General features: G+C 37.0%; 8 protein-coding genes, 1 long non-coding RNA gene, 2 other non-coding genes and 4 pseudogenes across 15 annotated transcripts; 10 read left to right on the top strand and 5 right to left on the bottom strand.

The window, feature by feature from the left end:
* The first annotated feature begins 1,321 nt into the window (after positions 1-1,321).
* Positions 1,322-4,090, top strand: LOC110744465 (putative polygalacturonase At3g15720). Its single transcript, XM_021944440.1, has 8 exons — positions 1,322-1,453; positions 1,604-1,753; positions 1,928-2,092; positions 2,520-2,727; positions 2,850-2,931; positions 3,120-3,228; positions 3,465-3,584; positions 3,848-4,090. Exons 1-8 carry the CDS (start codon positions 1,322-1,324, stop codon positions 4,088-4,090), a joined length of 1,209 nt encoding a protein of 402 aa, XP_021800132.1.
* A 763-nt stretch (positions 4,091-4,853) lies between these two features.
* LOC110744461 (calcium-dependent protein kinase 8) lies at positions 4,854-9,909 on the bottom strand. Its single transcript, XM_021944435.2, has 8 exons — positions 8,912-9,909; positions 8,310-8,433; positions 8,081-8,224; positions 7,205-7,357; positions 6,960-7,075; positions 6,646-6,813; positions 5,532-5,765; positions 4,854-5,314 (listed from the first exon to the last, which is right to left on the bottom strand). The coding sequence occupies exons 1-8, from the start codon at positions 9,410-9,412 to the stop codon at positions 5,159-5,161; spliced, it is 1,596 nt and encodes a 531-aa protein (XP_021800127.1). The 5' UTR covers positions 9,413-9,909; the 3' UTR covers positions 4,854-5,158.
* Positions 9,910-16,521: 6,612 nt separating this feature from the next.
* Positions 16,522-16,593, top strand: TRNAH-GUG (transfer RNA histidin (anticodon GUG)). Its single transcript has one exon. It is a non-coding gene; the product is annotated as a tRNA-His (tRNA).
* Positions 16,594-17,493: 900 nt separating this feature from the next.
* On the bottom strand, positions 17,494-24,861 carry SVR3 (elongation factor family protein). The gene is made up of 14 exons (XM_021944434.2): positions 24,523-24,861; positions 24,155-24,264; positions 23,872-24,075; positions 23,604-23,780; positions 23,071-23,223; positions 22,118-22,207; positions 21,699-21,833; positions 21,487-21,603; positions 20,786-20,937; positions 20,626-20,710; positions 20,203-20,297; positions 19,187-19,352; positions 18,758-18,953; positions 17,494-18,006 (listed from the first exon to the last, which is right to left on the bottom strand). The coding sequence occupies exons 1-14, from the start codon at positions 24,764-24,766 to the stop codon at positions 17,870-17,872; spliced, it is 2,061 nt and encodes a 686-aa protein (XP_021800126.1). The 5' UTR covers positions 24,767-24,861; the 3' UTR covers positions 17,494-17,869.
* Positions 24,862-31,354: 6,493 nt separating this feature from the next.
* LOC110771510 (uncharacterized) lies at positions 31,355-33,043 on the top strand (annotated as a pseudogene). The gene is made up of 2 exons (XR_002528895.2): positions 31,355-32,705; positions 32,856-33,043. The product of XR_002528895.2 is annotated as an uncharacterized LOC110771510 (transcript).
* A 1,202-nt stretch (positions 33,044-34,245) lies between these two features.
* LOC110771506 (protein ANTAGONIST OF LIKE HETEROCHROMATIN PROTEIN 1-like) lies at positions 34,246-36,452 on the top strand (annotated as a pseudogene).
* Positions 36,453-36,586: 134 nt separating this feature from the next.
* Positions 36,587-38,671, bottom strand: LOC148293217 (uncharacterized). The gene is made up of 2 exons (XR_015825770.1): positions 38,535-38,671; positions 36,587-37,900 (listed from the first exon to the last, which is right to left on the bottom strand). It is a non-coding gene; the product is annotated as an uncharacterized LOC148293217 (long non-coding RNA).
* A 512-nt stretch (positions 38,672-39,183) lies between these two features.
* On the top strand, positions 39,184-40,877 carry LOC110771512 (sulfate transporter 3.1-like; annotated as a pseudogene). Its single transcript, XR_015825787.1, has 5 exons — positions 39,184-39,276; positions 39,375-39,472; positions 39,609-39,735; positions 39,843-40,129; positions 40,263-40,877. The product of XR_015825787.1 is annotated as a sulfate transporter 3.1-like (transcript).
* A 396-nt stretch (positions 40,878-41,273) lies between these two features.
* On the top strand, positions 41,274-45,665 carry LOC110771505 (sulfate transporter 3.1-like; annotated as a pseudogene). Its single transcript, XR_015825788.1, has 7 exons — positions 41,274-41,381; positions 43,998-44,102; positions 44,239-44,365; positions 44,474-44,890; positions 44,987-45,072; positions 45,169-45,245; positions 45,352-45,665. The product of XR_015825788.1 is annotated as a sulfate transporter 3.1-like (transcript).
* A 509-nt stretch (positions 45,666-46,174) lies between these two features.
* LOC148293218 (uncharacterized) lies at positions 46,175-47,369 on the top strand. Its single transcript, XM_088244628.1, has 2 exons — positions 46,175-46,812; positions 47,328-47,369. The coding sequence occupies exons 1-2, from the start codon at positions 46,681-46,683 to the stop codon at positions 47,367-47,369; spliced, it is 174 nt and encodes a 57-aa protein (XP_088100754.1). The 5' UTR covers positions 46,175-46,680.
* A 2,899-nt stretch (positions 47,370-50,268) lies between these two features.
* Positions 50,269-52,502, top strand: LOC110771511 (B3 domain-containing protein REM16-like). Its single transcript, XM_021975821.2, has 4 exons — positions 50,269-50,628; positions 51,319-51,691; positions 51,796-51,926; positions 52,083-52,502. The coding sequence occupies exons 1-4, from the start codon at positions 50,548-50,550 to the stop codon at positions 52,374-52,376; spliced, it is 879 nt and encodes a 292-aa protein (XP_021831513.2). The 5' UTR covers positions 50,269-50,547; the 3' UTR covers positions 52,377-52,502.
* Positions 52,503-52,694: 192 nt separating this feature from the next.
* LOC110771468 (uncharacterized) lies at positions 52,695-57,161 on the top strand. Of its 2 annotated transcripts, XM_088244164.1 has the most exons (4): positions 52,695-53,490; positions 53,642-56,244; positions 56,330-56,434; positions 56,910-57,161. In XM_088244164.1, the coding sequence occupies exons 1-2, from the start codon at positions 53,285-53,287 to the stop codon at positions 55,770-55,772; spliced, it is 2,337 nt and encodes a 778-aa protein (XP_088100290.1). In that variant the 5' UTR covers positions 52,695-53,284; the 3' UTR covers positions 55,773-56,244; positions 56,330-56,434; positions 56,910-57,161. The 2 variants fall into 2 exon arrangements, with proteins under 2 accessions (XP_088100290.1, XP_021831463.2); XM_021975771.2 differs by having other exon boundaries at positions 56,330-57,161.
* A 1,190-nt stretch (positions 57,162-58,351) lies between these two features.
* On the bottom strand, positions 58,352-60,098 carry LOC110771493 (remorin 4.1). Its single transcript, XM_021975800.2, has 2 exons — positions 59,286-60,098; positions 58,352-58,944 (listed from the first exon to the last, which is right to left on the bottom strand). The coding sequence occupies exons 1-2, from the start codon at positions 59,964-59,966 to the stop codon at positions 58,753-58,755; spliced, it is 873 nt and encodes a 290-aa protein (XP_021831492.1). The 5' UTR covers positions 59,967-60,098; the 3' UTR covers positions 58,352-58,752.
* Positions 60,099-84,253: 24,155 nt separating this feature from the next.
* LOC110771504 (uncharacterized) lies at positions 84,254-88,539 on the top strand. The gene is made up of 2 exons (XM_021975812.2): positions 84,254-84,372; positions 86,018-88,539. Exons 1-2 carry the CDS (start codon positions 84,254-84,256, stop codon positions 88,470-88,472), a joined length of 2,574 nt encoding a protein of 857 aa, XP_021831504.2. The 3' UTR covers positions 88,473-88,539.
* LOC148293219 (small nucleolar RNA R71) lies at positions 86,511-86,617 on the bottom strand. The gene has a single exon (XR_015825924.1). It is a non-coding gene; the product is annotated as a small nucleolar RNA R71 (small nucleolar RNA).
* Positions 88,540-111,536: the final 22,997 nt, after the last annotated feature.

The following is a 111,536-nucleotide window of genomic DNA, read 5'->3' on the forward strand; positions in this document are numbered from 1 at the left end:
CCATGTCTTGAGAGAAACCCATTGAGTTGTGAATAAGTGTCTAGAGAGGCACCATGCCTTAGAGCACTTCCACCCATTTGCCATGGCAAAAGGCAAGGGCGAGGTAAGGGCTATTACTATTTATGTGAATAGTGGCAGCCATTGCATAAGGTTGGGGTGTTTCCACCCATTGCCATGGCAACCACTATTCTCATGAGATATGAGGAGAGGAATTTGTATAGAGTTTTGGTGTGGGAAGTGAAGAATATGAATAAGTATTTATTTTTAAAAAAATTTTGAAATTTTTAGTTTTTTTTTAGATTTTTATAATTTTGTTGTTGTTGCTGACGTCAGCAAACCCAGGCTAGAGGCCTCCTAAGTCAGCCTTCTCTGCACCTCCAACTCCTAAGTCAAGGGTCTTACAACCTCAATGCCGCCCACTCCCAAGGCCCAAGGCCCAATGCCCAAGTCTTGGATTAATTAAATATTATTAATCAAGCCAACCATGTATAGCCTTCACTACCAATTCCTCTATAAATAGAGATGATTATACATCAATAAAGAATAAGAAAATAGTCCAAGAAAGATCCAAGAGATATCTAAGTTTAAAAACAACTCTTCTCCATCTAGTTTAACAAAGTAAAACCTCCAGATGTGAGCACTTAACCATGCTTATCTTGATCGATATCTTCTTCTTTTTTCTTTTTTTTTTCTTTTTTGTTGAGAACCTTTCCTATTGAGAGAGGCGATAACATACTAAACTCACACACACTACACGGATGCTAGGACTCGAACCTAGGACCTTGCCTGAGGGAGTAAATACTTCAAACCACTACACTAGTGGGTCCTTTGCTGATCGATATCTTAATAGTAAAGATAATGTTCAATTGTAAACGGAATTTTACATTCAATATACGTTTGTAAAATTGATATAAGTATTAAAATTAATTCAATACTTACTCATGATATAACGGGCAGGCAATGAACATAAATAACTGTAGACATATTTTATAAGAAGAAGTATAGCATTGATAGAAATCGATTGTCACAATAGATAAAGAACATAAAAATCTTAAAACAATTAATTATACATTTAAGTAATTTTATTAAATCGTCAGAATAATAAAATATAATTAATTTAGAAACCGTAAAATTAGTATAAACCATAAATATGAAATGAAGTTTATTTATTTACTTATTTAATCACCCCTAAATTCCAACTTGTATACGCTTCTGTGTAGTCCTTCATTTTTATACAATGGTTGGGATTTTATTTCCTATATGCTAACCACAATCTCAATCCTATTGCAATATCATCAATCAGTCTGAGGTGCTTCTAACCATGAGCAAACTACTTGTAAGCTTTTTGATATTTTGCAATATAGCTTTGTCAAATAGTATTTGGAATGGCCAAACAACTTTTAATGTGCTTCAATTTGATGCTGTTGGAGACGGCCAAACTGATGATTCTGAAGTAAGTTTCTCAATTTTTAGAGTGTGTATTTTCGTTTCTTTTGTTATCAATGACATGGAAGGATTCGAACTTGAGAATTCTTCTGATATTGAAAAGAGAAATATCACTAAATTAATACTTAGTTGATGTTTGCGATACGTGTTCGTAAAGGCTTTCTTGAAAGCATGGGAAGCTTTATGTGGAGCAACTGAAGCTAATGATACAGGGACACCAACGCTTGTAGTACCAGCAGAGAAAACATTCCTTTTGCAAGCTATAAAATTCTCGGGTCCTTGCAAATCCAACTCTGTCCATGTTCAGGTAAGAAAGTAAGCAAGCACACACCAATTTTATAATAAATGGAGGACTTCAAAATTTAACAATTAATTAACCAAAAGTTGGAATCAATGAGGGTCAATTTTTTTCTTCATTTTTTCCATTTTCCCGTGCTTAATCATGTTTTAGGCTGACATAATTGAGGTGGGTGGATGACAGATTTTGGGGAAAATTGTAGCACCCAACACTCTACATGCATGGAAAGAGTGTAAAGAATTCTGGATATCTTTTTCAGAGGTCACCAATCTCACCATTAATGGAACTGGAGAAATTGAAGGGCATGGTAAACCTTGGTGGAGCAAAGCTAGGCAACTTCACCATGTTGTAAACAATGTAAATTTGTGAACACTAACATTCTAATTTCTTTGTTTGTTCTACATTTTCTTGGTTAATTAATTTGAGTTGGTGAAGTCTAACATAATAGAATTTTTGCTCACTTCTAGGGCTACAAGGTGAAATGCGACACACGTCCCAAGGTGAGCTCTACATAGTTTTCTATGCATGAACATTTTCGCACGTATTTCTTGGGAAATGTTCCCTTATCAGATTATGAATCTGAACCATTAATATAATTGATTCTTACTTAAACATGTGATTCTGATTCACAGTCTGACAACATATGCATATAACTTTTATCTAATGACAGAAAACTTAATACCAATTCGTGTGTATGTCTCTATATACTTTCTGCAGAGGAAGTTGCCAAAATAATATTGGTAACAAATTATTAGAATGTGGAAAATTGTTGCAGGCTATACACTTCTACAAATGTGATTATCTTCAATTAAGTGGACTTAAACATCTTGACAGTCCAAAAGCACATATTACCATAAACAATTGCAACAATGTTAGTGTCTCCAACCTTCATATTATTGCACCTGAAGATAGCCCCAACACAGATGGAATTGACATCTCCATGTCAACCTTCGTCAATATCCATAACTCCACAATTGGAACTGGTAATATCAATGCATCAAATCTTCTATCTCTTTCACTTATTAGCAATATTATTATCGTCAACTAATTATTATGTAATTGCATAATGATAAAATAATAATTGTTATTATTATTTTACATTTAGGTGATGATTGTATTGCTCTTAATAATGGCTCATCACATATCAATATCACCAGCATTGTCTGCGGACCAGGTCATGGAATTAGGTCAGTACATATTTTGATTGCTATATGTTTTTGCAAATAATGCACGCTAAATGCAAGGGGTTTGTAGCTCAAGTAGTTAAGAGTATTTATATTTGTATCCGAGGTTCTAAGTTCGGCTCCCCCTTCCCCAATTTCGCTTGTATCAACAACAAAAAAACATGCTAAATTTCTAACTCCTCCATATATAGTGTGGGAAGCTTAGGTGAAGATGGAGCTTATGAGACAGTAGAAGAGGTTCATGTGCGAAACTGTACTTTCAATGGTACAAAGAATGGAGCTAGAATCAAGACATGGCAGGTAATGAACATTAAACCCAATACAGTTCATGAGCCCTGATCCTTTTTTTCACTGATGTTGTGCTTATGTCCAAAGCAACGTCGTTTCATGATTTTGTTTAAATATGAACCCTAAATCATTCTAAATCCTGAAACGCCGTCGTATTGAAGTTGAACACAAGCACAATGTGTCTTGAACTAGTCCAATTTTCCCATATAACAAAAACAATCATGTTTTGTTTTGTTTTTTTTTTTCAGGGCGGTTCTGGATACGTCAAAGGGATATCATTTGAGAATATCACACTAATAGAAGCTAAAAACCCTATTATCATTGACCAATATTACTGTGATAAAAATGGACACAACTGCAAACCGTCAGTGAGTTTTCTCCATTACTTTTTATTGTAAAGGTCTTCAGAATGAACACTTTAATTAACCCAGATTTAGTTAACTTAATTCTGATGTCAATGGGGTCTAGTCCAGTGGAAAAGGGCCTTGATTTGCAGACCAAAGGTCTCAGGTTCGAATCCCCACGGCATCATAATTGTGTGTGTGTGAGTAGTTTAGACTAGTGTTTGCACTAAAAAAAATTCTAATGAAAAACATGGGTTGTGATTTCAATTTTTTTGGAAAATTGACAGGCTTCGGCAGTAAATGTAAGTAATGTGATTTACAGAGGGTTTCAAGGGACTCATGCAAATGAGGAGGAAGCGATTATATTTGATTGCTCCAACACTCCAGGTTGTCAAAACGTAACCATGAACCAAATCAACATCACTTCCACAGTTGATCCTGGAAAGAACATTTCTGCCGCTTGCAAGAATGTAAATGGAACTTTTGACCCTGCTGTCCCTTGCTCACTATGGGCCTATCTGCACCCTTGATTGACCCAATTTTGATTTGTTTCATTTTAAAAGAAGTGTTTTTTTCTTCAAATGTTAGCTTAGGAATATTTTTTCAAATGATGTTGGGCGTGGTAAGTAATGTAGGTCGGGATAAAAAAGCAACAAATTTGATGAGTTTTCAAATATAGTTTATGGGTGTTGTGAGTAATTGCATATTCTGATTACATTGTTTTTGGGTGCTTGAAGACTTTTATCTTCGTGGAGTCCAAATAGTTTCTTTACCATTGTGGGCTGACATTTTCCTCTTTATGTGATTGAGTTTGCATTCTTGATGAGTTCATTCTCATCTCTTTTAAACATAAAGGGTGAGGTGTGTTAAGATAGTAAGGGCTAAGGAACAAGGAGTGAGTCTTGTAAAGGCATCTGAAAACCATTGAAATTTCTCAACTGGGAGGTTGGACCAATTTTTTTTCTCCTCATTATTATAAATGATTTGTTTTTTAGTACAAGCAAAATTGGGAAAGCAGAGAATCGAACTTATAACCTCGGGTGCTCTATTATATATGAGTTGATTATGTTGTTTCTGTTGTTCAAATGAATAGATAGGCCATGAAAGTAGCTGAAAGACAAGGATGAGACTGAATTGCAACTCCATTTATTACTCACCTTAGCAACTGAGTGAACTAAATACATGGCCATACATTCAATTACAGCTCAGGATGCAAAAAAGTGAGAGTAGTAGCAGTGGCATGTACTAATATTTCCATTGAGTATTATAAATCCCCAGCTAACTGTAGATATGTGTCAATTCAAATCCACATGAAACTCATTAATGTATACCAACAATGACTTTGATGAACATATTTACAATCATAATGAACTTTTCAACCCACTCTTCCCCATCCAAACCCATACAACAAACCAGTTACATACATCCCAATTGACATGAACACTTTTGGCCCATTTCCTATAGACCACAAAAGGGTCTAAAAAAGATGAAACAGAGGAACAACACAGAAAAAAGAATTACAAAAAACACAACAAAAAATGAAAGATTCTTTCATTAATTCGCATCTTCCGACAAGTACTTTAAGTTAATCTTCCAAGTCATCTAATCACTTTTTTCTCATCAAATGATCCATCCTTGATCAAGTTCAAACTTAGACTATTGAACCGCTCTCGTGAGTACTGCCTTGAAGCTTTCCTCCAATCTGTGCCGGCCTTCATCATTGCAGCAAACTCCTCGTAACTTATTCGTCCATCCTGCAATCATGGATGGGCATTGTGTGTGAACTCTAAGCAAGCATAAAAATAAATTTTTTTTCGACACAGATCATGGAGGACTGGCATGATTTTAGAGTATCATGCATGGCAAGAAAAATTCCTGTTTTTGGCTCAGACTAACAACATGAAGATACAATTTCAAAAGGAAAATGATACGAATCATTTATAATTTTAATTAACATGAGATTTTACCAACCTTGTCTGTATCCACGTCATTAATAATGGCATTAGTAACATCTTCAATGTTGTCATCAACTTCAGTAGCCAAGGCTTCTCGCAGCTCCTCAATCTCAATATACTCACTTTGGTTTCGATCAAAGAATTGAAATGCTTTGCGAAGGTGCACCTCATCATTGCCCATCTTTCTTAGATGAACGGAAATGGCTACAAATTCTCCATAGTCCAGACATCCATCATTATCAACATCACCCTGTTAAAGAAAAAGCACAACCTCTGATTACTATGTGCAATACACAGAATTTTACAATTATGTAATTCAGAAAATAATCCAAGCATTCTTCTGACTTGAATGTACATAGAGATAATACGTTCTGTCATGTCAAAACAATGACTTTTATTCCCCCTTCACCTAAAGTTCATAACTGATTAAAGGTCACTTCTGCAAATTCCTTTTTGCTTAGATATATCAAACATGTAGGTCGACACTGAAGACCAGCCTAAGAGGAATTTGGCCACTTAAAAGAAGAGTTTTGATTTAACTTCTTTTTGTTTCCATTAAATAAAATTGGGGGCTAGGCATTAGGGGGTTAGAGGACTTGGAAGAAGTTAATTCATCCAATGTGATTTCCTGTTAGAAGTACATATGAACAAAATAGTCATGCTTGGAGATAAATTAATGCTAGCATTATGCCATTTTCTATTTCCTCTCACAAATTTCAAAGCCCATTTGAAAGTGACCTTAAAGGCAATAAATTAGGGGCATTACTTCATAGTCTAAATGCCTTCAGATTTAACCACCCCGTTTTTTGTCAACACCCCACCCCCACTAAATTTTTTTTAAAAAAAATTATGGCTTTTTGCCGTCCCCTCACTTTTTTCTGGCCCCTGGACATTTACAGTTGTAACTGTAATTGTATCACAGTTACACCCTCAAGGTTACATTTTTACTTCTCGATCATTGCTTAAGACTTGGGAGTTCAATTCTTAATTTTTAGGTGCAGCCCAAATCCAGGAACTAAACCTTAGACCTTAAGCTCTAAAATTGGCCTAAAGTAATCTATATCTCAAATTCTAAGCTCTAAGCCTCCCTAAACTGTATAAACCATACACTTATTCAGGATAGTACTTACAGCTTCCATCATAATTTGAAGATCTCCATCAGGAATCTGATGGCCAAGTTTATGCAACCCAACTCTTAGCTCATCAATGTTAATCTTGCCCTTGTTGGTAGTATCCATGAGCTTAAATCCCTCCTGTATGCCAGCAACTTCCTCCATTGACAAATGCTCAGCTATAACCTGTTAATTTAAAATTCCAAAAGATTCAAAAAGACGTGGAAAATAAAAACATTAGTAACAGAGGACTCATTCATATCACAGTAGAACATCCAAAGAAGATGAACAGGGTTTGACATATTATCAAACAGAAATATTTGAGGCATTACCTTCAGTGCTCTCTTCTTGAGCTTGTTCATTACAGTGAATTGCTTGAGCCTCGCCCGCACAGTTTCACCTAAAGAAACATTTGGAGCTTTCTTTGCATTTAGTAACCAAGGATGATCTGCAAGAACAAGATGTATGTTTATATTATGATTCAGAAGTTTTTAAACTCATGAGCAAATCCTTCTAGCAACAAAAGTTTCATTTATACCAAACAATAATGATTGTCATTCACAGAACGGAACATTACCTAGAACTTCCTGAGCTGTAAGCCTCTGCTTTGGGTCAGGATTAAGCATCTTCTTCACAAGGTCTTTTGCATTATCAGAAACCTTAGGCCAGGGGTCTTTCTTAAAGTCCACAACAGAACGTATAATTGCTTGTGCAACTCCCTGTTCAGTTTCTGCACAGCAAGATAATAGATTTGAAGTCAGAAATTATCAGAGATTATAACGCTAGGAAAGCCAGCAAGCAAATTAGAATTCGTAGGAGCAAAGAGAAATTAGAAAAGTGGAAACTTCATTCCATGGTCTTTATTCTACTTGAATGCACATAGAAATACATTTGCAGTAACTATAATCTGGTGGCTGCCACTTATGCTAGTAAGTAAATTCCTAACCTACAACACATAAGCTTGTATTTTGATAACAGCAATGCCAAATTCTGTTTCTATTCGTTATCAGTTGATGAAAATTAACGTATTTGGATTATATATTGGCAAACCATGGTCCATGCGTCAACAGGGTAAGCGCACAGATAGAGTATACGTGGTGAACGTGAAGTTTAATATAGTGTTCCCCTCTTAATTTTTTCAGTGAGAATATAGGCAGATGCAGCTTGCATGGCTATCTAGAGTGAGTGGGAGTGTTAACTTGCAAATACCACCGAAAATTACACGTACTTACTTTTTCTGAACATACTTAAGTCCAAGAAAGTATTCATAGATGTATACATGTCCAACATGCCAGTATGCATGTATGACCATAGTGTATATGTAGACACTTTGGCATGACCATGTAAGGTACTTAACATGCATAAAGGTAATTACTGTCCATCAGGAGTTGTAACTCCACTAAGGAAAAAATATTAAACCCACACGTGCACACACACACACACACACACAAACCTGCCCAAAAAGGTGGAACTCCACATAGTAAGATGTAAAGTATAACTCCAGCGCTCCACACATCTACTTCAGGACCATAATTGCGCCTTAGCACCTCAGGGGCCATGTAATATGGACTTCCAACAATTTCATTAAATTTTTCACCTGGTAATGTACATGAAAAGATAACACATTGGTTAAACAAAACAAAACAAGAAAACCAAATGTGATAGTTTCGAGAAGACTTTACCTGGTTTAAAGAACACTGACAACCCAAAGTCGATTGCCTTTAAAGCAGCTGTTTCCTTCTTGTTTGCAAATAAAAAGTTCTCGGGTTTGAGATCCCGATGCATCACACCATGCTTGTGGCACATCTGCAACAGAATTAAACACATTAACTCATGCCAACGCATGTAAAACTATTAAAAGGTGGATTCCTCAAAGAATAAATCTTGTGAAGGAGAATCTGTTCTATACATAACAAGGAAAAAGAATCAATTCACCAAATTCCAGCAATTACAATCTGACCATCGAAAGCTAGATTAACTGATATACAATGATTATACTCATCAAAGAATTAAACAACCCAACTTACCCAAAAGAATTTTATCAGCTACTTCTTTCTAAGTACTTCCAGGTAATCAACTGACTATTTTCTATCTATTCAACAAAAGATCTTAATTTACAAGAAGCAGAATTAATTCTAAATTTAACCATAGTCTAGCACTTCCAAAACCAAATAGTTCTTTTAAATAAAATCAATCCCCCACTACATAAATTCAACAACAAAAACTCAAAAGAAGATCCAATCACCAATCGAACAGCATCACTCAAAACCACCCAAATTCTCACCTGAACAACTTCCACAATTGTCTTCGTGACGGCGGCAGCCGCACGCTCTGTGTAGTGGCCTCTGGAAACGATTCGATCGAACAACTCACCACCCTCACAGAGCTCCATGACAAGATGGACAGCATGGTCATCCTCATATGTGTCTTTCAAGCTCACTATGTTGGGGTGCTTAGGCATATGCTTCATGATCTCAACTTCTCTCCTTACATCCTCGATATCCACAGCTGTCCTCAGCTTATTCTTCGAAATCGATTTACAAGCAAATTTCTCGTTGGTGGCCTTATCGGTGCAAAGATATGTAATTCCAAACTCTCCTCGGCCGAGCTCGCGACCCAGTTCGTATCTTAGCTCGATTTCAACGCCAGTTGGGTCTTTCAGCACAGAGAGCTTGGTGCCTCCATTGCTCTGGTTGCCGGGGTAGTCTATTGCAAATGGGTTCTTCCTGTTCTTCTTGTCTTTCAACGGTGAACCCGTTTGAGGGGTCACACAACAATTACCCATCTATGAAAAAAAACGCTTTGTTTGCCAAAATGGGTTTCCGAATTTGAACACAATTCCGGAACGAATCGAAATCTGAGCTCTTTGGATAAAAATAGTAGATGGTTTTTTGTTTTGAGATCCAAATTGCTGTGCAGCCCAATTGTAATGAGAATTTTCAGATATAAGGATGGGATTTTGTAGGAAGTATTTTTAGGATAAAATGGAAGATGACCAGAATTTGATATGAGGTAGGTGATTTATGGAAATGAAGAGAGAGGGTTTTGGGTTTGGAATTGGAGAAGAGGCTGAGAAGGAGAATTTAGCGTGTGAAAACCATCATTTGATGAAAGAGAAAGAGAGAGAAGACAGAGAAATGGTCCAGCCTCTTTCGCAGAGACTTCCGCAGGGACTTCCCTCCTACCCGCTCTTTCTCTCTCTAGACTCCCTCTACCTCTGTTCAGACACAGTTGGATACACAGATAGAAATTTAGAGAGAGAATCCAGATTCCAGAAGGGAAGAGCTTTGTTGTTTCCTAAAATATTCAAAACAAAATTTAATTATCTCTATTTTTTAAGGTGCATAAACTATGCCCTCGATCTAGGTCCAAAATTACAAATGACATCTAATTTTGTTTACCATGTCTTTTCTCTTGGTATTGACAATAGTACCCCCGTTGCCATCTCTTATATTTTGATATAATTTGTTGTATATAAAGAAAAAGAAAACAAACCATTTATTGGTGAAGAATAATAACATCATTTTCAGGTAGGATCAATATACATGAATACCAAGTGAGGTTTTGTTTGTTCTAACAAAAGTACATCAAAATTAGAGTTGGACATTTCAAATCGTAAACGGGTCAGCTAGCTCAATTATGTTCTCATTTTTTTCTTTCTCTCACGTAGTGAGAATTTGGGATCTTCTTCTCTTCGCTTTGTCTCGCTCTCTCCGCCTCTCTCATCTCCTTCATCAGCTTGATCCAACTTCATCAATTTTTTCATCTTGTCTTAATTTTCTCCAATTAATAACCTAGTCGGTATGAAAAATTAGATCTCTAGCTAATGGTTAATTGCGTTCATCATGCCTTGATTATCTTCATTAGTTGAATCATCTCCGTCATACCTCCTTGGTCTTCTTCATGATCAGCTTAATCCAACTCCATCACTTTTCCATTATCTCTTGTTCTCCTTTAATTTTTCTTTTCTTTTCCTTCTTAGGGATATCTTGCTCACTGTGAAAGTGGCTCAATAGTATTCCAATATTCATGCATTAACATAAATATATATCTCTGATAAATGCAGTCCTAGCCTCCAAGACATTTAAGTACCATCAATTACATTCTCATTACCAATTTGAAGTCACCTTAATTTGTGTATATGTCCGGAGAGAATTCTCAAATAAACTCATTGGTTTTGTTGTTGTTGATAATATGTGTTATTCTAAACTAATGTATGAGAAATGAAATCGAACTCAGATGCAAGGAGACTGACACACTAATCAACTGACCTAACTCATATATGCAAATAAACTCATTGATTCGGATACTGTAAAACATGTTCTTTATATCAAAAACACACAGAAGGTACGTACAGATATCATTAGATTAGGAAATCTGTGTTTTTGTTTAAACAAGAAGAGCAAGGTACTACGAACAATGTGTAAATGGAAAGATGCAACTGTAGCCCCTACAATAGATAATCTCTCTCTCTCTCTCTCTCTCTCTCTCTCTCTCTCTCTATATATATATATATAAAACACCATTATCACCCTTGGCATACACATCCTAGTTGACTCGATCACCATCTTTGATTCATATAATACAAATATATAAATAAATATATGAAAAGTAGTTCCTGCATTGAACCCAATAATATTATGTTTACCTCAAAATAGAGGTTTTCGGTGGACCAAACTTTAAAGAAAAAAAAATCATAGATCAAATTTAAGTTTTAAATTTTTGAAAATTTTAAAATTTACTTAGTTATAATAAAAAAAATTTGAGAGTTGCTATGAAAATTATAATTATTTAATTAACACTAGTCTTTCTGCATCTGCGAGAGGTTTTTTTTTTTTAAAAATTTAAATTTATTTTAGAATTAAAAAAGATAATAGGTAGTTGTGTTTCATAAAAAATACTAAAATAGGATCCATTATTTGATTTTTCTTTTAATTTTAATTTTTTTAATATGAAAAAGTGTGAATTTACCATATTATCTTCATTTAATTAATAATTTCAATTCTTAATGTTCGCATTAACCAAAGACATTTTTTGATATTTTAAATGTTTTACCATTTATGAATTTACCATACAGATAATATGCATACAAGTGTTAGTGTAGTAAATAAGAAGAGAAGTTAGGGCAATATTGTGATAACGTAAAGGGACAAAAGGTTGGTCATCTTCTGGGCCGACACGCTATGCATTCAGTTGACAAAAGTGACCTACTCTCTATCCTTCTCGTTATTAAATAAAAAAGACAAATCTAATGGATTATGCTCACGTGGCTCGATTTAACTGGCTGGCCTTGTTCATCGTAGACCTTCTAGAAGCCACCTCTGATATACAAATTGCCTTCACAATTTAATTCAGTATATGCCACTGACTATACAAATTATCTCGGAAGGGTACTTTTGTCCGATCAGGATATTTTTATAGCCTTTATTGACCGCCAAGTCGCGCCAAACCATTAACTGCCAAATGATTACTATTTGTAATAGGGTTTTTATTAGGGGTGGACATTTGAACCTGCGAACTGAGTCGAAAAATCGAAAAAAAACCGTGTTAACAAAAGGAAGTCAATTTAGGCTAAAAAACCGAACTAAACCGCTTTGGATCAATTCCTGCCCCGATTCTTATCTTGGAAAAATCAATCTAAACCAAACCGAACCAATTATATTAAGTTTACTTATTCAATTTTACCCAAAATTAGTAGTAAGCTTAATTAATATGCAACTAACATTAGTAATTCCAAATAATATTTAGATATTTTAGTATAATTAATACTCAAATGTCTAGTTCCAATTTATACCAAACTAAATAACTAATTTAGTCCAATTTATTTTTCTTGTTGGTGAACAATACTCGTTCTTGTTGTACTCCTGCCTATTTTTCTCTTCTTTTCTATTAAAATGTCATAAAATTTTGAGTATAAAACTACAAATCTGCAAATTAATCCTCATTTCTATTTGGCCAGACCCTCTTGGTGTTTTTTTTTTTGTCGTCGATACCAACAAAAATGCCCGAATAAATAAAAAGCTAGTATCTGTCTCCAAGCAGGCACAGGGGGCCCAGCCGTCCAGGGATGGGGCAAAAAGGACAGTTTCGTCATTTAAACGGAAGAACAATATAATGGCATCAAAAGCGTCGCCCTCCAATTTTGGCATATGGGCGACCAGTCAAAGATGACGATTTTGACTCGTGGATGCACCATGTTGAATTTTGGAGTGGCCAAGTAGACACTACTTTTAGCCTTTTTTTTAATATTTGTGCTCCTTTATTTTTGTGACTCTTTTTATGTGACGTTAAGGCACAGAATTTTATCTTGATTTTGGTTGTCAGGATCATGAATTTTTATAAAAACTGAAACGCAATTGGTTGATGCTTGAAATTGGACTCAGCAAAAGTGCAGCTCTGAGCCAGCCGGAATACCGGAGGAAAGTAAACGCCACAGATATCTTACAAGACAATGAAGACAAAATCTATAATAAATTCAATTAGAACGGTATTAATAGAGTGTTTTGAAATGACATTTTTGTGAATCGAGATCAGTATGTCGGGTTTATTACGATGTCGTATTTTAGTGTGATGATAATTAATGCAATTCTATCATTCTGTTTATTACGATGATAAGTGAAATTATTAAAAAGTTAGATGGACTCAAGCTACACTTACAATTAATAGTCTAATTGATAGAAGTTGGTTTAGACAAAGTGTAGCTTGAGTTCATCTGACTTGTGAATAGTACTTTGTTTGGCTTTGCTGCATGATGAGTAAGCCACATAATTAGGCTTAATTACTAATGTGGACTCATTAGACAGCTCATCTAAGCTCATATGTTTTACTAGTAGTCGTTTTTTATTTAATGAAAATAAATATTATTAAGTCATGAGAGATTACCATGCTAAAAAAGAACATCATGATGCTCCTCAAAGCAAGCACAAGTTTTCTCAATATGCAAACACAATCTAACTAGATGATGAGTCGGACCATTAGCACTACGACGAACATGAACAAAGCTAGCTATTTCAATGATGATTCCTAAAAACTCTTTTGTATCCTTGATAATCACAGGCAGGTTGGGTGCCTGACCATCCCAATTTTTTTCCTTTTAAAAAAATTACCTACATGTGTTATAAGCCCATTTCAAAATTTAAAAAAATTAAAAGCAAACCCTACACATATGTTGCTCATTCAGGTGGTCCCATATCTTTTCTCTCCTCTTTTGGCTATTAGACTTCTTGTTTCTCTCTCTCTCTCTCTCTCTGCTACCCAATAGCAGCAAGTTTCTCCCTTTTTTTGGGGGGTCAAATTCTCCCTCTATTGGCTACATCTTCTATTATCTTGGGTGGGCAACTTGGCAACAATATATTCTCCTCTCCTTTTGTCAACAACAAGTATTATTCTCATTCTCTCCTTTGCTATATATCTTTAATTATAGTTTTAATTTAAAAATGAGTATTTTAGGAATTAAGGATGAATTATAATTTTGGGATTTTGTTGAAATTATTTAGGGCTTTGATTAGGGATGAATTATTGTATGGATTTGATTTGGGATTAAATTGGGTATTCTAGGGTTTAATTATGGATGAATTATAAATTTTGGTTTGGTATTGTTGAGATGCTACTATGAAAATTTGTTTGATTTTTTATTGGTATGTTTGATTAAAATTCTTTCTATATATTATTCATAGCCTATCTTTTAAGAGTTAGAGACCCAAATGACGAATACAGCTGAAATAGTCTGAAAGGATGCACCCTTAAAGGCAACATAATGGAAGCTAAAATTACAAAACAAAAGAAACATTCTATCTAGTCGTTGAGATTATAAAAGTTTGCCAAAACCAATATCTACTTGAGTGATTGTCCCTAGTATTCTTATTCTTATGCTTATTATAACCGAAATTTATAAATGTGAACGATGCTTTTTTTTTTTGGTCGAAAATGGAATTCAATAGAAACCCACAAAAGGGGAGGGGCAGAACAACAAACAGAGGCGGGAAAACCCAGCCATACCAAACATAAATAAAGAAGGACAAAGGACAATCTAGTACCGAGCAGCAGTCTAGCAAACATACCAAAGTCCCACGAATACTCCCCACACACCTAACTAATGAAAGCTGGGGGGGCTAGGAAGGCCATCCTCAATGTGAACGATGCTTTAACATTCTCAATGTGAAACCTGACTTTGGCATTGCAAACAAGTATAATTGAGGCTGTATCCCAATCCATCCACATGGATCACCATTCAATTAAATGCTTACTAATGGGCGGTGCCAATGTTACTTTGACAATATTTCCAAGATAATGGTTAGGTTTCATGACAAGTTAACCAAAATGTGGGTTGCAATGCACCACATTTCATTCATAGTTGCATGGAATGGAAGCAATTGGAAGCCACACGTCACTCGTTTATTTAACGGGGCCTTGTATTGTGCTGCACCCACAAAGTTTATATTGGTTGCATTTTAGGTCATCTTCAACATGCATTTTTCTTTTCTCTCTCCCATTTTCAAGTCTTATTTACGTTTTTCAACCATAGAAGAAAAAGTCTTATGCACTTGACGTCGATTTCAATTTAAAAAAAATGGAAGGGGTTTGGGAGTTTTTGTTCTTTGTTCATCGCAGGGAGCATAAGCAAAGTCCCACTGCTATTTAGGCCTGCAAATCCTATTAAAGAACAATTTTAATCGTCGTTAACGATAATTTCATCTCGTGGTATCTAATCTCTACTTTATTGGATAATTCCAAATGGAATCTCACCATTTTCACTCTAGCAATATAAGTTTCAGGTGAAAAGAAGTAATAAACTGCCCGAAATCGGCATAAACACAAAAAGAGGTGTATCGGTTGAATTCTGGTTGGGTAATAACGAGACAACCAAAATAAGCCTGGATCCAATGAAATGATATAAAGCTTTGTTCTTTTACACTTTTACAACATGCTGTCACTGTTGACTGAACTTTCACTTCAACAAGGTTAGCATGGAAATTGAGTGAAAAAAGTAAGCTTGGAACTTGAAACTTTTGCAATCCTGGTGGCTTTGCACCTTAGTGATCATGAGAAGCTAATGATCTTTTGTTTTTCAAGTAAAATTACAAAGAGAGTCCCGAGAAATTCCTAAATTCCGTTGATTATATAATAACCATATTTAGTTCACGATACACATGTATATCAGAAACATGAAAGCATAGTAGAAGCTACTATTTGTCATTTCTCTCTTAAGGCTTAAGCTACGTATTCTATCTTTCTTATGAAAAATACGTTTGAAAAAAGAAAAAACCCAACCACGCATTTGAAATTCTCCTCTCCTTTTATACATGAAATAATAATGACAATTCTAAGGAGAATTTAGGAGATGCTTCTGGAAATTTCCACAAGCGCAACTCTTGAAAATTCCATGTGGTGATGCTTATATTCTTGTCAGTTTAGCAATACACTTAGCAGACGAGGAAATCATTTTGTGGTAGAGAAAGACCAAGTAAATGCCATGCCATGTCAAATTTCAAAATTGGTCACAAGTCATGTGCTGCAAATATTTTTATTTATTTCAAAACCAGTCACTTTTGTTGGCGGTACGTGTGAAGTATTGTTGGTACCAAGTCAATAATGGACTTTGTTGAATCAGCCTCTCTTGTTAGACTCGAACTGTTTTGGTCGTTTGCTTTGCCAGCAATCCCCAACAAGAACTTTCATAAATTATTAAAAGTCAACGACCTACTGGAGTTTTTTTTTTTTGGTCAACACCAACTGAAGTTGAAAATTACCTGGTTTTTAATTTCTCTTATGGTCCCCACTCTTCATATGTGATAAACTTTATAAAAAAAATATTAATGAAAAAAAATAAAATTATTATCCATTTTTAATATTTGGGTTTAGATACTAATACTTGTAAGAATTGAAAACAAGAATGTGGCTGTAGTTTAGTGGTAAGAATTCCACGTTGTGGCCGTGGAGACCTGGGCTCGAATCCCAGCAGCCACACTTTCAATCTTTTTCTCTTTTTAATTTTATTTTATTTTAATGTTAAAAGAAATTTGCCCCTCTCTTACTCTAGGCCTTTATCATTAATTCATTTGTTTTTATTTTTTTATTTTATAAATACAAACGATAGTCTAAATTATTCTAAAATAATCTAATCTACGAGAACGAATAGTCAAACTTGATTACAAGAGGGGGCTCACTCCCGTTGTTTAAAAAGACTGCAATGAGACGAAATGCTTCATTTATGAATTTTTAATCGGTCTTATGATTAACATCAGAATTGTTCTCACCTCTGTTTGGACCCTCTACCGTATTAAGAATGGAATCAGAAACTTCTATTTAACTTCAAAAATATTTTCAGGCAAAACAAGAAAATATAATTCAAAGATATTAATGACTCGTTCTAGAGGCCTAAAAATTTCTTGTGTGTGACCAAGCTTGGTTCTAGACACACATGATTACCATGGATGACGCATTACACACGAAATGGGCAAAAGACCCAGCTGCTTCCATTAAATGATTTGGCCAGCAGAATCTAAGAAACATGAAAGCTGGAACTTTGCTTTGGTCTCAAGTTTACTAACTCAACAAATCCAACTTTCTTGAGCACAAACAGGGTCTCATATCCAGGTCTACTCAATCTTCATCTTTCTGGTAATCTTACCCTAAGACCGTAAAACTTTCTCCGAAAGACCGAAACAAAACAGCAGTAACACTCTTCATGACCCAACATATGAAGACATAAGAACAGCTTCAGCATAAAAAAATACATTCGGGGCCACATCTGTCTCTGTCAAGAGTCAAACATGGGATTTTTTAATAGGAGAGTGAGTGAGTGACATAGCGTACCTGTTAAGCAACTGACTGCAGGCCTGAGCTCGAGCAAGAACCAGTCAAAACTCAAAAAAGACAAATAATATTGCATCACTTGCTAAAAATTATTTTTCCATTAGCTTAAAATAGCAGATACAGTTACTTGGTAAAACAAAACCTATCGTCTTTCGGCCAATTAAATGTTTGATACTTGTAGTCTTCATTACAACTCAACATCAGAAATCTTCGTCAACCCACTTGTCTTCACATCATCAGTGAACATCTTCTAGTAGTACAATGTTGAGTCTTGTTCTTTTATATATACAACCAATATTGCAAAACTTGACTTACTGTGTTGATGTCTAACAACGTGACTTTCTATGGTTGATTTCTCAAGTCACTCAACAAATATGCGATGAGTTTCGCAAATACTCATCAGCCCACATGGTATATATTTACAAAACTACCTGTTTGATTTCTTTGAGAACTTTGGGTTTTTGCACATTCGGATACTCGAAGGAGTAACCTCCACCAGTTCATCCTCTTGAATATACTCAATGCAGTCATCCAGACTGTAGTCCAATGGGGTATCAAGAATCACTGGAACAAAAAAAAAAAGAAAAAAAGAGAGGAGATTCTAGATTATTAATTGCCATAAACTGAGGATTGTTGCTGCAAATGTACAAACTCAAAATATTGATTTACTTATAAAAGAGAAGAAAACATGTGAACCCAACCATTTTGTAAGCAATCAATTACTAAGTAGATTATTGAAGTCGGAGAATGGAGAGACCTTCAGAAACTACTAGTCTAAGAAAAAGGCTACTGCATGGAGAGACCTTCCAGAAACTAATAAAAAGCCTACACTGGTTCTGGCAAATATTACCATACCACCTCCATTAAACTTAAGAAATATCCTATGTCCTTATAAATATAGGGATAATTCTGTTCTGAGAAAAAGAGCAGACATTAGAAACACGAAGTGCAAAAGTGAAATATTATGAAAATTCAATCCATGGCTTGCTCCACAGAGAATACAATTCATTATTGCGTCTATCTAAAAGTACTGTTAACAATGGGCAAAATAGCTTACAAATACTAAAGTAACAATTTGTTTAGACAAAATTGAAATGTTTGAACACATTTTAGTCTTTGTTATTAACTTCTCCTCTCTTTCTTTGTGAGATGAAGTCGGTGTTATTAACTTAAAACAGCTAAACCTCACCCAATATACAGTCGCGGTCAGCACATCATAACTTAAGAAATGTAAAGTTAACAATATCAGAAACGGAATTAACTCTTTTACCCTAGACATGAGAGAAGTAGAACAGGTACTATAGTTGGTTCTCACCTGTTACATCTTTGTTGGAACGGATGTTTGTTGCAGCCTTCTTCTTACACACATTAAGGGATAAGTCCCCAGGCCGCTGATGGATGCCAACTATCTGACCTTTATAAACTTCCACCCCAGGACCAATAAACAACTGCCCCCTCTCCTGTGAACTAGAAATGGCATAAGAAGTACTCGTTCCACCCTCAAAGGCAACCTGAAAATATTGCAATTCAATTTAGTCATCCTGACACAAGGGAAACACACATGCAAATGTGTGCAGAGCACATATATGATCTTACTTCTCTTTTGGATGATTTGTTCTCAACACTAGAAGTGCAAAAAGGGTGCATGTGATATAACAACTGTTGTGGTCACTAGCCAAAGGCTTTCCACCACCAGGACTAATAAAGTCAAACCTCAAAATATAACCACAATCTCAGAAATTACCAGTGAGCCCAGATCCCGGGTACTCATATCACCAGCCCAAGGTCCATAGCTATCAAATATTGTGTTGAGAATCGCAGTGCCACGAGAAGCTGTTAAAATTGCATTTCGCAGACCAAGAAGGCCACGAGTTGGAATTTTATATTTAAGGAAGGTTGTGCCTTCCGACCTAGCACATGCAAAAAGTCCAGATAATCAGACATCTGTTGCATTCACCAAGCAGCAAATTTAACCAATAACTGCCAACAAAAGTAGAGTAAAAGTACAGATGTAAAAGTTGAGTATATAATAACACTGTGACACCCCACAGTACCCGCGCGCTTTTGGGGAATTGAACAGATGACAACAAAATATTAGTCCATTAATTTTCTTTTGGTTACATAGCTTACTAATTTCAAAACCAATTACTTTATAAGAGCGATCTACATTGATACTGTTGCTGCACCAGTTTAGGAAAAGAGTGAAAATGATATCCCTGAGTAGCTGACAAGAAATGGTGTAAAGAATGTACTATACAAATATCTACTGGTGAAATACTCTCACGAGGTCTTTCATTATGGGCTGGGTTTTTTTTTTTTTTTTTTTGTGTGTTTTTTTTTTGTTTTGCCATGATTATGGGCTGTTCAGTTGCATTAATGTTGCACCTGCATGTGCGGATGCATATAGATTGGTAACCAATCTTATTTCTGGGCATTTACCGTATATCATATCTGTAGATCTATCTTTTACATAATGCAAACTTCTGTTTGAACCTGTAACCATTATGCTGCCACGCAGTTTCATTGGTAGAGTCATAAAGACAGTTACGTAATACTCAAGCATAGTTTATTGCCTCAAACTTCTGTTTGAACCTGTAACCATTATGCTGCCACGCAGTTTCATTGGTAGAGTCATAAAGACAGTTACGTAATACTCAAGCATAGTTTATTGCCTTTGGTTCTAATTTTATGCATTACTTTGAATTTATTCAAAAGATGATTAGTCAAAAATGAAAATAGAAGCAGAAAAATTCTACATACCCAACCCCTTGCATATCAAACATCTGCCCCCGTCTTTTGCCAAGAAGCTCAACGACAGCGCCCATGTGTTCTTCTGGAACCTCTACAGTGGCAATCTGCAAGCAATCCACATGATACAAATGACTGATATCAGAAGAGTGGTAGCATGATTTGTAACTTATCAGGAACATTTTTGACCAAAAAGAAACGTGAATCATTTGGAAATATCTGTGCTATATTTGTAAAAAGCAAGGCATCACAATTCTTATGAATTAAATACTGCATTTATTATTATTTTAAAGTAATATCACCATGTGCCTTATTTGTATTCAAATTGTTTCGAAATGAAGCATAAATATTGGTCTTCAACTATAACCGTAGCTATTGACCTTTCACCCTTTTCCTAAACATCAGACATTAAAAAAACATTTAAACAGAAATCACCTCATATGGTTCCAACAACTTGTCATTCACCCTTTTGTTAATAACTTTGGGAGGTCCCACCATGAATTCATACCCTTCTCTTCGCCTACATTGAATAAACGTTTAAAATTGTGTATGCAGAAGAATAGGATTATGTTAACAACAAAATAACTGTACTCACATGTTCTCTATCAATATGGTAATATGTAAAGTACCCCGTCCACTAACAACGAAGGTATCTGCTGTTTCACCATCTTCAACCTTCATAGCCAAGTTACGCTCAAGCTCACGAGAAAGACGATCTCGTAAGTTCCTACTTGTAACATACTTTCCCTGAAATATAGGAAACCAATTTCCAATCAAAATGCCAAACAAGACAACAAACCCTTGATCACTTAATATGGTGCCACCACTAATTGCCACAAAGACATGTTAAAAAGAGATATTGATTAGGGGGCACCTTATGCTGCCAGATAATTTGGCATGCTATGTTGCAAGACTGTCAATATGGACCATGATTAAATGGACCCTTGTTCGAATCTATGGTGCCGGATTCCCATTCTGACATCATAATATGCCAAATATCTGGCAGGAGAATTACCCTATGTATGTTATATGGAAAATTGCTCATCCATTGCATTTTTAAAGTCCAGACGCTAAGCTCGAATCCCCTTATATCTTCAGCTCCATTACTGACAGGGTCAATACTTTCAAGTGTAGAATCTCCTCTTTAGGGCTCAGGTTTTGTATTTTAACTCTCAGTTTTTCGATGCACAATTTAACAATAAAATAAAAATGCATTCAAACAATCCTATGATGGCTTTCTAACGCCAACACATTTGAAGTGCAAGAACATCTAGGCGTCCATATGTAAGAACATACCTCGCGTCCGACAAACGGTGAAGTGTTGATAGAGAAAGCCATTTTCACAGTTGGTTCCTCCACCTTAATTGCAGGTAATGGTGTCCCATTGGTCTTATCGGCAATTGTCTCGCCAATCTAAATAAATTAAAAATATTAAAATCAGCCATGAAATTCTCAGATTTTATAAAAATCATATGCCATATATCAATGCAAAACTAATAAGTTGTCACCTGAATATCATTAATTCCACAAACAGCACATATATCACCAGCCTCCACACTTTCTGCAGGAACCCTACTGAACTTCTCGTACACAAAGAGCTCACTAACTCTTGCAAATCGACATGAATCTTCTGAGGTGCATACCTATAAAAATCGAACCATAAGAAGAAGTTAAGAAACATGTTTCTTTTTCTGTATAGTAGCCAATGAATGTGATCACAAAGCATTAACATAAACTACAGTAGACCAAAAGGAAATACATAGGTACGGATAAGATTCCAAGATTCTATCTGAGTATCATTGGTTTTATGGGAATTAGTTATAGACACTTGCATTGCATTAATATGTTAGCAACCAGAGATCATGTAATGAAAAGAAAAAGGCTAGAATGTAGCATAGAACGTATTCAAGATTTGGCTCAAAATCACCTTCACATCCATCCCCTTCTTCAGAATCCCAGCATGCAAGCGTCCAATAGCTATTCGCCCTTTGTGTTCATCATACTCGATATTTGTAGCCTGAAATATTAAATACAGAATAAGCTATATGATGCTCATGCAAAGTAAAGTTGAAGTAAATGAGGAGCTAAGGTTTATAGTAACAATTTAAAGCCATACAATATCATGTGACAAAATAAGAATTTTTTGTGGTGCAGTTCAATTTCCCCACCCCCCGCCCCTCTACTGAATCTCTTTAATATGGGACAGAAATTTAGTAATTCATTATAGTCAACTTTAGCCTAGCAATTCACTTTCTTCTTCTTTTTTTTCCTGAAATGCATTGTTATTATTAAAATGACTTGCTTGGACTCAAAGCATATAAGAAACTTTATAATTAATCCTTGAACACACTTCTAGAATTATGTAAGCAGGAACTCATATTGCCTAAGGTTGTGTACATTTGTTATTATGTGTTATGGCCAATTACTAGCAAATGTTCTAGACATCTTGAGGGTATAATTATTTCCCCATCATATAAAGCACATTTTTACCCTTTTTCCCACGGAGACATGCCAAGGCAAGGAAACATCATTGAAAATTCATTTAATTATAATGTATAACAAAATAAGAACGATTAATATAAAAGGGTCTTGTTCTTCATCTTCCACTAATCAATTTCAACTAGTCAAGATATTAAAGAGTCTGAGCCTCCTTTGACTCTTCTCTCATACTGAAATGGTGTGTACTGCATCTGGGTCTTTATATGCAGACCCCTGTAGTTTCATTATATTGATCAGCCTTTCTTGATGCAATAGTTTGTTGTTAAGTTCTTAACGTATTTAAAGCACTAGTTACATTTAGATTGGACAGGTCAAGATCAGTGAATGAGCATTATAAAATAAAAAGAGAAAGAATGATGAAATTAAAGAAAAACCACTAACAAGCATTTGCAGTGAACCATCTTTGTCGATAGCAGGTCCAGGTATGCATCTCATTATGCTCTCAAAAAGGGGTCCAAGATCATCTGCCAAATTATCCGCTGACAACCCTGCCTTTCCTTTAATCCCACTAGCATATATTGCTTGGAAATCACACTGCATGTAAAATGAATGTCGGAATGAGGTTAGACTTTTCCATGCTTTAACATTGAAGCAGCAGTGCAATCCAAAAGCTTCATAGACAAGACAATTAATATAAAGAGGCGATGTCACGGATAGATCACTTTGTAGCTTTCCTAATGTGATCGACATTTCAAACAGGTTTTAGAAGGAAATTCCTTGCCATTATATCCCATAGCAACCACAAACTAATTCCAAGTAGTCCAAGATGCCTTTTCACTGACCCAGATATATCGATTCAAAGGCATTAGGTTTCCAATACAGGACCAGGTTTGAGAAACAAACAGAATTCCAAATGACCAAAATCAACCAGTAATGTGAATTCTATGTACGCCACTCCTCAAACATTTAGTTACCTGTTCATCAGTCGCATTTAATTCAATAAAGAGTTCAAAAGTGGAATTGATGACAAAATCTGGACGAGCTGAAGGCCTATCAATCTTATTCACAACAACAACAACAGCATGGCCAAATTCTAGAGCCTTCTTCAAAACAAATCTTGTCTGCGGCATTGGGCCCTCAACAGAATCTACCTACAAAGAGAGAAAGAGCAAGCAAATGATGAGAAGCAAGCACCATAGGAAAGGATTACATGTCAAAGCAACAGAAGGTACAAAACGGTACCACTAGAAGAATCCCTTCCACCATATTGAGGATCCGTTCGACTTCGCCTCCAAAGTCAGAATGGCCAGGAGTATCAATTATATTAATCTTTGAATCTTTATACGTAATAGATGTATTTTTGCTTAGTATAGTAATTCCCCTTTCACGCTCTATATCATTTGAGTCCATTATCCTTTCCTGAACAAATTGGTTATCGCGAAACACCTGCAGAAAAGCCCTATCAATCTCATTTGGAATTTAGAAATGACCAACTTAAATCATATAGAAATGAAAAAACGTCTACCTTTGATTGCCTCAACATTGCATCAACCAAAGTTGTCTTTCCATGATCAACATGCGCCACAATTGCTATATTCCTTATGTCACTTCTCCTCATCAACTTTCTCCTCCTTTCTAATACAATAACCCAAAATTCCCAATTAGACCAACTTTTCTAAACACAGACATAAACACATTTCTTCTCTAAGACAATAACTCAGTTCCTAATTAGACCAAACTTAATCCAACCAACACACACACACACACACACAAGAAAGAAGCAAGCAACTTCTATGTGACTAAAATGAAACGTAAAGAATTGCTGCAGTAAACAGGAAAGAACAGAGACATAGAAATGAAGGATTGCAAGAGAAGAAGAAGAAGTGAAAGTACCTGCGGTGGCTGCTTCGGTGGCTTCAGAAACGGAGCATTTGATTGATGGGTGAGTGGAGAAGGGTTTTGGGTTACGGGTACGGAGTTTGAGTGTGGTGGTTTTGGCGGTTGAAGAAGAAGGTAAGCTGAAACCGAAGAGTTGCTTGGAGAGTGGAAGAGGAGAGGAAAGGTTGGTTCGAGGGTTAAAGTTAGGGTTTGGGAGGGTGAAGGAGGAGCTGTGGAAGCTGCATGTTGCCATCTCCATGGCTCTCTCTCACTCCTCACTCTGTGCTCGCTCACAGTTGCTCAGGCTCAGGGAGAGAGATAAAGAGGAGATTTGGCAAATGAGGCTGCTATTGGAACTTCCAAAGCAAATAAATACACTTGCGGGAGGCCCTGTTTACTCCACGTCATCGTTGAGAGGGCCCAAGCTAGGTGCGTCCCCTGTCTTTTTAGGGTCCACATAGGCCCATTTTATTTACCGAGGTGGATTTTAAAGGATTTCAAATGAGTTTAAAAATTCTGAGATATTTAACTAGGATTTAAAGGAGAGTATAAAAGTTTGGCAACGACTATTCTCTTTCTTCTTGTTGGCACTCTCACTCTTTGTTCCACTGTTGCTCTCTTCTTCAGTTGGGATTCTTAGTTCGAACAACGGCTTGACTAGTGGATATCAATTGGTGGATCTTTAAGTCAAGGTGACTATAAAAAATGTCAATTTATTTTGAGGATTGGGTTTTTTTTTTTCCTGAAAAAAAACCGTTGTGATTTGAGTTTTTTTACATACAAGAAACCGAATAATGATTAATTTGTATCTTTCTTGTCTTTCATGTTGGACATATTGTTGATGTTGAAAATTTTGTGACTCATTTGAAAAGCATTAGGTATAAATTCTTAATTGTAATGATATTATGAGCTCAGACATTGAGTTCATCTTCAACTCATCTTCGTCAGAATTGTTTTATTATATGCTGACGTTTGGTTTAATATTTAGGCATGCAATTACCAAATCGTAAGGGGATTTTTACAATTTGTGTACGTAACTTGGCATGCAATTGGCAAGCTTATGCATTTTCAGAATGCAATTACCAACTCATTATTCTGTTATTACAATTAGTGTATGCAAATGCCATGATATTTGTAGCCTTGTTTTTTTTTTTTTATATACGGAAAAAGACAATTACAAGCAGAAACCATGCAGGCACGCATGCCCAAACAGGTAAAAAAAGAAAGGAACAAAGCAGTTCAAAGGCAGCCCCGTCTCCCAAAGCTTGGAAGGAGTCAGCCCATGGCCCAAATTCGCAACGGCATCCGCCATAAAGTTCGTCTCCCGGTAGACATGGCTGAAAGAGATATCTTCACAAAAAGAACTGATAAGCCTTATATCCTGGATTAAGGCGCTAATATTCCACGGGGGGTAGCTTCTTGTTTAACGCAATCAATAATCAGCTTCGAGTCCCCTGCGACAAGAATACTGCGCCAGCATCTGCCATCTTGCAAAGCCAAGCATTATGCCATGGAGATGGTGTTGTCACCAATGTTCTTAACACCAGTCAATAAGACATGACCATCAGAATCTCGAATCACAAAACTTGTAGCAGCTGAAATATTGCGAACAAAACCATCAAAGTTTAATTTGACCCAACCACATTGGGGGGGGGGGGGGTGGTTCCATTTAATGTGAAGTAGGAATTTAGGTCCTTTCACACGCTTGAAATTATGGTGCATGTGGGGACCAAATCTAACGTGTATCATGACCTAACCCATATACCACAACTAAAGGACGTGGGATGAGCAAACTTCCCTCCCATTAGAGGAGTGCAGAACAAGGGAGACATAAATTGCTCGTCTAATCCCATTACCACGAAGTGGAGGACGGGATGCGCAAAGCTAGGGAAGTGGGGTTAAACCCACGACCTCGGAGTGCTATAAAAACCCAACTAGACCTCCAGCAAAGGTACGTGAAATTGAACCGAACACTAAGAGTACGTTGCACAAACATTGACTTGAGCGTCGGAGTGACTTTTGCAGGTACTCCCCCCATTTCCATCCTTCGATCTCGGGAACGTAATCCGGAGTTCTCTTTCAACCAAAGGAGCGTGCGGACTTCAGTCAAGAACCTGTGCAGGTATTTCTTCTTGAAAGAAATCCTGCTCCAACAGTTGGCGCCGTCTGTGGGAATCTCGCAAAGTTGATCATAAATATGACTGAACCTACACAGGGAACTCCAAACACCTCCATCCCGGGGAATGCGATGTCCACTCCTCGACCCGGAAGCGCAAGGTCCAACGCCCAGGATGGGGAACCAAGCCTTGCTGTTATCCAGTTGAGGGAAATCATGAAAGAATTGCGCGAAACAAGAAAGGTAGCGGAGAAAGCTTTGGAGAAGGCCGCAGAACATTGCTTGCCGTGAGGGCTCAAAAGAGGGCAAGAGGAAGCAGAGGCATGCGATCTTTGAGGGAGACTCCTCTAGCAGCACACACTCGAGCGTCCGTGACAGAGCCACGGCAGAAGGTCAAGACAAAGATCTCAACCCGCATAAAATGGCGAAAAGGGCGAAGGACACTGATTTGCGCAGTCAAATTAAGAAGATTATCAAAGGGTACAAGCCACAAACACCCGCTGAACTAGCTTTGGAGGCGGCGAAGGGAATCTGCAAATCACCATTCACGGAAGACATCCTGAAAGCCAAGAAGCCAGTTAAGTTCACCCAACCCAAGTTTAAGCTGTTCGAGGGCATAACTGATCCCATTGAACACATCTACCATTTCCAACAACAAATGGTGCTCGAAGGAGATGACGAGGCCCTGTTATGTAAGTTGTTCCCCTCAAGTTTGTCGGGATCGGCCCTGATTTGGTTCAGACAGTTGAAACCAAGGTCTATTGGTGGCTTCACCCAACTCTGTGAAATGTTCATATCTCAGTATATTTGCAATCAGAAAAGAAGAAAGGACGTCACGATCCTATTCAGCACGAAGCAAAGTACCGGAGAAAGCCTTAAAGACTACTTGAGGCGTTTTACGGAGGAAATGTCCACTCTTGAGGAATGTGATTCTCATACTGCTTCGCTGGCGTTTTGTGAGGGGGTCATACTTGGAACAAAAATGCACAGGTCTTTAGTGAAGACCCCACCAGTGGATATGAGGGAAGTGATGGCCGGGGCGGATGGAATCATTAGACTAGAAAAAGAAGAGCTCACCCAGTCAAAACGCACCACTTCCACCATTGCGACCCCAAAGCCTCCACCGGAGCAAAAGGCGGAGACAAAGCGATATTCCTTAAGACAAGAATTTAGCAATGGACCTAAGCAGAGCCGACCCTTCACCAGGCTCACGGTGGAGAGACCAAAGGCACACGGATCCGGAAGGACAGCTAAGGGGTATTGGGGCCTATATGGGTAGCTGAAGCCCCAAAAAAAAATAAAATAAAATAAAATAAAATAAAATAAAAAAAAAAAAGAAGAAAAGGAAAAAGTTGTGAACACCAGAGAGACCGAAGGCACACGGGTCCGGAAAGACAACCAAGAAGCATGGGACCACAGGATTGGCAAAAGCCCAAACCCAAGTGGGGATGGGATCGGCCAGGAGAGAGAAAATATGGGATCGGCCAGGAGAGAGAATATGGGATCCACCAGATAAAAATAACTAAACCCAAGTGGGGATGGGATCGCCCAGGAGAGAGAATATGGGATCCACCGGATAAAAATAACCAAACCCAAGTGGGGATGGGATCGGCCAGGAGAGAGAAAATATGGGATTGGCCAGGAGAGAGAATATGGGATCCATCGGATAAAAATAACCAAACCCAAGTGGGGATGAGATTGGCCAGGAGAGAGAATATGGGATCCATCGGATAAAATAACCAAACCCAAGTGGGGATGGGATTGGCCAGGAGAGAGAATATGGGATCCACCGGATAAAATAACCAAACCCAAGTGGGAATGGGATCGGCCAGGAGAGAGAAAATATGGGATCGGCCAGGAGAGAGAATATGGGATCCACCGGATAAAAAAACCCAAACCCAAGTGGGATGGGGTCGGCCATGAGAGAGAAAATATGAGATTGGCCAGGAGAGAGAATATGGGATCCACCGGATAAAAAAACCCAAACCCAAGTGGGATGGGGTCGACCAGGAGAGAGAATATGGGATCGGCGGCAAAAGCCCAAACTCAAGTGGGGATGGGATCGACCAGGAGAGAGAATATGGGATCGGCCAGGAGAGAGAAAATATGGGATCGGCCAAGAGAGAGAAACCAAGAGGTATGGGACCCATTGGATTAGCAAAGGCTCAAAACCAAGCGCATCCCTTGTTGGGATTGGCTAAGAAGAAGAAAGCATGGAACATGGGGCCCATGGGATTGGCAAAAGCTCAAAGCCAAGCGCACCCCAACTGGGGTCGGTTAGCAAAGAGGAAAATGCGCAGGGGCCCACCGAATCGGCAAAGGTCCAGAAATCCGCAAAAAAGAGAAGGGTCCACTTGTGCATGGGATTGGCTGTCCACATCTGGATACTCCACATAAGAATATGACAGTCCACAGTTGAAGAGTTAACAACGTGCATGGAAATTCATATTCGGATATTTCACATGCAAGATGTGGAAGCAACACGCATGAGTAGGAATCGCATTTTTGGATATGACCAGTAAGCCCAAGAAAGGGAACGTATGGCTCATTTTCGGGCTCAACCATGAGCCCACCACGGCAGCATGCGCCCAATCCGAAGAAACCGCGTTCCAAAATACCACTTAGATCATTTTTCCCTCTCCACCCGCGAAGCGTGTAGAATATTCTAACGTGTATCATGGCCTAACCCATATGCCACAACTAAAGGACGTGGGATGAGCAAACTTCCCTCCCATTAGAGGAGTGCGGAACAAGGGAGACACAAATTGCTCGTCTGATCCCATTACTACGAAGTGGAGGACGGGATGCGCAAAGCTAGGGAAGTGGGGTTAAACCCACGACCTCGGAGTGCTATAAAAACCCTACTAGACCTCCAGCAAAGGAACGTGAAATTGAACCGAACACTAAGAGTACGTTGCACAAATACTGACTTGAGTGTCAGAGTGACTTTTGCAGGTACTCACCCCCTTTCCATCCTTCGATCTCGGGAACGTAATCCGGAGTTCTCTTTCAACCAAAGGAGCATGCGGACTTCAGTCAAGAACCTGTGGAGGTATTTCTTCTTGAAAGAAATCCTGCTCCAACAGTGCCAGTAGTCCATGCCAACTAGGAGGGTTCCCAGCCATGTGAGCAAGTCAAAATTTGAGTAGGTAGTCACAGGAGCCATGTTGGTGGATGGAGTATGATGAGTTAAACTTCTAAAATATGGCCATGAATTATTTAGAGGGGAGGGAGTTTGCAAATTTTGAGGAAGCAAAATGATTTTACTTGAACTATGGTCTTGCAATTGGTTTTAGCATAAGAAGAAGCCGTTTAAGACGTAGCGAGGGTGGGGTTGTGACAGGCAGACAATGGTTGTGCTTGAAAGAAGGGAGCATATCAAAGAAATGGACAAATAGAGAGGATATGGTCCGTACACTAAGGAAAAAGACCAAAGAGAATCATCACATCGCATTTGCTGTGCAATATTGTCGTAAACGAGATGTTTATATTGTGAATAAATTTGTAAATGAGCACATTCACCGACTTGCTCACTCATGTGAGGTGCCTTTTCTTCACTTCCACCAATGTGTTAAGGAATCTGACATTGCACAATCTATTTATATGAGAAAATATTCTAATTTAAAACCAGTTGCACATACGACTATATGGTTGACCAAGCAGATGGATACATGAACGTGGGGTTCACAAGTAAGGATTTATATAACATGTTGGATTTCGAGCATTGACAAGTAGTATTGGATAGTGATGCGCAAGCAGCAATAAGCTACATGAATGCGAAGGCAATAGTGGACCCGGAATTTTTTTTGCATGTTTAGTGTAGATGAGGAGAATAAATTGGAAAATTTATTTTGAAGAGATTCTCATTCTTTACATGATTATTGTTGCTTTGAGGACGTGCTGATATTTGATAGTACGTACAAGACCAACCGATATGACAAACCCTTAGTGGTGTTTGTTTTTGGTTGTTCATTTCTTGTTGATGAGACTCCAGCTACTCCACTCGTATTTTACTTCTATGAAGGACAAGAAGCAATAATTTCCATTACCAAGTGCAGTAGATTTCTGCAATCATTTTTTTCTTGTCTGTTTCGCGTAAGCACATGGTTAGAACATGCAATACAATAGAAGAAGTTTGAAACCAACACACAGTTTGACACAGTATAGCCGTGCGGCTATACTATTAATTGGAATAAAATTTTAAAAAACACGGAGTATAGCCGCACGGCGACACTATGAAACTTCTTAACATTAAGTATACTGTCAGTCAGCTGATTGGAAGGCAATCAATTAATGTCCAAGTTCATATGTAATTAGTGTTAAAGAACACACGAGTTCCACATCGGAAACTTAACAAAATAGAAAGTCTCATATAATAACACAGTTAAATAAAAGTGTTGTGGTTTTAATACTTCTGTTCTAGGTAATATTATATTTAACAGAGTAGATTTTTGTTCATTATTTTAATTTAATGTATACTCTCACCATCTTTCTTAAAACTTGACACGTGCATATAAACATAACCATAATTCCAGTAACAGCGTTATTCCAATACTGGGTCAACTGAATAATTCCATTGCAGTCAACCACTAAGCACAGTATTAATTTTTTTTTTTTTTTTTTTTGGTCAATGTAATTCTAATCAAATAAATTGAAAAGGATTACAAGAGGTGAAGGAAAGCCGAAACACTAGCAAAACAAACAAACAAAGGGCCAAACAGTCAAGTAAATAACAGACAGAGAAGGCCCAAGAACAAAAGCCGAAAATGAAAAACAGAAAACCCTAGATCTGAGCAAAAGCCACAGCCGCGCCACCCAAAGACCATCTGCTGCAACACCATCGCAAATCCGCAATCACCGAGAAAGAGTAACTGGTAACAACACAAACCAAAGGTCCAGGCGGAAGATGGGGGGGAACTAGCCACCCGCACAAAACGTGCTCCCATAATCCAAGGGACAAGACTCACAAGAGTTTTAAACGCATCCCCACACCACAGATAGATACCGCCACCGAAAGAGATCGACGGAAGTTGTACCCGCAGAGCCGAGGAGCAAGGAGTGGTGATTGAGAACCAACAAAGAAGGGTAGCTGCTAGCCAAAGGAGAGAGAACTGTAGAGGGGATAAAAGACTCAGATCTGAGACATAGCTCCGAGAAAATGCACTCATGGGGAGTGGGAGGAGCTGACGACTCACAAGTAGGGGAGGAGGCAAAGATGAGAGGACAAGAAACACAAACAAACAGAAAAAGTAAAAAACTCTCACAAGGGAGAGAGGAGACTCTCACAGAGAGGAGAGAGGAGACTCTCACAGAGGGGAGAGAGGAAAGTAGGGACTTGTCACTTGTACATAGAGAAACCAGGGGAGGAAGTGAGGAGGAACCAAGACCTCCTCCCCCAGTGCGGCGCCAAAGTGTGTTTTTTTTCTCAGAGAAGTTGTTGGCCGACCTTTGTGGTATGCTTCTAAGCACAGTATTAATAGTCACTTTCAATTCCAATCAATCAAGCAACTCCAACAATAGTACTGATATATAGGACATTGCCTCGCAATTTCTCTATCAAAATTCAAAGGAAATTGTCTCATCTTAATTTAAACTATGTCTTAACTTCCAGCAAAATAAATTTTTTCTTGTGGTGTGTAGTGGACGACTTAATGGTCGCCATTTCAGTCAACTGAACTTTCATTGAATAAGTCATTGAAAGAAGTTGTGATTCAAGTCATGCATTAGCAGAAGAATTGTAGAAAGAAAAAAAATGGGAGGAGGCTTAATATTGAGGTACATGTGGTTGTGGATGCAATTGTAGGCAATAATTGGGGAGGGGTGGAAGGGGCTGGGGAGTGCGGGCAGCTGGACCCGGAGGTGCTGATCTACAAGCTAGCATCTTGTGCACCCTCCTCACAGGATAAGAGCGTGGAGGTTCCTCCCAAGTGCTGTGGTCTGATGCAGAAGGTCCGCACAAGCTGCCTTTGTGCCATCATCCTTTCTAAAGAAGCCAAGAGCCTTGGGCTCAACCCCGCAGTTGCCGGCACCGTTCCTAAACGCTGCAAAATTGCTGGACGTCCTAGGGGTTACAAGTGCGGAGGTATGTATGTCATCTGCATTTTATTATGCCTATTAACTTAATTAACGGTTCAGATTCATAATTTAACAATTTACCAAAGTCAATTTAGTCATGGCTGCTTTGCTTGCGTAATTCTTGACTTTAAAAACTTTTCATATTTGTGATCTGCAGCTTATGTGGTGGAATGACTAAGAAGACCATTGGGTCATGGTGCGCGGCAGCTATGGTTCTCAAGTAACTTATAGACAGCACTCTTAATGATATGCTAATCTAGCTTACAATGTTTAATTAGTATAATTAACCTTGAAGAAACTTACTATTGATAAATAAAAGGTTTTGATTCATGTGGTTATCACTTTTATTATTAAAGTTCTCGTGATTTCAATTTTATCATTTTTACCTTTATTGTTTTCAATTTAAAGAAACTGTCGTTACTTTGTTGAGGGGCATTTTGATCCAAAAACAAAGACCGGAAAAACAAAAAATAAAGAAAAAAATAAAAAAGAAAAAGAAAGGGAAAAAGAATGTGGAATATTCGTAGCCTTTTTCTCACTTCTCACTTCTCACTTGTTTGAGCATATAACTACTACTTTTAATCTTCATCATCCATATCACATGCACGCTTGTCATTTGCTGACCAATAATAACTCCAATGCGAAACAGTTCTGCATTTATAATTCTTTACTTAGTTACCAACTACAAAAATCTCTCTTTCTATCGCTAAGGTATGGTGTTAACTGCCCAACCACAATGGAACACATTGGTGAGAACTGCATTGGATTCCAATGATGCCTTCAGCAATTTCAGACCCTAAGAATTCATGAAAAGAAAATCATCATTTTGAATAAGTTAAAAATACCTCCAAACAAAACAAAAACAAAAAGAACGCAAACCTCATCCATGCCTAGATGAACGATCCTCTCTTCAAGGGTACCAACTTCCTTAACATTGACCTTGTTCAGCATCACGATATGGTAGAAATAGGCTTCACTTCCAAATTATCCATTATCATGTATGCAAAAACATCTTCACATACCCTCCTCCACCACCACCAGACGAACCGTGTATAACCGCGTGGCTATACTATTAATTTCAGGAAAAAATTTAAAAAACAGAGTATAGCCGCGCGGCTGTACACTTTCAGTATATTGCATTCAAAACGTCTAGCCGAGCGGCTATACTATTAATTGGAATAAAAATTTTAAAAAAGGGGATTATATATACTATTAATTTAGGAAAAAAATATAAAAAGGAGCATAGGGCTATACTCTTTTAATTAATTTCCATTACCAAGTGCAGTAGATTTCTGCAATCAATTTTTTCATATCTGTTTTGCGTAAGCACGCAGTTTGAACATGCAACAGAAGAAGTTTGAAACCAACACACAGTTTGACAGAGTATAGCCGAACGGCTATACTATTACTTTCAGGAAAAAATTAAAAAAAAAAGAGGGTCGCGGTTATACTCTTTTAATATTTTATATTTAAACAGTATAGCCGCGCGGCGATACCATTAATTTGAAAAAATTAAAACAAAAAAGGCTATACAGGCTTTACATTTCCCTCGCTGCCTGGCTCGCTTCTCTTTAGTGAATCACACTTCCCATCAAAGTCTTCAAGTTCAAGGCGAAAAAAGAGGTGGGCAATTCCTCATTTGAGCCCTCATGGCACCTCCCAAGAAATCAAAGAAAAGCAAGAAAGATAGGAAATTGAAGAAAAACTGAAGCTTCGTTCCAATCGAGCCTAAAGCCGCAGACTCTAACTGGTGGGATAGTTTCTTCAACCCAAGGTTTTCCTTTTCGCTAAGCTCAGTCTCCAATTACTCTGCTTCCTGCTTTTTAGTGGAATGCTTTCAGATTACTTGTAGCTTTAACTAAATTATCTTTATATTTTGTTTATTTTGGAAAATCTATGATGCACAGACATCTAGAACAGGTGGTGGATTTTCTTATGTAATGTTAAATTCAGCAATGATGTTCATAATTAGAGCTCAAAACCTATAAACTGTGCTTTTCTTCAGTTAGGCTGTTAGAAAAATCTGCCTAGGCGGGTCCTTATTTTTTCCTGACCTTAGCTCAATTATGCAATCGCTTCAATTTCTGATGGCCGCTATACGAAAACTGGCTTTTGATTATGTGTTTTGCATCCTGAAAAGAGAAAGATGTGGTTGAAAAGTTATTACTAGAGGGAGCAATAGAGATTTTAGCCTGTAAAAGTAGTATGTAATTGTTAGGAATCTGTTTTGGCCTAAGGTGGATGAGTAGTTGGAAATCCTGACTGAATCAAACTTGGGGAATATACAGACACAAACACATAGTCGGGCTTTGCTGCTTGTTATATGGAAGCAAGTTTTTCTGTCTTCCTATTTCCCTTTTTGTAGATTTTTTCAACTTTTTTTTCGAGTTGATTTCTGTTTTGAACTTTCCATGATAACTTGACTTTATTCTGTTTTGGTGATGTAATTCATCTGTGCATATTCTTCACTATGCAATGATGAGGAGGAAGGTTTTAAGTATTTCTTTTGGGTCTCTAAGAAGACTTTTGACTATATCTGTTCCCTTGTAAGAGAAGAACTTGTGTCGAGGCCGCTGTCAGGTCTCATCAACATAGAAGGAAGGCTTCTTAGCGTTGAGAAACAGGTTGCAATGCCCTGAGAAGGTTGGCATCCGGTGAGTCTCAAGTCTCAGTGGAAGCTGCCTTCGGGGTAGGCCAGTCCACAGTTTCTCAGGTGACTTGGAGATTCATTGAAGCATTGGAAGAACGTGCCAAGCACCATCTCAAGTGGCCTGATTCCAACAGAATGGAAGAAATAAAGTCCAAACTTGAAGAAGCCTTTGGATTGCCCAATTGTTGTGGAGACATAGATGGTACACACGTCATTATGACCCTTCCTACCGATTAAACATCAGACGATTGGTGTGACCTGGAGGACAACTACAGCAGGCTCTTGCAGGGAATTGTTGACCATGAGATGAGGTTTCTTGAAAGTAGTAACTGGTTGGCCTGGGGGCATGACGGTGTCTAGACTTTTAAAGTGTTCAGGATTTTTCAAGCTCTGTGAAGGTGGACAGCGTTTGAATGAAAATGTTAAAACTTTATCTGGAGGAGTGAGATTAGAGAATACTTAGTTGGTGGGGTTGCCTATCTTCTGCTTCCTTGGCTCATAACTCCTTATGAAAGCAATGGCCTCCCAGCTTCCATTTCCGCTTTCAATGCCGTGCATGGGGCTGCAAGGTCACTTGCAGTAACGGCATTCTTGCAGTTAAGGGGCACTTGGAGAATCCTTACCAAGGTCATGTCACATGTGGAGACCCAATAAGCGGAAACTTCCGAGCATCATCTTGGTATATTGTTTACTTCACAATATAAGAATTGACAGTGGAGATATATTATAACCAGATGTTGCTTTATCTGGTCATCATGACTCGGGATATGGTGAACAATGCTGTAGGAAAGTTGATCCGTTGGGGAGGACTATGAGGGATATCCTAGTGAAACACTTGCTGCACAGCAAGCAGACTGCTGCACCAAAGTGATTCTTGTTCTGCCAGTCTGGTTTGGTTTAAATGAGTTGGAAGTTTGGAGCGGTTTCAATCTGTAAAAGTATTTGCTTCGGCAATTTCACCGGCACCAGCCATACATGACATGAAATGCTGAATTGCTTCTCTTATTTCACATTGACTTGCATAAAAGAAATGTATGTATGTTTTTGACAGACTGTGAATCAGCCATCTTTGTATGGCGGCTTGGAAAGTAGAATGGAAGCTGATTTTGTCAGAGTCTACGAGAACTTGTAACACCAAAGAAGTTTAAAGCCAAAGATATCCCGCAAAAATAATACATTTTTATTTTAAGCTGCGGCATACAACTCGCTAGTAACAAAAAGTAAGACAAGCAGCAATATATGTAAAAGAAAAATAATATGATAAACAAAGCAAACACCATCAGAGTGAGTTTCCTTTGATTAGAAGATGGGGCCTGGCATGTACAGCAGGATCTCAAAACTAATGCCTGACCCAATACTCCTCTCTATAAAATATGGCAAAACAAGTAGAGCTCTCTAAAAAGAAAAACCTTATGGACAATGAGACAAAACTAATGCCTCATCATTGCTTTAAAACTATACCATGGGACCATGAAATTCCATTTGCTTCAATCTCCCTTGGTTGGGGGCTGCATGCATGCACAGAAGGGCCCTTTCTTGCGTTTCTGGTTGGTTCTATTTCCCTCAGAAGAACTCTTGTTTTCCGCTCCGTGATCCTTGTTGATCCTCTGCTTTCCTTTTCACCATCAAGTTTCAGAAGAAGAAATTGCAGTTTCTGCAACTCCAACTATGCCGCCCAATTTTTTCGGACCCTCTTTTTGCTTACTCTGAAAGTCTCATTCTTCTCACAGACTCACACTCCCACTCCCACTTTCATCCGACACTACCCGAGAAGCTCCATCAGAGAACAGAGGACCATCTACAACGTTCTTCATCAATTTTTGATTGACATCAAACAACTTAGTGATGGCCTCGTCAGCTTCTTCCAGCTGCCCCTTCACGTTTTCAAATTCAATACCTTTGCCCTTTTTGCTCTTTTCAGTAATCTCCACCTTCCTCTTCAGGTCTTCCACGGTTATTTGAAGGTTTGTCAACTTTTGTACATCAGAATCAAGTCTTTCTAGAGTCCTTTTTCTTGTTGCCTTCTTGACGGGGCTTTGTAAATCTCTTAGAGATCTCTAATTTGTCCACGCCCAATTCCTTCTCAACCAATGATTCTGAAGAGGAATATTTATTCTTGTGTTCCTTTACTGCTTCAGTCTGACTGTGGTCAGTTGGTACAGCGGCCACCTTCTGGCCTTTGCCAACCATCAAATCAATGCTGGCATCCTGGTCAGTGGTTTCCCGCAACTCAAGCATCTGACCATCAGCCTCTATGGTGTCTCATCTGCTTATCCACTAGGATGAACACTCTGATATCTGATCAAGAATTATGTCTTTTGTCAGAATTTCATTTCCTGAGCCAAATATTTCACGCTTCTTCATAGTGTTACCAACCCCATCCCCGAATTTCTTTTCTACCTGATTTGCGGAAAAATGCCTTTCTTTTCCACCATTGCCTTTTCAATAGCTTTAATTCTTCTTTGTAAATCCTGCAAGTCCGAAACACCATCCGATACCGTGGCCACTTGATCTCCATCCAAATGAGAGCTTTCAGCGTGCAGAAAGTCATCCTGGATACAAGTGGAATATAGATGTGTCAAATTCAAATGATATCCAAAATCGCATGCACCGTTGAACTATTGAAATCAAATGCAACATGCCATAAGCCATAAGCTGAACAATTTCATGTCCAGCCCAATGTAGACAGAAACCAGCTTACTTTCCGTAAAATTTCCCAAAATTGAAGTACCACTTTTATTATAAATATATATATGAAATTTGAGGCCTCAAAAATAAAATAAAAGGAAGTTCAAAAGAGAATCCTGGAGCCACAAACAACTTGCATAATTCTGAAGATAAACCATATATTCAAATACTGGCTCCGCAATTCATCTAATATAAAAAGCAAGTCTTTCAAAAGACTTTCTGGCTAGAAGACCATACACGATGGCATTGAAGCAAAGAACATAATTGCATTAGTGAGAACTCATGGGTGCATGTCTAGATCATTTTTGAAGAGTTCATACTGGTTCGAAAGAGGACAGAAAATGTGCAGGACCAATCAAAAACTGCTAACCCATTATGGATAGGGAAATTAATGGAGTAAAACTTTAAGAAGAGAGTATTGAAGCTTTAAAAAATGGATCATCACCTCAGTCCAATTTCCCATTGCAGAGGGAATGTATAAACAGACATGGAGATTACCTCTGATTCTTCTGTGTCTTGTTTATGCGATGTGGCGTCTGCAAGCACATGCTTCTCAGGTGCCGTTGTACACTCCTTCAAAGAGATGACGCCTGGAATATAGGCAGCCAACTGAGCTTGTAGCCCTGATAAACGAAAATCAAGGAAAAAAAATTGAAAAAAAAAAGAAGAAGAAAAGATGCCATACTATTTATTAAAATATATTATATTTAAACAGTACGGCCGCGCGGCTATACTATTTATTAAAAAAGAACAACAATGACCAAAAAAGGCTATACAAGCTTTACATTTCCCTCGCTGCCTGGCTCGCTTCACTGAATCGCACTTCCCATCAAAGTCTTCAAGTTCAAGGCCAAAAAAGAGGTGAGCAATTCCTCATTTTAGCTCTCATGGCGCCTCCCAAGAAATCAAAGAAAAGCAAGAAAGATAGGAAATTGAAGAAAAAGCATTCCAGTCGAGCCTAAAGCCGCAGACTCTGACTGGTGGGATAGTTTCTTCAACCCAAAAAAGAGGTGAGCAATTACTCTGCTTCCTGCTTTTTAGTGGAATGCATTCAGATTACTTGTAGTTAGGCTGTTGGAAAAATCGGCCTAGGCGCTAGGCGGGTCTAGGCGGGTCCATTTTTTTTTTTCTCGACTTTAGCTAAATTATGAACTCGCTTCAATTTCTGATGGTCACTATAAGAAAACTGGCTTTTGATTATGTGTTTTGCATCCTGAAAACAGAAAGATGTGGTCGAAAAGTTATTGCTAGAGGGAGAAATAGAGATTTTGGTTTTTACCTATAACGACCATTTTTTCTAATTAATGCCTGAATTTTCTGGTGGATATATATTGTCAGATAGGAAAGCTGAAGAAGGGGCTTAATCCAATGTAGACCTTCTGTTTGTGTCTCCTTATCTGACAACAGCTTTCAAAACTGAAGTCATAGCTCTCGCCGTAAGTAATTAACATAATTCTTTAATTACTGATGTTGGTTAGGCCAGTTGATCACGAGAAAGAACATGTTGTATTGCAAACCGTTCTTAATTATAACAATTAATGGATTGTGGGTTTTCCTAATTGCTATGTGCAGGAAGGAATAGCAGTAGGGAGAAGCTTTTCCATATTCAAGAATTACCACATTGATGGGAACAAAGAAATAATTGCCATTGGGATGATGAACATTGCTGGTTCTTGCACTTCTTGCTACCTCACCACAGGTTAATCACTCATCATACACATTTAATACTAATTAAATTAAAGGGTTTAATCTTAATTAGATTCATTTCATGTTGCTAATTAAGCGAAATTTTTCATCAATTTTCAGGGCCGTTTTCCAGATCAGCAGTTAACTACAATGCAGGATGCAAGACAGCAATGTCGAATGTTGTCATGGCAATTGCGGTTATGTTCATGTTGTTGTTCCTCACTCCTCTGTTCCATTACACTCCCTTGGTTGTGCTGTCTGCTATTATAATAGCCGCCATGCTCGGCCTCATAGACTATGAAGCTGCAATTCACCTCTGGAAGGTTGATACGTTTGACATTGTTGTCTGCATGAGTGCCTATATCGGCGTCGTTTTTGGCAGCCTTGAAATTGGACTAGTCTTAGGGGTACGTACGACTATATGTCACACCAGTAAAAAGTTATTGTGTGTGACAACAACACCATATCAACAACTTAACATTACTTATTAGAACTAATATTTCTTTTTTCTTGTGTGTACGTTGCAATATCTGTGATCAGGGTACTTTTGTTTCTGGCAAGGCCAAGGACTTTTGTTCAGGGAAACCTTCTGAATTCCATGGTTTACAGAAATGTTGAGCAGTATCCCAATGCAAGCAATGTTCCTGGAATTCTCATACTTGAGATTGATGCTCCCATTTACTTTGCAAATACCAACTACTTAAGAGAAAGGTACTAATTAATTAAACCTGAACACACTCTTGCATGTTATAAGCTTATTATTGATTGTGTAAACCAAGCTGCTTCCATCCCTTGGAGCATTAAGCTGCTTATTCAGGATATTCTCTTGTTGTGTTCCATTTGTGAGAAAATGGCTTGTAAGCATGTGTTTAGGGAGGCTAATTTTACGATTAATGTTCTTGCCAACTTTGGGCATGAGCTTATTCCGTTTAAGTTGTGGAAGAATGGGCTACCTTTGAAATATTCTCTTCCGTTTTATTTTGATCTTTTTGCCCCGTAGTGCTTATCAAAATAAAGGACTCTTTTTTGTTTTCTGATTGGGTCATGGGGGAAGGAAAGGACCTCAATCACTGAGCTAAACCCAAGCAAGGACACATGCCATTATTGCTTTTAAGAATAATAAAGCAATGAATCAGTGAATTGTTCTTGTACTTACACCAGTGTTTTAAATTTAATACAAGAATAATGTGACTCAAACTGTAATTTAGTCAACTAAATCTAACTTTAGTCTCAGAAGACCAGTAATCTGAAGTTTCAAAACTTAGACACTTACATTGGCGAAGCCATGAATTTTGTCAAGCGAGGTCATAACATACCTACTAATACCAAGAGGTGCAATGCAACGGCATATATACATATAGACATAGCCTAGGTATAAAAAGAGAGATTTTTGTAGGTGGTAACTAAGTAAATTCAATAAGTAAAGAATTATATTTAGAACTGTTTGGCATTGGAGTTTTATTGGTCAGCAAATGATGACTTGGGTTTGAGCAACGTGTCCTTGCCAAGATTGGGCTGCAAATCTTATAAAGTTGGCCTAAGCAGCCAACCATGCCGTTCTTGGAGAGGACTCAGAGGAGCCTAATGATGGCGCCAACATGCAGAGACAGAATAGTTAAGAAACAATCAACAACTTCTTTGCTCACACTAGGGTTGGAGGTTGCTGCCATATTGAACTAGTGATGAAGAAGACATAGTCTACCAGCATATTGCAATAATTGTTTGGTATTGCCTAATTATAGATTGATAATTGAAGCACTCAAACGTTGCCTTTATTGCAGTGAACCTCAACATTGTGTATGGTACAGGGCATTGTGCCAATGAAACTCAACATTGGAACTTGGTCTTCATCAACACGCATCTAGAGCTTGATCTCTATTTCTCTCACCCTTTTAGGACTTTAGGGAGCCACTTAGTAGATTCTTTGGGAATGCGCTTGAGATTGTTTTTGTAATCGATGTGGTAAAGCCCGAATCGTAAGGTATAGACATATCTTGAGGCTTCTTTGGAGCTAAAGGATCGTTGAGGTAGCAGATTGGCTTCTTTGGAGTTGCAGGGTCGTTTTTACCATATCTTGAGGTATAATAATTGATGCCAACAAATCAAAGGAACCCTTCAACAATCTCCTCTCTTCCTTAGTGAAAATGGGCAGCCTTTCCTTGACCAAATGTCTCACGTTCTTTGGATAATCTCCATATACCAATGGCTCCGTGTACCATCCAAGTTCAAAGTCCAAATTTCTCTTTACTGCAGCTCTGTCTTCTGTTGATTCTGAGTAAGGCTCCACATATTCTTCTATAAGACTAATTCCAATTTGTCCACCTTGTTTCTCTGTAAAGCTCAACAACAGTGGCATGGGCTAGGACTCCTAGGAGAAGGCTATGGCTCACAATGTAAGGTTCAGTGACTGAATTGCCTTCCCTGCATGGAAACCCTGCAAGGTCATATCCCAATTTGGCAATGATCAACGGCTTGTTGATTGCGATCCAATTTTTTACCCTTTCTCCAAATGTTCTAAAACAGATTTCAGTGTAAGCCTTGAAATCATTCACAAAGGAACTTCAATGGGCTGAAAAGGATATGGTGTTGACTGCCCACAAAGGAACACATTGGTGAGAACTGCATTGGATTCCAATGATGCCTTCAGCAATTTTAGACCCTAAGAATTCATGAAAAGAAAATCATCCTTTTGAATAAGATAAAAATACCTCCAACCAAAACAAAAACAAAAAGAACGCAAACCTCATCCATGCCTAGATGAACGATCCTCTCTTCAAGGGTACCAACTTTCTTAACATTGAACTTGTTCAGCATCACGATATGGTAGACATAGGCTTCACTTCCAAATTATCCATTATCATGTTTGTAACAACATCTTTCACAAACCCTCGTCTACCACCACAAGACAAATCGAGTATTGCCGCATGGATATACTATTTTAATATATTGTATTTAAACATATAGCCGCGCTGCTATACTATTAATTGGAATAAAAATTTAAAAAAACACGGACTATAGCCGTGCGGCTATACTATTAATTTAGGAAAAATTACAAAGCGGAGTATAGCCGGCCGGCTATACTATTAATTTTAAAAAAATTAAAAAACACAGCGCTATTTTAATATATTGTATTTATCTGTATAGCCGCGCGGCTATACTTTAATTGGAATTAAAATTTAAAAATTGGAGTACAGCCGGGCCGCTAGACTATTAATTGATGAAAAAATTTAAAAAATGGAGTCTAGCCGGGCGGCTATACTATTAATTTTAAAACTTTTCAAAAAACAGTATAGCCGCACGGCGATACGATTTATTTTTAAAAAAAATAGAAGAAAGGACCGAGGTATAGCCTATTTATTATAAGAAAAGGGACCCGAGTATAGCCGGCTGGCTATACTATTAATTTCAGGAAAAAAAAGGAAGCTACACCTTTTAAATATAAAATATAATATTTAAATAGTATAGCCGCTCGGCTATGCTATTTATTTAAATAGTGAAAAAAAAGACCAAAAAAAGCTATACAGGCTTTACATTCCCCTCTCCGCCTGGCTCGCTTCACTGAATCATACTTCCCATCAAAGTCTTCAAGTTCAAGGCCAAAACAGAGGTGGGCAATTCCTCATTTGAGCTCTCATGGAGCCTCCCAAGAAATCAAAGAAAAGCAAGAAAGTTAGGAAATTGAAGAAAAACTTAAGTTTGGTTCCAGTCGAGCCTAAAGCCGCAGATTCTGACTGGTGGGATAGTTTCTTCAACCCAAGGTTTTTCTTTTCACAAGCTCAGTCTCCAATTACTCTGCTTCCTGATTTTTAGTGGAATGCATTCAAATTACTTGTAGTTTTAACTAAATTATCTTTATATTTTGTTTATTTTGGAAAATCTATGTACACAGACATCTAGAACAGGTGGTGGATTTTGTTCTGTAATGTTAAATTCGGTAATGATGTTCATAATTGGAGCTCAAAACCTATAAACTATGCTTTTGTTCAGTTAGGCTGTTGGGAAAATCGGCCTACGGGCTAGGCGGGTCCATTTTTTTTCTTGACTTTAGCTAAATTATGAACTCGCTTCAATTTCTGATGGCCGCTATAAGAAAACTGGCTTTTGATTATGTGTTTTGCATCCTGAAAACAGAAAGATGTGGTCGAAAAGTTATTGTTAGAGGGAGCAATAGAGATTTTAGCCTGTAAAAGCTTTTTGTATTTTGTATTTTGGTTTTTACCTATGACAATTTTTTTTAATTAATGCCTGAATTTTCTGGTGGATATATATTGTCAGATAGGAAAGCTGAAGAAGGGGCTTAATCCAATGTCCTTTGGAGACCTTCTGTTTGTGTCTCCTTATCTGACAACAGCTTTCAAAACTGGAGTCATAGCTCTCGCCGTAAGTAATTAACATAATTCTTTAGTTACAGATGTTTTGTAGGCCAGTTGATCACAAGAAAGAACATGTTGTATTGCAAACCGTTCTTAATTATAACAATTAATGGATTGTGGGTTTTCATAATTGCTATGTGCAGGAAGGAATAGCAGTAGGGAGAAGCTTTTCCATGTTCAAGAATGACCACATTGATGGGGACAAAGAAATGATTGCCATTGGGATGATGAACGTTGCTGGTTCTTGCACTTCTTGCTACCTCACCACAGGTTAATCACTCATCGTACACATTTAATACTAATTAAATTAAGGGGTTTAATCTTAATTAGATTCATTTCATGTTGCTAATTAAGCAAAATTTTTTCATCAATTTTCAGGGCCATTTCCCACGTCAGCAGTTAACTACAATGCAGGATGCAAGACGTCAAATGTTGTCATGGCAATTGCGGTTATGTTCACATTGTTGTTCCTCACTCCTCTGTTCCATTACACTCCCCTGGTTGTGCTGTCTGCTATTATAATAGCCGCCATGCTCGGCTCATAGATTATGAAGCCGCAATTCACCTCTGGAAGGTTGACACGTTTGACTTGTTGTCTGCATGAGTGCCTGTATCTGTGATCAGGATACTTTTGTTTGTGGCAAGGCCAAGGACTTTTGTTCAAGGAAACCTTCCGAATTCCATGGTTTACAGAAATGTTGAGCAGTATCCCAATGCAAGCAATGTTCCTGGAATTCTCATACTTGAGATTGATGCTCCCATTTACTTTGCAAATACCAACTCCTTAAGAGAAAGGTACTAATTAATTAAACCTGAACACACTCTTGCATGTTATAATCAAATTTAAAAATAATAGTTTGGAAGTTGACCCAATGTCCTACTTGTTTTCAGGATTACAAGGTGGATAAATGATGAGGAAGATAGGATCAAATCTGCAGGGGAAAGTAGCTTACAATATGTGATATTGGATATGACTGGTAACTAAGGGAAACAAATAGTGCATATGTATATAAAGAAAATTAATGTGACATTTTTTACCCTGAAATTAATTTGTTTTCTGGTTTAGTTTGCAGCTGTTGGTAACATAGACACAAGTGGGATAAGCATGTTTGAAGAGGTCAAAAAGCTTGTTGACAGAAGGGGGCTCCAGGTTCAAAAATCTGCAATAGTCTCTTTCAATTTATCAAATATTTCCTTCCAAATTTTTATTTCATCTGTTTATATAACTCTGTAATTTTGTTCCCATCTGTGTTTAGCTTGTACTGGCAAACCCAGGAAGCGAGGTGATGAAGAAGATGAACAAGTCAGAGTTGATTGAGAAAACATGTCAAGGATGGATTTATCTCACAGACTGTGAGTCACAGTTGCAGAGGCTGTTGCAGCATGCAACTTCATGCTTCACTCCACCAAGCCCAACCCTGGCAAAGATCAAGAACCAGCTGCATGGAACAACGTTTGATGGCTTTGGCTGGCTACAATGTGAATTTATGTATCAGAAAGCAATATCCGCATAAATATGAAGATTCATTTGAATTAAGGAGAAATGAATTTCAGGGAAAAAAATTTAAAAAAGGGAGTATAGCCGTGCAGCTATACTCTTTTAATATATTATATTTAAACAGTTTAGCCGCGCGGCCATACTTTTTGCTTTTAGAGAAGAAGAAAGCAGAATCTGATCTCTTTGTATCAGTGTTGAGACAAAGCTGGAGTTCAGCTAACCAAATCAACTACTAGTTAGTGCACAGAGTGTGAAAATGAAAGAGAAGTTTAAAGTCCAAAAGCAGGCGAATGCCATTACATTACATATATACACAGCCGGGTCTTACTCCTATTACACCAGAGAAGACCTCTAAAATAACAACACTGTAAAACAAAGGGATACATCATCCCTATTCAAAAACAAACATCCCCATATATACAAGCTTCAAGATTCCAACTCCAGTACCACTTCATGATCCATTCACCATTCCAGTTTTTAATTTTTTTGAATTTAGGACTTCATTCTAAGCCTATAAATGGGTCTTTTTTTAAATGCTTAAGCATATGCTGCCCTTCTCCTCTGTCCTCAACATTGCCTGAATGGCTACCACCAACAGTGCTACTGTGAGTTTGAAGCTCCTGATTGACACAAAAAGCAACAAAGTTCTGTTTGCTGAGGCAAGCAAGGAAGTTGTGGATTTTCTCTTCACTCTTCTGTCCTTGCATTTTGCAACTGTGACTAGGCTCCTCCTCTCCAATGGTGGCATGGTTGGTTGCTTAGGCAAACTTTACGAGAGCCTCGAAAATCTCAGTGACACATACATGCAACCCAATCTTAACGAAGACTCCCTGCTGAAACCCAAGACAACAATTTCTGGCGCTAACATCCTTCAATTGCCAGCCAACAATGACTCGAATGCGCCTAAACGGTTCTACCTCTGTGTAAATTGCAAGCGCCATATTTCTGATAGTCCTGTAACACCTTGTCCAACCTGCATTTCACTCAAAATATCCACCCAGGTGTTTTATGTTGCTCCTCCACCAGAACCTACTGGAGTGACGTGCGGCAACATTAAGGGAGGATACGTCAAGAGTGACGTTAACTTATGTACATGACAATGGATGATTTGGAAGTGAAGCCTATGTCTACTGTATCAAGTATCACATTGCTTAAAACGTTGAACTTTAAGACGGTTGATGCTTTTGAAGAGAAGGTGGTTGATCTTGACATTAAGGAGGTTTGATCTGTTTTGTAAAATTTGTTTTGTTTACAATACATAATGTTCTCTATCTTTGTCTATTGATTGATACTACATATTTTGTTTGTGCTTTTGGAGGTTCATTTTAGTTTGTGGATTGGCATTAACTGTATTGGCTTACATTGGATTATTTCCACTTCGGATCTTATTGGTAACAAATATTATACCGCAAGATATGGTAAAAACGACCCAACAAGTCCAGGGAAACCAATCTGCTATCCCAATGATCCTTTTGCACTATCGTTGATACAAAAATGAACCAGGAGAACTGATCGTGTGGCTGAAGTAAACTTGCTCACCTACACTGCTCAGGATATATGTGGACTTTATGAAGCACTGACTCTCTAAGGCATACTGTTTTGTTTTTCTGTTGATTTTATGTTTTGGGCCTCCATTTCTCTGTTTCTTTTCGGCATGATCAAATCTCAGACCAGTTGGCAGGAGACCAACTTTTATAACAGTTTTCTGTTTTTTTTTTCTTTCCATTTGGGCAGTTTTATGAGTTCTTCGGCTTTAGTACCATTGATTTAGTTTGAATTGCTATTGATGGTTTCTAAGGCTTGTCTAAGCTTATAAATAGGTCTTTCTAAGGCTTTTCAGGCATATTATACGCCGGTCGTCCTTCTCTGTCCTCTTTGCACAAAGAGTTACAAGCAAGCAAATAAGTTGTTGATTTTCTTTTCACTCTTCTGTCTTTGCATGTTGGTGGTTAACATTGTCATGTCACACAAATTCCTTTGCGATTGATGAAGTTTTTCCCGACGCACATCATCGTTTATGTTCATGGCACATTATGAGGAATGTGAACTCCAATGTGGATAACCCAAAAATTGTAAGGGAGTTCAGCTATTATGTGCATGGTGGTTTGACAATAGTGGCGTTCGAACAACATTGACAACATATGATAGATACACATGATCTAAAAGGCGATTGGATCAAAATGATGCACCACAAACGGAAAAGATGGGCTGAAGCTAATTGCTCGGGGCAGTTTTTTTGGTAAGAATACCACCACACAATGTGTTGAGGGTATGCATAAGAACTTGAAGGATGGAATTGGTAGAGGTATGAAGTTAGTGAAGTGTGTTCCGTAGGTTAAAAGATCCCTATTGAAGTTGAGAAATGAGAATGTGAAGGATGACTTTGGTTCGAAGAATTCACACCCACTCCTTCTTACACACCTCCGACCTCTAGAGGAACATGCAACTTCTATTTTTATCCATGATATTTACAAGTTGATAAGAAATGAGATAAATAAGGAACCAAAATTAATTATGGTGCTACCCGTCAGTAACAATGACGAGCCTAGTGTTTACAAATTTTCCAAATTTGGAAGGCTGGATGAGAAATGGATTGTGGTTTACTACTAGAAAGACCAACATCTTCAATGTTCATGCAATTATTTGAATCCGATGGAATTTTGTGTGGTCATATGTTTGGAGTCAAGAAATGTGAGTGTTGTGGTGTTTTAGACAACCTGCAAAACATTAAGATGTGAAGAAGAGAAAAATAAGAAGAAAGAAAAAAAATCAGTAGAAGAGATAAAATAAGAGAGAAAGAGGTAGAAGAGAGAGAGAGAGGTGAAGAGATAGAAACAAATATGTGGAAAAGAGAGAAAAATGGGTATGGTTCACCAAAAAGGAAAAGAAGTTGGGCTAGAGTTGTTATTAGTTGGGTATAAATTGGAACTAAGACATTTGGGTAGTAATTGGGCTAAAATATTACTTGGAGTTACTAATGTGATTTGAATATTAATTAGGCTTACTAATAATTTTGGATATAAATAAATAAGTAAACTTAACATAACCAATCCGGTTAGGTTTATATATCGGTTTTTTCAAGACAAGAACTGGGACGAGAACCGATCCAAAACGGTCTAGTTCAGTTTTTGAGCATAGGTTGACTTTTTTTGTCAATACGATTTTTCCTTTTTTTTTATATACTTGGTTTGACTCAGTGCACCGGTTCAAATGTCCACCCCTAAGAGCAGCACATATATATTTATCATGGTCCAAAGCAAGTCTAGGACACTTTAGTGAGCAAACCGCAAAATTAATTTGAGTAAAGAGCCTTAGATATGTGCTAATCCTATCAAACAAAACTCAAAATAAGGCTCTAAAACAAGATAACAGAATCTGCAAGGTTGTATTGCAACATCACCTATACTTGCTTACAAATTCACCATAATTAATTCACAAGTGCATAAGGGTCTAAAACTTAGGCATGTCACTCTAGAGAAGTGGAGTTTTGTTCCATAAAATTCCAGATTCATTCCACACTCATTGTATAGCCTAATTCAAGTCATTCATAACAATTAGTGAATCTATCAACATTGAAAATCTAACTGACATAGTATAATAGTCAGTGCCTCGGAAGAAACTAGAGAGACAACTTATCTATGAAATAATGAGTTGCTCCCTATCCTCTAATAACCTTTAAAGTACTTAAAAACACTTTACATAGTGGTTTTAAAAAAAAATGAGGCCATCAACTTTTCTTTCTCCAAAAATGGGTGCATATTATATTGCTTCACAATTAATTACAGCCACAGAAATTAACAACATGGATGAGATATCTTAACATGAAAGCATTGAGTCGATGAGTGGAGCAATTGATTGAGGAAGGTGAGAGATATAAAAGAATCCCATGCATTGCTGGTTGATCTTGATCTCAATTTCATTCTCCATTTTGGGACAAATCACTTTTACCAAGCAATATACGAAAAAAGAAAAAGGAAAAACTTGGCTGACACCAACACCACAAGTTCACAACTAGCAAGATGGCCTTATCAATGAGTATACATTTACGGCAAGACTGTCAACCCTATATTGAGTATATGATGTGCTTTCATTCAAGGAGTGCACATGCAATTGTGAATCTTCGATTTCAAATTTATGGACTCGGAAAAAAAGTGAAGAGTTATGAATGGATGAAATTAGTTGGTACCAAATATATTCAATTCACCTAAAATCATAAGTGACTAGTCAATAAGAAACCAAAGAAACCATCATCTTTAGTTGATGAGTTCTTCCTCCTTTCTTTTATTTTTTTTCTTTAGTCACAGGTTGCATGTCACATGTAGTTAATCTTTAACCTTAATCGTGTCACATATTAAAACAGAAAAGAAAACGGTCTAATGCATGAAAAAAAGAAAAGAAACACATACGGTAAAATAAATATTCTTTATAATCAAAATATATAATATATTTATTATGCATGTACTTATATATTTTTCACGTTTTCTTTACAAAAGGTTGAATGGTACAAGTAAAATTCACGTATTTTTCATACATTAGTAAATACACACAGATATTATTCATATACAGTCCCCTACTTTTACTTTACTAAACCATGAACACCAGAAATTTGCTCCTGTTTTTTTTTTTAAATCTTTTCCTTTTTCTGGGTCTGGAGTTACTTTCCCATGCATGTGCCCATTAGAAGTACTTTCCAAATCCAGCAGGAATAAAACAAACGAATTAAAGACAAAGCAAAAATCCAAACTGAGCTTACGCACACAAGATCTAATACAGACGTTACAGAAGAGCTTCTTCTCCTTAAAATCTCCAAAACCAAACGGCTGTCCTCACCACAATTGAAGAACCCGAAGAAAGCTGTTCCGGAGAGCTCCTCAGTTGGAAACTGAAACTGAACACACTGCTTGTTCAATCTCTAATCTTCATCTTCATAAAATTCCAGCTTATCATCCAAATAATGGGTAGAAAACCAACTAAGCCTTCACCAAAGATACCATCATTTTTCAAGTTCCTGGTTGGTGACTTCTCTCAGCGTTTGGTAACATCCAGTCCTACCTCTCTATTTCTTTCACTTCTCTGTTCCTGATGATGAGATATATTAAGTAGATTTTTATGTAAATTGTCTGTTTTTGTTGGTTTGCCAAAATGAGTTTTGTTCTGTAAAAGCAGAGTTTATTTTGGGGATTTATATATGAAACCCTCTAATTAAATGAAACTTACTGACTGATTCAACTGAAAGTTGCTGATCTTCTAGGTTCCTAACAGGATTTGTGTTGTTTTTTAAATTTCTTTCTTCCATTTCTGTTTCTTTTTCTCTGTTCTTGTTGGTTTTAAAAGTACTGCAATATTATGGCTTGCCCTTTTCCTTTTTTCTTTTTTGCTTTCTTCCATTTCTGTTTCTTTTGTCTCTGCAATATCATGGCTTGCCTTAGTTTTTTCTTTCTTTCTTCCTTATCTGTTTCTTTTTTCTCTGTTCTTTTTGGTTTTTAAAACGACTGCTGCATATCATGGATTGCCTTTTTTGTTTCTTACATTTCTGTTTCTTTTTTCTCTGTTCTTTTTGCTTTAGAATGACTGCAATTTGATCGATTGTTTTAACTGATTGTGGTTTGGCCCTTTTGTTCATCTCATAGCCTAAAAATTCTGTTCAAGATGTACTGATGTCCACAGTTGCTTGGTTTTTATTATTTATGCTATGTTTATGCTAGAGTTTTGTTGAATTTTGTAGAGTATACCACCTGCATTTATGGACCATATCAATGGACGATTGCCTCCCAAATGTACTCTTAGAGGTCCTAGTGGAGACTGTTGGACAGTGGGTTTGGAAGTGAGAGGGGATAGATTTTTCTTCCATGAGGGTTGGCAGCGTTTTGTGAAGGACCATTCTTTGGAAATTGCAAATCTTTTGGTTTTTGATTATGATGGCAAGTCCAAGTTTAATGTCAAACTGTATGATCCAATTGGCCCTGAGAAGGAGTTAGAACCAGCCAAGAAGAGAAGGGGAAATCGAGCTCGAGTAAAGGAGGAGATCATTGAGCTTGACACTGAAGAACCCGACGAAGACAGTGAAGAAGATGCTCGTATGTCGAACATAAGGAAGCGTAAGTTGTATGCTATTTTACTTCTTTAAAGCTTGGGGATTTTTGTATGTGCTAGTTTTCTTTATAGGTTCTTTTTAAATCAGGCTCTGTTTGGAATTGTATAGGCAAGTCTCTCAAGTCTGGAAAGAGGATTGCAAGAACTGATGGTGGGAAAGAAACATCAAATGCACCTATTGTGTTCAGATCGAAGCATCTATGCTTCATTCAAGCTATGAGGAAGAACCGCTATCGCATGGTGAGTACTTTCGTCACCCCAATCCATAATCCAATTCTGTTACTGAATGGAAAAAATGGTAAAAGAACTCTTCAGAAAACCTTTTGATGGACTGAAAAATGTCCAACTCAAGTGGCTGAGCATTTTCTTTCCCTTCAATGTCGTTCATATTTGCAGAATATCCCAAAGGAGCTGGCTGTGGCTACAGGTCTCATTAGAAAGAAGAGTGTAAGGGTTGAAGACCCAAATGGGATATCATGGGATGTTAAACTAAGGCTTGATGAAAAAGAACATAACGGTGGTCGTTTGCTCATGACAAAAGGGTGGTCAGAATGTTGTCAAGCAAACAACATTTCACTTGGGGACACACTGGTTTTTGAGCTTGTCAACGCCATGCGAGGTGGAATGAAAATGCATATTTTCCGAGGAAATAGTTATGTTGTATTGGATGACTCTTGTGTCAAATATTAGGGCTATATAGTTGAGAACCTGGCATTGCAGTGATGAGTAAATTGTTGCAGATTTCAGTTGCAAGAAATGTTAGAGTATGATTTAATGGTAAGATATTTGAATGAACAGAAGATTTCAGTTGTTGCAGTCCTTGTTTTTGCAAGGTTAATACTAATCCATGTTTAATTATGATAATAAACTAGGTTTTCTCAAATGGTCTATGTTGCTACAGTTTAACTATTTCTTTTGCCTAACATTTATCTAGATTGTTGCCAAGTTTACATCCTCTAGTCACACCTGAAAAAGAAGAACAAAGTTGAAATGTGAGTGATCTCAACCTGAAAAGACACCTTGAACTGAATCAACAATTAATAGAGAACTTGAAGGAGTAGAACAAAATGTTATTCTGTCACAGAGTCTGAATGTTATGCTGTGAGATTATTCACCTGACGTATGCATGACAAGAGAACATTATTCAGAATTCGGGATAAAAGTATAAAAGTTTGAAGGATGTCCACTTACCATTTCATTGTTGCAGAGAGATTCGAATAAAAATCCTTCCCATGTATGCTCAAAACTCTTTGTACAATTAACATTGAAGGCCAGCATAAGAACAGATAGCCATAGAGAAATTGAGGCTGCAAGTGGAGCTCCCAAGAAGATACCAAGAGCTGTCCAGTGTACCAAACCATATGTGATGCCAACATGAAGACCATTGGCAATGACATATATAGATTGTGTCTGAAGAAACTCAAGATGTTTTGCAGGAATCCATATGCAAATAATCAAGGGATCAGAAATTTCAAAAAGAGAGCTGCATATTTCCAAATTTGAACCAGATATATGATGCGGATAGGGGTTATTTTGAAATTATTTGAAAGATTATGTGGCCTTTTTTAAAATTATAATAAATATAGGGTCAAAATCTAATGTTCAAAAACTTGGCCAAATCACACCCAGCCTCTGAGAGAGAGAGAGAGAGAGAGAGAGAAGAAAAGGCCAAGTTTTCCCATTTGAAAATAAACGGCGGCACCAACCAACTCAAAGAACCAGAAGAAGAAAGAAGAAAGAATGTCGAACGGACTTGTTCTTTTCCACTGAAAGCTGTGCTGCTGCATCTGCTCCACTCCACCAGGTTTTTTATTTTATTTTAAAATCAAGCTCGAATATAAAATTTTATATTTTTATTATTTGATCGTTTGGGCATATTTTCAGTCATATTTGAATTCCACTTACGGTATTATTTAATAATCTCTGAATAATTGGTATTTTATTGATTTGGGCAGTGCAATTTTGTGCCGAACAATGCGGGTTCGCTTTATTCTATCTCGGAAATACTGCACTAGTATTGCAATTTCCTCCAATTCTCAAATTGCTCGGTATGCTCGGCTTGGCCAAATTGAGAAAGCCCGAAGGGTGTTTGATCAAATGCCTGACAAAACTATTGTGTCTTGGAACTCAATAGTTGCAGGTTACTTCCAAAGTAATCAGCCAGGAGAAGCCCGAAAACTGTTTGATAAAATGCTGGAGAGGAATACGGTTTCTTGGAATGGTTTGATATCCGGTTATGTCAAGAATGGGATGATTATTGAGGCTAGGAAAGTGTTTGATTCGATGCCCGAAAGGAATGTTGTATCATGGACTTCGATGGTTAGAGGGTACGTTCAAGAGGGTATGATTTCAGAGGCTGAATCACTCTTTTGGCAGATGCCTGAAAGGAATGTTGTTTCATGGACAGTGATGTTAGGTGGCCTGATTCAAGAGGGTCGGATTGATGAGGCTCGTAGGCTTTATGATATGATGCCCGAGAAGGATGTGGTGACAAGGACTAATATGATTGGTGGGTATTTTCAAGTTGGCCGTTTGGCAGAAGCACGTGAGATTTTTGATGAGATGCCGCGAAGGAATGTTGTTTCCTGGACTACGATGGTATCTGGGTATGTGCATAACAACCAGGTGGATGTTGCTAGAAAGCTTTTTGAAGTGATGCCGGAGAAAAATGAGGTTTCATGGACGGCAATGCTAATAGGTTACACTCAGTGTGGACGGCTTGAAGAGGCTTCAGAGCTTTTTCATGCCATGCCGGATAAGTCAGTTGTTGCTTGTAATGCAATAATACTTGGGTATGGCCAAAATGGAGAGGTAGCTAAAGCAAGGGAAGTTTTTGATAATATGAGAGAGAGGGATGATCGGACATGGAGTGCGATGATTAAAGTTTATGAACGGAAAGGTTTTGAATTGGAAGCACTTGACTTGTTTACTTTGATGCAAAGAGAAAGTGTTAGGCCGAATTTCCCTTCTTTGATAAGCGTTCTATCTGTTTGTGGCAGCTTGGCCAGCCTTGATTATGGTAGACAAATTCATGCCCAGTTGGTGAGAAACCAATTTGATCATGATGTATATGTTGCCTCGGTTTTGATGACAATGTATGTTAAATGTGGTAACCTTCTGAAGGCAAACCGGGTGTTTAACAGGTTTGCTGCGAAGGATATAGTTATGTGGAACTCAATGATCACCGGTTATGCCCAACATGGTTTAGGAGAGAAAGCCTTACAAGTTTTCCAAGAGATGTGCACCTTGGGCATATCACCAGATGAGATCACCTTTATTGGAGTTCTTTCAGCATGTAGCTATAGTGGGAAGGTAGAAAAAGGTCTTGAAATTTTTGAGACAATGAAGTCAAAGTACCAGGTGGAGCCAAGAACTGAACATTATGCTTGTATGGTTGATCTGCTTGGTCGAGCAGGAAAGGTAAAGGAGGCAATGGATTTAATTAAGAAAATGCCAGTTGAAGCAGATGCCATTGTTTGGGGTGCCTTATTAGGCGCATGCAGACAACACATGAAATTGGATTTGGCAGAAGTTGCAGCGAAGAAACTTACAGAACTTGAGCCCAACAAAGCAGGGCCTTACGTCTTGCTATCAAATATTTATGCATCACAGGGTAGATGGCATGATGTCGCAGAGCTGAGGAAAAACATGAGAACAAGAAGCGTTAGCAAGTCACCTGGCTGTAGCTGGATTGAGGTGGAGAAAAACGTTCATATGTTTACTGGGGGAGAGAGCACGGGACACCCAGACCATGCGATGATCATGAGAATGTTAGAGAAACTAGGTGTATTGTTAAGAGAAGCTGGTTACTGCCCTGATGCCAGCTTTGTATTGCATGATGTGGAGGAAGAAGAAAAGGCACACAGCTTGGGTTATCACAGTGAGAAACTGGCCATAGCATATGGACTCTTGAAGGTACCCCAAGGGATGCCCATTCGGGTGATGAAGAATCTTCGCGTTTGTGGTGATTGCCATTCTGCAATTAAATTAATATCCAAAGTTATCGGAAGAGAGGTCATATTGAGGGATGCTAACAGATTTCATCATTTTAAGGATGGCTTGTGTTCTTGCAGAGACTATTGGTGATAGCAAACCTTGTGTTATGGGGATAGATCCTAGGACAGACTGGTTTTGAGACAGGAATCATGCCTAGCAGAGTTTATTGGTTAAATTTTTTTTTAGACTGAAAAATTTGACCATGGCAGGCAGACAATGATACTTCAAAAATGATGATACTATATTATGCCATGAGGAGAACTTGCTAAAATTGTGTTGGTATATGGTTTTCAAATCAATCGAGGAATTTGAGGTTCAAATATGGTCTTTCCTCAAGGAAACACTATTTAGATGCTCCTTATGGCCCAATTTTATTGCATTGTCCTCCAAATTATACAATTGATAACTTAGAGTTTAAGGCCTACCATGAGGGGCCTGGATTTGAAACGGTTATGAAGTACTTTTCAGTGTGTGATCATGTGAGAAAGGCATGGGATGATTGCTTATAGAGGCTCGGCTCATGTTCATCTGCTGCATTACTAGAAAATTCTCTTATGGTCAGGTATGTTTTCCAACCCGAGTTTATAATTTTATATTTTGTTACTTTTTCTTGTATAAGCTGCTAACTTATTGTGGCATATTTGCAGTTGACTGTATAATTCATGGCTGGAACATGACATGATACACAAGGAGTTGAGCCGAGGAGGGTGGAACATAAAGCTTTTGTTGCAATGAAGTTCATTCAAGAAGAGGTCATCTTTTAACTAATTTTAAATTTCCCCCAGTTCCTAACGTACTATGATTTGCTTATTAATTTGTTGTTATCAAACCCTCTAGTTTCCTTTAGGCCCTGCTATCCACCATCAAGTTAGTGAGAGTGTGTGCATGCATGAACTAGTAAAAGATTTGAATAGTGTTATTCACAATTGTTGTGTAAGATTCTTTTGGATTTTTCACTCCTCTTAGTGGAAAATCTGTTAATGATTGCTTGCTACATAGGTTGTTGCCGACATGATATTGACTTCTAGAGCATCTGGCACTGCGTAATGTTGCAGACTTTGTTCTTCTTGTGCTTTGTTGTTTCTTGCTTTATAAGAATTTCTGTTCTTCCTACTGAATGTAACGATCAAATTCGGGAGAGCCTCACTGAAAATTGGGCAGGTATTCTTCTTTATTCAAACTTTCAATTCCTACTTTCATGACCAGATTTTCGTCACTTATCTTCAGGAATTGCCTCATGAAGACGGACCTTCAGAAAAGATATCGAGATGACTTCTCATGACTATCCCCGAACAGGTGCATAAATTGTTGTAGATGGTGTTTAGTTCTTGCTGTTTGTCTTCTACCTAATCTTTACAATACAATTGGGATGTAGGAACTTGCAGAAGTAGTGTAAATGTATTTTTCTACATTTGAGACATAGAATGATGTAAGAACTTCCCGCCTCCATCTATCATACTGTCTAAGTGTTTAGATTCAGAGGACACGGAAAAAATTGCAGTTTCCTAAACGCAATTTGCATTTTTGGATCGTTCTCCTTTCAACTGTCCTTGACATACCATTTTGTCTCTTCATATGATTGACAGACCAAAAATTGGTTCAGTCCAAAAGCAAAAAGCAAAAATAATTAACAAGAAACAATTTAGTCAAGAATCATGATGGCCAAGTGTTGCCTGCACGCATAATCTGCCAATAGAATATGCTTGAATGACAACTTTTATCTCATTTCAAGGAATGAGCGTGAACCACTAGAATTGCATCTTTAAACAGACACAATGTAAGAGGTAAAAAGTTAGAAAAGCTACAGCCTTTACTCGTGGAAAGAAAGAAAGGGAAGCTCACAACAAAGTTTTGCTAGAGGAGGAATGTTTGACGATGCTGGTTTTAAGATTTTTGGGGGACATACTCCCGACTCAATACTACCAACATTGATATTGTCCTCAATTTAACCATATGCATATTTGGCAGGTGTAGGGTTTTATACAAAAAGTTTCGATGCTATTAGTAGTAAAACCCCTTATTATGTGTTGTAATTTAATTTGTCAAGTTTCCAATGTAGAACTTCATGTTCTTAGTTAGAAGTGTTTGAAAGTAGATAGTAAGTTTCATTATTTTGTCGCAAAGTGGTATGGCCATCCAAGAAATTATTTGCAATGCATAGCAACTTTGAAAGGGAGATGTTTTTGAAGATCTTCTTTGTTGGAAATCGAAGAGAAAGATCTTTCTTTTTGGCCTTTTTTAACTAAACAACTAATAACTTAAGTGTATGTAGCAACCATTTAGGTGACAATATGTCCAATATCGTGACATGTCGGTGATATATCATTTTGATAATTGCTAAAGCATTAAGCAACACTCAATGGTCCAAGTTTGTTGTCACATACTGAACACAAAATGCTTTATACTGTTAAAATCTTTTGTGTATTTCTTTCTTCAAATAGTCTAAATTACTCTAAATTAATCTAATCTACGAGAAGGACTTGAATTTAAGTGCAACGGGATGAACTTACTGCTCTAGCCAACTTGCCTAACCCACGTCTGCTTTATCTTATGCTTTTAGATCTGGTGTTGCATTTTATTAACATAAGTTCTTTCATTTGTTGTGGTTAGGTAAGTAAGAGGCTATCTTTTGGTTGGTTCTTAAATACAATTTTTATTTCAAATAATAATAAACATTAAACAAATTACCATTGCATTTCATAGGTGGAAGATACACCAAATTATGCTTAGAAAATTATATGCATTACAACAATAAACACCAACTCCTGACCAAGAATAAGAAAACTGTACAAGATTCAGAAGCTTCTTTCACCACTACAACTAACAGATCCATCCCAAAATTCCAGCACACTTAAAGCACTCAAAAATACCCATCAATCACAAGCACTCAAAATCCCTAATTTATATTTTTTTTCTTAATGCCACTCTTCATTGCCCAATTTCATCATATTGAGGTGCCTTCATTCAAAAGGAAAAGGCCCTTATATGATTGTGGGACATTTATTTTCCCTAATGATTTTTTATTTTTTTTGTTGGGGGGTATGGCATATGGAAAATGGTAATTTAAGGCTTAGAAGAAGGACTTTTTTGCAGGTGCTCTTCCAACAGCTCTCATTAAATTGGCTATTTCAAGAACTCTTGCCACTTTTGTTCCCCTTTTAGCCTCAGCTGATGCCCTCCTCTCCTCTGCTTTTCTATGAGCTTTGGCTATATCATTCTGCATCTTTTCTAGGGCCCTTGCTCTTTTCTCCTCCAACTTCCTCTGCACAAATTAGACAAGGACAAAATTTGATGAGATAATAGTTTCACCAAAAGAAAGTATATCATAACATTATGATGATGAAGATGATAATGTTTATTATTGTTATTATTAATGTTTGATAATCTAAATTATGATTATCTGTTTGACCAAATACATGCTCTAAGAATATTGGATGGAAAATAGTATGCAATCAATGAAAAAGAAAGTTGCAAACCATCCTAATCTCAACTAGTCAGAGAAACCATCATGAGCAAAATTTCCAACATGGATAATTAGGAAATAATTAACCCACATGCAGAACAATAATAGCACTTTCATCAAGATTAATTATGCCCACATACCTCAACTTTCTTCATCCAAGAAGAAGCTTTCTGAACCTGCTCACTTTCCCAACCATTAAGGATAGCATCCTCCCTCTTAAACCTGTTATTAAGCTTGGCAATCTTGTTGTTTTGCCAAGCTGATATCTTTGACTCCACCTCTTCTTTCTTCACCCTCTGCACAGAAACCACCTGATCACCTCCTTGATGACCCTGAGTCCCAGCAATGCTTGATGAAGACCCAACTGCATAATTCCTAGCCCCAGCTTGTCTTGGAGAAGCAATTGGCTCTGATGGGTTGTAATTATCTGGTACTATAGCCAAAGGGTTAAGTTCCTCCTCAGGCATATTGTCCTCCTCTCCAATCCTGCCCAAGTTATTGTTCCCATGATTTACAGCGCTATCATTTTCATTGGTACTATTATTAGTCCCAATAGCTGATCCTGCAACCACTAGAGCACTGAACTCTCTACTTATGCTACTGAAATTCTCACTTGGAGCACCTTCTGAGCTAGCCATGGACAAAGATGATGATCTATGGCTACTAGTCTCCCAAGCTTCCCTTCTTCGGCCCCGATTAGCCAGCTGTGGCGGTGCGTGAGGTGGTGTCAAGGCGTGGATGTCCCGGATGATTTGCTCATCTTCACCATGATCATCTTGATCTTGTATTCCTTGGCTTGTGCCAGCCCTTTGATCATTCATAGCAGAGTGTTTGTCAAGTGTTTTAGAAAATGAAATGGGGTTGTGACAAAGAGAGTAAAGGGCTTAAGTTAAGACTTGTATAAGGGTCTTGACTGTTGACAATTGTTCAAAGAGAAATTTAAGCCACACACATGGAAATAGAAGTAGGATTTAAAAAGAGGCTTGAAGTGAAAGCCCATAATGTAAATAGGCCAAGGGATGCTAATTGTCCAAATGGGGTAAAAAAAAGGGGGTTTGAGTTTAGAGTATTTTTTCAGGATATGTTAAAATTTTATTTATCTAAGGACCCTTTAGTTTTGTCTTATTCTTTTATTGCCACACCTTGTATAGATTCTTTTAATTCACACCCTTACTTCCCCACCTTCATTGATTCCCATCAAATGTATGCTTGGGGTGTGATATCTCTATTAGTTTTGAATTAATTATAACATTCTCATACAACTTTCAAAAAGTTAATCCACCATACATAATGGAATATTCACTCAAATTACTATTAATTTTCCCTACCTCTAGCATCTAGAGCCAAAAAGAAAATTGCTAGATAAGGGGATTTGAAAGGTGTGGGGGCCAGTCTATATACACTCCTATGCTAAGAGACAAGCCCCTACTCCCACCTTAATTAGTTTGTAGCTTATTCCAAAATGGTTGATAAACAACTATTGAAAATCATCTCTGTTTTTTGGGTTGGCATGAAATTGTGTTGGCATTTCCTAGAACTTAATATAGGTTTGGAATTGTCATTTAGCTGTAGAGTTAAAGCAAAATTGATGTCTCTGATTTCTAGAAATTACATGATTGAAACAGTTTAGCAATCCCTGAATACCAGTATGGTGACTTAAAACGTATGAGGCATATGATTGGAAGGGTAAGACATGTCATTTTTTATGCACTCATTAAAGGAATGTTGTTGTGGAGTCTGATATGATTTTATTTTCTTAATTTTTAATTAATTAGAATCCCTTTAAGAGTGCATCTCATTTAGCCAATTTTTGCCCAAATCAATTTTGATTCTCTTGCTTTCATGCTTTAACATCCCCTTGATTTTCTAACACGTTTTGGTTGCTTAGAAATCATTTTTTCAATTATATCATAATATCAAGGAGTCAAGATGCTATTAATAGTTTACCTAAACATAGAAGGATTCCTTTGATATTGTGATTGGTCAAAATCTTCTTTCTTGAGCATCTCCTTTCATGAGTGCTTGGTTTACACGTGACTTGCATTTAGAATAGGAAATATTCTATTGTGATTTTTTTCTAGCCTTGAAGAATGGAGATTTGGTACATAAGTTTCTTCCTGTGAAGAAAACCTCTATAAAAACAAGATTTTGTGTTTTCCTTCAGATAGCTTTTTCAACAATATTTTTGTGTGCTTAAACGTTTAAGAAAGCTGCGTTTTTTATTTGAGATAAGTGTTCCATGTTTACTTGGTGATTTATCAAACACTTTATCATTCATATTGCATTTATTTGCATAGTTCGGTGACTTATACGGTTGAGGGCACCAAACTGTGGTGGCGATTTTTCTCCGATGAGCTTGAATCGATCATGACTAGTATTGGGTTCAACATAAGGAGAGTTGGAAGGTCATAACACAACAAAAGTTGAGTTACAAAGAAGTTAGTAAACATTATCTAGAATATGTTTAGGATAAGTGTATGAATACTTCTTGTAATCATCGTTCTATAGTGGATTTGTTTTGGACTGAGGAGTACTGTGGACTTTCCCCAAAGGTAGGCTTTTACCAAGTAAAATAACTCTCTATGTCTTCCTTTATTTTATGCTCTGCACGTTTCAGTTTATTTTTATTGATTATCATTTTAAATTGGCCTATTCACCCCCCTCTAGGCATTATTAGTCATCCTACAGGTAATTGCAATTGGCATCAGAGCAGGTTGCTGAACACACTCAGCAAGATCTGACATACCTTAGGATGGATAGTGTCGCAGGCTCAGTTGTACATCCACCATATTTCGAAGGCAACAACTATGGTAAAATGAAATAATTCCTCTGGTCTATAGATGAACGTGTATGGTATACAATGGTTTATGGATTTTCTGAACCTACATAGAAAATCAGAAAAGAAGAGGAAGAAAGCATAGTCCTCAAAACTAGAGAGGAATGGACCACTGCGTAAGTCACACACAGTACTAATAACCAAAATGGGTTAAATGCTTTATTTTTTGTTGTCTCTTCTGATCAATTTGAATATATATCTGGTTGTGATACTTCTAAGGAACCTTGTGACATTTTGCAGGTTACTCATGAAGGAACAGATACTGTAGAGGGCGCCAAGCTTCAAATGCACACCTTACAGTTTGAGACACTCATAATGGATGAGAATGAAACTTTTTCTGAATTTTATGCTAAACTTTGAGTCATTGTGAATGCATGTTCAAGTTTGGGTGAAAAAATTCCAGAAGATAGGGTTGTGAAAAAGATTTTAAGATCCTTGCCTCAACGGTTTCAACCAAAGATCACGGCCATTGAAGAGATTCGTGACTTGAACACTTTGAAAGTTCAGGAACTCATAGGGTCCTTACAAACTTTTGAGATGAAACATCTAGCTCCTAAAAAGAGAAAAAGTGTTGCTTTCAAAGTTGTGAATGAAGAAGATGATTGGCATTCAATTGAGGATTGCAATGATGAGGAATTGATGATTCTCACAAGACGATTCATGAACTTTCTCAAGAATCAAGACTCAAGGAATCGAGATTCAAAGAATAGTTCATATATAAATTCAAAAAATAAGTTTATTGACTCTATTGATGGTGTGTCTAAATCTCACAGGTCAAATGAACGAAAGAATTGAAAAGAAAATGTCAAATGCTTCGAATGTGAAGGCTATGGTCACATATCTTCGGAATGTGCAAACACCTTAAAGAAACAAAAGGATGACAAGAATAAGGCAATAAATACTACATTTGATAGGGATTTTGACTTTGAAAATGATGAGAAGGCCATTGTATTTATTATGACCATAAAGCTTCGATGAACAGACGAAGAAGGATGACGATTGTGAAGAAATGCATATTGAGTTTATCATGAAGAAATATGGTGATTTGTTGGTTGCCTCACAAAATATCAATATAAAAAATGGCGAGCTTGTCAAATTTATTGCTGCGTTGTAGTTGGAAAATAGCAGGATTGCAAACGAGGTTCAATCCCCTGACGCAAATGCCGAAAAGGTAAGTGAAGGTATGAATGAAAATTGATGTTTTTGCAGAAAAAGTTGACTGATCAAAATAAATTAATCGCATCTCTAATTTCTGACAACAAAGCCCTTGAATTTGAACTTAAAAATTCAAAGGAAAGGATTGTTTCTTTAACCATTGGTGCAAAAAAAAAAACTGACAAGATGATTAGCATGGGAAGAAGAGATGGTGATAAATGAGGTTTGGATTTGCACCAAGCAATAAGTCTTTCACGGTTTCTGCAACGAAGTTTGTCAAATCCTCTCTACCAGTTGAACATGCTAAACCTGCATCCGCTCATGAATTCAAGAAATTCATTCCAATTTGTCATTTTTTTTTGGCACTTATGGCCACATAAGACCAAGATGCAATAAACTTCGAAACGAATTTGTAAGTTCAAATTCACATGTCATGGGAGAAAGTTAAGTATTGAACATAAGATTACAAATCTTATGAAAGAGGTAAAAGACTTATGCAAACTATCTTCTTTTTGTTCTTTACCGAAAACTAGGTTAGTTTGGAGGAAAAAGGAAAATCATAATTGAATGTTTGCCTCCACTAATGTTGTGCATAAACTTGTTGTTTCAGAAAATTTGGATGTCAAATGTCTTCTCACAAAACCTTTAGATAATCTTCCATTTGACACTCTTAGAAAATCTTTAGGTATTTGCTCCCTTAAATAATTGCTTGTGTTCTGATGCGTGCCAAAAGGTCCTCACTGTTTGTGTTTTTCTGTTCAAATATGCTTTCATTTATATTCTAAGTACTTTGTCCAACACGTGTAGGGATTGCGAAGAGATATCAATTCTGCTGATGTCTGGGAGTTTTTGCTGATTAGATTGGATTTTTGGCGTTGGATCACCTTGGGTAGATCAATATTGGGTTTATGTGAATGGTTTTCGACTGTCTTTATTTTTTATAAAGTCAATTAAATGCTCTTTATATGAAATCCCATATCTCACTCATGGCACACACACTCTAATGTTTCTTAATAACCTTGAATGAATCTTCACCTTATCATTGTCCGGATGCTAGGTTTGCATTGTACTTCTTACTATTGGGCTCATTACAAATTCATAATCTCTCTTCAACTAAAAGTAAATTAAAATAAGTACTTGGTCCTAGCCAAGTAACAGGGCCTCTTGTCTAACCCACATTGAGGTTTGTGTCAAAAAGCTTTGATTTTCCACACATTGCTATTCTTTGTAGCCTACATGACTTGGGTCAGTATATCCTAAGGGTTCTTTTACACCCATTGTCTTAAAGTCAATTGACTTGAGCACATTGATTAAATACATGTTACGTGGGTCTTATAGAAAACTTAATAAAGTTAGCATTTATAAATAAATAAATAAATATGAAAGTGGTGAGCTCTATATGCATTATGTATGTGTGATTATCCTACGTTCTTGGTTGGATTTTTTCTTTGTTATTAAGCAACTTAGTCACATAACACGAGATTGGGCTTTGATATTTGCTCATTTGATGGACTTTATTTCTCACAAATACTTTTGATTCCGCATTTTATAATCCTTGTGTTTGATTAGATATTTGTGATTCGATGTGCCTTGGATATTGAAAGGCTTTGCTTCAAATACTTCCAGACATATATTGATATTGGTTCTCCTTTTCTATAAGCATCATGTTGGCATTTACTCATGCACATTACCTTTGGCACATATGAAGGGGGAGTCTTGGTATGACATTGGAATAATGAAAACACTTGCAGGATGACTAAAAATGCCTAGAGGGGGGTGAATTGGCCAATTTAAGATTATAATTAATAATAAATAAATAAACTTCGGTAGCAGGATTGATATGGCTTATCAATCCTGAAACGTGCTGGGCATAAAATAAAAGAACAAGCAAAGAATTATTTTACATGGTAAAACCCCACCTCTTGGGAAAATCTATGGGACTCCTCAATCCAACACAAATCGAACGATGATTACAAGAAGTACTCACACACTTATCCTAAACACATTCTAGATAATGTTTACCGACTTCTTCGTAACTCAACTTCTGTCACAGGATGATCTTCGACACTCCTTATGTTGAACGCAATACTGGTCACGATTGTTTCAAGCTCACCGAAGGAAAACTGCCACCACGGTCTTGGTGCCCTCAACCGGATGAGTCACCGACATGCATATGAATGCAATATGAATGAAGAAAGGATTTGATAAATCACCAAGTAAACATAGAACACTTGATGATTTATCTCAAATATATGCACAACAGCTTTCTTAGGAATTTTAGATGCTCAAACAAAATATGGGAAAGCTCTCACAAACAAAGAAGCACAACATATTCTTATACATACCACAATCTCCTTTTTGCAAGACAAAAGCACAAAGCCACGTGCTCAATCTCTTGCCATTTATCATATTTGATTCTCTTCGATTCCTATTGTAATTTCGTCAGCTTTTGTATTATAAAATATGGTTTTCCAACAATCAATTGTTATCCAATGAAACAATGTATATCAGCATGTAAACAATGAAGCCAAATAGGATATTCATTGAAACATGCTTTCCAAGTCCAAGATAATGAAAACATAATATTTTAACTTAAATCAAAATAGAGTCCAACTAGGAAAGTAATCTCAAGAGATAAAATCTAATCCTATTAAGAATAAGATTAACATAAAAACACTTGAGTGAAAATAACTCAAACTAGGAATCCTATAATGAATGCATGATTATGTTATGATTTACCTGAAATCAGTTTCCTCATATCGATCAAGTCATACTTCGAAAATCCAGGATTGAATGTGTTGCGCCAAAACTTCCAGTAAAAGATATTCATACCCTAATTCCTAACCTATGCTAGAGTCTAGGAAATGACAATACAATATTCATACTAACAAATAATAATCGCTGGGTCAATTCGTGTATTTCACTATGTTTTTTTTCTTCCTATTTCATGTTCATTGGTGTTTACTTTTGGCTCCTTTTACTTTCATTGTTTTGTTTCCTCACTATAATGAATGCATGATTATGTTATGATTTACCTGAAATCAGTTTCCTCATATCGATCAAGTCATACTTCGAAAATCCAGGATTGAATGTGTTGCGCCAAAACTTCCAGTAAAAGATATTCATACCCTAATTCCTAACCTATGCTAGAGTCTAGGAAATGACAATACAATATTCATACTAACAAATAATAATCGCTGGGTCAATTCGTGTATTTCACTATGTTTTTTTTCTTCCTATTTCATGTTCATTGGTGTTTACTTTTGGCTCCTTTTACTTTCATTGTTTTGTTTCCTCAATCGTGCAGATATTTCCTCTAATTTTGCTAGTGTTTTATTTCTTTATTTTGACGTTACTTTTTGTTTGGCTTTCAATTATTAAAAAAATAATTAATAAATAAAAATCACACGTTTTCCCACATGGTGTCGTTTTATGTTTATTGTTTGATGGTGCAACTAGAGTTCGATTTATCTTGCACCTCAAACTTGTAGTATTATCACCTCCCTCTACTCCATAATTGATGACAAGGAAGCCACAACAACTGATTCTCTGAATTGCAATGTCATTTCAATCTTGTCATTTGCAGTCTTGGAGGAAAGGAAATTCAAAAAGACAATTGTTCTTATATCTTTGGAAACGTGAATGACAAAATGACGAGATGAAAAGGATACAAAGAGGTAAGCATCTTGTGCTTTGTTTCCATGATTGAACCTAAAATGTACATGTCATTCTTGTAGATGATGATTGGACCTTGGTTATGCAAGAAGAGACATTTGCACCCGTCGCACATTTGGAATAAGTGAGGCTACTGCTTGTTATTGGTTGTCACACCAAATGCACGTCAAAAGTGCCTTAATAGATTTTTCAAGAAGCAACACATGTTTAGCAATCTATAGATTCATAGATCCTCTAATTATGTCTCTCTCTTAGTCACGACAAGACACAATCCCTCAAAAGCATCATGGGTTAATTTCTCTGGCTTTTGGTGATACTCATTCTCCTATGTTTTTGCCCTATCCATGCATGTTATCATTATCTCTTTCTCTTTGTTGACATATTTCCATGCTTGTGTCATGCTTGACATATTTCCTGCCTTTGGATTTCATGACAAAAAGGGGGAGAGATTGTGATGTAGAATTAAGGGAGAGTAGTGTTATATTTTTGGGGAGAGATTATGATGTAGAATTAAGGAGGAGTGGTGTTTTAATTTTTCTTTGAAATTACATTTTCTTCTCCCGCGTACTTCACTAGTTTTATTTTTTCATGTTGTGCAGGGATTAAGAGCTTTGAGTTTAGATAGAATTTCCTTTGTTAAATCCCATGTAATTTCTTTTGATTGTAATAGGTGTTTTGTCTAGGAAATACTAAAGGGAGAGATTGTTAGTATGAAATTATGTTGGCATTTCCTAGAACTTAGTATTGGTTTGGAAGTGTCATTTAGCTGTAGGGTTGAAGCAAAATTGATGTCTATGATTTCCAGAATTACAGGATTGTAACAACTTAGCAATCCCCGAATACCAATATTGTGACTTAACACGTATGAGGCACATGATTTGAAGGGTAAGACGTGTCATTTTTCATGCACTCATTAAAGGAACATTTTTGTGGAGTCTGATATGATTTTATTTTCTTGATTTTTAATCAATTAGAATCCCTTTAGGAATGCATCTCATTTAGCCAATTTTTGCCTAAATCAATTTGATTATCTTGCTTTCATGTTTTAACATCCCTTTGATTTTCTAACATGTTTTGATTGCTTATAAATCATTTTTTCAATTATATCATAATATCAAGGAGTCAAGATGCTATTAATAGTTTATCTAAATATAGAAGGATTCCCTTGATATTGTGATTGGTCAAAATCTTTTTTTTTTTAGCATCTCCTTTCCTGAGTGCCTAGTTTATACGTGACTTGCATTTAGAATAGGAAATATTCTATTGTGATTTTTGTCTAGCCTTGAAGAATGGAGATTTGATTTAAATGTAAATTTCTTTCTATGAAGAAAACCTCTATAAAAACAAGGTTTTGTGTTTTCCTTTAGATAGCTTTTTCAACAATAGTTTTGTGTGCTTAAACGTTTAAGAAAGATGCGTTTTTTATTTGAGATAAATCATCAAGTGTTCCATGTTTACTTGGTGATTTATCAAACACTTTATCATTCATATTGCATTCATTTGCATAGTTCGGTGACTCATATGGTTGAGGGCACCAAGACTGTGGTGGTTGTTTTTCTCCAGTGAGCTTGACCAGTATCAGGTTCAACATAAGGGGAGTTGGAAGGTTATCCCATGACAAAAGTTGAGTTACGAAGAAGTCGGTAAACATTATCTAAAATGTGTCTAGGATAAGTGTGTGAGTACTTCTCGTAATCATCATTCTATAGTGGATTTGTTTTGGACTGAGGAGTCCCGTTGATTTTCCTCAGAGATGAGGTTTTACCATGTAAAAGAACTCTCTGTGTATTCCTTTATTTTATGCTCTGCACATTTTAGGATTGATAAGCCATATCAATCATGCTACAGAAGTTTATTTTTATTTATTGATAATAATTTTAAATTAGCATATTAACCCCTTTAATGCATTATTAGTCATCCTACATGTTATTTCAATGTAATTCAAAAAGATTGGAGACTACGTTGTTACATTCCCTATTTTTGGTTTTATAATTTCCAAGGATCGATTACAAGGTATAACCATAGTAGTTGGTTTCTGTCACTTTAATCAAGTTTAATCATTGTCCGAAGTTCTAATTTTACTAGTTGAACAATTATTGAATGAACATATAAAATCATGAAAATTTACAATAGTTTGATCCACTATCGTTTGCAGTATTTCAGATAATATAGAAATTGCAGATGCTTTCAATTAAAGATTCAAAAGGTATTTGGCCTCTAGGGAACATAGAATTTCTAGGGGCCCCAAGAAAAACATAGAATTCCTTGGGCAGGTAGTTGAAATAAGTACCATACAAGGGCACTACAGCAAAAGCACTCTTTATCCAAATCTCTGTAATTTTTTAGTGTCGGCCGACAGATTTTTAGGGGTAATTAAAAAGAAAACAAAATAAAATAAAAGGAAGGATTTTTGGAGGGCCCACCAAATATTAGGTTATTAGTGGGCATTGACGATTCAAACGCTGATCACGCGTGACACAGTAACTATCAAGCTACTGTTCATGGAGTACACGTGGTAGAAACCCAATGGACTATGAGCCCATCATATGTGCTACGTAAGCTCCCTCTCCATGCAAGCCATGACATCATACCAGCTGATCAAGGACACGTGTACGGTGGCGGATAGTTATTAATTCTAGGTCTTCAAAATGCCCACGTCTCACGTGATAGATTGGTTATGCCCCACACTTATAGAAGTATTATTTATTTTTATGGTGACATGTAGAATAATGCTCCCATTTGATTTAGAAATGGGCCAGTGACTTCACTTTCTCTAATCTTAATTTTTTAGGATGGGGTTTTGCCAACCAATTAGAGTTCAACATTTGGGGATTTGATAATTTTGGAGCTATTTAATGATGTAATAGAAGTGTAAAGGGGGAAGTGGAATTTGACAAGTGTCCACCATTAACATTAAAATAATATCAAAGTTTGGTGTGGAGTTTGTTTGCATCTTGATTGGAAATTTGGAACTGAAAATAACCCACTCATCTGTCTATTGTGAAATCAAGATAATATATATTTGTAAAGCCAAAGACTTGGAACTTGCCATAGCTTTAGCTTACAAATATAAGTTTAATTAATTACACCAACTGATGTGGAAATATATTACTACAGAGGAAGGAGGATTTTCACACACGAAGACAACCAAGATGCCATGCAAGTTCGAACTTGAGACCTCTAATAGCTAGTTTTGGTCATCTTTATGATTTTCAACGTGTAATGTGCTTGCACTGACCAAAATAACATGAAATGTGATGCAAGAGTTTTGAATGAAGCAGTGTCAAAATTTGAAAATTATTTTGTACATAAATTATTATGTTTTCTTTATCAATAATAAGGAGAGAAGACTCGAGTTTGGAATCTCTGAAAAAGAGAAGTACTACTAAACTAAATAGTTCATGGGTATATCAGTAATTATGTTTAGTTGTTAAAAAGACATGTAAAAATAGATAGATACGATAGGAGAGAGAGACTCTCGAAAGCCTCTAGAAAACTACAAGCTATTTGTTGGAGAAAATCACACCCATGGGTGCGGGCAATAACTTTAGAATGGTAGAATTATGATTGGATGAAATTATATAGAAATTGTGTAATTGTTGGTCAATTTCCATGTATCATTATCAATCAGCGTTGTTTTGTTTGTCTTCATCATGCAAAGCAGCATCAATTGGACAAAACAAAATCTTTACATTATCAAAATTTCAAATGGATGATGTGATATGAGAAGGCAACAGGCACCTACATTATTGAACGCCAGTGCGTTTAGTCCAAGCCCAAGAAATTTTTTTCTATCGTTGGGTTTCTTATGAACCCAGTTAACCCAAAATGACCACTCCAAAAACCAGAAGCCAAATATCATACGTTCTTATCTCCTATAGGGTTAAGATGCAATTAGTAGGGTATAACTCAGTTGATTGAGCTCTTCTACCTTCATCTATGTGGACAGAGGTTCAAAACCCCTAAACAACAAATGAATACTTATGTAAACCCTCCTCCCCAATTGCTTATACTGATAAATAAATAAAAAGGGTACGTATGCGGTCCACTAAATTGGACGACAATTGTTTTACAGTAAAATAAATTCAATGCATGAAAATATATGACACATAAGAATACGTTAAAAATATATTGTTTAAAAATAGTGAAATCGAAAATATATGACAATTGTTTTGGACCGAAATGCCCTTTAATAACTAACTGCAGTTACTCAATTTTGACAGAAATTGGAATTTCTCCTTGAATTGCTGAAATTGAAAACTACAAGGACAAAATTGATCAAATTAAAACGACATGGACCAAAGTAAATAGTAAAAGTGGCAAATTACAAGGACTAAAAATGACTTTTTGACAAATAAAAACAAACAAACGATACGGGTATTAGGAAAAAAAAAAAAAAGACACGAACAATAATAGGCAGTTCAATGAAACAACACATAGAAAGAAAAAATGTCAATAAAAACAACATATATATATAGAAAAATGTATCAAAACTAAATAAAACAACATAAGAAAAATATCCCTCTAGTTATAATATCAAATTAAATCTCACCTCTGAATCCTGTTTGATGTAAATGACTAGCTGCCTAAACACAATCTCATCATATATTAAGAAACTGAGCTACTTGATCAAATGAATTATTGTCATCTTCCTCGGCATCATCGTGAGGGAACTGAGAAAAAGTACTTGGATCAGCCAATGCAGTGTCATTTGTCGGCTCCAAATCTGTGCTAAATGGAGAAGAAAAGGTGTTCATAGGCAGCCCATGAGTTGTATCTGCAGGGTCTAAAGTTTGATCATTGTTGAAGCTGGTGATGGGCCATGGATAATTGCTCAAAGCCCCATTTTGGAAAGACTCAATATAATACGGGGGCTCACCAAATTCTGTGTTCACTGTTGTGGATCCGGAAGACATACCAGCAGAAGTATAATGATGATTTAATGATGAGGAGGATGAATTGGAATTGGCAATAAGAGGAGATGGATATTCTTGATGATCATCCTGATGAGCTGATTGAACTGAATCTGCAATCTCTTCATTTTTCTTTTTCTTGACTCTTTTGTTCTTATAAATCTTACACAAAACACAAACGTTCAACTACATATATACAAGTTATTAATTAGATAGGCATATGAGATATACTGATATGAATTAGGATACCTATATATATATCCAAACAGTGGCGTATCCAAGAATTTTTCAGGGAAGAGGCAATATTACGAAGACCAAAAGGTCAACCAAAAAAGAAAAAAACAACCAAATAGCCTTACAATTTAAACAATACTAATGGTATTCATAATTAATATAAATAAGAGTTTTACGTCTAAGACTAATTGACTATAGTTTATTTTGTATATCAGTTAATATGCACAACATTTAGGTTACACTATTATTTACCAAAATTCATATCAAATATGAACAAAATACATGCCAATTACTAGTCTACCAAAATTCATATGAAACCATCTATTAATATAACCAAAATCAATACCAATTAATAAATCCAAAGTACATGTGATTTGGAGGTCACGAGATAAAAGTACGGGTCTCACACAGCAGCAACAAAAAAGCCTCTTTGAGGCTTTTAATCGAACAGGTCCCGCACGTGTGGCAAACTTTCAAGCCTAATACGTGGACAACACATATTGGGTGACGTGGGAGTACGTGTGGCCGTTGAGCCCAACACGTGAAGCATTGCTCTGATACCATGAAGAAAGTTGAGGTTCCATCCCAAAACCAATTGGCAATAGGGGGAGTAACCCAACTCCTTATAAACCCAGGCTAAGTCCCTTAACTTTTCAATGTGGGACAAATACTCTCAACACAGGTGCCTTACCTAGTGTAATGTGCACCGCCACGTACTCAGTGTAATTAATCAAGGTGTTATAATATGAGTGAACAACATTATTGAATTTTCGTGAACCTAGTGTATACTATTAATAGAAAGCCACATCAAACCAAAGAATTTCTCCCATAAAAATCACACGTATGCTTTCCATACCTTCATGTCACCGGTGGCTTTATGGTCATTTGAAGGAGCAATATTTATTTTCACTAAGAACGTATTCATGCCTTTTCCATTCTGTCTTAACTCCTTCCCCGTGTTTCCCTGCATAAAAATCTAGAGTCCTTTTCTGCCCAATTACTTCGTTGTTAACTTTGATCTTGTCATCGGTTCCAGTTGCCTTCCAAAATCCATGGTTCTCTGCTGCTCGATTTGGCCGAGCTCCATTTGGGTACTTTCGGTCCCTAGAACTGAAAAAGTACCACTCGCTTTCTCTAAGTAAGTTGTGCATCCCTAAAGCAAAACAGAATGAAAGAACAAAAGTTAATCTATGATTACAAAATAACAAATAAACGTTAATTAACAATTAATATAAACCGTTTAGTATTGAAATATTAATCTCCTTCTCTAAACCAAAAATTCAGAATCCCTTAGGGCAAATTGATATCAGTACTCAAACGTGATTTGTCTCTGCCCTAGAAATAAAACCCTAGTCGCTCTCTTCCAGACTTACGAAGAGTTGTTCTTACTTTTTAGTTTTGGTACATGAAGTGTGGTTCATATTAATTGCATGCAGTGCTCCAAATTCTTTACGATTAATTCATTCAGTCTTGAATTTCTATGTAAAAAAACAAAATAACTACTAAGAGTACTGATATTTTTTTTTCTTTTTATGAATGAGATAAGTGGAGATACGAACTTATAACCTATTTCAATACGAACTTCTCTAAACTTCGATATCATACGTCATGCAAAAACTTCTATTAAAGAGCTTTCAAGAAAATTAGTAATAAACACATAATTATTACAATTTCTATCCCCAATCTATATTTGTTAGTACTTTGTTTTACTGATTTTTGCACCAATTAGAATGTTCCATTGTATTTTACGAATACTTCATTGAAATATAGGCTAATTTATTTGAATTCTCTATTTTGCTTATCTCTCTTTGAAGTGGCACCCAAACTCTTATCAATTGGGCAATAATTGTTATATTCTAATATCATGATTTTATATAGGTGCATGCTGGAGCTATTAAAGAGAAAGAATGTGCACGCATGTGAAGCAAAAAGAAAGGAAAAAAAAGAAATGAAGTCAATTCCAGTCTATTTTCGGCAATCAACTTGTAAGGCCCAAAACCTACACTTGTACTGCTCAGATGGGCATAAAAGTTGTTCCAATGGGTGTCTATTATGACATATCCAAATTTGAGCCCCATTAGATACATATTGAAACCTCAGGCCTTCCTACACCAAGTCTGGTTCAGAAGAATCTTTTTTTTCAGCAACTAAAAGAAAACTCACATGGGTTGGCAACAAAAGGCAGCCACAATTGAACACCTTTGAAAATCCATGTAAAGAAAGCTTGAGGTGCAGCAGCAAAAGAAGTATGGGATGGAATTGATTCCAACCACACTAACATAGACAAGATAAAGTGGGAGTTATGGATTGTATTAAAAGAGGAATTGTGGTGTTGGAATTCATCATGATGTTCCTCCCTCGTAGCCCTATAAATAGAGAAGTCTTCAAGCTTCAAAAACACACACCAATCTCACAATCTTCTCTTGAGCTCTCTCTCCTTCCTCCAATTCTTCTAATTCTAAATTTTTGTTTTAGTTTTATTTTATGGGGAACTAACTCCCTAGCTAAGGCTAGGGGGAAAGCTTTTAATATGAGTATGTAATTTTCATTAGTTTGATCCAAACTAAAGCTTTAATGTGATTTTGTAGTTTGAAGACTTCTCTATTTATAGGGCTAAGAGGGAGGAACATCATGATGAAGTCCAACACCACCATTCCTCTTTTAATACAATCCATAACTCCCACTTTATCTTGTCTATGTTAGTGTGGTTGGAATCAATTCCATCTCATACTTCTTTTGCTGCTGCACCTCAAGCTTTTTTCACATGGGTTTTCAAAGGTGTTCAATTGTGGCTGCCTTTTGCTGCCAACCCATGTGGGTTTTCTTTTGGTTGCTGAAAAAAAAAGATTCTTCTGAACCATACTTGGTTTAGGAAGGCCTGAGGTTTCAATATGTATCCAATGAGGCTCAAATTTGGATATGTCATAATAGACACCCATTTGAACAACTTTTATGAAGAATGTATTCCCATCTGAGTAGTACAAGTGTACATTTTGGGCCTTGCAAGTTACAATTTCTATCCCTAATCTATATTTGTTAGTACTTTGTTTTACTAATTTTTGCACCAATTAGAATGTTCCATTACATTTTACGAATTCATTTGCACTTCATTGAAATATAGGCTTATTCATTTGAATTCTCTATTTTGGTTATCTCTCTTTGAAGTGGCACCCAAACTCTTATCAATTGGGCAATAATTGTTACATTCTAATATCATGATTTTATATAGGTGCATGCTGGAGCTATTAAAGAGAAAGAATGTGCATGCATGTGAAGCAAAAAGAAAGGAAAGAAATGAAATGAAGTCAATTCCAGTCTATTTTCGGCTGTCAACTTGTAAGGCCCAAAACGTACACTTGCACTGCTCAGATGGGAATACATTCTTCATAAAGGTTATTCCAATGGGTGTCTATTATGACATATCCAAATTTGAGCCCCATTGGATACATATTGAAACCTCAGGCCTTCCTACACCAAGCCTGGTTCAGAAGAATCTTTTTTTTCAACAACCAAAAGAAAACCCACATGGGTTGGCAGTAAAAGGCAGCCACAATTGAAGACCTTTGAAAACTCATGTGAAGAAAGCTTGAGATGCAGCAGCAAAAGAAGTATGGGATGTAATTGATTCCAACCACACTAACATAGACAAGATGAAGTGGGAGTTATGGATTGTATTAAAAGATGAATGGTGGTGTTGGAATTCATCATGATGTTCCTCCCTCTTAGCCTTATAAATAGAGAAGTTTTCAAGCTTCAAAAACACACACCAAGCTCACAATCTTCTCTTGAGCTCTCTCTCCTTACTCCAATTCTTCTAGTTCTAAATTTTTGTTTTAGTTTTATTTTATGGGGAACTAACTCCCTAGCTAAGGCTAGGGGGAAACCTTTTAATATGAGTACGTAATTTTCATTAGTTTGATCCAAACTAAAGCTTTAATGTGATTTTGTAGTTTGAAGACTTCTCTATTTATAGGGCTAAGAGGGAGGAACATCATGATGAATTCCAACACCACCATTCCTCTTTTAATACAATCCATAACTCCCACTTCATCTTGTCTATGTTAGTGTGGTTGGAATCAATTTCATCCCATACTTCTTTTGCTGCTTCACCTCAAGCTTTTTTCACATGAGTTTTCAAAGGTGTTCAATTGTGGCTACCTTTTACTACCAACCCATGTGGGTTTTCTTTTGGTTGCTGAAAAAAAAAGATTCTTCTGAACCAGACTTGGTGTAGGAAGGCCTGCGGTTGCAATATGTATCGAATGGGGCTCAAATTTGGATATATCATAATAGACATCCATTGGAACAACTTTTATGAAGAATGTATTCCAATCTTAGTAGTACAAGTGTACGTTTTGGGCCTTGCAAGTTACAATTTCTATCCCTAATCTATATTTGTTAGTACTTTGTTTTACTGATTTTTGCACCAATTATAATGGTCCATTGCATTTTACAAATCCATTTGCACTTCATTGAAATATAGGCTAATTCATTTGAATTCTCTATTTTGGTTATCTCTCTTTGAAGTGGCACCTAAACTCTTATCAATTGGGCAATAATTGTTACATTCTAATATCATGATTTTATATAGGTGCATGCTGGAGCTATTAAAGAGAAAGAATGTGCATGCATGTGAAGCAAACAGAAAGGAAAGAAAAGAAATGAAGTCAATTCCAGTCTATTTTCGGCAGTCAACTTGCAAGGCCCAAAACGTACACTTATACTGCTCATATGGGAATACATTCTTCATAAACGTTGTTCCAATGGGTGTCTATTATGACATATCCAAATTTGAGCCCCATTGGATACATATTGAAACCTCAGGCCTTCCTACACCAAGCCTGGTTCAGAAGAATCTTTTTTTTCAGCAACCAAAAGAAAACCCACATGGGTTGGTAGCAAAAGGCAGCCACAATTGAACACCTTTGAAAACCCATGTAAAGAAAGCTTGAGGTGCAGCAGCTAAAGAAGTATGAGATGAAATTGATTCCAACCACACTAACATAGACAAGATGAAGTAGGAGTTATGGATTGTATTAAAAGAGGAATGGTGGTGTTGGAATTCATCATGATGTTTCTCCCTGTTAGCCCTATAAATAGAGAAGTCTTTAAGCTTCAAAAACACACACCAAGCTCACAATCTTCTTTTGAGCTCTCTCTCCTTCCTCCAATTTTTCTAGTTCTAAATTTCTGTTTTAGTTTTATTTTATGGGGAACTAACTCCCTAGCTAAGGCTAGGGGGAAAGCTTTTAATGTGAGTATGTAATTTTCATTAGTTTCATCCAAACTTAAGCTTTAATGTGATTTTGTAGTTTTTGTTCAAATGGAATTTGTAGTTTTCTTTTTTAATTAATTGATGAATGTTTGATAATCTATTTCATGGGTTCAATCATGTTTTTCCCATTGTGTAGTAAAAACTTTCATGCTTTTAAAAGAGAAGAGAATTACTAAAGATTAATCTAATTTTGATGAAGTTTATTTTTTGATAGTTGGTTGCCAATGGTACAAGTTATGCTTAGAATAATTCTAAAGGAAATTAAAAAGAGCTTTAATTATTTTGAACAACGACATTGGAAAATATTTTGTGGATCAAATTATTAAGAGTTGCATGCTTATGTTAAAAGTGGAACCCCAATACCTTAATGTTTTAATCAATTAATTTTTCTTTAAATCAAATCTTGCTTAAATCTACTTCTCAATCACAATTGTTCTTTTTCATCTCTGTTATTTTCTTTACACCGCTCTCTGTGGAAACGACACTCGGACTTCCGAGCTACACTACTATACAACACCTTCCCTTGGGTTTTGCAAAGTGGTATTAACAATTAGCAAAAGATTACATACCCCTTCTTTCAAGAGTATCCTATTCTATAAACCTTTTTAATAATAACTTAAAGTAGGATGCACGAAACTTGAAGACTTGTAAGAACCCTAATTTCTTTTCTGCTATTCGTGAAAAGTTTTCTAACTAAATATGCTACTTCTAAAGTTCTAAACGATGCATGTGTAACTTAGAAGAAGCATATTAATATCACGAAAAACTAGCGAAGGTAACCAGTAAAAAAGAAGAAATAATTCATGGATATAGAAGAAGAGGATCATAAACACTAACCAGTAAGCTCTTCAGTATGTTATTTGTAAACATCAACTTCACAAAACCTGTTGATGGGCAGTAGCTCATTCTTGATCTTCTTCTTTAAGTAGTCTTCAATCAATTCTTCGTCAGTTGGGACGAATTGATAACCAATTGGAAGATCATTAATATATTTATTTGTTAACCATGCTTCATCAAAAATTTCATTAGCAACTTGAATGTTGCTTTCCTCCATTGAAACTCACAAGTATAGAGTTCTTATTATTTTTTTTATTTATGGAGCCTATAATGTAGGAATATAGTTGAAATTTGTAGGCTTTAATTGATAGGAGAAATAATAGGGGGTTTTTCATTAGGTGTTTGTGTGGGATTTGGTTTCTTTGCTTTCTTTGTACTGGGTCCGTAATCTATTCTTTTTATTTATTTAATCCGTACTCCGTATTTTATCTGATATGTGATAATAACTATAATAACTTTCTAACGACAAGTAATATTGAACAGAGAATTTGAATTACATATGAATTTCTTTGGTTCATGGATTACACTCAAATTTAAACAATAATCAATTTGCAACGGGAGCGGGAGGGCAAGCTAGAATTGAAACATTGGGGGGCCAAAGTAGAAAATACAATATATAAAACACCCAAGTATTCAATAATTACATGTTTAAAGCTAAATATTTCTAATTTAGTCATGTCTAATTTGTTTTAGAGGGAATTTTAACTTAAATTATAAGTTGTTTGTTACTAATTATGTATGTTATATATAATATAATAGAGGAGATATCAAAATCCCCACGGCATTATAGTTTTTTTTTTTTTGGTGAGAAATCCACCCATCCCCTCTAGTTTAGACCATCGCTTGTATTAAAAAAAATCAGTTTAATCGTTAAAATAAAATAAAAAAGACAAAATTCAGATATATTATCAGGTGTATTGTCGAGGATTTGGAGCTCGCATTATGCCTGGTTAATGGGGCTCATAATTTCAAGATAAGTGTACAGCCTTGCGGATGTAAGTGCGGTTTGAGTTTATCAGTTTAACACACCTTGCATTTATTACTTGATTATTTTATTAATTGATTTCCTCAATATTCTCATTTCATTGAGAAGATTCAGTGTTTACAGAGAATTTTAAGCGGAAATTAATTAAAAGCAACCAATAATGAAAAGAAAACCATGCCTGCACTGCATGGCATATATCCTCTCTCTTCTCCCCTCCAATGACCGAGAAGATTGGAAGGGATTTTTTCTTTTCTTTTTTTCAATTTTTTTTTTGTATGCGGGAAAATATAGCAACTGGAGACATTCCTAAACGTATCTATATATATAAAGTAAAAGTCAGAGAATGGTGAAACATTCAAAATACCCGAAAATACCCTTAGTTAATGCAAACATTAAGAATTGAAATTATTAATTAAATGAGGATAATATTGTAAATTCACACCTTTTCATATTAAAAAAAAATTAAATTAAAAGAAAAATCAGATAATGGATCCTATTTTTATGAAACACAACTACCCATTATCTTTTTTAATTCTAAAATAATTTTAAATTTTAAAAACAAATCCTCTCGCAGGCGTGGAAGAACGTGCAAAGAGGCTAGTGTGAGTCTATGAACAAACCCAACAAGCGAAAACCATGCCTTCATGGCATATATTTGCTTTTTGTTTTTGTTTTTAATGATTATTGAAAAGAGAAATTAATAAATAAAAGTAGAATTTACATGGCAATATTCATTAATTGATATGGCATGACTACATCAACTGCCACATAAGGTGGTCAGCTAATGTGGTCAATCTTGTGTGTCTAAATAGTGTTACTGTCTGCCGCGCAAATCTCACGGCCTGGAGTTCCGGGCCGAGGGGATATGCGTTAACACGCGGTTTCCTGCTTTTGGGTGCGGTGCGGTTGTGCGCGGGTGTGCCAGCACGGTCTACCGTGCGTCGATGTGTTGATGAGTGTTGGATGGATAAGTGGTGCGCCTGTTTGAACTAGTCTTCCTAATCAAACGATTGTAGCCGAGAGAGGAACTGGTCTCGGCTGTTAGGTTCACGGCCTGAACTACAAGGCCGTTGAGTGATGGTGTTGGTGGTGGGTTTTGGGCGGTGCTCCGGCGCGCTGCTCAGGGAGCGACGGTCGTGTGATATATGGGATGAGTGAACAAACAACAAGGATGGTACTCCGGCGCCTTGAAAATCAAGGGTCGTATGATATATTGATGAATAGATTTTCCTTACAATCTAACACTACTCCTAGGAAAGCAAGTAAAGATATTGAAAGTGCATTACAGGAAAAAATAAGTGGAGGCTTTGTTTTGGTGTTGAACCCTTTGAATGTAGCTCGAGTCTTGTATTTATAGGAAGAGTCTCTGGAGGAGTAATCGAGGCTAAAAATCTGCATGGTGGAGCTTGATTGGAGCAAGTGGGCAGTCCAATCGACATTTGGGATCGTGAAGTATGGTGGTGTGACCCCAGAAATCCCGGTGAATCTCGGCCGCCGCTCTTGATCGTGGGTTCTGAGCTTCTGGCCGTGGAAACGCATTTATGGCCTGGATAGCTGGTGAACCAATATCTCAGGCTGTCAGAATTCTTGTGAGAATGTCCACGTCTAATCACTCTGATCCTCATCACCAAATCCTGACTTCAGTCACTTCCCACCTTCCCTCATGCATTAAATGCTTCTTTGTGGCCAGTGGGTTTGCTGCATTAAACAGGCACTACTTCATTAAATGAAGCCTGGGACCCTGCTGTCACGTGATGATTTACCTTTAATGCCTTGGCCGTGATTTTGTTCGGCCTCGGTCTCGGCCTGCGCTTGAGGCCGAGATGATCATGCCTTAGCATTTCTTCTTTTGTCTTTAGAAAGGCAAAGTACCCTGGCGAAACGCTGCGTTTCAGTTTTTACGAACAAGTGTCAGGGCCGAGAGAAGGGGCTCCTTCGGCCAGCTTATGGCCGTGATTTATCCGGCACAAACAGTTACTAGTGGGAAAATATAGGTAATATAAGACATTCCCAAACCTATATGAGTCTATGAACAAAACCCAAACAAGCCAATATGAGAGGCTCGAAAAATACATAGGTAATGAAAAAGTGTTCATGGTTAGCACAAGATCACACCGACTTTAAGTTGTTCATGTAAATTGGAACTTATTTATTCACAGTAAGTACGAAATTGTCAAATTAATTGGTAACAAAAATTTTGTGTGACAAGTTTGGTGAGTATTATATTGATTTGGCAATGCTAAGGAGAGCTCCGCAACTTCACAACAACGAAACAATTTATTTGAAATGATCACCAAAATCCAAAAACAAAAAAACCAACTCTAGCCAAAAAGAAAGAATCCGCCCAACCAAATTCTAACCTAGACTAGTTAACAATTTGGTGTAGTGCTAGGGTTTGGCCTAAACAACTGCTGTTGATGCTGATACCAATGCTCTAGTCTTTTGTCGAAATCACCATCCTTGTTTCTAGCCGCAAGTAGTTGCTCATATAGCCTGACATGCACAGGTAACTGCATAGAACTAGAATCAACCAGTGGCATTTCATCCGCATACGTGGAAGTCTCCATGGGTGGCAAAAATCCTGGTTCAGAAGAAAACGACTCCCTTGGCTGAACCTGGCTCTCAATATTGGCAGACTGCATGTCGTATTGGGTGAGGTTTTGATCGTTTTGATCGTTTTGATCGTATTGGGTGAGGTTTTGATCGTTTTGATCGTTTTGGTGATAGTTATTGTAGACTGGTCCCGGAGGATTGCCAGACGTTTGATTTTGGAAAGGGTACTGCTGGTGAGGATAATATGTAGGGTTTCCAATGTAGGTGTTCAATATTGTTGGGGTTGGCATGCCACGAGGTCGTTTGTTTGCGGTGGAGGAAGAAGAAGCACCGCTAGATTGACCAACAAGATATTGATCATGCCGATGAACGGGCTGGATTTGTTGGTCTGGAAAAGCTTGAGATGCTACAACATTTGTAGCTGGCTCTGCTCTTTGATCAGATTGTGTAGTGCTCGAGTCATTGTTCGCGCCTTTGGTGTTCTTGTAAATCTTGCACAAAACACAATTATCCAGCTGCAAAGAAAACGTACAAGGGTAAAGTTAATTAAAATCAAGTCATATGCAAAAATAACTCATTAAAATTACAACATAAAAAAAAAAAGTTTATGCACACATGTTTACATTTCCTTACGTACCTGCGTAACACGAGTATTGCTTATTTGATTAGGGGGAGCAGTCTTTGTATCGAGCGTGTATTCATGCATTTTCCATTCTGTCCTCTTGCTATCTTGATGGTTCCCTTGATAAAAATCTAGAGTCCTTTTGGACCCAATTACTCTACCATTACTGTCTTCGATGTCCTGAGCTTTTCCAGTTGCCTTCCAAAATCCTTCGACTGCTGATCGATCTGGCCGTTGTCCTCTCGGGTACTTTCGTTTCCTAGAAGTGAAAAAATACCACTCACTTTCTCTAATTAAAGTGATGCGCCCTAGAAAGAAAAAGAAAAAGTTAAAGTTATCTCACCACAAAAGAAAAAGAATATAAAAAAAAAAAAAATTTAACCTAAAGTGAGCATATAGATGAAGACACAAGAAACTAACCAGTGAGGTCTCTAGGATGATACAAGGAGATGTCAAGGTCAAGAAACCTGTTTTTGGGGATTTTCTTGTTCAAGACCTTTCCCTCTAAGTAGCTTGAAACCAACTCGACATCAGTTGGGGCAAATCGGTAGCCACATGGAAGAGAATTAAAATATGCATCGTTGATTGGATCGTTGATGAACAAATCTACTTGGTCCGGAATCGGATCGTTGATGAACTGATTGTTTTCTTCCATGGTGATTACGCGAATGCGAAGCTCCTAATTTGAGATTACGAAGCCTTTTATAGGAAGATACTTGAAAATTACAGGTCTAAAAAGCCTTGAGCATGGAGAATTGGTGTTTCGGTCCATGTTTATATAGGATTTGGTTTCCTTCAAAACTGCATCTTTTTTTGTTTTTGTTTTGTTTTTTTCTAAGATAACACAAGTATTGCAAGTTATATGGAACGAGGTTTTAGGAGTTTTAATTAGATTATGTTTGCTTAATTTGGAGTGGGTCCATATTATATATATCATGTGTAGATAAATGATAATCCTATGGTGTCAAAACTTATATTTGAATTTATTCGACCAAAAAAAAAAGTATTTTCCACGTAATCCATCTTAACAAAAACAAATTTTTTTAAAAAAATATAAGAAAAATAGAAAGATGGAGCAAGGTTGCAACTTTCTTGGATTACCAAATGTATATTTTATATATGACTCCATGGAACTTGGAAGTTTTGTTTGATATATAATTGCTCCTATTGAATTTCATAGAGTAGGGTTGTGATAAGAATCTTTATTTTTGACAAAAAAGAAAAAGATAAGAATATGTATTTTGGGTGACTTGAGTCAAATATTGGGGTGGCATTGCTGAGCTGGCATTTTGTTATAGCTTTATCGTTAGTAGCAGTTAGTTTGTTAGTTACTTACTTTGGGAACCCACCAGACTGTGAACATTGGCTTTTCCTTTTCTTCTTTCTATTTGGTAATTGCATTGTCGTTTTTATGATAGGATTCATGAGCATGACTAAGTTGACGAATCCAATTTTGTTTTAGTGCTCCTGCTATTTTGAATTTTAGTGTAATTGAGTTTTAATTTAGACGGCATCTGGGACGATTTAAGTGAGCTTTTATTACTATATTTGAAAGTTTTTAAAAAATTGACATTTATGAATTTATGGGCTAAATTTGGACAAAATTTGATAAAAACTCAGGAGAAAGGCTCAAGAAATTTATCTTTAAAATAAAAAAATAAATAAAATAAAATAAAAAGACGTGGCTTAAACATCGTCGTTGTGGTCGGGCCTTTTTTAAAACAAGGCAATAACGCGCTCCAAGTGATGCTGAAGGCTTGTGCAGATTGGTTGGGGTTCTATGGAGCACCTGCTTTGCCCCTATGCGGCTCTCAAGGATTACATGTTATTGTATATATTTCTTAACAAAGTATACTTGATTGCTAAAATTCATTAGGTATTCTAGTCATATTTCTTTATTCAACTTTGTGTTTATACCTTAAATTTTCCACCTAGGCCCTACAAGAACTGATGATGTGGCATTGGCACTCAAGCCACATTTATGGCCCAAGTGACAAATTTCAAGCCCAAGAGCAAGACAAAGATGGTTGAGCTCGGAAGCCAACGACCATGGTACAATGGCCTCAACCCAAAGGCATCATCGGTCGTGAGTTCAGATCATGACAGCCTAAACCTAGAAGTTGGACTTCAAAGCCCAAAATTGTAACCCAATATTCTCGGCCCATGCGGAGAAGCCCATCCCACAAAAGTGAAAGGTCAAAAACTTGATTAGTTATTGAGAAGTGTATTATTTCCTATATTTTTATACCTCTTTTATTTGGTTTTTGTAGGGAAAGTTAATTAAAAAGAGCATTATTACCTTACTTTCCTTATTTTCAGCGATTCTGCGCTCTTGGAAGGATTTCAACTGAAAATTGACTTTTCGAATGAATTTTAGCACAAGGCCAATTGGAGAAGAAAGCTAAGACATTGAAGATCATTGTGTCAAAGTTTCATAATTTTCTGCCAAGCCAAATGCTCCAGATTTGCAAGTCAAGACAGCCTAAGTTGAAATCCCGTCAGAATTGCACTGCTGTGGAAGATTGAAGATTTGAAGACCTTTCCGATTTTTCCTAGTGGCGTGTAATATATGCTTGGAAAGCTTAGAGATAAAGCTACGTTTCTGATATTTTTCCAGAATTTTCTAGGAAGTGGACCGACCCCAAAACGTGCGTGCAAGATGGCTGACGTGTTTCCAAGTCAAAGAAGGATTCTTTCCTAATTTGTTTCCTTAATTGTTTGGGATTTCGTTTTGCTTTAGGAGAGTTTTTGCAGACCTTTTAAGAGTAGGGTTTAGTTGTTTTACAATATATAAGATCACCCTACCATCTCTTCATAGGATCATCCTCCCATATACCATACTTTTCCACCAACTTTCATACACCCAGAGAAACATCAGAGAGAGAGAGCCAAGGATTTGCTGCTACACTACTTGAGGAGCTTTCGAAGGTGTTCCTGTGGAGACTCGGAAGATCAAGTCCATCTGCCAAATCGGTTTTATGACAACAATTCTCTTGTTTATCTTTTCTTTTGTCATGAACTAATTATCCTTGCTAGGGCTACGATGTAGCCTAACCATGAATACTTAATTTTTATAGTTATATTAATTTCTTATTACTATTCCATGTTGAGTATTTGTTACTGTTCTTAATGCTTTGAATATCTGGCCAATATTTAATTGATTTGATGATCCAAGCGGAGACCGAGAGGAGATGTTTGGTGTTTGCTTCTCGTAACAAATACCATGTCTTGAATGAGTGCCCGAGAGGGACTAACATGACTCATGCAGTTTTCTTGCAGGTTCTCACAGAACTTAATGGGTTCTTGATTTCCTAAATCCGTTGCTCGAGAGAGAATGGGTTGTTAATTAAGAATACTTTTGGTTGAGCCCGAGAGGGGATATCGAATGAATTAGGAGAAACCAACTGTCAACATGGGTAGTAATTAGGGTTAATTGGCTATAAGAATTAAGTGGAATTGGTTATGGTGAAATCGGATGCTCTAGTGTCTCATCATCTTAATTTTCTATCATTAATTAAATTGCTATTTTTCATAATTATTTTAGGTTACTTAAATCAATCAATTGTTCAGATAAACTTTTGAATTAATCATAATTGGTAATTAATATGAAATTACAGTCTTCGTGGGAACGATACTCTACTTATTTCTATATTACTTGTGCGAATTGTGCGCTTGCAATAAATTCACAACAAGTTTTTGGCGCTGTTGCCGGGGATTGTTTTATTTTCTATTAATATCAATATATTTTAATTCTGAGTTTAATTTGAATTTCTTCTTTTTGTTTCAGGTACTTTGATCCGTGTATGCACTGTTCTCATACCCTAGAACTCATACCACTTGACCCAGAAATCGAATGTACGTTTCATAAGCGGAACAAAGGAAATAAAAAGCACACTTTGGTGGAACCACCACCCACACCTATGGCGAACGAAGCAGAAAGAGCAGTGAGGGAATTTGGCCCCCCAGTGGCAACTCCCTCAGCGATCCGACGTCCTTCTATTGCAGCCAACAATTTTGAGATCAAGCCAGCCATGATCACCATGCTGCAAAATTCATCTGTATTTTATGGTCTGCCGAATGAAGATCCAAATATACATCTTGCGATATTTTTGGAGATTTGTGACACGTCCAAGTTCAATAGGGTAACTGATGATGCAGTTCGTTTAAGGCTATTCCCTTTCTCCTTGAAGGATAAAGCCAAGCTTTGGTTACTGTCACAACCACAAGACTCCATCCGTACTTGGGATGATTTATCCAAGAAATTCCTTGCCAAAACGGCAAAATTCCGACAAGAAATTATGTCATTCGCTCAGTTTGATAAGGAGCCTTTATATGAAGCCTGGGAACGATTCAAAGATTTATTGCGCAAGTGTCCTCACCATGAGCTACCAACCTGGATTCAAGTTCAGACTTTCTACAATGGGTTAAGTCAAACAAGCAGGACACTAGTTGATGCAGCTACTGGAGGGGCTTTAATGGCAAAAACGGCTACTGAAGCATTTGAATTATTGGAGACCATGGCATCCAACAACTACCAATGGCCGAGTGAGAGAATGAATCCGAAGCCAGCTGGGGTCTTGGAAGTCGATGCTATAGCTTTGCTAGCAACACAAATTTCTAACCTTACTAAAAAAGTTGATTATTTGAGTGTTAATGCTATAAACACTAATACTAATTTTGGTTGTGATTTTTGTGCAGGTCCTCATCCAAGTTCAGATTGCACCACAGGGAACCCATTCACGTCCGTTGAGCAAGTCAATCAGGTTGGAGAATTTAATCGACAAATGAATAATCCTTATTCCAATACATACAACCTCGGTTGGCGAAACCATCCAAATTTTTCATGGAGCAATACTCAGAATGTGCAGAGACCACCACCTGGCTTTCCGGCTCAAGAGAAGAAAATAAATTTGGAAGATGCGCTCACTCAGTTGACTATGTCTACCACCCAATTTATGACTGAAACAAAAACCCAATCTCAGAATCAGAGCGCTTCTATTTGGAATTTGGAGGTGCAAGTAGGCCAACTAGCTAATGTATTGAGTGGAAGAAATCAAGGAGTATTGCCAAGCCAACCCGAAATTAATCCGAAAAATCAAGAACAAGTAATGGCAATCACACTTCGGGAAGGGAAGCAAGTGAACACAGCGGTCATCTTGGAAAAAGAAAAATTAGAAAAAGAGGAAGAAGCTGAGAAATCTCAAGAAGAAGAAAATTATGCTGCTATGCCGTCCCCTTCTCCTCCATTGAAGTCATATGTCCCACCGATCCCTTTTCCGCAGAGGCTGAAGAAAAATAAAATTGATGGGCAATCTTCTGATTTCTTAGAAACGTTCAAAAAGGTGCAAATCAACATTCCATTCGCTGCAGCTTTGGAACAAATGCCAAGTTATGCAACATTCATGAAAGACATCCTTTCCAAGAAAAGGAAATTTGGTGATCATGAGAAAATCCAACTGACAGAAGAGTGCAGTGCCATCCTACAACGGAAGCTTCCACCAAAGAAAAAAGATAGAGGGAGTTTTAAAATTCCATGCACTATTGGAAATAATTTCTTTGAAAAAGCTTTATGTGATTTGGGTTCTAGCATTAATTTACTACCTTTATCTGTTGCTAAAAAGATTGGTATTGGTGAAATTAAACCCACCACTGTTTCTTTGCAGATGGCGGACAGGTCAATCACATACCCAGACGGAATTATTGAAGATGTTTTAGTAAAGGTTGATACACTCATATTCCCAGCAGATTTTTTGGTTTTGGATATGGAAGAAGATTCTGACACACAATTAATTTTGGGCCGTCCATTCCTGATTACTGGACGGAGTCTGATTGACGTGGAAGAAGGTTTAATAACTGTGAGAGTTGGGAATGAAAAAGCGACATTCAAAGTTTTTGAACCAATAACATTTCACGGAAAAGCAGAGGAAAAGGAGACTCCAAGCCATCCATTGGTACATGCCTCCACCTCTAAAGCTGACAAACCAAGAGTTGCCAAACCTGCCTTGTACTTGGATGAACCAAAACCATACGAACCAGGAAGGAATGAGTTAGAGGAACTTCAAAATAAATCTTATGAAAGTGCAAGAATTTACAAGGAGCATACAAAGAAGTGGCATGACAAGCATATCAAGAATGATCGTGACGATACAACCTTCAAAGTCAAAGGCCATCGATTGAAACCACATATGGCAGCTGCATTTCTTAAGGATGAGACCAACGTCCTCCTCAATAATCCCAAATAACGCATCTGAAAGTCGGGCTATTGACTCTAAACTAAGCGCTTGTTGGGAGGCAACCCAACTAGGTACCTTCGTTCCTTATCTTCTTAATTTTCGTTTGTGTGTTTCCCATGTTCATTGCTTTTACTATTCTTTGTCCTTGCTTTTATTTTCTTTTTAAACATTGAGGACAATGTTTCGTTTAGGTTTGAGGTGGGTAACATTCGTTTTATTTTAATTTTTTTTTTTTTTTCCATCCCACAAAAGTGAAAGGTCAAAAACTTGATTAGTTATCATTGACACCACATGGACAAACCATATTGCATGCTTAGCCGTGCACATGGGAGTTGCACCACATCTGACACCGGCAGATAAACTACACAAGTAGCTTAGGGCTTCGTAATCAAGGTAGAAACCACCCAATCTACTGAGCTCCGCGTGGCACTTCCAAGTTCTTCGGCCCAACCACAACCAAGTAAACAACGTGCCTTCCTGCATGGGCGGACGCACAGAGGGACAAATGGGGTCAGTTGACTCCATGGCAGCTGGGAATTGCAGTGGGGAAGGAATGGTGTGACCCCATGGGGCACACCAAGTGCTCGATGAAATGCCTAGCAGAGGAAGAAAAAGAAGCTTGCGTAGGCAGCGCCTGCCTTGCGCGCGTGCAAGCTTCTGTTTTTTTTTTAAAACCGCTTGGCTAAAACGATGTCGTTTTGGTCCAGGCGTGTTAAATTTTTTTTTTTTAACCTAGCTTCAAAACGACGTCATTTTGAGCCAGGTTTTTTTTTTTCAAAAAAACAAAGAACCCCAGCCCATCTACCCAATTCTTCTTCCTCCTAGCAACATCAGTTTTTACCAAAACTTAATTTTTTTTCTTCAAAATTCCCTCTTCTCTAAAAAACTAACTAATCCCCAACCTCCACCCCACCGCCGTCGCCAACCACGTCAAGAAAAAATTAATGTTGTTGATTCAATATATTAATTAATTAATTCAATATAGATTAGTCTTTATGATGTCCCTCTCTAATACACTTAATTAATTGATTCAATATATTAATGTTGTTGTGTGGGTTTATAATTGATGGATTTAATGGAACAATTTTTTAAGAGAAAAGTGCATATGGATAGTGAGTCTAATCCGGGTAGTTCTAGTGCAAGTGCCTATGGTAGTTCTAGTTCTAGTGGACAATTGTAACTTGTATTTTTTAGTGTTATTTTCTTCTTGACAAAATTTCGAGACTTTACACTATGACCCCATAGCGACACAATCCTGCATCCACCACTGCCTTACTGTCAAGCCAAACAGACTACCAATGGATACGTGCCACATATCTCAAATTGCACTATTCAAAGCTAAATCGCCGCAAAACCATTTCCAAGATCTGACCAACATGCTTTGGAACTTCACCACAGGCCAAGTTTCAAGAATATTAGAGGAATAATCAGAAACTAAGGACTTGTGACCAAGGCACCACCTATGACACTAGGACAAGCTGCTCTCTACGTCGGCTCAACCTTGGCTGCAACATTTTTACTATAAATAAAAGACCCCTAGCAACATTCAAAGGGTCCAGCACCAAATCAAGAAGCCTTTAATAAGCAAACCCTGTTATTTTTTTCTATCATGTAATTTTGTTGCTTTCTTAGGAGTAACTATCGCAAAAAATCCCATAAACTATTTTGGGATTCGTGGCAATCCCCACTTCTATCCATCTATTAATATATCAATAAGAAAGTTCTTTTGATACCCGCATTTCTTAAGAATTTTCTTGAGAACCATCCAGCCCATCTAGATTTCTTAGGACACCTGCATTTCCCAAGCAATTTGAACCTACTGAGCTATTGAGCCCAATTCCACCATCACCCAGTTACTGAGTTCGGTGACCCATTCATCTACCAACTGTCTTCACCAACGACCCTGTAGTTGAGGCCCTGAACCTACGGTCGCGGATTGTTCCTCTCTCGGTCACAATCGCTTAAAAAGAAGTCAACATCAACTACCACATCCATTCACCCAATTGCACTCACAATCGTTTATGGCCTAGGTTTCGGCACACCCGCACAACACACCAAAGAAGAAAGTCTTTGTTACCTAAATTCGCTCTGGCTGCTCGACATGTGGCCGAAAAGATTTGTAGGTCAACATTTTTGGCATGCCCGGTGGGAGATTTTTTCAAAACACATGCCAACTTAGGCCACTCAAACCAAGGCCATTGTCTAAAATGAAGGCCATGGTACATTGGTCACCACCATCGATGTTCGGCTGCAACAGTTGATTTCATTCTGGGAAGACCCAACTTCAAAGGATCATATTTTCCAGCATTTTCCCTTGCATGTAATTGAACAAAGAACTCTAGCCGCCATTGGAGAAAAAGAGAAGTTCACCCATGTCTCTTCCACACACTTGGAAGATACTTTGGCCAACCATACCCATCGACTGGAGACAACGATCCTAGCAGGTCGCAAAACAAGATGATGCCATCACTTATTTGCAAAACTTGTGTAGTATCCTTCAAGAAAGGTTACCTCTTCCCTAACCAATTAGCTCGCCAAGCGAACAACACCAACGAGATGTTGGGAAAGCTCCTGAGATTCCGCATGGTGAGGGGAGTAGCCAGAACACGGCTCATCAATTCTAGAATATGAGTTTCGATCGATCACCACTTGTTTTTCAGCCCAGGGAGCAACTTCAGCCATAACCCTAGACCTAAGTCAGCGAGATCCTTATTTTTTAGGGGCTTAAGCAGCCTCACTGGGCCGAACTAGTATTCTACCAATCTCAGAAAAAATTAGCAAATACTCAAATGACCTTGAAGGGTTGAACTTCTACCCCTACCTGAGCAGCATTGTAGACTCAAGCCACTGCTACAAAGACTTCGGCTTGAGGATGTGCAACGCATAATTGATAATGGCTTAGCACGGAGATGCCAGGAGAGGCCGAGATATACACGACCATATCCTTCTAACATTTACCGTGAGCCATTTCCTCGAAACTATCGTTTACCTAAGTTTTTTTTTTGTTTTCAGGCGAAGGGCATACTTTATAAATTGAGCACATTGGCCAATTCACGGCTCAATATGGCAAGGCCGACTCCAATGAGCATATGTGTTGATATTCAAAAAACACCATAATTTTGAGACAAGCTTTCACTCCACCAAAAGAGGCAGATCCTGGTTCTCCATAATAGCAAGCTCTACCGAAAGAGGCAGATTCTTATTCTTTGTAACAGCAAGCTCCAATGGAGGAGACAGAACTTTGTGCTCTGTAACAACAACATCCATTGTACACTGTATGTCCATCTTACTGGGGTAGAATGTGCGAAGGTAGAGAAAGCGATTTCTCTCATGTCATATACTAGCTGTGTTTATCAAGCTTCCAGCCCCGCCATTTCAATATTCTTGCCTCATGATAATAAGGAAGAAGCCGTAACAGACTTAGTCTATTTAACAACCTTATAAATAAGTCATGTCTATACGCTTTTTTACCATTACCCATGCCAACATCAATAACCTTAAAGAATTCCAAAGATTTAAGCTCACAGTGATGATTACGATACTTGAGACAACCATAGTGATATTTGAAATATTTAACACCTATCTTATGGTAAAAAAAAATAATAATAATAACAATCCTACCATTAGGGCTCGACGTTACAGTATATGTGTTGATATCCAAATACACAACACTTTTGAGACAAGTTTCCGCTCCACCAAAGGAAGCAGATTCTTATTCTCTGTAATAGCAACCTCTGCCGTATGAGGTAGATCATTTTTTTTTCGTAATAGCTAACTCCAATGAAAGAGACAGATCTTTGTGCACGTAGCAGCAAGCTTCATTTATATCAGAAATTGCTATCAGCACAGCCATTTCAATATTGCTGCCTCATGCCAATGAGGAATAAGACGCAGCAGTCTTTGTCCAATTAACAACCTTAGAAATAAGTCATGTCTATACGCTTCCTTACCATTACCAATGTCAACATCAACAATCTTAGAGAATTCCAAAGATTTAAGCTCACAGTGAAGATTACAATACTTGAGGCTATCATCATGATGTTTAAAGTATCTAACAACGATTTCATGGTATAAAAAAAAAAATAAGAGTATTGCCTTCAGGGCTCCATGTTACAACATATGTGTTGATATTTAAAAAAAATAACAATTTTGAGGCAAACCTCCACTCCACTGAATGAGGAATATCATTGTTCTTTGTAACAGCAAGCTCCATCGGAAGAGGCAAATCTTTAATCTTCATAACAACAAGTTCCAATGGAGTAGGCAGATCCTTATGCTCTATAACATCAAGCTCTGCAGGAGGAGGTAGATCCTTATGCTCCGTAACATCATACTTCATTAGACACTATATATCCATAGTGTAGCATGTGCTAAAGTGGAGAGCGATTTCCCTTATGGCATATACTAGTTATGTTTATCAAGTTTTGTTTATATCAAAAGTCGCTCTTAGCACCATCATTTTGATATTGTTGCCTTGCGTCAATGAGGAAGAAGCCGCAACAGACTTAGTCTATTTAATAACCTTAGAAATAAGTCATGTTTATATTCTTCCTTATCATCACCCATGCCAACATCAACCTTAGCGAATTTCAAAATTTTAAGCTCACAGTGATGATTACGATACTGGAGGCAACCATAGTGATTTTTGAAATATTTAACACCTACCTTATGATTAAAAAAAATAACAATCCTGCCATTAGGGCTCGACATTACAGTATATGTGTTGATATCTAAATACACAACGGTTTTGAGACAAGTTTCTGCTCCACCAAAGGACGCAGATTCTTATTCTTTGTAATAGCAACCTCTGTCGTATGAGGCAGATCTTTTTTCTTTGTAACAACTAGCTCTAATGGAGGAGGCAGATCCTTGTGCTCTGTAGCAGCAAGCTTCATTTATATCATAAATTGCTCTCAGCACAGCCATTTCAACATTGCTGCCTCATGCCAATGAGGAAGAAGATGTAACAGACTTTGTCTATTTAACAACTTTATAAATAAGTCATGTCTGTACACTTCCTTACCATCACCAATGCCAACATCAACAACCTTGGAAAATCCTAACGATTAAGCTCACAGTGAAAAATACGATATTGGAGGCTACAATAGTGATGTTTGAAGTATCTTACAATTACTTCGTGGTAAAAAAAAAAAAAAGTGTTGTCATCAAGTCTCTATGTTACAATATTTTGTGTTAATCTTTAAAAAACACCACAGTTTTGAGACAAGCTTCCACTCCGTTGAAGGATGAATATATTTGTTCTTCATAATAGCAAGTTCCCCCGGAGGAGGCAAATCATTGTGCTTTGTAACAGCAAGCTTTGCCGAAAGAGGCATATCCTTATGCTCTGTAACATCATACTCCATTGTACATTGTATGTCCATAGTGTAGCATATGCTAAGGTGGGGCGAGCGATTTCCCTCATAACATATATACTAGTTATATTTATCAAGCTTCATTTATATCAAAAGTCACTCCCAAAACCGTCATTTTGATATTGTTGCCTCACGCCAATGAGAAAGATGTCACAATAGACTTAGTCTATTTAACAACCTTAGAAGTAAGTCATGTCTATACATTTCCTTATCATCACTTATCCCAACATCAACAACCTTAAATAATTCCAAACATTTAAGCTCACAGTGATGATTACGATACTTGAGGCTACCATAGTGATGTTTGAAATATCTAACAACTACTTCATGGTGAAAAATAACAGTGGTACCGTCAGGGCTCCATGTTACAGCATATGTTTTGATATTTAAAAAACACTACAGTTTTAAGACAACTTTTCACTCCATTGAAGGAGGAATATCTTTACTCTCTGTAACAGCAAGTTTCGCTGGAGGAGGAAGATCCTTGTTCTTTATAACAAAAAACTCCAATGGAGGAGACAGATTTGTGTGCTATGTAGCAGCAAGCTTTATTTATATCAGAAGTTGCTTCCAGCATTCCCATTTCGATATTGTTGTCTTATGCTAATGAGAAAGAAGCCGCATCAAACTCAGTTTATTTAACAACCTTAGAAATAAATCATATATATATGTTTCTTTACCATCACAAATGCCAACATCAACAACCTTAGAAAATTCCAAAAATCTAAGCTCACAGTGAAAATTACCGTACTGGAGGCTATCATAGTGATTTTTGAAGTATCTAACAGCTACTTGAAGGTCAAAAATAACAATCCTGCCATTGGGGTTGTGTTACATCATATATGTTGATATTCTAAAAACACCACAACTTTGAGACAAGTTTTCACTTCGCCAAAGGGAGTAGATCCTTATTCTTCGTAGCAGCAAGCTCCATCGAATGAGGCATATCCTTATTCTTCGTAGCAGGAAGCACCGATGGAGGAGATGGGGAAAACTATTTCTCTCCTACCATATACTAGCTGAATTTACCAAGCACTTCCATTTCAATATTATTGCCTCATGCCAATGAGGAAGAAGCCGCAGCAGACTTAGTCTATTTAACAACTTTAGAAATAACCCATGTCTATATGTTTCTTTATCATTACCAATGTTACCACCAACAATCTTAGAGGATTCCAAAAAATTAAGCTCACAGTGATGATTACAATACTAAAGGATACCATAGTGATTTTTGAAGTATCTAACACCTACCTCATGGTAAAAATAAGATTCCTCAATTAGCACTCAACGTTACACCATATATGTTAATATTCAAAAAACACCTCAACTTTGAAACAAGTTTTCGCTCCGCCAAAGAAGGCAGATTCTTGTTCTCCGTAATAACTAGCACCACCCAAGGAGGCATATCCGTATTCTTGGTAACAGTAAGCTCCGATGGAGAAGGCATATCCTTGTGCTTTGTAACAGCAAGCTCTTCCGGAGGAGACAAATCCTTGTGCTCTGTAACAACCAGTGTCTGAAAAATTGAAATTATCGCCGAAATATCGGCAATAATTTCGTTTTTTTTACATGCCAATAATCTGGGAACAAACCAAACATATTTCGTCCGAATATCGATATTGTCGCTGAAATTATCGCCGATATATCGATCCTGATATTATCGAGCAAATTCGAACTGAAATTGTGAGAATATCTCGATATTATCGAAATTATCGATAATATCGATATTCTCACGATATTTTGACCAGTGTTTTCAAAGGCAAGCTGTGAGGAAGATGACTCTGCGAGGAAGAGATTGCGAATGGCTGCGAGGAAGATGACTCTGCGAGGAAGAAGACTCGCTGTGTTTTTTTTTTAAGGTTTAAATGAAACGACGTCGTTTCACTTGAGTGTTTTGAAAAATTGAAAATGCAAGCTGTAGCTTTTAGTTACAATATTAATAAAACGCAAGCTATAGCCTTTTCGACCCCCAAAAAAAAAATGTTGTAGCCTTTAACGCAAGCTGTAGGCTGTAACTTACAATTTCAATATTAATAATATATTTCTTGCCCCCCCCCCCCCCCCCCCCTTTTTTTTTTGGGTAAAGATGAACTTTCATAAATAAAAACAATAGATTCTTGCCCTTTTCTAACTCCTGGCAGCTGTAGCCTTTAACTTTTTTTTTTCTTCTAAATTAATATATTAACACATGGACTTACATAGTTGTTGTGTAGATACAGCTGCACCAAAATGGATTCAGTTGCATCCTCAACTTGTGATACTCGCAAGTGCACGAGCCGTTTGGTAGTATAGCATATGTAAGTGCGAGGTCGATCCCACGAGGATTGGTGATTGAATGATCCAATTCATTTTTCCTACACAAAACAGAAATGAAAAAGAAAGGAAATAAATAAAACAAGGAAGAAAGAAATAACTAACTCAAGCAGATAAGTTCCCAAGTTCAATTAGATTAATGGATTGATTCTAGCTAAAGTATGATTAAGCCATGGTGTTTGGTCATAACCTTGTGTTCCTAATTCCCTAATTTGATCATTTGTTGTCTAACCTAAAATTAAGCATTAGGAACCCATTAAGCATAGAAGAACAATTTAAACAACCAAGCATGTATCTAATCCCTGTTGTCGAATGTCCATACATACTCTTCCTATTCATAGTTCAATTCGAATTAAAGCATGGTGTCTACTCTTAATTCAAACCAAGATAGCTAACATGCAAGCCTAAATGGTGATCAATCATTCAAACTAGCATATTAACTTATAAGCATAATGAATAAGAACAAAAACCATAATTGAAACTTGGAAACTAATCAAACTTGAAACTAAAGAAAAGAATGTACATTACAAGAAAAATAAATTACAACTAAGAAAACATTAAAGAAAGCTAGAATTGAGAACTAGAAAGCAAAACTAAGAGAATTTGAGGGAGAGAAGGGAAGGGAGCTCTAGAGAAGTGTTTGAGAGCTCCCCCCCTTGGGGTGTGTTTACAAGCTTGGGAAACCTCACTATATATAGGCCTAAGGAAGCTGAAAATCTGAATTAAGTATGGCTAATGCATACAACACTTGTTTTATAAAATCTGAAATGGTTGATGCACTTCACTAATGCATACAACACTTCCATTATAAAATCTGAAATGGTTGATGCACTTCACTAATAAATCCCACCAGCAGCCCTAGCTCATCTTCATGTCACCATGATCAAGCTTCCAACCAGAAATAATAGCTCATCCTGAGGTCAGCATGACCAGCAACTTCAAGGGCTTACGAATTGGGCTTCCCTTAAGCAAATTAAGACTTTAAGCACTCAAACTTGAAGTTCAGAATGTCTTCTTTCCAGCCATATATCATTTGGGCCAATCCAAGGTCGGAGGAGGAAGTTAAGGCCAAACCAAATTGCTAACTCATTTTGCGCGCTGATAAAATCCATCCTGAGCATGGCTCTGTGTTTGCTAGGTAACAGACTCCAAAATTATCCAATGGGGCTGAATTTCGGATATGTTATAGTATACACCCATTGGAACAACTTTCATGAAGAATGTGGCCTCATCCGAGCTATGTAGGTTGCTGAAACAAAGCTTGCAATATGACCTACGAAACTGGGCTGGCAGGGGACTGTAGCCAAAATTGAGTTTGTCTTTAAGCTCTTCATCCATTCATCCAAATTAGGCCCTAACATGCATGGATTGCATCATTTACTATCCAAAGCCATCATTATTACCTAAAGCTCAATGAACTGAAAGATAAACACAAAAAGGATTAAAAGCACAAGTTTAACTCAAAAACATAACCAAATCATAAGCTAGAAGGGTACAAAATGATATACAATTATGAACCGATCAAATACCCCCAAACCTAGATTTTGCTAGTCCTCGAGCAAAACAACACAAAACAAAGTTAAAAACAAAACAAGAAGTTAACTAGACCACTTTCGTAGGTAACTCGATTGCATTGAGCGAATGCAACAAGCCTTTAAACCTCTAGGCATCCCTAGTAGGAGGAGTTGTGTCTCCTGAGGGTTTAACAGTTACGATACCCACAAACGTTTTTCTAACTCTACAAAACAAAATGGTTAGAAAACTTATTAGATTTGTTAGTTCTTAAGCAAAACCAAAACCAAAAACAAACATAAAAATAAAAACAAAACACAAAACACAAAAAACAAAAAAAATCAAAATCAAAATAAAAACTCAAAACAATCTTTCCGAACATTTTGTGAAGAGAAATGACTCATGCACATGACTTAAACGTTTTGACAATAAAAGCTCAATTTTAGACATTATTCACAAAGCGGCAAAGTTCAAAACATAATATGCTCAAAGTGTAGTAGTGTGATAGCCAAATGCAACAAATTCCCCAATCTTAGTTTCCACACAATTTCAAAAATCATACCAAGCACAAATGCAACTTCAAATCTCACCAAAGTTGTCCTCTCACAAATGAATCACTCAGAAGAGGGCTACAATGCAACACTCAGTTATAGACATGGGATTAGAGTTAAACCATAAAGGAGTTAACTCAAAATAGGAAGATGAAGAACTTGCATTAATATGATCTCAAGAAGGATGCCAAACACTTAAAAGTAATAAAATGCATGCAATTCAACCACATGACATTTAAGATCAATTTAGGTCTTTAGCATAGGTTGTAATGGGGCCAAGGGTGTAAGGTGAGTAAGAAATGAAGGGTATGGATAAAACAAAGTCCAAGAAACTCAAAATATAAGAGCATAAAACAATTGTTTACAAGACTTCGAATCATCACGATTAGATTTTTTCTTTTACACGATCAAAACTCCTTATACCTTCATTTACAATTATTCATACTCCTTTCCTTGAATTGAACAAACACCAATTTATTTAGAAGGCCCAAAAATGAAACCCAAAAATGAAATTTCATTCAACCACCATTTAATCATAACTTTTTTCTTTTCTTTTCTTTCACCAATTGTGTGATTTTCTTTTTTTTTCTTTTTTTCTTCTATGTAATATCCCTTCCCAAACTTAGCATGAAAAACACATCCGAATTAGAGCTCATGAGTTCCTTAGAAAGGTAAATATTTGTTTTTCGGGCTAAGGCGAGGAAATATAATTGGTAAAATGAAAGAAAAGGTTTACATGTAGGCTCAAAATGGTTAACAATGGAAAATCATGCTTAAGCATGCATAAGGTTAGCTTGAAAGGCACAAACGATCCAAAGAAGGCCTTAATATCATTTCTTTAAATGTCATAAAATCAAATTGCATAAGAATGAATGACTTTTAAGTGTTCAACCAAATCAATGAATAATGAGATCAAACAACAACTTTGATGACAAGAAAATAAGAGTATGTGTATAACACTCATGAAATGAAGCACAAGGCTCAAAAGCTCACTTTATATAGTTGGTTAAATAAGTCTAATTTATGATTCATACAATTCTTTAGATCATGCAAATCCTTCAATTGGAAAATTATGAAACAAATGGCAAGTGCAAAGAAGGTTTCGAACATGTCATGCTAGAACGATGCCAAATTAATTAATTAATTAATTATTATTTTTTACAATAAAAATTTACAAGGAAAAAAAAATAAATAATAAATAAAATTCAATTTTTTATTTAAGTCATGCAACATTTATCACAATCTCATCAAATGTGTTCGGAAAGTGACTCAAAATCAAAATCAAAATCAAAATCAAAATCAAAATCAAAATAAAAGCAAGACTTAACAAAATAAAAAAAATAAAAACAAGCAAATAAAAAAAAAATTAAATTAAATTAAGGAAAAACCAATTTTACATGCTAAACTCCAATACCCCCAAACCTAGAAATGAACATTGTCCTCAATGTTTAAAAATTAGGAACAAGCAATGTCATAACAAGAAATGAAAGGTACTAAAGTAAATATAAACCACAAAAAAAAAAAATTTAAAAAATAAAAATAAAAAAATAATTACAAAAAAAAAAATTACAAAAAAAAAAAAAAAACAAAAAAAAAAAAGAAACAGTAAAACACTCGAAACAGAAAGCCCTAAACAGACAAAACAGTAAGCCCTAAACAGACAGTCTTACGCAAACCAAAACCCAAATAATTGAAAGCCCAACCCAAAAGAAAGTTAACCCACCTTGAAACCTAACAACGGTGAAAACCTAACCCACAATGAAATATGAAGCCCACACGTTTGTTATTATTATTATTATTTTTTTTTAAATAAAATGAAACTTGAATTGGGAGCGCAAAGGCGGGATTTCTGAAAAGAAAGTGTGTGGTCCCTGATGCCTTGGTTCCTGGGAAGTCACGGGTGAAAGGGGTGAGGGACGTGTCGCCGCGCAGAAGCAGCTGTCACATCCCCCAAGCCAGAATTATTGGCTTCTTGGGTGAAGCGGGACGACTTTTTCACTAGAAGGTGGTGAAAGGTGAAAATGCAATTAAGGGGGGTTGGGAAACGGGTGCGGCGACATATAGAGATAAGCCGTAAGGGCCGCACATAACTCAGAACCGCAACGGCTAGGGTTTAGCAGACTAAGTCTATAAAAGGTAAAAAGAAAGGGTAAAAAAAACACAAACTCAGAAACACACAAAAGAGAAAAGAAAGAAAGAAGAAAAGAGAGTGAGAAATCAAATGGCCTCTAACTACCCATTTTCGTTGGATCTCAACCTAGCTCCACCGACTCAGACACGAGGCCAAGCAGCGGCACCAGTATGGATGCCCTACTTTGCTTCCGCACGGGGGCCTGTGACAGTAACTGACTCAATACTCCTGGACAACGATGTTGCCATTGGAGTGGCTAGAAATTTAGTGACTCCTAAAGATATACGTGTTCTGGGGACAAGGGATGACAACCGGGTCGTGAGCGATGCCCTGGCACTGAGCGTGCAGAGTACAGCAACAGTCGCAAGTTTGGGTCATCGCCTACTTGCGAAGTCCCATGAGGTAGAGGTGCTGAAAGGTCAGTTGGCAGCGGAGCGAAGTATGGTTGAGGAGTGTCAGACTGCTATAAAAAGCTTGAAAAGGGAGAGGTCAAGGATAGTGGAGGTGAATCGACACCAGCTAGAAGTATTGCGGGACGAGAATAGAAACCTATCAAAGATGGTAGAGTTGTACTCTCGCGACATGCGAAAACAGCTGGAAGACCTAGACCGACCGGGTAAACGCAAACAAGCAGATCGCGAGAGTAGTTACGCTCAAGCTAAGATTGCGATCTTTGGGAGCCCAAGTGATGAGCCCCAAGAAGCTGTGCGTGAAGCCCCGGAAGAGGACAGCCAGAGGGCCAAACTCAAAGCTCCAATGGTCGAGACACCAAGCACCGAGAAGAAATGATTTCCTACTGCATTATTGTTGTTTTTATTTTATTTTGTTGTTTTTGTATTTTCGTTATTTTGTTTCGGAAATAAAAGAGTAAGGTTGCAGAAAGAAAAAGAAAAAGAAAAAGAAAAAAAAGACGACAAACGGAAAAGAAAACACATTTCCCTAACTAAAATAAGATAAAGATGATAGCCGAAAGGGAAAAGCAAAAACACAAAGCTCTAGAAAATGAAAGTAACGGGCAAAAACATTAAACACCAGAAAACACGGAAAAAAGAAAAGTAAAGTAAAAGTAAAGGTGCTCCCCCTTGAAGCGATTAGGTCGAGCATGCCCGGGAAATCCGAAATGGTGTTGGCTCTCTCTCATCAGCATATGTCTATTTAAACCACACCTCTGCAAGCGGATGATACCCAGCATTTCTTCCTGCAAACTCAAGGAAAAACATCAAAAAAATTCAGAAGCAAAACAAATGGCATCCTCATGCACTCACCTTGATGATCTCAACCTTGAGCTCTCACTTGCACCACCGAATGCCCAGACAAGGGCTCCTCCAACTCCTGTCTTCCCAAACTCCACATATCATCACGGCACGGCCTCAAACTTTGCTGAGGCAATACCGAACTTTTCTGAGGCATTGTCGAACAGAGCAGTGCGGCTAGGAGGCATGATTAGCAGCAAGCTCACTCCGACAGATCATCTGCATGTGGCACAGAGGTCTGATAAGGCAGCGGTAGAGGAGTCCCACAATTTGACTGTGCTCCACGCGGTCTCCGCTACCAATTTGGGCATGCGATTACTGGCGAGGACAAGGGAGTGTGCCGCGATGAGCGAGGAAATAGCTTCCTTGAAGGCTATGGTGGCGGACTTGCAGAAGCGGCTCTACTGTGCCAATCAGCACGTGGAAGCACTGCAGAGGAAAAATGAGGACCATGTCGAGCTGCTGCAGATTCTGCAAGTAAGAGAAAATAGAGGCAAGCCATGATGATGATGAAGATGAAGAAGAAGAAGAAGAAGAAGAAGTTTTTTTTTTTTTTTTGTTTTTTGTTTTGTTTTTTTTGTTTTTTTTTTTTTTGTTTTTTGTTTGTTTTTAATGCAGCGTTTGAAATAAAAATGTGTTTTAACACTCAGAAATAAACTAACTAACCATACCACGTAAATAAATAAATAAACTAACTTAACAAAAAAAACAAAGACTATACAGAAAAGAAAACAAAGAAAATAAATAAATAAATAAAACTTAATTTAAAAACACACGAATATACAAGCAACTCACGGATGACCAGTTAAGGGCCTCAGAAAACACAGTCAGGGGATCCGGGAAGGTTGGAGGGGTCACAATGGTCCCGCTTAAAACCCAAACTTCTTAGACACCGAAGGTGTCGCCTAAAGAACTCCTAGACACTGTATTGACGGAAGTGCTCACTGGAGTTACCATAAGTTAGCTCATATGAAAAATCTTTTTAAAATTTTAAATTTTTAAATTTTTTTTAAATTTTTATAAAAAAAGAAACAGAAATTTAAAATAATAACAAGTAAAGAGAAAGGATTGAAATGCTCCCCCTTGAAGCGATTAGGTCGAGCATGGATGCACTTGGAGGTCGCGACTTCTCCCATTGCTCCACACTTCCCATTCTTATGATTGAGGTTGCCATCTCTCTCCATTTTTATTAAGCTGTCATAAATTGCTAAAACAAACACACAAACTTGAAATGGAATTAAAAGGATTAGGAAATAAAAACTAAAATGAAAAGGAAAATCAACACACATCCAATTCCATGCTTCAAAGCAACAAGCGCCAATGGGTTGTGTAAGCTGGGACTTAAACCCAGTTCTCTTGCTTGTTGGGCAATTGTCCTTTTCTGTTGGACTACAAACACAACTGGTCCATTAACGTCATTAACTTTAAAACAAGAAATTGTCTAGAAAAACATGAAAATGAAAAATAAAAATAAAACAAGTAGGGAAAAGAAATAGAACCAAACTATGTTGCCAATCCCCGGCAACGGCGCCAAAAACTTGTTGTGTAGATACAGCTGCACCAAAATGGATTCAGTTGCATCCTCAACTTGTGATACTCGCAAGTGCACGAGCCGTTTGGTAGTATAGCATATGTAAGTGCGAGGTCGATCCCACGAGGATTGGTGATTGAATGATCCAATTCATTTTTCCTACACAAAACAGAAATGAAAAAGAAAGGAAATAAATAAAACAAGGAAGAAAGAAATAACTAACTCAAGCAGATAAGTTCCCAAGTTCAATTAGATTAATGGATTGATTCTAGCTAAAGTATGATTAAGCCATGGTGTTTGGTCATAACCTTGTGTTCCTAATTCCCTAATTTGATCATTTGTTGTCTAACCTAAAATTAAGCATTAGGAACCCATTAAGCATAGAAGAACAATTTAAACAACCAAGCATGTATCTAATCCCTGTTGTCGAATGTCCATACATACTCTTCCTATTCATAGTTCAATTCGAATTAAAGCATGGTGTCTACTCTTAATTCAAACCAAGATAGCTAACATGCAAGCCTAAATGGTGATCAATCATTCAAACTAGCATATTAACTTATAAGCATAATGAATAAGAACAAAAACCATAATTGAAACTTGGAAACTAATCAAACTTGAAACTAAAGAAAAGAATGTACATTACAAGAAAAATAAATTACAACTAAGAAAACATTAAAGAAAGCTAGAATTGAGAACTAGAAAGCAAAACTAAGAGAATTTGAGGGAGAGAAGGGAAGGGAGCTCTAGAGAAGTGTTTGAGAGCTCCCCCCCTTGGGGTGTGTTTACAAGCTTGGGAAACCTCACTATATATAGGCCTAAGGAAGCTGAAAATCTGAATTAAGTATGGCTAATGCATACAACACTTGTTTTATAAAATCTGAAATGGTTGATGCACTTCACTAATGCATACAACACTTCCATTATAAAATCTGAAATGGTTGATGCACTTCACTAATAAATCCCACCAGCAGCCCTAGCTCATCTTCATGTCACCATGACCAAGCTTCCAACCAGAAATAATAGCTCATCCTGAGGTCAGCATGACCAGCAACTTCAAGGGCTTACGAATTGGGCTTCCCTTAAGCAAATTAAGACTTTAAGCACTCAAACTTGAAGTTCAGAATGTCTTCTTTCCAGCCATATATCATTTGGGCCAATCCAAGGTCGGAGGAGGAAGTTAAGGCCAAACCAAATTGCTAACTCATTTTGCGCGCTGATAAAATCCATCCTGAGCATGGCTCTGTGTTTGCTAGGTAACAGACTCCAAAATTATCCAATGGGGCTGAATTTCGGATATGTTATAGTATACACCCATTGGAACAACTTTCATGAAGAATGTGGCCTCATCCGAGCTATGTAGGTTGCTGAAACAAAGCTTGCAATATGACCTACGAAACTGGGCTGGCAGGGGACTGTAGCCAAAATTGAGTTTGTCTTTAAGCTCTTCATCCATTCATCCAAATTAGGCCCTAACATGCATGGATTGCATCATTTACTATCCAAAGCCATCATTATTACCTAAAGCTCAATGAACTGAAAGATAAACACAAAAAGGATTAAAAGCACAAGTTTAACTCAAAAACATAACCAAATCATAAGCTAGAAGGGTACAAAATGATATACAATTATGAACCGATCAATAGTCCCGATCTCTTGGACTACAATCTCTTGGACTACAGGGGTCCAAGAGATTTGTGTTCACTCACCGTTGGATGTAAATTCAACGGTTCAAATCCAATGGTGGGTGACCACAATCTCTTGGACTCCTGTGGTCCAAGAGATAGGGTTTAGGTGAAAATATGTTAACCACCATATCACTTATGTTTTTGTGAAAATATGCTAAAATATTTATATATATACATGGATTTTTTTTGATTTTTTTTTTTTGCAAGAAACAAATTGTTTTGAATTCTTTTTTCATTAATTATGGTTTGTTTAATCTTTTTTCATTAATTACTACATATTTTCTACACTCACAGTGTTTGCCAGCTCCCTATATAATCAACTTAAATTAGTTAAATCCATCATGCAATGCATTTCATTCCAATTTTTTTTTATGATAAACTAATAGATAATTGACTAAATAAACATCCTGCAAAGTTTCAATAAAAATTTCCAAGTTTTTCTTACAATTTCCGTGGTTTTTATTCAATTTTTATCGATATCGATAATATCCCGATATTTCCATCGAAATTTCCGTGTTTTTGACCTACCAATATTTCCGATATCACCGATATTTTAGACCTAGGTAACAACATACTTTATTGTATACTGTATGTACATATTATTAGTGTAGCATGTGCGAATGTGAGGAAAGCGATTACCTTCATGTCATATACTAATTGAGTTTAACAAGCTTTTTGTTTGTATCAAAAGCCACTCCAACCATCGCAATTTGGATAACGTTATCTCATGCTAATTAGTCATGTCTATACGCTTCCTTATCATCACCAATGCCACCATGAACAACCTTAGAGAATCCCAAAGATTTAAGCTTACAAAAAAGGTTATGATACTGGAGGCTACCATTGTGATGTTTGAAGTATCTAACAATTCATGGTAAAAAATAACAGTCATTCCTACGAGGCTATACATTACAACGTGTGTTGAAATTCAAAAAACACACAGCTTTCAGTTAAGTTTCAGCTCGGTTGAATGAGACTGATCCTTGTTCTCTGTAACAGCAAGCTTCGCCGAAGAAGGTAAATCCTTATGCTCCGTAACACCATACTCTATTGAACACTATATGTCCATAGTACTGATGTAGCATGTGCGAAGGTAGGGAAAGTGATTTTCTTCATGCCTGGATGTGTTTATCAAGCTTTTCGTTTATACAAGAAATCTTTATTTTTCATAATAGCAAGCTCCAATGGAGGAAGCAAATCTTTGTGCTCTGTAGCAGCAAGCTTTGTTTATATTAGAAGTCACTCCCAGCACCACCATTTCTATATTGTTGCCTCATGCTAATAAGGAAAAAGCCGCAACTAACTCAGTTTATTTAACAATCTTAGAAATAAGTCATATTTATATGCTTCTTTACTATTACCAATGCCAACATCAACAACCTTAAAAAATCCGAAGATTTAAGCTCACAGTGAAGATTACGATGCTAAAGGCTACCATAGTGATTTTTTAAGTATCTAACAGCTTCCTCATGGTCAAAAATAACAGTCCTGCCATCGGGGCTAAGTTACACCATATGTGTTGATATGCAAAAAGCACCACAGCTTTGAGACAAGTTTTCTCTCCGTCGAAGGAGGCAGATCTTTGTTCTCCATAACAGCAAGCTTCTTTGGATGACTTATTTCTTTAAGGTTGGTAATGGTGACATTGGTGATGGTGGCATTGGTGATGGTTAAGAAGCACATAAACATAACTTATTTCTAAAATTATTAAACAAACTAAGTTTGCTGCGGCTTCTTCTTCATTGACAAAAGACAACGACATCGAAATTACAGTGTTGGGAGCGACTTCTGATATAACCGAAAAGCTTGATAAACTCAGCTAGTATGTGACATGAGGGAAATCGCTTTCCCCACCTTCGCACATGCTACACTAGTAATATTAATATCCAGTGTACAATGGAGTATGATGTTGCGGAGCACAAAGATCTGCCTCATCTAGAAGAGCTTGTTGTTACAGAACATAAGGATTTGCCTCCTCCATCGGAGCTTATTGTTACGAAAAATAATATGTGCACTGATGGGTTTCTTTGGAAACTGAGGATTTAACGGAAACATGAATAAGCATAAGCATCTAACTTGGTGACTTCCTATTTTCTAGAGGTTATTTCAGTTTCTTAAACATTGAGTTTGTTTACAAGATATTGAAAAGTGTGAAACCCTTTCAATGCTCTATGTTTAATGGTAGATTTTTCTCTGCTATAAATCTTTCTTATTCTTCTTTTCTAAGTCTCTTCTTCCAGTTCCAAACTCGGTTCTTCTAATTTCTAGGCCTCTCTTACACTTGTTGAATAATCCTCATTTTCTTTTGATTCTCATACTTCAAATCTACAAAAGTCTAAATTTTATTTGAGGAATGGGGCTTTGCAATGGAAATCAATCAAGAGGTAATTTACGCCATTTTATAACTAATCATAAGGAAATACCTTTTTTCATGTTTGTAGATTTGTGACTCTAGGAAAGGGCCTAATTGTTTACTTTCGCCCTTGGCTCTCAAAAACTTAAGGCCAACCCTGCCACCATGGATTTATTAAGGGAACTCATTAAGCTGAAAGTGGTGTTGAAGAGAATTGTAATATGACTCATAATTGATTGAATAACATTCGTGTTTTGGGTAATACTTGGTTAAGGTAGAAAACATGTTCTATCAAATTCACTTCTACAACGTAGGAAGCCAATTTTATGGGATGCACCCACAACCATTTTCAATATGATTTATTTCTTTTTGGGTTTTATCATTGTGATTTCAGATGATTTTTGGGTGCTAATAGTTTCTGGAATTTTAGTGGCACAATGACTCTGGAATTATCAAAGTAATTAAGATTTAGAAAATCACTATTAGGATTGATTGTCAATTGAAAATCGTACCAACACACCAACGCAATGGTGTGACGGAGAAAATTTCAAGCAGGACTCCACCGTTGGGATGATGAAACAAGTAGACTGCTGAACTTTTAGGATGATGGTTAAAATGAAGTAATTCAAAATAAATAAATAAAACAAATTCACATATTATTTCTTGTCCAACAAGCAAGCTTACTAGGAGCACCACTATGATTAATACTCCAGAAAAATTGTGGGCAAGCCCACGTTCTAGATGACGGTTGCATTGGGCATTTATTTAAGGGGGTTTCACTAAAACACCCAAAATGGGGGCTGAAATTATAAAAAAACCCAACACCCAAAACACTTTATAAACACACCCAAAACCCATCATTACACACACTCAAAACCCATTTATAAACACACCCAAAAAATATACAATTGTTGATTTTGGGGTTGATTTTGGATATATTTCTATGTTTAAATAGTGTGTGGGTTTTTTTATAAATACATGCCTAGGATTAGGTTTATTTATAATAATCTATTTATTTAAATATAGTCCAAGACCAACTATTGACTCACTTTAAGTCCATCCTTGTCCCATATTTGGGCCTAATCTCATATAACAGTTTCATTTTATTTGATGGAACAAAATACTTCATTCCAAGACTAATTATCATAGAAAAGTGCTAATGGACCATGGAAATTTAGGATTTGCCAATGTTGCTTTTGGAAAATTGAGGGTGTGCTAAGTAATGTTATTTTCTTTGTTATAATAATATGGGGTTCAGAGTTGGCTTAGAATTCAATAAGTAAAACACAGTCGGATCATTTGGTGAATAAATTAGTGTGTAAAGTTCACGAAAAATTATTAGTGCGTTGATAATGATGTGGTGTCATAATTTTTTGGACTTGCAAAATTACATTGGCATTTGACTTTGGTGTTACTGTCACATAGGATAATCTTTCTATGTTATATGGTCTATGCAATTAAAACTTATGTACGACTAACGGTAAAATTACGTGGCATGTTTGAATGAATGTTACGAAATTCACACAAATTATAAAGCATGTACCGAATATAATATTTTGTATTGGAGTTTAGAATATTATATACTGATGATTGTAAGTGCGTTAATTGGGTGAATTATCACATCCAAGAATTTCTATTCTTGTAAGCAATCAATCGTGCCAATCTTGTCAAATGATTTTAGGTACATCTGGTTTCGGCCGACAATTTGGGGAAAGTTTCTAATACTGGAATGAAATAATAAGTTAATAACAGTGAGAAAAAAGTCCTAAAGTTGAAAACTCTCAGTGACTTTTTCTAGATCATTTGGAGAAGTGCTTTCCATGTCAAGTTGGCCACTAGGGCTCATGCCAAGTTGGCCATTGGGTGCTATTTCCCCCCAAAAGATTTCTGAAAGCGATCCAACTTGAATGGGGAATAGGGAAGGGATGAGGCCTAGACTCCTATAAAAGAGCAATTAAATTTAATCAGAAAAAAAAAACAAAACAAAACAAAAAAACAAAACTATTCTTGTCATGATCAATGCCTTTTCTCTTACAAAATTTGCAGAAGTGGGTGTTGCAAACCTGTGGGGGTGATTATTGCATATATAAAGCATCAAATAAATGGGCGCTAATGTCGGGTGTTAAGAACAATCTTGGATCTGACTTTGGAAGAAGGCTCTACTGCTTTATAGGAAAATAATCTCTAGTAGTAATCCGCATGTTGTCCTTATATTTGAAACAATCTTTGGTCAACATTTATTTAATTTTTTTGACATTTCTTTTTCTTAGCCCCAAGCGTTACATTCAAAGATCATAGTATTTTAAAATGACATAAACATTATACGATAAATTATTCTACAAACAAACCACCAATCAGATTGAAAACCTATAGACTAATATTAAATGGTCAATGATAACATTTTTTATTTTTTATTTGGATGCGATCATACCAACTCACATGCACCGAATCCCATTAGAACTCCGAAGTTAAGCAAGTTTTCAAACATTTGACATTTTTATAAAACTCCAAACATAAGAGTGCTCATTAATTAAAGACAAAGTGGGAGACAAATAAAGAAACCCTAATCCTATGATAATTCCTTTTTTAAATTTAAAAATAAAAATAAAAAATTCCTCTAGCAAAGCAACGCATCATCCACTGAGCAAAAGACCAAGTCTCATGCTGCCGAAAAAAGATTCAATTCTTTTGACCAAACCAAACCGATTCTGACCTAAAATCAGATATAAATACAACAAGCAGGACGTCCTTTTTGTATTCTTGCCGAAGCTCTATTTCCTGGAAATTTACAAAATTCTGTAAAATATTATAAACGTTGTGTTCTAGATATTGTGTGTTGCACAAGCAAAATGGTCGTACTGATTTTGACAATTTAGCGTATAGGATGAGATCTGCCGACACATCCATCTACGGCATGCAAATTGCAACACTTTCTTGGGTGGGAGAGTTGGTCAACAAGAAGAAAGTTTGATCTTGGCCCCATAAAATGTACCCTACTTTTACGAAACTATAAAAAGATTCATTGCACCATGATGCTACTACGTGCACTTCACAACTTGAATAATTTTGCAAGTTTGCTTTACTGCAAAATAATAAGAATTCTATTCTAAGTTGTAAGTGGCAAGGGAGGGAGGATAAGAAAATGTATTCTAAATTGTAGGGCTCTTCTTACTCCAACCAGGAATCAGGATAAGCACCTCTGCCATCTTTGGTGTGACTTCTCCTCTTCCATTTCCTCGTTGTTTGTTTTGATGTGCCCTTTCGCATTGCGTTTCTAAATTTTGGCCCATATCTCCTTCCTTATTCCATTTGCATCTCCTTTCTCCTTATTCCATTTTGCGTTTCTAAATTGGAACTTTTGCAATGGAGATGTGGTCCCTGTCTTAATGGTCAACTTTGACCCTTACTTAGAACGTTTGAGTATGATAACTGTTGGTGGCTTGCTTCTCCGAACTCATGCTGTACATATCCCACTTGTTGGTTTCTCTGGACCTTCTTCCCTAAATCAAGCGGCGGTGACTTTTTGTTTATAGGGTCGGAATTTGATTCTAGGGATTCGGTATTTTTTGTTCCCATATTTTGTACTTGGAATTGGGCTTTTTTTTAGCCATTGTTTTTCTTTTTCTGACTTTGTAATGGGCTATTTGTAATCTCTATTTGGTAATGATATGTTTATTCATTCAAAAAAAAAAGAAGTAAGGTAATGACCAATAAGGATTGAAACTCAAGGTAACAAGCCTAAATCTAGAGACCAATGCTAACATTTTGGTTAGATGAATGCTAAGTGTGTGTCTTCAATTCAAATCAGAATAAAATGAAACCTCATAGGCCAAATGAATCAACATGGAGCAAAATAAATGGCGTGGTCCAGTTTTAAGTTGCCAACAATGAGGAGTTAGATTTTCATTCTATTCTTGAGATCAAAATCATATTCCATGTGCACCAATGGGGTCTAACCCAGTGAAACAGAGAATTCACTTGAAACACCAATGGTCTTAGATTCGAATCTCTATAGTACCATGGTAGTGTGTGTGAGAAACCCTTCTCCCTATTGTAGTTTAGACTATCGCTTGTATTTTTTTAAAAAAAATCATAGTCCATGTGCTTTGTGGGTTCAAGCTATTTCTATATACTCATTTTCAATTATTTTTGCCCTTTAAGTGTTCTTGTTGCCAATGTGACCACAATATTTATGCTCTTTGTCTAAGTTTTGACACTAGTTGCATGTGGACAATAAATTTCACATTATGTTCTGATTTCTTTAGCTAAGAATGAGGAACAATCCTTGAATCCTTCAAGGATTGGATGCAAATAAAAAAAGTTGCCAAGCAAGTTTCTAGGTGTTGCCCTATTTCTCTTCTTGTTT

Source organism: Prunus avium, chromosome 7, assembly GCF_965620075.1.
Source record: "Prunus avium chromosome 7, drPruAviu1.hap1.1, whole genome shotgun sequence".
NCBI lineage: Eukaryota > Viridiplantae > Streptophyta > Magnoliopsida > Rosales > Rosaceae > Prunus > Prunus avium.

Coding starts and splice junctions, on each gene's coding strand:
- LOC110744465 (XM_021944440.1), top strand. CDS start 1,322: ATGAGCAAACTACTTGTAAGCTTTTTGATATTTTGCAATATAGCTTTG. Junction 2,093..2,519: donor CTAGGCAACTTCACCATGTT/GTAAACAATGTA, acceptor AAATTGTTGCAG/GCTATACACTTCTACAAATG. Junction 3,229..3,464: donor CTAGAATCAAGACATGGCAG/GTAATGAACATT, acceptor TTTTTTTTTCAG/GGCGGTTCTGGATACGTCAA.
- LOC110744461 (XM_021944435.2), bottom strand. CDS start 9,412: ATGGGTAATTGTTGTGTGACCCCTCAAACGGGTTCACCGTTGAAAGAC. Junction 7,076..7,204: donor TACAGCTCAGGAAGTTCTAG/GTAATGTTCCGT, acceptor TTGTTCTTGCAG/ATCATCCTTGGTTACTAAAT. Junction 5,315..5,531: donor ATGACGTGGATACAGACAAG/GTTGGTAAAATC, acceptor CCATGATTGCAG/GATGGACGAATAAGTTACGA.
- SVR3 (XM_021944434.2), bottom strand. CDS start 24,766: ATGGAGATGGCAACATGCAGCTTCCACAGCTCCTCCTTCACCCTCCCA. Junction 22,208..23,070: donor ATGGTTCACTGCAAATGCTT/GTTAGTGGTTTT, acceptor TTAATATTTCAG/GCTACAAATATCGAGTATGA. Junction 20,711..20,785: donor ACCATATTGATAGAGAACAT/GTGAGTACAGTT, acceptor TATTCAATGTAG/GCGAAGAGAAGGGTATGAAT.
- LOC148293218 (XM_088244628.1), top strand. CDS start 46,681: ATGTACATGACAATGGATGATTTGGAAGTGAAGCCTATGTCTACTGTA. Junction 46,813..47,327: donor TTGATCTTGACATTAAGGAG/GTTTGATCTGTT, acceptor CCATTTGGGCAG/TTTTATGAGTTCTTCGGCTT.
- LOC110771511 (XM_021975821.2), top strand. CDS start 50,548: ATGGGTAGAAAACCAACTAAGCCTTCACCAAAGATACCATCATTTTTC. Junction 51,692..51,795: donor TATGTCGAACATAAGGAAGC/GTAAGTTGTATG, acceptor GGAATTGTATAG/GCAAGTCTCTCAAGTCTGGA. Junction 51,927..52,082: donor GGAAGAACCGCTATCGCATG/GTGAGTACTTTC, acceptor TCATATTTGCAG/AATATCCCAAAGGAGCTGGC.
- LOC110771468 (XM_021975771.2), top strand. CDS start 53,285: ATGTTCAAAAACTTGGCCAAATCACACCCAGCCTCTGAGAGAGAGAGA. Junction 53,491..53,641: donor CATCTGCTCCACTCCACCAG/GTTTTTTATTTT, acceptor TGATTTGGGCAG/TGCAATTTTGTGCCGAACAA.
- LOC110771493 (XM_021975800.2), bottom strand. CDS start 59,966: ATGAATGATCAAAGGGCTGGCACAAGCCAAGGAATACAAGATCAAGAT. Junction 58,945..59,285: donor CTTGGATGAAGAAAGTTGAG/GTATGTGGGCAT, acceptor TAATTTGTGCAG/AGGAAGTTGGAGGAGAAAAG.
- LOC110771504 (XM_021975812.2), top strand. CDS start 84,254: ATGGTTGAGCTCGGAAGCCAACGACCATGGTACAATGGCCTCAACCCA. Junction 84,373..86,017: donor GGACTTCAAAGCCCAAAATT/GTAACCCAATAT, acceptor TTTTTGTTTCAG/GTACTTTGATCCGTGTATGC.